The sequence below is a fragment of the Coffea eugenioides genome, chromosome 3 (genome assembly GCF_003713205.1).
Source record: "Coffea eugenioides isolate CCC68of chromosome 3, Ceug_1.0, whole genome shotgun sequence".
Lineage (NCBI taxonomy): Eukaryota > Viridiplantae > Streptophyta > Magnoliopsida > Gentianales > Rubiaceae > Coffea > Coffea eugenioides.
This window is the reverse complement of record NC_040037.1, coordinates 13,452,344-13,594,972: the sequence shown is the minus strand read 5'-3', so window position 1 is coordinate 13,594,972 and position 142,629 is coordinate 13,452,344. Positions and strand designations below refer to the sequence as shown.

The following is a 142,629-nucleotide window of genomic DNA, read 5'->3' as shown; positions in this document are numbered from 1 at the left end:
AGACATTTCCTAATCTTTGCACCACGTTTCGGTTCTCAAAAGTGAAAGTTTCCTGAGAAGTATTGAATGGGAAGTTTCCATGGAACGAATTGGTGGCCATGGTTTGATTATTAAAGATATTCAAACGGTGTAGTGGTCATAGGAGATTCCCAAAGTGCAGGCTCGAGACTAATTGCAATTGAGGCATCAAATTCATTTGATGATATAGGGAATGATCCTATGCATTGCACCTCGCCATGGACCTCGTGTGAAACATGAACCGTGGGGACTTTTGATCATAAATATGACCTTGGATCACATGTATTAATCCAAGCTCAAATTGGCAAATGAATTGACTTTTATGTTAAAAAAAAAAAAAAAAAAAAAAACAAGTACTTCAAGTCTCAATTACAATTCTTGACAAGCAAGCTTCAATTGAGTCTTGAAGTGGGGGCATTTGTAGACAAAGAAATTTTATTTAATTTATTTAGTCGAGATTTATTAAAATTGATCTTGACTAAATTAAATTAAATTATAGAAGTCCATTATGTTTTGGACAGGCAAATTGGGCCAATATTATATGGGCTATTAAATCAAATTAAATCCATAATGTCCGCTTAAATTGGAGTGAATTAATTGATTTATTAATTCACAATGGACTATTTGGGTTGGCCCATTATTTAAGCCCAAGTTAAATGGATTTCTTGGGTAACAAGTGATCCAAAATGCAAGAAGATTCTGAGGGTTTTCTTGAAGACCTAGCCTACATATTTTGGCTATAAATAGAGGTCTTCCCTCAAGGCAAAGAGGGAGATATAGAAAAATCCCTAACATTCGGAGAAACTCTGTCAAATTCCCTCAAGAGCTTTCTTCCTCAAATCCAAGCCCAAATCAAGTCAAACAAATCCTCCTGCTATCGGTGTTGAAGACTCGAAGTTCCAAGTGTTTGACGCCATCATCAAATCAATCGTTTTCTACGCCGAAATTGTAGGAAACACCCTTTCGATTGGAGAACAAGTCTTTTCGGCCCTTCAATTGAAGCTATTCGAAGAAAAGAATCAGGGGATTAATTTCTTTGATTCAAGAATTTTCAGAGATTGTAGCCTACTTATTATTTAATTTAATAAATTTGATATTTGTGCAAGTTTTCTTGTCTTTTATTTTAGGCAACAAAATTTGTGCTTACAATGAGATTTACATGGAAGTTCTTAGAGCTACAAGATCCTCAAAATCATTGCATAATAGAATGATGGATCAGCAGATATTGAACAACTTCAATGATTCTCTTACAGGTTGTCTCTGGGAGCTGTTCTGCTGCAGTTCAAGTTTTATGGATTCTATGAAAGATGAAATGGTAATACTCTATGCAGGACTGAGATTCTTGAGAAGCATTTTAAGGGAGCATCAGGAGAAAATGGATGAACAAAACGAAAAAATTGGTGCTCTTCTTAGTGAGGCAGGCATTATAATTTGCTCGCCTTCTCTAAACAGAGTGAAAGGAGGAGAAGTTAGCTTCTCAGAGTCCACAGATGCCCTTGACTGTTATGATATGCTGGCTAAGACCAACATCCATATCAAGCATTTTAAGGATCAGATCAGTGGCTCTAGCATTATTGAAAGTATTCCTTCCTTTCATAGCTTAAGAGCACCAGAAGTTAGCAAGACTTCCAGCCGCATGCTATCAAAAGGTAAAATGCCAGTAACCCATGAAGTCATGGTTGGTCTTGATGATGAGGCAGCAAAAGTAATTGACCGACTTGTAAGCGGATCAAAACAGGTGGAAATTGTTCCCATTGTGGGAATGGCTGGGCTTGGTAAGACAACTTTAGCCAAAAAAGTTTACAATGATAGGTCAGTAATCTGTAACTTCCACATTCGTCTTTGGTGTACTGTTTCTCAAGAATTTAACATGAAAAATGTGTTGCTTCAAATTTTGTGCTCTGATGGCAAACATTCTAGGAAGGATGAGTTTCAAAATCTGGATGAACATGCGTTGCTTGAAAAGCTCTATCAAAGGCTATTGAAGAATCGGTATCTTGTTGTTTTTGATGATGTCTGGGACATTGAGGTATGGAATGAGCTGAGAATTGCATTCCCCAATGACAAGAATGGAAGTAGAATCATCTTTACGAGTCGATTTTCTAATGTAGCTTCAGAGGTTCAATATGGTGGAGAACCTCACTATCTTCACCCACTCAGTGAGAAAGAAAGTTTTGAACTACTGCTGAAGAAGGTTTTTGGAGAAGAAGATTGTCCTCAAGGATTGCATGGATACATGATGGAGATTGCCAAAAAATGCAGGGGATTACCATTTGCAGTTGTTGTTGTAGCTGGAATTCTAGCAACTATAGAGCATGATATTTTGGTTTGGGAAGAATTTGCTGAAAGTTTAACTTCGACCACGGTGTCTGGTACAGACCAGTGGAAGAAGTCATTGGAGCTCAGTTATGAGCATTTACCATATCACTTGAAGGCATGCCTGCTGTATTTTGCAGCATTTCGAGAAGATGAAAAAATTGGTGCCAAGAATTTGATGCGCCTCTGGATTGCAGAAGGGTTTGTGAAAAAAATTGAAGGAAAGAGATCAGAGGTCATTGCAGAAGAATATCTGATGGACCTTATTGGTCGAAACTTAGTTATGGTAAGTAAAAGCGGATCCATTGGTGGAGTCAAAACTTGTTACATTCATGATTTGATATTTGAGTTCTGTAAGGACGAGGCGAAAGAAAAGAAATTTCTTCAGGTCTTGCGAGGATATGATGAGCTTTCTACCTTTAATGAGCCTCCCAACCTACCTCGGTTGTCCATTTGCTCCAGTGAAGAAGATTTTATAAAGTCAAGGCTATTTTGTCCGCATTTAGCCAGTCTGCTATTCTTCCATGCTACTCCAGGATACAAGGAGTTTATGTTGCATAACATTTCCTTCCTTTTTTGCATCTACAAACATCTTAAAGTTTTGAATTTAGAGGGCATTAACCTATGGCTGAAGGAGCTTCCAACTGAAGTCGAATCACTTCTTTGTTTGAGGTACTTAGCCCTTACAGCTTGGCACATGAAATTCATTCCGCCATCTATAGCCAAGCTCTCACATTTGGAAACCTTCAGTCTAAATTCTCATGCGATGGTGTCATTGCCAGATAGCATCTGGAACATGAGGAATTTGAGGCATGTATGTTTGAAGGGTGGCGTCGTTATTGGTCTTTCTTCCAATGACAACGTTGTTGAAAACCTCTCCAATTTAGACACACTCTCTACTCTGTTTCTTTTTCTTGACGAAGGGGGAGAGAACCTGTTGAGAAGGATTCCCAACGTTCGCCGACTTAAAATTCGCAATTTGGGGGGACAAAACAGAGTATACTGCAACATGAGTCAACTAGCATGCCTAGAATCACTCACCTGTTTGGGCCATTACTGCCCAAGTTCATGGGAACATGTTGAGCCTCCCTTTCCCATGAATTTGAAGAAGTTGAGTCTTGGCGGTCTGGGTCTTCCCTGTAGAAAAATGTCATTGATTGAACAACTACCCAATCTTGAAGTCCTCAAATTAAGAATGCGGTCAATGGACGGCCAAAAATGGGAGCTGATGGAAGGAGGATTCCCTAAACTCAGGGTCTTGACTCTGGCATGTGCCTAGAGTCACTCACCTTAGGGGGCTACCAGTTTTTCGGTTCACGGGAGCATGTTGAGCTTTCTTTTCCCAAGAATTTGAAGAAGTTGTCTCTTAAAAATATCGATCTACCCTGTGGAAAAATGTCATTGATCGAACAACTACCCAATCTTGAAGTCCTCAAATTAAGAGCCCAGTCAATGGAGGGCCAAAAATGGGAGCTGATGGAAGGAGGATTCCCTAAACTCAGGGCCTTGACTTTGGAAAATGCATGGATTGTGGAGTGGACAGAGGCAGACCCTGACAGTGATGATTACTTCCCGTGCCTTCAGCAATTAAAACTCCGAAGCATTTCTAAATTGGAAATGATGCCTGCTTGTTTAGGGCGTACATCTACTCTTGAAACAATTAATGTGAGTTTTTGTGGAGATGGCGTCAAATCTTTAGTACGGGAAATTGAAGAAGCACAGGAATATAATGGAAATGAGAATCTGAAGATCATCATCATAGATTGAGCTGGTGCAATATCTGGTAATTTTTTTTGCCGTTACCATTAATTGGCTTGTAGAAATAATCATGCTTTTTTCATTTAAGGGAGTTTAATTTATATTGACACTTTGGTAGCTTTTTTGTACTACTTCAGTTGCCTGTAGTGCGTGCACGAGCACACTGAAATTGATGAACAAACAACTAATTATTGCTCTAATCATTAGTGATGATATATCATCAGGGAGTGTGATGGTCATCTGTGTGGTCTGGCTTTCTTTGGTGCTTTTGTGGAAGATTGAGGTGAAAATTGAAAGGATCGATGGCTCTTTTCTTGTCAAGACATGGTGGAAACAATCAATTTAATGAGATTTGTACACCGTGCACCATTTTATCAATATGCACGGCCGCTTAAAGGTTATTCAGATATTTTTGCTGTTGGTGTATTTTGTGTAATTTCGTTTTGCTGCATTTATTTAGTGATGGTTGTGTACTAGTATTTCTTTTCAAACATGTGTCAATTTGTTGTTGGTGTATTTTGTTATCTTTTTTTTCTTCCCTATTTGAGGTTCAAACTTCATCATTTTGACAGAATTGATTAACAATTTATGTTTGAGATCAATCATTCTTGGAAGAATATGACAGCCCAATTTGGGAAGTAACAACAGACTTGTGGTCTAGAAATTCATGTCGAAAGGAAACCTCTATCATCATCTCTTTTCTGCTCAAAACAGGATAGAATAGTACTCCAAATAGGGAAGAATTGGTTGAAGATGTATGCTCAATCTTAGGTTTGGATTTAGGATATCCGACTTTGAGATTTGCTAAATTTTCAGAATCATATTTTACTTCTTCAAATTGGAGAATTTTTGCAAAGAATGAAATATGAGACTTAATAAGTTCCTTTAAGAAGGATGTCTGCAACTTGGTTTTTCTGCTGCTTGAGCTAGTTGCTGGAAAGGGCATTAGTAAAATAATTGATTCTGCAAAGAGCTTTAAAGGTGATATGTTTGTATGGATATTTAATTTTCCATTTTTGAATTCCTACCTAGGATATATAGAGCTAGGGATAAATTATCAATGCCTTTATTTATAGGCTGTGACAAGCGAACCTAGACAACTAATACAATTAATTTTGGGCGAATTAACGTATAATCAAAAGAAAAAAAAAAGAGATTTGGAGATTTTCATAGTTAAAAAAAAAAAAAAGAAAAAGAGCAACTAACTGAATTCTTCGTGATGGAAGATCAAAAAAAAGTAATCTCTCTTAATCTATCTTTTTCTAAATACATGAATGAAATTTAATTGAATAAAACAGGAATCACATTTTGCCAACATCAGGCCTAAGACAAAAGAAACACATAAATGATTAAATATTGAAACCAACAAAACAAACAGGAAAAGGGCCCGTTCAACAGCTTCCTAAAAACTGGGCTCTGAGGGACAAAACGTAGGTCCATATGCTACTCTCAAGCTGAAAAGTAGACTCATGCCACAGTCTGGACTCACTCTCAGCTCAATCCACATGGTATTGATCTTATAAGGCCCAAATTTCAGGAACTGTTTTGCATCTGCATTCATTCTACTTTCTAGTTTCAACTATGATTTGTTCTGAATACTTGCGATAAATTGATGAGAATGGACCTCAACTCGTAATCTATTTGCGCTTCTCTTTAGGGTAAATTCGCCTTCTATTTATTGCGAATCAATGGAAAATTTCTCTTTATTACTACCGATAACACTTTGTGCTTAGTATATCAAGACTATAAATGAGTATGTTATATTTTTACAGAACTTCCAAAGGTTGAGATTATGATTTTTTACAGCAAGTCATGTCACAATTAGTCTGTTATAGGTTAGGGATATTAACTGTTAATTAATAATCTTTTCAAGTCATGCCCCCCCGGCCTTTCATCACACATGCTGGCGAATGCTTAGTTAACTTTAGGCAAATGAGAAAGTAAGGGTAACAAGTAACAACAAACGTGGTTCTCCTTGCAAAAACTAGGACACGTGCAAGCTGCAAGCTTTACATAACGAAAAAAGAACAAATTTGTAAGACGATGTCAGATTGGCCTTCTCAACTATAAAAATGATTAATCATCTAATTGTGAATCTACAATATAAAATATGATAGAATTTGCTGACATAACTTTAGACGGATTTGGCTCCTCTCGTGAGTTCTTTCTTCATTTCGTACAATGCATATTTAGATGTATGAAACACGTCTTCAATTACTAAGAAGGGACAAGGTCAATTTAAATTTAACTAATCCTAACTCTTGTTTATAAATGAAGATACGTGTCATACATCTAGATGGGTACTGCAGAAAATGGAGAGAGAATCAATTAGAGATGAGCCAAATCCCACTTTAGATTAGTTTTCAATTTTGGCGCTTGTTTTATTCCGTGGATCTTTACAATACAAAATATGATTAATCTTGGTCTGTGAGGGTATTACTATTATTTAGAGTGAAATTGCCCTGGCAAGAACATAATTGTTTTGGCAATATAGCTAACCCTTTTCTATAATTTGCTACTAAGAATCGATAAGGTTTTGTTAAACAAATGATTTATATGTTTTTGTTGGAGGAGAAAATTGATAGCAATATGAAATTCAAATAGTTAAATTTCTATTCTTTTTAATTAATTTTTAAAAAATTATCTTAGTACGTATCCCTAAAACAAATTCCCACTACGTAAATAGAACCCAATTGTAAAGGTTCAGAAGCAGTGAGCCCACCACTTTTGTATGCCTCCAAATACCCTTATTATAGTGGATGGATCACGGATGGCAATTTAATCAGGGGTGGCAATTTTCGACACGACCTGAAAATACGACACGAATCTAACACGAAATTAATGGATTTAGATTGAGGTTTCGCGGGTTCGGGTCAGAATCGGATCAAACCCGGTGAACCCGAAAAGAAAACGGGTCGAATTTGGATCAATCCGTGGGTGACCCGATAATCCGTTTACGAATTAAAAATAATTTAATAAACATAAAAAGTATTTTATCTAGCTAAACTAAGTTATTTTTTTTCCAAAGGCATTAATTACTTAATCCTAAATGAATTTATTTAACTTTTGTGAAGTTGAAATTATTATGTTTGGACAAATAATGTATTATATTATTTTTTTACTTTTATACTATTTTAATTTATTTTATATTTGCTTTGGGATAAAACACTTTTAAGGTATTTTAATTTATTTTAGATTTGGTTTGGGATTATTTATTTAAATTTTTATTATTTAATTATGTAATTAGTCTCGTGCAAAATTGATTTTATTTTTTGAACTTCTTTTTGGCAATATTTCAACAAATTTGCCCTAGGTTTGGTGTTGATTAGGTCCAGGTTGATTAATAACCTTGACTAAAATATGTGAACAATTAATATTCAAGAAAATATTCTACACAAAGAAATTGAAAACTAGTACATTTTATTTTTTTTCCCTCATATATATCATGCATTTTTCATATTTGATTCACATAAAGTAATGGCATTACTTGCGATCCAAACCAATTTAAAGTAGTGACGGCTAGTTGAGATCAAATACAATTGTGTGATTAGAATTTTGTTTCGAATATTAATATGTTGTATAACCAACTAGAAAAATTCTGTAGCCATCTTAGAGTGTCATTCCTTCAATGTGCTTCTTCCAATGATGATAGTAACTGGTAATTTAAATTACTGGAATTGTAATGACCTAAATATTAAAAATAATATTTCACCATCCAACTATGAATTTAAATAACATTTGACCAAAAAGGGGTTATAAAATCTGACAACTATTTATCCTACTAATTCTACAGAACAATTGGTCACCGCCAAATTCTGAACTAGATTTGTGTTTTTTGTGACTTTTATATCTTTCTGTTTTCATCTTTTTTCTTTCTCTAAATGGGATGAATTAGATGTATGAGTAATATTCAAAAACATGATAGGAATACTGCTATTAATGGCAGAGTCTACTGGTTTCAGTTGATTTTTGTATTGCAAAATATCTTAAAAGAGTTATTGACAATTGAAAAGTGGACAATAAAACGGCGAAGAGTAATTTACATTTAAGTTTTTTTTTTTTATAAAAAACAGATTTCATTAACGAATTGCTAAAAATCGGTCAGCATGATTTGATTTACATAGCTACCTTAATGGCAAATTTAATATGCACTAAAACTTGAATATTTGTAATTTAACAAATGCAATATATCTGAAAAATTATGAAAAGATATGAAAAATACAAGAAATTTTAAAATTGTCTCCCTTTCATTTTTTTTTTTTTTTTTTTTTGTCGACGGAGTGGGTGTCCGGGTCAATTCCGTAAAGGCGGCCCGACTAATCCCACTTCGGCCGGTCTAGCGCCCCAACCAGACCTAGTTTACATAGCTACCTTAATGGCAAATTTAATATGCACTAAAACTTGCATATTTGTAATTTAACAAATGCAATATATCTGAAAAATTATGAAAAGATATGAAAAATACAAGAAATTTTAAAAATTGTCTCCCTTTCATTTTTTTTTTTTTTGTCGACGGAGTGGGTGTCCGGGTCAATTCCGTAAAGGCGGCCCGACTAATCCCACTTCGGCCCGGTCTAGCGCCCCAACCAGACCTAGCACGTTAGATGCACGGAGAAGTTGATGTTGCTGCAGAGGTTCGACCCCAGGACCTGACGGTCCCGAGGAAGAGGCGCCAACCACCAGCCCATTCACGTGGGGGCTCCCTTTCATGCATATTGCAATAGTCAGATTTGTTAATAAACGGCTTTAAACTCCAATAATGATGGTAAGATCTATCGAAACAGATTCAAAATCCCAAAAAAAATTTTAAATCTGATAACCAGATTTGAAATAAATTCAAATCCAACGTCAAAATAAAGAAACAATACACAAAAATCTCCATAGGAGTTTGTTTCAAATGGATGGATGATGTAAAGTTCAAATTGGAATTGGATGACGTAAGTGCAAAGGTCAGCCATTTCCTTTTTTCTTTTAGGGAATACATTCGATGTTTGATTTTCGTTTAAGGCGGATGATGACAACACAATTTTAAACTGAGAATTTGACCATTTACTTGCATGTAAAGTTTTAACTTAGCGAGGAGTGCTTAAAATCTTACCAAATATCAGTTGTTGTCTGTCCTTTAATTTATGAAAAAAAAGAAAAAATCAAAGAAAGAGCTTTGCAATAACAAACAAAGGAGAAATTAAATGAAAATTATGAAAAAAGAAAAGAAAAAGAGAGTATACCAAAATCAAGAAAAAACGAAAGTGCTCTCGAGTTGAGAGCTTCACCTTGTAGTGGGTTTAGATTTAAATATCCTTTTAATTTAATGGCTGGAGTTGAAGCTAGGATTGTCAATTGGGATAACATATAATTTGCCAGCGACCCTCGCTTGAAAGACTTCTTCATAACCAATAAGTGTGTACAGGGTTCAATTGGGATAATATCATGTGTTAGCTTTCAAGCACAAAAAGGCACATAATTGCAGGGACGATTTGTCACTTTTCTACTCCAATTGGTACAAATCAATAGTTGCTATATGCCTCGTGCCAATTTTCTACATGGTAAATATGAGGAATTTGAGAATCTAAAGTGAAATGGATTCTTTTTGTTATTAGAGATCTATAAATTTAAAATGAAATGGGATTCGTCTCTTTGGCTCTTGAATAGAGGGATCTTGATGTTTTCTTGTTGACTTGTTGGCTGGTTTGTGTTCTATTTGTCATGAACATAATTTTCATACAAATTTTGTAGAATGTGGTTTAAGTGGCGATGAGAATAGGAGATGCAGCTGTTTGGTTTTTATTCTATTTATCATGAATAAATTTTTCATAAAAATTTTGTGGAATTTGGTTTGAGTGGTGATGAGAATACGAGATACAGATATTCAGACTTGTTTGGTGGTTTTGTGGTCACTTTTGGCCAAAATTGATGATCAAATCATAATTTACACAAAATTTCAAGTTCCAGTTGCAAATTTGACAAAGATCCACCATTGAATGTTAGTGGCCGGTAGTGACAAAGATCCACTTCGACTGCTGCTGCCATGGTTGCCATATTCAAGCTTTCAGAAAGTTAGAGATGAAGAAGGTTAAAATAAAAGGAAGGAATTATGATTTTGTTAGAGTATAAAATTATATATGGGTGTTTGAAAATTCGTTCCTATTGTAAAATACAATACAGGCACTAGTCCAACTAATAATGCTTATGGTTATCTTGTCTTTTCATCAATTCCATCTATGATACTTAACGGAAGTTACTAATAGGGGGGCATTTGTTATTTGACCAAACTTCAAGGATCATTTAGTAGTTTGGCCAAATCTTAAGGGAGGAAATTGTAATTAACCCTTGCGTGTAATTGGCCTTGAATTGAATGCTGTTTGACAACCTATAAGTGTCATAGCAATAGCACATAAAAAATGAACCACTATAGCATTTAAGAGTACAACAGATAGTCTTTAATACATTCAATTGCAGAGAAAATTATGTTCTGCTTTTACATGACTAAATATTTATCATTATAACCACATAAAAAAACTCCGTTCTTCTTATTACAACTTTGCATGCCTTAACCCTCAACACAATAGTGTCTCAATATAGTGAAATCCACCATCACACACATAGCTAGAAGGAATTATTTTAAGAATAATATATTTTAAGCTATTACGATCGCGTGCAAAACACGTGAACTATTATTAGTAGCATTCAAAAGTAGAATAGATAACCTTTAATACATTCAACTGCAAGAAAAATTATATTACGTTTTTACATGACCAGATCTTTATTCACTACAACCTCTCTGAAAAAACTCCATGCTTCTTATAACTCTAATTGCCTTAACCCTCGCGGAGACAATAGTATGACGAAATTTATTGGAACAAATACATATCACTCTAACTCTCAATATAGTGAAATCCACCATCAGGCACATAGCTAGAAGAAATTATTGCCATAACAAAGTTACGTCTTCATGTGCACTTCCAGGTTGACAAAGGTGGAGTATCAGCAGTTTTCCAAGTGCCAGCTTCAGACGCACATCTCTCACCCTTGATAGCTGAAGCAATAGATTCAAGTTCCGCCATATCCTCTGCCGACAGTTTTACAGACAAAGCTCCTATATTCTGATCGAGGTTCTCAATCTTGGTAGTGCCAGGTATGGGGCAAACATCTTTGCCTTGGTGATGGACCCAGGCCAATGCTAGCTGTGATGGAGTACAACCCTTCCTTGAAGCAATCGCATTGACCTGCTCGTACAAGTTCTTGTTGTGCTCCAAATTCTCTGCTTGAAACCTTGGCATATACTGCATTGCATGAATTTCAAAATTTAAGCAACTGTAATGCCAGAAATTCAAAAGGGAGCAAAGCATGTGTTGTCTACAAAAGAAGACGTTACGAATAACTTCAGGGGAAAGAACAACCCAGTAAGGTGGACTGAGTACTCTAAGAAACATCAATTGTAGAAGGTACATCCTGAGATACATTTCCCATTAAAGAGGATACTCAAAATAGAAATCCAAAACATTTTCAAACAATCTTAGACAGTATTATCAAGTGAACTTGTGACCAACCAAACTCAGGATGTATAGAAACATCAAATCATGGTGCCTAAGACCAGATGATGACACTGCAATGTAAGTCCGTTTCCCCTCAAAATTGTAAAGACACTATTACTAAAAAATGCCATAGTTTCTTCCTTTTTTCATGCCTAGGATGTTCTTGCACCATAAAATAGAACACTCCCACTGCTCATGATATTTGACAATGCGAGTGCTATCTTTAAATTCAAACAAAATACAGAGCACAAAATTTCTATCCTGTCTGTACGAAAGGTTCAGTTTGTAACAATGCCAAAAACTGCATTTATTGGAATCCAAGACTACAAGACTTGTCGGATAGAAAAATGCTAGTTGTGTAGCTCTGTTGGATAGAAGTTAATTAAATTAGATAGTTTTAGAAAAGATCAACCAAATTATTCGACATCAAATAGTGCAGCAACATAACAGATAGATAAGAATAGGGATATTGAGCAAGATTGCCACTGACTATACTACAATAGAAACTATTAATCTTTTTGGCTATTCACATACCTTTCTGACATCACCTTCAGTAAAATCCTCGACCAGCTTTGGACCTGAAGAGAAGAATCCGCTTCCAAGTGGACTGTATGCAACAATCCCTATTCCAAGCTCTCTGAAAGATTATACCAAAAACTGAATTGAGAACTTCATATTTCTTCTAGACCATGTAGAAAATGCAGCAGAATATATGCACTACCTGCAAGTGGGAATAATCTCTTCCTCGACATCTCTGGTCCACAATGACCACTCCAACTGCACAGCTGTTATTGGGTGAACAGCATGTGCTCTTCGAATTGTTGAAGCTGAGGCCTCAGACAGACCTATATACTTTATTTTACCCTCTTCAACCAGTTTCTTGAGCTCTCCTATCTAGAGAATTTCAATGGACAAGAAAATGCAAAGCTGATTTATTACATTCAATACTTAGGCAGATAATCAAAATATTACGTGCAAAAAAGTAAAAGTTGCACTAGTTCAACGAAGTCGTGGACAAAGTATACGTCAAACTGAAATCGCTAATTGATAAAAATGGCAACAAGCATCCAGTGATACTTCTCTATGTACAGCCCACCGGATGACTTAGCTCTACGACCATGCCAACAAAATGCTCCTCCAATATGATTACATGACATTGTTGACTTCGTCTATATATAATAATGGCCGTACATATCAATTATCAGTTGTCAATTTTCCTTGATTTCCTTTATACTTGCCTGTATTTTGAGTCATTAAACTGCAAGAAAGTTTCTTCCTAATACTCAGGAAAAACAAGACAATTCTTTGCTGACTACATTAGAAAAAGAAGACAGAAATTGTTTCATAAAAGCTTAATGTAAGTAAGCTGCTGAAATCTTTGAATTGCTTGGAGAGGTCAATGGGGCAGTTGCAGCTGGCTTTCACAATTAGACAAAAATCTGTACTCTGAACAAAATAAGTACCATGTTTTTAGATATCGACTAAAAATCTTCTATATGCAGTGCTTTTGGCACCAACTGGAAACGAATGACAAGGTAAGTAAATAGCATATCATTACTCAACCGGATAGCCTATCTCAAATGAAAGAGAATGCTCAGGTCTCTTGCTTCTAAAGGAAAGCTGTACAATGTATAGCATGATATCCATCTGTATATCCCTCAGCAGGACTGTCAAGCTAATATAAGATATTTTCATTGTTTCCACTTTTCAGGATGCCTGGTGCTAAATCAGCTATACCATACTGCAGATTAGCCTAGACCATAAGGTTGACTAACTTTTCTGTGCAATTTTTGAAGAATTGAAATGGACATGAAACTGAATTATTCGAAATTTGGAGTTGATCAAACTTTTGTTTCATCAAGAATGAGGTGGAGCTAAAATACAAGAAAGGCAAGATGGCGCAAACCGTGACTTCAATGGGCACACGTGTATCAATTCGATGTTGATAATAGAGATCAATGCAGTCAACATCAAGCCGCTTCAAACTCGCTTCACAAGAAGCCCTCACATAGGCTGGATCACCACGCACATCGAACTTCCCATCCTGCAAATTGACTGCAAATTTTGTTGCTAGCTCCACTTTCGCTCTTATTCCTTCCTTCAAGGCCTAGAACCATGGTTTCAGTATATTAATCATCAAGGACATACACATTATTGCATGATATAGCAAGTGGATTTGTGATTTCATGGATGGCACAGTCCCTCTGGAGTTTTTCCAACACTTCATTGTTAAGGCTATGCCACTTCTTTATGTAGGAAAGGATATGAAAATTATGTAATCCTTGGAGTTTAGAAGTCTGATACTCTTAAAGGACCCAATCCATTTTCTCTTTTTGTTTTATGTTTCTTCAACTTAAATTTACAATCTAGCTTTTTCATTCACAAGATTTGGAGCACAACATGAACGTACACAGAATCGTGCACATACACATTAATACAAAAATAGGGAACTGATCAATGTAGATTAATTAGTGCCCTTTTTGGAACCATTTGGATCAAAGGAAAGGAAAGATAAATAAATAAAACATCCTAGTGAAAAAGAAAGGAAAGGAGAGTAGAGGAAAATAGTTCTCATTTGTCTTATTTGGATTAGATATGGATGGGAAAGAAAGAAAACCTAAATATGCTGTTTAAAGGAATGGTTTTTCTCTCTTTTTTTTTAACAGCAAAAGAGGAACTTTACTTATAGATAAAATATTTACATAAGTTGCTTAGTCAAACATTCCTAGCCTGCTGCTGCATCCCACAATTCATATCTAAAGCAGGTTTCACAAATGGCAAGTTCTACAGCTATGAAATACATGGTTACTCAAGTTTAAATTTGGGTGCTTGAGGCATTTTATAAGAAAATCATCAACGAGATTTTCTTTCCCTCTGTTTCCGTCTATTTTTGTATGGAAATGATGTCTGAGCAAAACACAATCCATCCATTTCCTTTTCCTTCCGTTTCCTCTCCTTTCCCCACCCAAAATCAATCCAAACACAATCCATCCATTTTCTTACCTTTCTTTTCCCTTCTATTCCTTTATACAATTCTCTTTTCATAATCTTTAAAACTTTACCGCTCATAAAAAGTAAATTTTACTATCCCTTATCAGAGAAATAGTAAACTTTCCATAAATTGATGACAATTTTAACTTCAAAGACGAAAATAGTACTATTTTACCAACTCCATTATGATGTAGAATTTTGAAGGAAAAAACAAAAGAAAATAAAGAGATGGTAGAAGAGTTCTAATCCTTCGTGTTACGTGGCTACTTCTAATGGGATAGAGCTATTCAAAGTATGCGCTAGACCTACAACCTTCTCTTCTCAACTTTGTTGCACGTTTGACAATTGACACCACATGGATGCCATTGTCGGAATATTGAAAAATTAGGGTGACTAAGCTATTTAGAAAACAATTTATCAAAATAAAAACTCTCAACTTTTTTTCAACCACTTTTTTTCTCTTACAAGTATATTTTTTCAAGAAAGAAAAAAAAACTATAATAAAATTTTCATGAACCACCTCCAAAAACACCAAACCAAACAAACCTAAGTTTTTATGTTATTTCCAGCAATTGGAACTTTTGATTGGTGCCTTAAAAGAGTCTAGTCTTTTTGGTTAAATAGTCTAATAAAATAAATATAATTTACACTTAACCCCTTGTAATAATTCACTGACTTCTTTTGCTACCTCCAATTTTATTTATCATCACTTTGCCCTTTCCCTATTTTTCCCCCTTGTTTGCTTCCCTTTCCTTCCTTTTAGAAGGTAACATATCTCAATGGTAGAGATAAAACTTCAATTATTTTGATTCCCGGCAAGAAAAATATATTAATGAATCAAAGAGTTCTTTACCAAAGAATAGCGAGACAAATTGAAATTTAATTACTATTATACCCTAAACATGTTTTTTGCTTGGTTACCTAATAATTATAGATCCTGTTTGATAATCCAATTCAGCACTTAAAGTTAATGAATTCAAATCAGAATATATTCAGACTCATTTGATAACCAAACATTGAAGATCTGAATTAATTAAAAAACACTAAATTTCTTAAGCAAAACTTGTTCTCAAAAAATAAGTGATGAATTATTTACTTTATCTCTTAACGCTGTCGCACTTAAATGTATCAAATTTAACATTTAACAACTTAATGGATTCAGACTTCAAATTCAAATTTCAGTTTTCAAACTTCAACTTCAATTTTATCAAATGCACCCATAGAGAATTATATTGCTCAAGTGAATGTTTAACTAGCAGAATTTGTGTAAATATACAACGCATAGCTCCTAATAAATCAATAACTTCATAGCAAAAACCATTTGATACAAAAATGCACCAAAATCAAAATCCAAAATAATTCATTCAAAGTTTACAAGTGAGGACAAACATCTGAAAAAATAATTGCATGAAAAAATGAAGAAGAAGAAGAAGAAGAAATGAAGAATATTATTGTCTTATTTGACTAATAATACTTACAATTTAAACAAATGGAGTTTAAGTGCTGACAAAAAAATTAAGGGGGCACAAAGGGAGACAAGATTTCAAGTGCAGGGGGTTAAGTATAATTTACCTAAATAAAATATTTACAAATATGCTCTTTTAGAAATTAAAAGTACAAGAGTTTATGCATAGCTCACAACAGCAGAAATTTGCAAATATGGTACCTTGCCAATGAGTATTTCGTTGGTGTGAGGTCCATAGAGATCGGAGGTGTCAAGATGGGTGATACCTCTGCTAATAGCATGGTGGATGAGTTTGATCATATCAGGCTCGGGCTTTGGCGCCCCGTAGAAGGCTGACATGCCCATGCAGCCCAGCCCTTGAGCTGAAACTACAAGACCTTGCGACCCCAGCTTGATTCTTGGCACTTTCACTGACGCCGCCATTTTCAGACAAGAACACAAGACACAGAGGAAAGAGTTAAGTGGAGCAGAGTTTATTGTTAAGTAGCTGAGGCCTGAAGAAGAAGTATGGACTGGACTGATGAGGGATTACGGTAGTCTTGATCTATGCTTTTATAGATGACCCGGGGTCGCCGGCGGCTGGTGGGTCAGCGGGAGGACTTGCAAATATAGGAGATTATTGGCCCCGTTTCAACTGCCATTTTTTGGAGTTTTTTGTACCAAAAAAAAAAAAATTAGGGATAATTTCAGAAACCTCGCTGAGGTTTCTATCCATTTCACTGTAAGGTTTGTAAAATTACACTTACTTTCCTTGATTTAATAATTTTAGTAACAAAATTTTAAAATAATATTGATTTGATCAAATTTTTAAATAAATATCAAAAAATGCACTTGTGTAATGAGTTTTGATTTATTTCTTTATATAATTATAAAATTATCTAGTATAATTATAAAAAAAAGTGCGAAATTTTTCATAACTATACCTGTTATTTGATAAATAATTATAATAATAATTTTATTACTACGATAGGATACTTTTGATGATATTTTATTATCGATTTAGATTTATAAGATAGAAAAGAAAATATTGAATTGTCATTTTAAATGACTAGGGAGGTATGTGTAATTTTTAAAATTTTAAAAGAGCTAAATAAAATTGTTAAAAACCTCAAGGAAGGTTTATTGTTAAATTGACTTTTAAAACTCATTCGAAGTATAAGCATATCAAACAAGAGAATTTCATTAAAATATTTAAAGTTAGAATTGTCATTTTAAATGACTAGAAAAGTATGTGCAATTTTTAAAATTTCAAAAGAGCTAAATAAAATTGTTAAAAACCTCAAGGAAGGTTTATTGTTAAATTGACTTTTAAAACTCATTCTAAGTATAAGCATATCATACAAGAGAATTTCATTAAAATATTTAAAGTTAGAATTGTCATTTTAAATGACTAGAAAGGTATGTGCAATTTTTAAAATTTCAAAGGAGTTAAATAAAATTGTTAAAAACCTCAAGGAAGGTTTATTGTTAAATTGACTTTTAAAACTCATTCTAAGTATAAACATATCAAACAAGGGAATTTCATTAAAATATTTAATGGTAGAGTTGTCATTTTAAATGACTAGAGAGCTATGTGCAATTTTTAAATTTTTAAAGGAGCTAAATGAAATTATTAAAAACCTCAAAAAGGTTTTATTGTTAAATTGACTTCTTCTGATGCCGCCATTTTCAAACAAAAACACAAGACAGGAAAGAGTTCAGTGGAGCAGAGTTCATTGCTAAGTAGCTGAGCCCTGAAGAAGAACTATGGACTGGACTGATGAGGGATTATTGCAGTCTTGGTCTATGCTTTTAGGGATAATTGCAGAAATCGGCCCTAAAATTTTTGATAATTACACTCACCTCTCCTAAAATTTGAAAAATAGCACTAATCTTTTTTGAACTTAAGATTTTCATAATAACTTCAGTCCATGTTAGAGAAAGTACCATAAAAAAAGTCTTTTAGAAAGTGAGATAATAATTTTGTTCCATTTTTATCCTTTTGCCTTTTGTGAGGTAGTATTAGTGAAAAAATAAAAAATATTAAGAGATGAAAATAATTAGCGAAACTTAAAAGATATATATATATATATATATGTTTTTTATCATAATAAAAAAACACAAGACACAGAGGAAAGAATTGAGTGGAGCAGAGTTTTATTGTTTGTAGGTGCGCCCCGAAGATGAAGAAGAAATTTATTTTTCATTATACCTTTATATATATGTGTGTATATATTGGTAGAATGAATTATATATTTTCATTTTATAAATATAAATATAAGCATTTGGATTGGCTATTTTTTATAATTTATATGTTTTTATAATTATTTTTCATTATAGATATTTTATATGTTTTCATAAAAAATTTACATTTCATTATATATTATATGTGCGTGGGGTAGAATGAAAAAAGTTTTACGAGTGTACAAGAAATGAAAACCAAAATAAAAATGGAAAATGCTTACCTTTGAGCTTACCTCATCCAAGTCATAGTCAAATGTAGGTCCCTCCACGTCTACCGAGACTTACAAGTCCATTACGGATTTGGGGCAGGGACGGTCATCAGTATGACCGTCCCTGCACGGTTGGCCCTCAAAATTTTGTGCGGCTGAGATTACACCATGTAACTCGATTTTCGCGTCAAGTGTGGGACCCACCACTATGTGTTGTGAAAATACATCTTGTGAAAAAAAAGTTACACGATGTACAAAGAAAGTTACATGGTGTTGATAATGACCAAAATTGGCAGGGACGGTTGCACCTGCAACCGTCCGTGCCCCGAGTCCGTCCATTACGCATCCTCGTTCAATTTGTCCACTTGTTTCAATCGATAGCATCTTTTGACAGATTTGTAGCGCAGAAAATAATTTAAGGGATAATTGCAGAAACCTCCCCTGAGATTTCTGATATTTGCACTGACTCCCCTCTAGGTTTAGAAATTGCATTCACCTCCCCTAAACAGTAACAATTCGTTGCAGAAACCTCCTTGACAGCTTTTGTAGAAGTGAGATAAGAATTTTCTTCCAATTTTGCCCTTACTTGCTTGACAATTGCTTAACTAATATCTAATTAGTTAATAGTTAAACTAATTAACTATTAACTAATTATCTAATTAACTATTAACTAATTAACTAATGATCTAATTAATTAACTAATTAACTAAAGCTGTTATCTGTCCGAAAGTAACAAACTATTTGCATGTTAAACTAATTAACTAATTAACTAACTATTTGCATGTTAAACTATATGCAGTACGCATTACCTATTTAAAATATCGGCTCTTTATAGGTATTTTATTTTTAAACATTTAATTTATGATAAAAACATCAATGTTTGTAAGTATAATTCAAAAAGTGTTACAGTAATATTCTTACAAAAAGGGAGGGGCATAGGGTCATAAATTAAATGTTTGAAAAGTAAGAATATTGATATTACTGTAGCACTTTTTGAATTTTACTTACAAACATTGATGTTTTTATCATAAATTAAATGTTTGAAAGTAAAATACCCATGAAGAGCCGATACTTTAAATAGATAATGCGTACTGCATATAGTTTAACATGCAAATAGTTTGTTAATTAGTTAGTTAGTTAATTAGTTAATTAGATAATTAGTTAATTAGATAAACAGAAATCAGTTAATTAGTTAATTAATTAATTAGATAATTAGTTAGTTAATTAGTTAAGTAGTTAATTAGTTAAGTAGTTTAACATGCAAATAGTTTGTTAGTTTCGGATAGACAACAGCTTTAGTTAATTAGTTAATTAGTTAAGTAGTTAATTAGTTAATTAGTTTAACATACAAATAGTTTGTTAGTTTCAGACAGACAACAGTTTTAGTTAATTAGTTAATTAGTTAATTAGATAATTAGTTAATTAGTTAATTAGATAAATAGAAATTAGTTAATTAGTTAATTAGGTAATTAGTTAATAGTTAATTAGTTTAACTATGCAGAAATAGTTTAATTAGTCAATAACTATTAACAATTAGATAATTAGTTAATTAGTTAATTAGTTAATTGTTAATTAGATTATTAGTTATTAATTAATTAGATTATTAGTTATTTAGTTATTTAATTAATTAGTTAATTAGTTAAACTATGCAGAAATAGTTAATTTAGTGTAATTTTTATTAACAAGTGTTTTGTTGGGTTTGATGAAAGTACTCATCACATTTATTTGGTAAAATTAAATCATGTCAGGGGTACTTTAGTAAATTGACCCACTTTTGCCTATTAAATTGCCTCCAACTTTTAATAGGGGAGGTCAGTGCTATTTCAAAATTGATAGGGGAGGTCAATGCTATTACTATAAAAGTCAGGGGAGGTTTCTGCAATTATCCCTAATATTAATGTCTCGTGCAATTAATAGCGGACATCTGCTTCCTCGCTACGAAGAACATACATACGGAGTGCCAAAAGCAAGGGCTACGATTCTACCTGTTGACCATCTAGAAGCTTGTTGTTGTAAGGATGGTAACATGCTTATTAAAAATTGGAGTTTGAAAATTAAAAATTAAAAATTAAAAATTATTGAATTATTAATTATTTAATTTGATATATTTGACTGTGTATTGTATGAATTAATAAATAAATAAGTTATTATTTATTTTTTGAATCAAATTTTATTTAAAATTTTATGTTATTTAATTAATTCAAATATTCTATTTTTGTTATCCAATACGACTGAATATGTTAAAATATGACTTCATTAAATTTAAGTAACATTAAGATCTATAATTACAATGTTAGTTATGATAAAGAAAAGAGTTGTTAGGGACAAACATAAATAATTAAGGCGTGTTATGTGACGAAGGCCGGTGACTCTGGTCCATCAATTAAATTAAATTAAAGTACAAACAACACATCGTCCATCCAATTGTGCGTGAATTATTCTTCCCCGTTTGATTTGTCCACTAGTTTCAATTGACATATATGACTTTTTAGGAAATGGGGCAGGGACGGTTGCACCTGAGCGGTTAATGGCCATGATTTGGCCTCAAAATTTTGTGCGGCTGAAATTACAAGTTGTAACTCGATTTTCACGCCATGTGTGGGTCCCACAAAAATTTGCTTTAAAGTTACGCGATGTGCAAAAAAAGTTACACGATGTACAAAGAAAGTTACGTGCAGTTGATAATGACCAAAACCGCCTGGGACAGTTGCACCTGCAACCGTCCGTGCCCCGAGTCCGACTTTTTATTAAGATGCTCTGCAATAGAAAAATCCACCTGAAACCAGTGGGGTCTACAATTAGCAGCAGTATTAATATCCTTTTTTTTTTAATATTCCTTGTGCAGCTAATTGGTCCCGTTTCTAGAAAGAAAACAAAAAGATATAAGAGTCACATGAAACACATATCTAGTTCAGAATTTTGCGGTGACCGATCATTTTGCAGAGTTAGCAGGATCAAATACATACTTCAAGTTTGGCCTTGTTTGGCAGGCAAATTTTTTGTTAAATAGTGATTCAATCACAGTCAGTTTTCTAATTGGTCCAGTTGAACCTCCTCTTTCCCTAGAATAAGCTAAAATAGGAGTTGGAGTAGGAGTATAATAGATATTGTTGATTAACAACAACAACAACAACAATAATAATAATAGTAAGGTGTGAGCTAATCGACATATCCAATCCATGTTGTGGACTACAAAGCCTGGTAGACCTACATTTACAAGACTGTCATAATGGTTGAAATTGACCCGTTGAAAAAACTGGGTGAACAAAGTATTTGGAAAACAAATTTCTAACACTCCTCTCCATCTGACCCATTATTAGTTTCATGTTTTCACTTTTTTGATAAGTCAAAAGAAGATTTGAAATCAAAATAAAGTAGGAGTATTTGTTACTCTCTGGATTTGCCATTTGAAAAGTATCTTTTCTAAATTGCAAATGCACATTTATGAAATCAAATATTTTAAATTTGAAGGCTACTTGGTTTAAATTCATCTAATGTTATTTATTCATGCATATTGATTACATGTTTGCATGAACAAGTTGAATTCTCGAAAAAATGACTCAATATTAGGATAAATATCTTTGTGATAAACTGTGCACTTTTTACATATCAATGTATATTGACATTGTCATATTGACAAATTCCATACCTTCTTGCATTTGAAGTTATATGGTGTTGGTTTTTTTTTCCCATATGATACCTTAAAAGCACACGAAAAGTTAAAAGGTAGGTACACTACTAAATTTTAAAATTACTGTCCAAGTCCTAAGTTGCAACCCTTTTCACTTGCTTTTAAAAAAAAATTAAAAAACAATCTGTCGTCTATCAGGTACACGACGACTACTCTTTACTCTTTGTTCATGGCTTAAAGCCCTTGTTAGTAATTGTATAAACTCTATTGATTCCATCGAAATAAAATCTCTATTGAAGTCATTTTACCTTTTTCTTTTGAAAATAAAAACTAACTATTGATTTTTGGATTATAGGATTGATTTTTGGAGCATGCATATTGAACAACAATGCTTGAATTTTCAACGAAAAGAAAAAAAAGCGAAGTAAAGCTAACATAGATCACTAATTATAAATTATCATTCTCTTTTTCCCTTTCACTTGAAAATGAAAGAAACTATTTTCGTGATAATAAAAATTTCTGTTCGACTCTAATTTTTTCCTTTCTTTTTTTTTTGGCCGCTTATATGCTCTTTTTCTCTCGAAAATTCCAAGAAAGTCTTACCTTATGGAAAGCGAAAATCTTTTAAATTAAAAAAAAGGGTCTAGGTGTATGTCCCTTTCTTAGTGGACAATGCCGACGCTAGTGCTTCTTAGCTGCAAAATGAGAGGGAAATAATTCATTCAAAAACCATAAAGTAATGAATAAAAAAATTCTTTGCTTTTCCAAACCGAGATGCGACTTTCTCGTGATTCCAGCATTGTCATCGCTCATCACTATGTTGCTATTTGTTAATCTTTTCTTTCTTGCTCCTTTTGTTTGTTGAATAATTGAATAGTCCACAAGAAAGATGCTAGCTCTGGAGAAGGCGAGATTTGTTAATATTTCTCCTTGTGCTACGCTAAAAATTTGAGAGTGAAATTGAGGAAGTGCCTTGCATTATAAGAGATGGAGATAACCTCCACTTGCATAGATCTGATCTAATTGAGCTCATATGTAAGTGATATTAATTATAATATTTTCCTTGAAGTAATTTAAAATAGATGATCAGTGTTAATGTTAAAAAGAATGTCTACATATCATGAGGTTTAGGAGTATTTTCTTAATCAAACTACTTGATTTGATACTTTGATCAAACTGCTTGAACTCAGCCAGCCAATATTGAGGCAGTTTTGTTGCTAAAAAGCTGGCTTGCAAGGTTCGATTGTAGTCCTATCTAAGAGATAAATACAACACTATAAAAGTCTTATCAACTCATTAGCTGTCTATAATATTATTAAATTTAACCACAAGAGAATATGAAAATGTTCTTGTGACATATATCAAGTTGCCCAAAATTGTTCAGGTCCCCGAAAAGGCGAAAACCTGAATATAGTTGCTCACATATAAAAAATGGAACAGAATAGAATCACAAGGCTAGAGATCGACTACACATTGTGAATGAAATCTTCTCCCGTCTAAAATATTGCCCCTTAAAGGCTAAAGCTTCAATTAAGGAACAGGAAAAGGGACCGTCCAGTGGCCATTCTTGACCAGAACGGTATCCGGTCTCCTTCTTTTTTTTTTTTGTCGAAACGGTAAAATTCCTATAATCTAATTTATCCCAATTTAGGAGGAAGAGGAGGGGGATTCGATATGAGTAGAGATTTCATCGAAAAAAGTCAATTAAGGCTGCCACCTAAAGTGGCAATTTGGTGGGAGGCAAAGGTTGAACCCCTGACCTCCCACCCCACCAAGAGTGGTGGTGGCCACTGAGCTAGAGCTCTGTGGTTGTATCCGGTCTCCTTCAATCTATCGAATTCTGCGCATGGACCCGTCGAATGTGGAAGAAAGACTAATATTAAGAGTTGAATTGATTTCTAATAGAGCTGGGTTTGTTTGAATAGAGTGTTATTTAAAATATTATTTGGAATAATAACTATAATATTTCTTACGATGTGATGTATGTGAGATAAAAAGGTGGTTGGAAATATAAAAAGGTGAGTTGAAAATGTGTTTGTAATGGAAGTGAAATATTATTTAAAAAAATTTGGTATCCAAACAAAAGCAGTATTAGCTTGCATTTCAGTTCTTACTCTTGAGACTATGACACAAGATGCATTTGATAAAATTGAAATTGAAATTTTAAAATTATTAAATTATTAAGTATTAAATCTAATACATTTGAATGTATGTCATATTAAGTGATAAGTGAATAACTTATCACTTATTTTTTAGTATATATTTTGCCAAAAAAATATAGTACTACTTAATTAATTCAAATGTTTAATTTTTTATTATTAAATATGTTTAAACATGTTAAAATCTGAATCTATTAAATTTAAGTATTGAATTAAATTGAATTATCAAATAGGACCTAATTCTCAGTCAACTCGTGGAAGTTTTCTACGTAAATAAGAAGAATTGATATCAAACATTTAAAAATATGGGTATGCCTTAGCCATAAACCCTGTGTTAAAAAGCAAGGAAAGGGAGGGTTCTCTGGTCGTGCTTGACCCGAAGAGCAGCCAGTCTCCTTCTCTCTCATTTTCCAAATGGAAACCCTCAATGTTGAAGAAAGACTAATGAGAAGACTTTCAATTAATTTCCAATGGCCCAAGTCACACTGAAATGGGCATGTACTTGCGTCTAGTTAGGAGATTATCTCGGATGATTTTTTTTTTAAATATTTTATCAATTTTTTTGATATAATATATATGAGATAAAAAGATAATTGAAAAATATATCTATGATACATAGATAAATTAGTATAAATAATTAGTATGCATTTATGTCCTGACTCTTGAAAAAAGTACTTCTGCTAATTAGTAGAATTTTTTACTTCTTTAATCCAATCATTTTCTTTGACCATTGTATATTGGTAACATTAATGCACTCATTAATTTTGAACGTTATCATTTTACTCTTTATGTTTATTATCTTAGTGTTTATATTTATTATGATTAGGATTGTCACTGGAGCCAGGCCACCTGAGCTTGGCTCGTTCTGCCCAAAAAAAATTTGATGAGCCCAACCTTTCATTAAACCGATACGAGTTTGAGCCTAAAAATTATATCCGAATTAAATATGAGTCGAGTTTGGACCTCATTAAGTTCAAACTCGATATAGGCCCAACCCTTAAATTAGCTATATATATAAGGATATGTATGTAATATAATTATACATTCGAATATATTATTACTAAATATTAAATATATACAAATTTCAAAACACAAAAATACATTTGAAGACATATCTACTAACTTTCTTGAGAGCCAATATTGATATTGCATAATTGAAATTCTAACTTTTCTTATTGGTTGAGCAAATTTTTTGGTTGATTTCTTTTTGGTGTAGAAATATAAATCATCAAGCATGTTTGGATTCAAGTCACAAAGATATGACGAAGTTTCAACTTTTGAAAATGTATTGGCTTATGACCGCATGTTTTATTACTATTTTTCATGTATTTTGAACGAATTAGATATAAATATTGTTAAAAAATTCTTGATTTATGTGCTTTTTGAGAACTATTACTTGTTCATGTTTAATTTTAATGTGGTAATCTTGTGAATATTACATTAGCTTTACAACTCAATAGTTACAGTAATTATATAAGAAAATTGAGGAGCAATAACTAAGCTTGAACTAAGCCTAAATAAGGCTCAAAACCAAAATATTTTGTGAGTTGAGTATGAATATCACATTTATTAACCCGAACCTCATGGCTCGAAGTTTGAAAGTGTTACAAATAAAATGAGTTGAATCTGAAATTATCAGAGCCCGACTCATATGTCCCGATTGACAAGCCTAACTGTGATGATACATATATTTTATAATACAATTGATGCTAGTAATTGTAGAAATCTCAAATTCTCTACTTCCAAAATTTCAAGGGTTAAAGCCCTCAAATTTTTTTCCTTCAATTCTTTACTTTGTCGGTCCCGGTTATTAATCTCCGAGATCAATGGTCATGATTATTAATAGTAAACCAAATAAATCTATATTTATATACATACTCTCTATAAAAAGTCTTTTGGATCATTCATATTTTAATGTTTCTTTATTTTTTTGATCTTCCTCATAGTCCCACATATAGCTCCACGTTATTCCTATGCCTGCACCAATAGTGTGTGAACCCGTACTATTTTGAAAGAATTAACGACTTTAGAGTGCAAAACGGTGGAATTAACAGCTTTGTTTTGGCTGTTCGGGTAATATAGAAGAAAATAGGGGATGTCTGTTCAAGCTTTCAAGGCCTGGCTCAGTTGTAATTATTTTCATTCAACTGAAAGAATCCATTAAACTAAAACCTCTAATGTCATTTTACTTTTTCCATAGTAACGAAAATGAAAATTGTTATTTCATAGAATTTATGAATGTAATAATAGGATGTGACTATATGGAGTAACAATGCTTAAATTTTTCAAAGAAACAATCAATTTACAAAGATTAAAGTAAAACAAGTGTAGGTGCAGCAGTAAATCAAGTTAAATTTTTACGCTTTTGCAGTATAGGTGCAGGGACCCTTTGCCAATGGACAATGCCATAGTGGTCCTCCTCAACTCCAATATGAGGAGTATGAAATAGTCCAAAAATAATAAACTTGTCAATGAAAACTTCTTCACTCTACTAAACACAAGATGACTTTATGATAATCCAACATTTTCTCTTTTACCAGAGTGCTGTTCTTTTGTTTCTTACTCTGTTTGAATGCGTACAAAATTTTGATCAACTCCAATTAATGTGCTTGTAATGACTAGGGAAACTAAGACAGACTCATATTTGTAATACAAACCAAAAACAGAAAATGCTTCAGGAATGCATTTCGCTGTAATCCTGAGAGATTGCAATCTGACAATGTTGTGAAGAAGGTGAGTCTTCCATCTTTCTTATCTTGCATCGAAGATACCTTTCACAAATATGAGGAGGATATTCACTCTCTTTCCCATAGATCAGAAACGGACGAATATGGAATGTTCTTCGAAATTGAGGAACAGATCAAATTACTTAAGCAAGAAATCATCCAAATTTACTTTGCTTTGGCAAGCAGCAGGTCATTGCAATCAAATTCTTGTATGACAGATGATGAACTAATGGAATTCATAGACCTCATCCTGCAAAATCTAGCATATTTGACAAATGACTATATGCATCCGCTAATCAGTGAATCGTTTGTTTCTGCTATTTTGAGTGCTCAAGTCCAAGCCCTTGAAGCAAAGCTAACATTCTTGAAAAGCTTCATTCCCTTTGCCAAATTGCGAGGAATTGCAGATATTCCTACCTCGCTATTGGCTCACTTTGAAGTGGTGGCTTTGAACGCAGCACGCCTCTCTTACATGTGTTCTTTTTGGGAAGATGAGGATCTACACAATCTTGAGTTCTGCTGCATGATATTTGAGCAACAACAGAAAATCACACCTATAGATTTTCAAGTCTATGAGATTTATATGGAAGTTCTTAGAGCTACAAGATCCTCAAAATCATTACATGATAGAATGATGGATAAGCAGATATTAAACAACTTCAATGATTCTCTCATAAGTTGTCTCTGGGAGCTGTTATGCTGCAGCTCTAGCTTTATGGATTCTATGAAAGATGAAATGCGAATACTCTATGCAGGACTGAGGTTTTTGAGAAGCATTTTAAGGGAGCAGCAGGAGAAGATGGATGAGCAAAACAAAAAATTGGTTCTCTTCTTAGTGAGGCAGGCATTATAATTTACTCGCATTCTCTAAGCAGAGTGAAGGAGGGAGAAGTCAGCTTCTCAGAATCCACAGAGGCTCTTGACTGTTATGATGTGCTGGCTAATACCAACATCCATATCAAGCATTTTAAGGATCAGATCAGTGGCTCAAGCATTATTGAAAGTATTCCTTCCTTTCATAGCTTAAGAGCACCAGAAGTTAGCAAGACTTCCCACCGCATGCTATCAAAAGGTCAAATACCAATAGCCCATGAAGTCATGGTTGGTCTTGATGATGATGCAGCAAAAGTAATTGAACGACTTATATGGGGAGCGGATCAGGTGGAAATTGTTCCCATTGTGGGAATGGCTGGGCTTGGTAAGACGACTTTAGCCAAAAAAGTTTACAATGATAGTTCAGTAATCTGTAACTTCCACATTCGTCTTTGGTGTACTGTTTCTCAAGCCTATAACATGAAAAATGTGTTACTTCAAATTTTGTGCTCTGATGGCAAACTTTCCAGGAAGGATGATGAGTTAAAAAATCTGGATGAACATGCGTTGCTAGAAAAGCTCTACAAAAAGCTAAAGGAGAATCGGTATCTTGTTGTTTTTGATGATGTCTGGGACATTAAGGTATGGAATGAGCTGGGAATTTCATTGCCGGATGATAAGAAAGGAAGTAGAATCATCTTCACGAGTCGATCTTCTAATGTGGCTTAACAGGTTGAATATGGGGGGAAACCTCACTATCTTCACCCGCTTAGTGAGAAAGAAAGTTTTGAATTACTGCAGAAGAAGGTATTTCGAGAAGAAGATTGTCCTCAAGCATTGCATGGATTGGGAATGGAGATTGCCAAAAAGTGCAGGGGATTGCCACTTGCACTTCTTGTTGTAGCTGGAGTCCTAGCGACCATAGAGCATGATATTTGTGTTTGGGAAAAATTTGCTGAAAGTTTCACTTCAACCACGGTGGCTGATGCAGAACAATGCAAAAAGTCGGCTTGCTGTATTTTGCTGCATTTCGAGAGGATGAAAAAATTGGTGCCAAGGAGTTGATGTGTCTCTGGATTGCAGAAGGGTTTGTGGAAATAATGGACTCGGGGCACGGACGGTTGCAGGTGCAACCGTCCCTGCCAATTGTAGTCATTATCAACTGGCCGTAACTTTCTTTGTACATCGTGTAACTTTTTTTTCACAGGATGTATTTTCACAACAGATAGTGGTGGGCCCCACATTTGGCCCGGAAATCGAATTACATGGTGTAATCTTAGCCGCACAAAATTTTGAAGGCCAATCTTGGCCCTTAACCGTGCCCCAAATCCTGGAAATAATTGAAGGAAAGAGATCAGGGGATATTGCAGAAGAATATCTGACGGACCTTATTGGTCGAAACTTAGTTATGGTAAGTAAAAGCGGATCCATTGGTGGAGTCAAAACTTGTTACATTCATGATTTGATATTTGAGTTCTGTAAGGGCGAGGCGAAAGAAGAGAAATTTCTTCGGGTCCTGCAAGGATATGATGAGCTTTTTACCTTTATTGAGCCTCCCAACCTACCTCGGTTGTCCATTCGCTCCAGTGTAGAAGATTTTATGAAGTCAAGGCTATTTTGTCCACATATAGGTACTCTGCTATTCTTCGAGGCTTCAGATATGGGTTTCAAATTCAATTATACCCGTAGATAATGTTTGTTTATGCCCAATTGTTTGGAATTCCACACCGCCGCATAATTCAGATGAGATTAGGCAAGCATTTGAGAACGAGATTCTTGAGTTTGTTAAAGTTGCAGTTGAATGTATTCATGTTGATTCAGAAAGCAGGTCGTCCATGCAAAAATGTACAAAATGTTTAGCAAAATTATAGGGAGCTCGCAAATGATTCAGGGGTACAGGCATTTAAATTGGCTCAGCTAGCTGGATGATTTGCGTGTTGATGTTCAAATTACTGTTGTGAAATCCGCCAAGTAAACCCCAAGATTGGATGTTTTCTTGAATCATGAGGGAATGTTGTAGGAATTTTCCTTATATTGATGATGAAGCCAACACGGTGGACCAACTCGACAAATTCTGCTGTAAGTTCTCACTAGTTCAAAGACCAAGCAATGCAGGTAGCATTTTGCAGCACCCTTTATCACCCTATTAGCAACATCATTCATGGACCCTTGTCTCTATGAGAGGATAACATTTTAGTGAAGGAGGTGCTTTCTAACACCTGTTCTAGCACCTGGGATTTCTCTATTTTATCATTTGTATTCCCTGACTTTATCAAGCGAAGGATTCAAGCCATTCCTAAACAGAGTTATAGTCAAGGTAATTTTCACCTGTTGGTAAGATTGGTTCTGCTATAGCATACAAATTAGCTTTGAGTTGTAGCAATATTCTTAATTCTACTAGGAGTCCTCTTGCATGGATTTGGAAAGTTAAAGCCTCATCTAGAGCCAAGCATTTTCTTTGGCTGTGTTCTGAAGGCACACTTGCCTCGAGAGATGGACCGTAGACTTCTATTCAAAACCAATTTACTCATCTTCTTATCGAACATGACTCGAGGATTATAATTTATTTGCTTTCTTCTAATCATCTGACCATCATGTACTTTCTCATATCATTTGTGATTGGAGGAGAGTTTTACTCCACCAAATTCAGTTGGTCACATTTAAGCATTAAATTTCTTAAAATGATTGTGTCTGACTCATTTGTGGTTTAATTTATGTAGCTCTCTTTTTCATTTTATTAAAAAAAAAAAAAAAAAAAAAATTGTTCACGAGCAGTGAGCCCCCCACTTACATTTGCCTCCATGTACCCTTTGCGGTGACGGTAGCAAATAAAATATACTAAATGTAAAGTGAAAGTTCATTAGATTATAATTAGGAGTAAGAAATTTTTAAAACATAAAAACAAAATATAAAGAAAAATGTAAAAAATTTAGACTCTATACTGTTATATTTACTATGAATGTGAGGCATTCATAACCATAATTGAAACTTCTTCAATTTATATGATAGTTGAATTTTTTTTTCCCTTTGATTTCCTATGTAGCGTGTACAATATTACCTTAATTGCTATTTTAAAGTTATAGGAGCCAAAGAAACTAAGAGTTCATTCGTTATAGGAAATTTGGTTTAAAAAGTTTGGATTGTGATTTTTCGTAGAAAATTTTTTACGTTTTTCATGAACACATTTCGAAATTACTTTTTTATCTCACATATACCAAATCGCTATAATACATTTTTCTATAAAAACTCTTAAAAATAGCAATCCAAACAGGGCATAATGTTTTCATAATTATTATTCAAAAGTAATACTAATAGTAGGGTAAGTAGATACCAATCATATACTTTTTAAGAAAGTTAATTGTTAGTCTGGTATAGGACACTTTATCAAAAGAAATTAAACAAAATAACAAATAAAATTACTGATAATTATATTTAAGAGAGCCAAAATAATATAATTTTAGTTGACAACTAGAATTATAGGAAAAATTTTGCAGGGGCGGCTGTCCCTGTGTCAGACCCTAAGTGGACAAGGGGCTGGGGCGGTTGCCAGACAACCGCTTATAAACTTTTCATGGCCAAGATGTGGTGAGCCATCATCAACGGCCAAAACAAAGCCACGTCACAAAGTTATATGAGCTGAAGAAGACGGCGTCGTTTTATTGAATGGCAAATAAAAAAATAAAAATTGTAGAAACGGATGGAGCATCATCGTCAAACGGCGTCAAATTTATCCCGCCCAAATAATTAATGAAGAGTTCCTTTTTTATCAAAAATCCCCATTTCACTTTCCCCATTTCCCAAACCCTTTTCCCGTTGTCTGCTAATGCAAAAGATCACTTCACAAAACAACTTCCATTTCACTCCACAAAATCACTCCCATTTCACTCCCCGTTGTCTGCTAATTTCCAAAACAACTGTCTGAATTCGTCCTAAAGAAGACCCATGGTGTATTTTGGAGGAGGAGAAACAACATAATCCAAGGTAAGATGGAATCTTTTACACTGTCTGCTCCTATGTTGCCCTTGTAATGTACCGACAACATTGATACTCTTCATTTTTTTGACATTTTTTTTAGTTCACTCTCTGTATTTTCATTGTTACTAGATTACGAACTAGTAATTTCGTTGTTACTAGTCCGTAATTCATTGTTACTAGATTACTAGATTACGAACTAGTAATTTCATTGTTACTAGTCCGTAATTCATTGTTACTAGATTACGAACTAGTAATTTCATTGTTACTAGTTCGTAATCAATAATAATTTCGTTGTTAACCAGAAATTACAGGTTCGTAATGTCTTCTTCCTGATTTTTTATTTTTATCTTGTAACAAACTAGTAATTTCTCCTGTAATGTCTCCATTTTCACTAGGGTTTTTCTTTGCCCCTCTCAATTATGTTGATTGAACTTTTCAATTTTAATGTCAATTTTTTGCTGCCTAAGTTGCTGTGGTTTAATTTCGATTTTAATTAATTTATGTAATTGCAAAATTATTGAAAATCTAGTAATCAGTCCAAAGAACCCGCAATATTAGAAGAACGAAAGGAAAAGATGAGAAATTGTCAAAAAAAAAATCCGATCCTGTTTTGTTCAGTTTTGCATTATATTCTGTTCAAGGTAATTGTAAGTTTTTTTTTCTTTTGGCAATCATGATATGCTAAAATATTTGGTTTTTTTGCCTATTGATGGGCAAGCTGAATTTAAGGTTTCCAGAAGCTCGAAAAATTTCTTTTGCCTTTGCCATTGTTGTCTTGTTCATTAAAATTTAAATTTTTCGAGTAGTTGATTCAATCAACTTAAACTCTATTTAAAACCATCGTGGCTTGAGCCCAAAATTATAACTGAAGATGCAGAAAGACAATGAAAATGAGAACTTAAGCCGCATTGCTATCATTTTCAGGATGGTGATGCTGTGCTAAGGTTTTCAAAGCCAAATAAGTATTGGGTTGAAAGCTCGTAGAAAAGGGTAAGTTTTTGTGCTTAAATTTCTCAGGCATGAGCTTGCTGAGAAAGGCTGATGTTGTGGACTTTATCTAGGTAGATGATTACTTATTTTTTTTGTGCAAAGCAGTTAGTGAGAGTGTTTTCAATTAGGAGAAGTTTTGCTTTTCTTTTATCAGTTGTGGGAAAATTTGTTTCAAATCATTAAAACATTTTAAACATGATATTCTTGGCCACCATATCTTAGCATATGTCCTTATATTTCCTGAAACTATATTCTTCGTTATGTACAGAATAAGGTTTATGTGGGTCTAATATCTAAGAGTTTGAGAATACTCAAATTCTACATAGATATATATGCCTAATATCATTGTAGCAAGACTGAGTAGCCTGTTGGTCCATCACATTAATGATATTTACATTGATCTTGTTGAAGGTGAATGTTGGCTTCTGAGTGGAGTATTGAATTGTTGATGCTAAGTTGTGATATAATAAAGCCACTTAGGACTCAGATTTTTGAAGTAAAATCTTCATTAAAAGAAATTATAGTAACATAAAGGCGGTGCTTTTTTGTTTTCAGTGATCACTCCATGGCTATGACACAGTTTCAGCAAATATAGCTCCTGGTTCTATTTGTTAGATAAAGGATTACTAGATGGAGGGGATGGGCGGAACATCCTATGTGGTTATAATATGGGCCTCGAGTTGTACACTAGTAATCGTTTAGAGCACTGTTTATTATATTTTGACTTGCATATGATTTGTGTAGTAACAGAAAGTTTGATATCACTTGTAAAGTAGGTGACTTTAATGTTCAATATGGATAACTTATACATGTTTCTTTCCAAAATTTCCAGATAGCCCTTTGGAATTATCTATACCTAATTGAATATGGTAGGCATGGACATAACACTTTAACCTTATTTTATTATGTGTGGTGAAGATGTGACTTATTTGCAGTATGTGCATGTGTATTTGTTTCCCAGGAACATCTGGGCAGCTGCGTTCTTAACTGCCCCTGCCCTGGGTGTTTTGTCATATAAAAGAAGACTAGGCAAGGTTTTCAAACTCTCAAGAAATAAACTTGTTTGGGTACTTGAAATATTAAGTTTTGAACTGTATGCATGTATGTTTCTTTGCATATCTTATTTTGTATACAAACTATCTAGGGATGTCTTCATTGATATTTATAATATAAGTGTATTATGTTCAGTCAAAGTGGACGTGATGGGAAGAAAAAAGGGGGGGAGGGGTGAGTTGATTGCATAATTTGGAAACTTCAAGCCTAATGCTGCAAAGGAATCGGTAAGAGTAGGTCCAATGATTTGCTTTTGTATCTGTACCATCAGATTACAAGCCAGTCCGAATGGATACCAAGGATCTATATGATAACTATACAGGTTTAAGGCGGGGATTCCTCTCTTCCCTTTTTATCCATTCTATTGATGGAAGTATCATGCAACATAGTGCAAAAGTTGAGTAACTGGGAAGGATTGAGGGCTTCATGGTGGCAAAGAGTATGGAAGGGTGATGTTATGCATCATTGCAATCCCTTTCTCTTCTTTATAAGTGTGTTCAGGTTCATAATGCACTATGATAATGGTTACATTTAGTGAAGATGATACATCTAATGTCTTAGCTGATAATTGGGTTCTTAAGTTGGTAAACTAGCTATATGTGTAGTGTCACAGTTTGATGTCTCTAGCTTTACCCCCCAGTGGCTATCCCACTGAAGAAGTCATTGCTAGTGAACTCAATGTTGTTAGTGTTTCCTTTTTTCTTTTTCCATCCACTTTTCGTACTTGCCTTTTTATTTTCTAAATGATATCTACAAGTGCTTGGTATGAGATTTTCAGCTGACAGTTTATTTGTAGAATACAAATACTAAAGGATGGCGCTCTTGAATCTTTAACTTTCCACTTAATTTTATTGTTACCAAGACAGGATATGATGTTCAATTTAAGAAACTGTTTGCTTTTAGATTCTTGTCTAAGAACACTTTCTTGTGTTTATCATAAAAACATTTTGAATTTCATTTGAGCACTTTTTTCGTAGTATGTACCGTGCGCTGGAGATACAGTTCTTGGGATTGTGGTAGATTCTAGATCAGATGTAAGCACTCCATATTTCTTTTGTTTGGCTTTCATTAAACCTGCATTTATCTTGTCAGTGAAATTTACTCTTTCCTCTCTTCCCTAAACTTGTTGTAGAAGTTTTGTTTTATGAGAAAATAAGCTAATGAGCCAAAACACATCCAGTTTTAGGTTCATAATCATCAGGCAATTCTATTTATTTCCTCTTTCCTGAAATATTCTTCTCCTAGTTTCCTGCCACATATTATTATGATCACAATCAGAAAAATTTTGCTTCTACAAACATCTAGAGAAACAATATGATAAATAAGAGGGTGCCGTGTCCATATCATTTCTTGAGACCATAACTAGTGACGCTTGTATATCTATAACATGGTATGATTCCACAACTTGTATCTACTGAAACGCAATCATACAGGTATACAAACTTTAGATGCATGTATACATTTGATGGCCTCACTGTTACTTGTCCACTTTAAGCACTTAGTTTTTTACCACAACTGTTATGGCAGAACTTTCTTGTGGACATTAAAGGACCAACCTTGGCATTTTTGCCTGTACTTGCATTTGAAGATGAAACAAGGAGGAACATACTACAATTTGAGGTATGATTTTTATTTTATTATTTTTTTGGAGTTAAGTGTTGCATTACATATTGAGTTTTGAATTTTCATTTCCTAGTAATGAAATATCAACTAAGAAGAATAACACTATATTTTTATACATATACGTGTCTTCGAACTGAATAAATTTAAATGCCATAATTAAGTTAAAAATAGCTTTTAGTTTTGTCAACATTGGAGGTTGTTTTTCAGACTATTTAGTGTGTTGTGAAAACAAATCAAAACTCAGACAATTATTTTTGGAATACATTATCTCTCCTAAGTTGTATGATTGAAATTGGAAAGATGTAAGTGTATTTTATATTCTTTCTGCAGAGGAAATTCATAATGTTACCCTGGTGTAAATAATGTTTAATTAATATTTATCCAGCAAAGATGTATTATAATATTTCTGAATTCTTAACCTTTCTTCTTTCTGAAGAAGTTCATTTTGAACATTTTGTAACTTTATGTAAACCTCTTGTACATTTGTAACAACAAAAGTGTGATAATACACTTCTGTGAAGAAACCTCAGGGGATAGGATATTGAAATTGTCCCTTATGTTTTTTTCATGTCATTTATTTTGGTGCAGTTTGAAATGGGACGTCGGGGAACCAAGAAGATGAATGTTACAAAAGATAAAGGCAAGCAGGTTGAGGAACTTCATGACCAGAATCCAGTAAAGCCGATGAGGCCACCAACTGATTTCATTGCATACAGGTATATATGACTTTATAGAAGCATTATTGTATACATTTGGGGCTTTGAATTAGTTAAAAAACGCATGATAAAATCAAAAGTCTATGTATAGGATCTAATCATATTAAATGTTGGTAGGATTGACTTCGCACGCAAGCAAAAAGCGAAGGGAAAGGCATTAACAATTCAGGAGCTAAACATAGCCTCTAGAAATGCATGGAACAAATTGCCTGATGAGGAGAAGCTTGTATGGAAGAATGAAAAAGATATGAAGAAATATAAGGAACTGATGAAAAGCTACAAGGAGTCTATAGCTGACAGGGGAGAAAGCATAAAGAGTGATGTACCGAAACAAGTAAGGACGTAGTATACAATTTTATTGTTTTTAAATTAAATGATTTAGAAGTTTCAAAGCGCAAGTGCAAGTATTGGAGTGTTATTTGGTAAATTTTATCAACATTGTTATATTATTTTTATAGGCATACAGGTTTAGGTGCACACCTTCATTTTTTGTTTGCGGCAGACAGGGTTGGGACACCGCGATGAATATATAACTTCTTGTAATCAATTGAATAGAAGTAAAAGGTGTAAAACTATTCTGCATTGATTGCAATTCTCAAACTACTATCTAATATAAAAGTAAAACAATCATTTTAATATTACATTGTTCCAATCTAGTTCCAAAAGGGTCACAAGATACATCAGCTTAGCATACATATTCATGGAAGGCAATTAGCTTCTACCCATTTATATCGTAGGTAGTTGCACTTCTTCGTCGCTTAATTGCATGAGAGTACTGCTCTTTGACCTTTCCACAGAGGCCACAATGGGGGTCTGGCAATCATTGAAACAAGCAATAAATTATTTAAATCAAAAGTTCAGTGTTCATAAGCATGCCCTACAATAATCTTGTAACAAGGTTAGAATAGTTCTAAATAATAACTGTAAATAATGAGCTTTTTAAAGAATTACTGACCATTAAGAATTCGGTGAAACTTGTGTACTTTGTCTTGCTCACAGGATCGTTGGGAAGCAAAAGTGGGAGATTGTTACGATCTTGAATACGTATATTATGAGCACTCAGTATTTGAGGAGTGATTCCAGCTTCACCGGGCTACCATTAAGTATTGTACTGAATAAGATACTGTAAATTTGTCCAAAATCTTGATTATCCATACAACTGCAATATCTGACTTACCATCCTACAAGACTGCATATCTGAGTGAATAACTGGGGAAGATCCAAAATTTGATTCACTGAATGACTGTTATCACGAGTAGCACATTACATTAGTTGCAAAGTCATGCTAACACTGTGTATAACAGCAAACTAACTAATTTGTAAAAATTAAATACACATTATGTGAAAATTTTAAGATGTTAGGTCGTACGAAAATTATGATGCAAATGTGTATATAATATATAACAACGTGTTCAACTGAATTAACAATATGTAAACAAAAATCAACCAAAAGTAATCTAAACAAAAATCAAAATTCAGTACATACGTGACCATAAATGAATACATTGTAAAGTTATACTATAAACGTATGGGCTACTATGGATATAACACATAGCCAATGCATTAGATTGAAGTAACTATGAAATAGATTTCAAATGATATGGTTTGTAATGTACAAGATAAAATACACCATGTACCAGAATAATAACACGATGTCAAAATTAAATAACGGGTGATAAATAATTGTAACTTCCACGATTGAAAAATTAAATGTGAGCAAATAAATTAATAATGTGTAAAAAATTTTATCCAAATGTGTAATCATGTGTCCAAATGGAATTATTCATATTTCAAGACAAAGTAACCAGTAGTACATGATATCAATCAATGCGTACAACATATATATCAGTTTGTACATATAAAACAACAATATGTAAATGCTATTAAATCAAGAGATCTCTGTATTGTGTACCAACTAATATACACCGTGTACCAGAATAATAACACGATGTCAAAACTTAACAACGGATCATAAATAATTGTAACTTGTACGATTGAAAAAATAATTATGAGAAAATAAATTAATAACGTGTAAAACATTTTATCCAAATGTGTAATCATGTGTCCAAATGAAATTATTCATATTTCAAAACAAAGTAACCAGTGATACATGATATCAATCAATGCGTACAACATATATATCAGTTTGTACACATCAAACAATAACATGTAAATGTTATTAAATCAAGAGATCTCCGTACTGTGTACCAACTAATATACACCTGTGTACCAGAATAATAACACGATGTCAAAACTAATCAACGGGTGATAAATAATTGTAACTTGTAATTGAAAAAATAAATGTGAGAAAATAAATTAATAACGTGTAAAAATTTTTATCCAAATATGTAATCATGTGTTCAAATAGAATTATTCATATTTCAAAACAAAGTAACTAGTGGTACATGGTATCAATCAATGCGTACAACATATATATCAATTTGTACACATCAAACAACAACATGTAATTGTTATTAAATCAAGAGATCTCCATACTGTGTACCAACTAATATACACCCGTGTACCAGAATAATAACACGATGTCAAAACTAATCAACGGGTGATAAATAATTGTAACTTGTATGATTGAAAAAATAAATGTGAGCAAATAAATTAATAATCTGTAAAAAATTTTATCCAAATGTGTAATCATGTGTCCAAATGCAATAACGATATTTCAAAACAAAATAACCAGTGGTACATGATATCAATCAATGCGTACAACATATATATCAGTTTGTACACATAAAACAACAACATGTAAATGCTATTAAATTAATAGATCGTCGTAATGTGTACCAACTAATATGTACAAAATATGATATTACTGTGTCAAAAATAAATAACATATGATGAACATCCTATCACTAATATGTATACCTTAATAACCAATGTGTACAAGTAAAATATTAATTTGTAACACCTAAATAACTAACAGTGAACTATAATGCACATTATGTAAAGTATAAAAATAACTACTTACTGCCACAGAATTATTCGATGACAAACATTTGCTTGATGTTTGGCTTTGGATAGGTTGATAGGATTCTGATGACTGACAAGAGAAGAATATACAACAACTCAGTCGGCTTATGATAGTAGAGTCAATTGAAATGATATAGTTATGTAAGTCCAAAAATAAGATTGGGTACTAACCATCTCAGGAGTGCTTGCCTCAGACAATCTAGAGTTTTTCTTTTGCCTGTGAAACCTGTCCACCCAACTATGCAATACTTTCTTAGTTTTTCTGCCTCTTCGTTTCTTCAAACCTGTTGGAGTCACAAAGTGACCAGCTGCATTCTGCACCTGTATTCCCTTACATAGATCCATTGATGCACTATTCTGTGTTATTTCATCTATTTCTCCACAAAATAGCATTTCGACTCTCTTTGACAATTCAGACATTGCGCTACTGACTAACTTTGTAGCAGCTTCTGACATGGCAGCCCTGGTAGCAAGTCTTACCATTTCGGGTGCTAATAGCCTATATCGATGGGAAATAGAGAGAGACGGATCTGATGATATTTCTCTACCCTTGCAATCGACGCTGGCTCCGGACCTTGCCTTCTTTGTCCACCTCTTTGTCACATATTGATCAGGAATAAACTTTGTTCCAACCATATCATACACTTTTAAAGCATGTGAGTATAGGATTCCTTCCTGCTCAAAAAGATTACAACTACAAGTAATGTCTTTAGTTATTGGATTCAATATCAGTCTTCTTGCCCTTCCTCCATCATAGTGACTGACACTGTATTCCACATGCATTATAGTATGCTTTTGGTCCAAGATCACCATTGTAGTGGATTCATCGTATTCATTCTGGAATGCAACAAACATACATGAAGAGTATATACAAGCTGCCTGGATCAGTACGGGAGTCTGTTGCAATCCCAACATTGGCAGCTTCTGTCGACTGTGATACTCAGCTTTTAGTTCATTATATCTTTTTTCATCCACAACTCGGTCAAAATGTTTGAAAAATTCAACCAGATTATGATCAAGTTTTAGATAATGTTTTATGGAAGCATTTAGACTCTCACTTAGTTGGGTGCTACGCATACCTGCAGTCCAGGCGCCTTTCATGAAGCATTTTGCCCATTTCTTTCGACATGCATAAATGCCACACAACCATTCATTTGTTTCGAGCTTGTGTTCTTTTAGCATTGCATCCCAGGCCATGATAAACTCATTTTCATCTTCTATCTCATACATACATTCACCAAATCTATATGGGAGATTACTACCATCCTTGTAATAGTTCCCAAGGTGTTTCATGAAGTTGACTCTAATATGAAAAGTGCACAGACCATGGTATGTTGAAGGCATAACAGCTGAAATTGCAGCGGCCATGGCTGCATCCTGATCTGTGAAGATGGTTTTTGGGTGCCTTCCACAAACTGCCTCTACAAATGTACCGAACACCCACTTGAATGATTCAATGGTCTCATCATACAATAGAGTTGCTCCAAAAATAACCAATTGTCTAAATTGATTGAATCCCACAAATACGCCCAATGGTCTGTACTCCTTGTTAGTTTTATATGTGGTGTCAAATGTAATCACATCTCCAAAATAGGTATAATCCATCAGCATTGATGCATCAGCCCAAAATATATTTGTAATTTGTTCTTCACAATCAAGCTGCTCTGCGTGGAAGAATGACGGATTTTCCAATTTTTGTTCTTCAAAGTATCGTAGCATTGCACCAGTTTCACCATACTTTAATCCTCTCTCTCTTTTTGTACGTAGATAGCGTTTTAAGTCATCACGAGTGTAGCCAATATTGCCTAATCCACCTGCCTCTTTTCCCATGAGTTCATGGGATTGTTTCAAGGATATTCCTGCATCATTTGCAATCTCAGCTTGGGCTCCTTGAGAAATACTTACTTTTCTTTGCGAACGCATCATATGAGCATATTCTGAAATGTGTAGTGTGTGATTATGCTCGATTACCAGATCTCGAACCTGATACTTCATTGTTTCTCTGTTCAAAATTATCCCCATTTTAGCTTCACATCCGGTTTTTGTTTCAGCTCGAGTTCTCTTTGGTTTTACATCTCCTTCGTACTGTGGTTTGAAACCTTCTTTGCAACATGTGTACCTTCTCGATGTAACTACACCGTCTTTATCCTTGTTCAAGTAGTCTTTCCGAACACTGAACCCAACAACTAATCCATACCTATTGTAGAAGTTGTATGCCTCATCTTCTGACTGAAACTCCATGCCGATCTTAGGACACAATGCTTCTTCCATTGTCCTGTATTCGACAAAAGCATTTTTTGCTATTGTTTTTCAGGACAAACAATTATATTTATTTTTTATTTCTTTATTCACATCATAAGCACTTAATTGTTTGTATTCACATATGTACATACTTTATAACGACGTGTACACACCTTACAACATTTTGTAAAATAATTTTTATGGATGCGTATCTTCTTTGTAATAGGTAATCATATAACTCTAATAATTTGCATAGCATATTTCACTACAAAATATATACATTTCAAACAAATATTATAACCAATTTGTGCATAATATCAGTATTTACATACTTTACAATCATATGTTCACACTTTATAACAATGTGTACACCCTTTATATCAACTTGTAACATAACAAATGCATGTATGCATCGTACACTTTTACATAGCGTAAGGTTTGACAGAATTCTCAAAATCTATACATTGTCACCTATACCGTTTGTGTAGTTATTTAAGTTGGTCACATTGTTAAGTTATTTTTACGCTTATGTTATTTTATTTGTACACATTCTCATTTATATTTTGAAATTCTGTACGGGATCTTTATTGTACAAGTTAACCATTCTCTCTAAAAGGATAATGACATACTTCTCATAATTTTTAAATCATGCTTCACTAAATAACACATTTATTACAATCAAATTACATATAATATTAGCGTTTACCTTGGACAGAGTTCACCATGCAGTAAATTTCAGATGGGCCGCTCACAAGTCTCAGCTATGCATTTGTTACTCGATGAATATCTATCTCAGTCATCCACTACTTAAATCGGCGTGTATTGTTGCTGCAGCGGATCTTCACAATTATCTTGTACACACCTCAGAAAAGATGCCCGTTTTGATAAGGTTTATTTAAGAGTTGGAAGAGAAGAAGACAAAAATTTATGTCTATGTTATGCAAAATAATTTGTTGAGAGGAGAAGAACAGAAGGAGTTTGTTGAAAGAGAAAAAGCAAAAGGAGCTACAGCAACAAAGTATTCAGAGAAAATCCATTACCGCCATTTTCTTCCCACATCTTTTAAGTTGAAAGAGTTTTAAATCCCGCGCGGTCGTACCAAAAGTTGATTTTCAAATTTTGATTTTGAATTTTTCATACCCTTAACGGCCAGACCAAACGGAGTTAAAAGTTAAGCTTGTATTAAAGCAACAATCCTCTACACTCATCTCCATTTTGTTCGCTTTCATTTTGGCCGTTAATGATGGGCCCACCACATCTTGGCCATGAAAAGTTTATAAGCGGTTGTCTGGCAACCGCTCCAGCCCCTTGTCCGACCCTAAGTCCCTCTCTGTGTTGGATGGATTGAAGGAAATTTTTTTTCGTTATTTTCGTTATTTTTTTATTTAGTTTTTGTATCAGGCAAGTATAATAGAGAGGAGGCCATCATTCTTGGTTACATAAATTCTGGAGCGGGATTTAGTGCAATTCATCCGGCTTTAACTTTTTTTTTTTTTTTTTCAGTTTTTGGGACATTGAAATGAGGGACTTTTTTTCTTTTTCTCTTTTTTTTAACATTGAAATGAGGGACCTTTAAATTAACGATCTGTCAGTTGAGATGCTTTGAAGTATCTTTTTTTTTTGCTTTTCAGAGGTGCAGCTTTTGTGTTGGTGGTTATCGTGACAAAAAATAATTTTATAGTAATTGCCTAGTGACTTCTTCGCTGGCAATGTCTAACGTTGCGTGGATCCATTTTGATGCCAATTACATGCTGAACGATCCAAAACTCTAATCATGATTTTTTTTCGCAACAGTAAAATTCCAATTATGATTTTTTTTTCGCAACAGTAAAATTCCTATAATCTAATCTAGGAAAAGGGGGAGGGAGATTCGATATGAGTACAGATTCTATCGAAAGAAACTAATTAAGACCGTTACATATTATGATAAATTTTAGTGAGAGACAAAAATTGAATCATTGACCTCCAACACCATAAAATTGGTGATGACCACCAGGCCAAATGACCTAGTGGCAAAACTCTAATCATGATTGGTTTGTAACATTTTAGATACATTTTCTTTAAAAAAAATTTTAATTGAGTGAGAGGACTCTAAACTTTACAAGAAGGAAGTAAGAAACGGAAGACTTGAGATTTGGATCTAAAAATCATGATTACCCAATTAATGTTCTAGAAATCATGATTACCCAATTAATGTTGATACCAATTAACCGACCCTCAATAATAAAGATTTGCAAGTTTACATAACATAGGTTGTTTATTTTGATCCGAGAAATCCAAAAAATAGTGAACACTGCTCCGATCTGAACCGCAAATTTAGGATATCCAAATTGATTTTAATATGTAGTTCAGGTAGTAGATCAGATTGACAAGGAAGCACGTCCTCTCGCAATTCAAAGACTTTGAAAATCGCAGATACCCAACCCTATTCATATATAAGGATATACTTATAATTTTGTCCATTAAAAGTAAAATTAATAGAGGAATATCTAATCATCTTTCATCAAATATTTATATTTGAGATGACATACTTTACTATTTCAACAATATAAAAGTGTTAACTTGCTAATTATATAATATATTTAGCTTTTCTTGTTGAGAATAAGTGATATTTTAAAAAAAATTTTACCTTAAATATGCAAGTATTGATGGTAATGTGATCTTTCTTAACAAGTAATGAATTATGTTTAAATAAAGTCTTTTAGACGTGTAACTATTTTCTAATTCTCAATTAAAAATATGATTTCTTTTTTAACTTAGGTACCAAGTCCGGTACCTCCGGGACACGGTTATAATTTAATTTTTTGTCGAATCAATCGAACCGGTTCGGATTACAAATCTATTAGGCGGAAAGAGCACCCGACCCGTGAAACGTAAATCACGGACTGGTGTTGAATCCTCTTTACTCTTTGTTCATGGCTTAAGGCCCTTGTTAGTAATTATATAAACTCAAGTCAACATCAAACTAAAATCTCTATTGAAGTCATTTTACTATTTTCTTTTGAAAATAAGAACTAGCTGTCTCGTAAGATTGATTTCTGTAGCATGCATATTGAACAACAATGCTTGAATTTTCCACAAACAGAAAAAAAAAAACAATGAAATAAAGCTAACATAGATGACTAATTATAAATTATCAGTCCTTTTTTCCCTTTCACTTGAAATGAAAGGAACTATTTTCGCGATAATAAAAATTTTTGTTCAACTTTAATTTTTTTTCCTTTCTTTTTTTTGGGACCCTTATATGCACTTTTTCTCTCTTTTAACCTAGGCGAAAATTCCAAGAAAGTCTTGCCTTATTGAAAGCAAAAATCTTTTAAATTTTTTTTTAAAGGAAAGGTCTAGGTGCTGCAGGGTCCCTTTCTTAGTGGACAATGCCGACACTAGTGCTTCTTAGCTGCAAAATGTGTCTGAAACCATGAAGTAATCAATACAAAAATTCTATGCTTTTCCAAATCGAGATGCGACTTTCTCGTGATTCCAACACTGTCACCACTACGTTGTTATTTGTTAATCTTTTCTTTCTTGCTCCGTTTGTTCGTTGAATAATTGAATATTCCACAAAAGAAATACTTGCTAGATCTGTAGAAGGCGAGATTTGTTAATTTCTCCTTATGCTACACAAAAATTTGAGAGTGAAATCGAGGAAGTTCCTTGTACTATAAGAGATGGAGATGACCTCTACTTGCATAGATCCGATATGATTGAGCTCATTTATAAGTAGATACTCCCTCCGTCCTATCGAAAGTATCATATTTTTTTTTTTGGCTTTTTCAAAATATTTGTCACATTTGACATTTCTAACTATTTTATACTCTGAAATTTTCCTTGTGATCTTCGTTAATGATGCATAAAGACAAATATAATCAGATTGCTTTCTACTTTTTACTTTGACTGATACATGATTAAAGGCAAAAATGGAGCAAAAGAAAATTTTTTTGGTGGAATGTATTATGCATAAAAAGCACATATCCCCAAACATGACTAAATATATGAGACAGAGGGAGTACTAATTATAACATTTTTTTGAAGGAATTTAAAATAGATGATCAGTACTAATGTTAAAAAGTATGCCTACATATCAGGAGGTTTTAAGAGTATTTTCTTAATCAAACTACTTGATTTGATACTTTGATCAAACTGCTTGGGCTCAGCAAGCCAATATTGAGGCAGTTTCGCTGCTAGAAAGTTGCCTTATGAGATTCGTTTGTAGTTCTATCTAAAAGATAAATACAACACTATAAAAAAAAAAAGCCTTATCAATTCATTAGCTGTGTATAATACTATTAAATTTAACCACAAGAGAATATGAAAATGTTCTTGCGACATATATCAATTAGCCCAAAATTGTTCAGGTCCCAAAAACTTGAATATAGTTGCTCACATATAACAAATGGCGCAGGTTAGAATCACAAGGTCAGAGACCGGTTACGCATTGTGAATGAAGTCTTCTCCCATCTAAAACATTGCCCTCGAATGTGGAAGAAAGACTAGTGAGAAAACTTGAATTAATTTCCAATGGCCCCACGTAACACTGAATTGGACATATACTTGTGTTTGGCTATGAGATTATTTGGGATAATTTACAAAAAATAAAATGAAATTATATCACGCTTTTGATATAATATATGTGAAATAAAAATATGTGATTAAAAAATATATTTATGATGCAAGAAGATAAATTTGTACAAATAATTAGTTTAGATTGAACATTCATGCTAAAATAAAAAATAAAAAGAAACCAGCTAAAGCTGTATTTGTATTTACATCTCTATCCTCCCAATAAAAGTCTCTTGGATCATTTATATTTTGATGTTTCTTTATTTTTTGTTCTTCCTAATATGCCCACACCAAATAAGATAATAGCTTAACTATAATTGACATATTTTAAACATCGATGAATTAAAAGACTCAACTCTATGCTTGCAAAATAGGGAATGCTTGTACAAGCTCAGTCGTAATTATTTTCATTCAACTGAAAGAATTCATTAAACTAAAACCTCTAAAGTCATTTTACTTTTTCCATAGTAACTAAAATGAAACTAGTTACTTCACAGAATTTATGCATGTAATAATATGATGGGACTATGTGTAGCAACAATGGTTAAATTTTTCGAAGAAACAATCCATTAAAGATTAAAGTAAAACAAGTCTGAATTGAGCTGCTATGGTTAATTTTTTTGTGCTTCTGTAGTATAGGTGTAGGGACCCTTTGCCAATGGACCATACCAGAGTAGTCCTTTTTCTCTTTACTTTGCTGATATTCTGTTTCTTGCTCCGTTTGTTTGTTAAATTCTGATTTCTCTTCTTCACTATCCCACCAAAAATAATAATAATAATAAAACACAAAAAAATAAAAGGAAAGTAAATTTGAGGAAAGAAAGACTTGCTGGCCCTGGAGAAGGTGAGATTTGTTTCTCCTTATTCTATACTAATATTTGAGAGTGATATTGAGGAAAATCCTTGCATAAGAGTAGACAAGCATTTGAGGATGAAATCTTTTGAATTTTTTTAGAGTTGTAAAATACATGTTGAAAGCGTACAAAACTTTTGATCAACTCCAATTAATACAACATTGGTTACCGAAACAGAAAATGTTTCAAGAATGCAATTTCCTGTGATCATGAGAGATTGTCGTATCAAATTTCCCTAATAAAATGTTGATGACAGATTGTCAACTTAATTTTATCAATTTTCATTTGTAATTAGTTCAAGATAAATTTGGATTTTGGGTGAAGCCAATTTAATCCAACACGTGCCTTCAATTCCACCTAGTTGAGTAATTGATTATCACTGTCTGGGGTCCACCTTGATAATCTCAATACTCTTCTTCACTCACTCACCTTGTCGTAATTTTCAGGAAAGAAATACTTTGCTAGCTCTGCAGTTAGTGAGATTTGTTTCTCCCTTAAAATTTGAGAGTGAAACTGAGGAGATTCCCTGCATAAGAGATGGAGATGGCCTCCACTTGCAGCATCGATCGTGTCTTACTTGATCTAGAGTTGCTTCTGAACAAATTCCGATACCGGTATGTTCCTGACGATTTTAGTGTTGCAATCAAACACATGAAATTTCTCAAAACATTTCTTATGTGTGCAAGAAAGTGGAGCCAAAGCAATGATTTGTACTTGGAATCTGACAATGTTGTGAAGAAGGTGAGTCTTTCATCTTTCTTTTCTTGCATTGAAGATACCTTTCACAAATATGAGGAGGATATTCACTGTGGAATATTCCCCGAAATTAAGAAACAGATCAAATTGCTTCAGCAAGAAATCATCCAAAAAATCATCCATATTGACTTTGCTTTGGCAAGCAGCAGGTCATTGCAATCAAATTCTTGTATGACAGATGATGAACTGTTGGAATTCATAGACCTCATCCTACAAGATCTAGCAGATTTGACAAATTACGCTATGAGTTTCGAAATTAGTGAATCGTGTATTTTGAGTGCTCAAGTCCAAGCCCTTGAAGCAAAGCTGACGTTCTTGAAAAGCTTCATTCCCTTTGCCAAAATGCGAGGAACTGCAGATATTCCTGCCTTGCTATTGGCGCACTTTGAAGTGGCGGCTTTGAAAGCAGCACGCCTCTCTTACATGTTTTCTTATTGGGATGATGCAAAGGAAATGCACTATCCTGAGTTCCACTCCATGATGCATGAACAACAACAGAAGATCAGAGCTGTTGATTTTCAAGTCTATGAGATTTACATGGAAGTTCTTAGAGCTACAAGATCCTCAAAATCATTGCATAATAGAATGATGGATCAGCAGATATTGAACAACTTCAATGATTCTCTTACAGGTTGTCTCTGGGAGCTGTTCTGCTGCAGTTCAAGTTTTATGGATTCTATGAAAGATGAAATGGTAATACTCTATGCAGGACTGAGATTCTTGAGAAGCATTTTAAGGGAGCATCAGGAGAAAATGGATGAACAAAACGAAAAAATTGGTGCTCTTCTTAGTGAGGCAGGCATTATAATTTGCTCGCCTTCTCTAAACAGAGTGAAAGGAGGAGAAGTTAGCTTCTCAGAGTCCACAGATGCCCTTGACTGTTATGATATGCTGGCTAAGACCAACATCCATATCAAGCATTTTAAGGATCAGATCAGTGGCTCTAGCATTATTGAAAGTATTCCTTCCTTTCATAGCTTAAGAGCACCAGAAGTTAGCAAGACTTCCAGCCGCATGCTATCAAAAGGTAAAATGCCAGTAACCCATGAAGTCATGGTTGGTCTTGATGATGAGGCAGCAAAAGTAATTGACCGACTTGTAAGCGGATCAAAACAGGTGGAAATTGTTCCCATTGTGGGAATGGCTGGGCTTGGTAAGACAACTTTAGCCAAAAAAGTTTACAATGATAGGTCAGTAATCTGTAACTTCCACATTCGTCTTTGGTGTACTGTTTCTCAAGAATTTAACATGAAAAATGTGTTGCTTCAAATTTTGTGCTCTGATGGCAAACATTCTAGGAAGGATGAGTTTCAAAATCTGGATGAACATGCGTTGCTTGAAAAGCTCTATCAAAGGCTATTGAAGAATCGGTATCTTGTTGTTTTTGATGATGTCTGGGACATTGAGGTATGGAATGAGCTGAGAATTGCATTCCCCAATGACAAGAATGGAAGTAGAATCATCTTTACGAGTCGATTTTCTAATGTAGCTTCAGAGGTTCAATATGGTGGAGAACCTCACTATCTTCACCCACTCAGTGAGAAAGAAAGTTTTGAACTACTGCTGAAGAAGGTTTTTGGAGAAGAAGATTGTCCTCAAGGATTGCATGGATACATGATGGAGATTGCCAAAAAATGCAGGGGATTACCATTTGCAGTTGTTGTTGTAGCTGGAATTCTAGCAACTATAGAGCATGATATTTTGGTTTGGGAAGAATTTGCTGAAAGTTTAACTTCGACCACGGTGTCTGGTACAGACCAGTGGAAGAAGTCATTGGAGCTCAGTTATGAGCATTTACCATATCACTTGAAGGCATGCCTGCTGTATTTTGCAGCATTTCGAGAAGATGAAAAAATTGGTGCCAAGAATTTGATGCGCCTCTGGATTGCAGAAGGGTTTGTGAAAAAAATTGAAGGAAAGAGATCAGAGGTCATTGCAGAAGAATATCTGATGGACCTTATTGGTCGAAACTTAGTTATGGTAAGTAAAAGCGGATCCATTGGTGGAGTCAAAACTTGTTACATTCATGATTTGATATTTGAGTTCTGTAAGGACGAGGCGAAAGAAAAGAAATTTCTTCAGGTCTTGCGAGGATATGATGAGCTTTCTACCTTTAATGAGCCTCCCAACCTACCTCGGTTGTCCATTTGCTCCAGTGAAGAAGATTTTATAAAGTCAAGGCTATTTTGTCCGCATTTAGCCAGTCTGCTATTCTTCCATGCTACTCCAGGATACAAGGAGTTTATGTTGCATAACATTTCCTTCCTTTTTTGCATCTACAAACATCTTAAAGTTTTGAATTTAGAGGGCATTAACCTATGGCTGAAGGAGCTTCCAACTGAAGTCGAATCACTTCTTTGTTTGAGGTACTTAGCCCTTACAGCTTGGCACATGAAATTCATTCCGCCATCTATAGCCAAGCTCTCACATTTGGAAACCTTCAGTCTAAATTCTCATGCGATGGTGTCATTGCCAGATAGCATCTGGAACATGAGGAATTTGAGGCATGTATGTTTGAAGGGTGGCGTCGTTATTGGTCTTTCTTCCAATGACAACGTTGTTGAAAACCTCTCCAATTTAGACACACTCTCTACTCTGTTTCTTTTTCTTGACGAAGGGGGAGAGAACCTGTTGAGAAGGATTCCCAACGTTCGCCGACTTAAAATTCGCAATTTGGGGGGACAAAACAGAGTATACTGCAACATGAGTCAACTAGCATGCCTAGAATCACTCACCTGTTTGGGCCATTACTGCCCAAGTTCATGGGAACATGTTGAGCCTCCCTTTCCCATGAATTTGAAGAAGTTGAGTCTTGGCGGTCTGGGTCTTCCCTGTAGAAAAATGTCATTGATTGAACAACTACCCAATCTTGAAGTCCTCAAATTAAGAATGCGGTCAATGGACGGCCAAAAATGGGAGCTGATGGAAGGAGGATTCCCTAAACTCAGGGTCTTGACTCTGGCATGTGCCTAGAGTCACTCACCTTAGGGGGCTACCAGTTTTTCGGTTCACGGGAGCATGTTGAGCTTTCTTTTCCCAAGAATTTGAAGAAGTTGTCTCTTAAAAATATCGATCTACCCTGTGGAAAAATGTCATTGATCGAACAACTACCCAATCTTGAAGTCCTCAAATTAAGAGCCCAGTCAATGGAGGGCCAAAAATGGGAGCTGATGGAAGGAGGATTCCCTAAACTCGGGGCCTTGACTTTGGAAAATGCATGGATTGTGGAGTGGACAGAGGCGGACCCTGACAGTGATGATTACTTCCCGTGCCTTCAGCAATTAAAACTCCGAAGCATTTCTAAATTGGAAATGATGCCTGCTTGTTTAGGGCGTACATCTACTCTTGAAACAATTAATGTGAGTTTTTGTGGAGATGGCGTCAAATCTTTAGTACGGGAAATTGAAGAAGCACAGGAATATAATGGAAATGAGAATCTGAAGATCATCATCATAGATTGAGCTGGTGCAATATCTGGTAATTTTTTTTGCCGTTACCATTAATTGGCTTGTAGAAATAATCATGCTTTTTTCATTTAAGGGAGTTTAATTTATATTGACACTTTGGTAGCTTTTTTGTACTACTTCAGTTGCCTGTAGTGCGTGCACGAGCACACTGAAATTGATGAACAAACAACTAATTATTGCTCTAATCATTAGTGATGATATATCATCAGGGAGTGTGATGGTCATCTGTGTGGTCTGGCTTTCTTTGGTGCTTTTGTGGAAGATTGAGGTGAAAATTGAAAGGATCGATGGCTCTTTTCTTGTCAAGACATGGTGGAAACAATCAATTTAATGAGATTTGTACACCGTGCACCATTTTATCAATATGCACGGCCGCTTAAAGGTTATTCAGATATTTTTGCTGTTGGTGTATTTTGTGTAATTTCGTTTTGCTGCATTTATTTAGTGATGGTTGTGTACTAGTATTTCTTTTCAAACATGTGTCAATTTGTTGTTGGTGTATTTTGTTATCTTTTTTTTCTTCCCTATTTGAGGTTCAAACTTCATCATTTTGACAGAATTGATTAACAATTTATGTTTGAGATCAATCATTCTTGGAAGAATATGACAGCCCAATTTGGGAAGTAACAACAGACTTGTGGTCTAGAAATTCATGTCGAAAGGAAACCTCTATCATCATCTCTTTTCTGCTCAAAACAGGATAGAATAGTACTCCAAATAGGGAAGAATTGGTTGAAGATGTATGCTCAATCTTAGGTTTGGATTTAGGATATCCGACTTTGAGATTTGCTAAATTTTCAGAATCATATTTTACTTCTTCAAATTGGAGAATTTTTGCAAAGAATGAAATATGAGACTTAATAAGTTCCTTTAAGAAGGATGTCTGCAACTTGGTTTTTCTGCTGCTTGAGCTAGTTGCTGGAAAGGGCATTAGTAAAATAATTGATTCTGCAAAGAGCTTTAAAGGTGATATGTTTGTATGGATATTTAATTTTCCATTTTTGAATTCCTACCTAGGATATATAGAGCTAGGGATAAATTATCCAAATTGGAGAGAAAATGTGTATAAATTTTACAATTGTACAATGCCTTTATTTATAGGCTGTGACAAGCGAACCTAGACAACTAATACAATTAATTTTGGGCGAATTAACGTATAATCAAAAGAAAAAAAAAAGAGATTTGGAGATTTTGATAGTTAAAAAAAAAAAAAAAGAGCAACTAACTGAATTCTTCGTGATGGAAGAACAAAAAAAAAAAGTAATCTCTCTTAATCTATCTTTTTCTAAATACATGAATGAAATTTAATTGAATAAAACAGGAATCACATTTTGCCAACATCAGGCCTAAGACAAAAGAAACACATAAATGATTAAATATTGAAACCAACAAAACAAACAGGAAAAGGGCCCGTTCAACAGCTTCCTAAAAACTGGGCTCTGAGGGACAAAACGTAAGTCCATATGCTACTCTCAAGCTGAAAAGTAGACTCATGCCACAGTCTGGACTCACTCTCAGCTCAATCCACATGGTATTGATCTTATAAGGCCCAAATTTCAGGAACTGTTTTGCATCTGCATTCATTCTACTTTCTAGTTTCAACTATGATTTATTCTGAATACTTGTGATAAATTGATGAGAATGGACTTCAACTCGTAATCTACTTTCGCTCCTCTTTAGGGTAAATTCGCCTTCTATTTATTGCGAATCAATGGAAAATTTCTCTTTATTACTACTTGATAACACTTTGTGCTTAGTATATCAAGACTATTAATGAGTATGTTATATTTTTACAGAACTTCCAAAGGTTGAGATTATGATTTTTTACAGCAAATCATGTCACAATTAGTCTGTTATAGGTTAGGGATATTAACTGTTAATTAATAATCTTTTCAAGTCATGCCCCCCTTTCATCACACATGCTGGCGAATGCTTAGTTAACTTTAGGCAAATGAGAAAGTAAGGGTAACAACCACCAGCTCTTGGGCTGGTGGCCACCACCAAGCCCTTAAGGCTTTGGTGGGGTGGGACCACCAAAATGCCACTCTTGTGGCTCTGTTTCAAATCCAGGCACCCGTCTGGTCCGGTGATGATTCTATCCCCATCAGTCCTCCGTAGGTTCAGTTGAGTCTTCCCATAATTAGAGTAGAAGTAGGAGTAGGGATGACAATTGACAAAAAAAAAAAAAGTAACAACAAACGTGGTTCTCCTAACGAAAAATGAACAAATTTGTAAGACGATGTCAAATTGGCCCTTCTCAACTATAAAAATGATTAATCATCTAATTGTGAATCTACAATATAAAATATCATAGAATTTGCTGACATAACTTTAAACGGATTTGGCTCCTCTCTAGTGAGTTCTTTCTTTATTTAGTACAATGCATATTTAGATGTATGAAACACGTCTTCAATTACTAAGAAGGGACAAGGTCAATTTAAATTTAACTAATCCTAACTCTTGTTTATAAATGAAGATACGTGTCATACATCTAAATGGGTACTGCTGAAAATGGAGAGAGAATCAACTAAAGATGAGCCAAATCGCACTTTAGATTAGTTTTCAATTTTGGCGCTTGTTTTATTACGTGGATCTTTACAATACAAAATATGATTACTATTGGTCTGTGAGGGTATTACTATTATTTAGAGTGAAATTGCACTGGCAAGAACATAATTGTTTTGGCAATATAGCTAACCCTTTTCTATAATTTGCTACTAAGACATACTATCGATAAGGTTTTGTTAAACAAATGATTTATATGTTTTTGTTGGAGGAGAAAATTGATAGCAATATGAAATTCCAATAATTAAATTTCTATTATTTTTAATTAATTTTTAAAAAATTATCTTTCCACGTATCCCTAAAACAAATTCCCACTACGTAAATAGGACCCAATTGTAAAGGTTCAGAAGCAGTGAGCCCACCACTTTCGTATGCCTCCAAATACCCTTATTATAGTGGATGGATCACGCATGGCAATTTGATTAGGGGTGGCAATTTCCGATACAACCTGAAAATATGATACGAACCTAACATGAAATTAATGGATTTAGGCTGAGGTTTCGCGGGTCAGAATCGGGTCGAACTCGGTGAACCCGAAAAGAAACGGGTCGAATTTGGGTCAATCCGTTGGTGACTCGATAACCCGTTTACAAATTAAAATAATTTAATGAACATAAAAATTATTTTATCTAACTAAACTAATTTATTCTTTTTTTTTCAAAGGCATTAATCACTTAATCCTAAATGAATTTATTTAACTTTTGTGAAGTTGAAATTATTATGTTTGGACAAATAATGTATTATATTATTTTTTACTTTTATACTGTTTTAATTTATTTTATATTTGATTTGGGATAAAAACACTTTTATGGTGTTTTAATTTTATTTTAGATTTGGTTTGGGATTATTTATTTAAATTTTTATTATTTGATTATGCAATTAGTCTCGTGCGAAATTGGTTTTATTAGAAATTACAGTGGTAAATTAGTAAATTGAAATTAAGTTTCGGGTCATTCGGGTCGACCTGCCAACCCGAAAATTTCGGGTTCGGATTAGGTATCCTGACCCATTTCGAGTTGACGGGTCAAGTTCGAGCCAGCGAATTTACTGTTATACCCGAATTTTAACCCGACCCGCCAATCTAATTTGGATCCGATTGTCACCCCTACTCGGTGGGCTTTAAGATAGGAACCAATTTTTAAATGTGGCTCGCCATGTGTCTGACATATGGCAGGCTCCTTTTATAAAAAGAAAATGGAACTAATAAACTGGTCCACTGCATGTCATGTCAGAAACACAATAGGCCTGGATAGAAAAATGGAACTAAACTTTTCAACAATATTTTTCGAAGTTCTTTTTGGCAATATTTCAATAAATTTGCCCTAGGTTTGGTGTTGATTAGGTCCAGGTTGATTAATGACCTTGACTAAAATATGTGAACAATTAATATTCAAGAAAATATTCTACATAAAGAAATTGAAAACTAGTACATTTTATTTTTTTTCCCTCATATATATCATGCATTTTTCATATTTGATTCACATAAAGTAATGGCATTACTTGCGATCCAAACCAATTTAAAGTAGTGACGGCTAGTTGAGATCAAATACAATTGTGTGATTAGAATTTTGTTTCGAATATTAATATGTTGTATAACCAACTAGAAAAATTCTGTAGCCATCTTAGAGTGTCATTCCTTCAATGTGCTTCTTCCAATGATGATAGTAACTGGTAATTTAAATTACTGGAATTGTAATGACCTAAATATTAAAAATAATATTTCACCATCCAACTATGAATTTAAATAACATTTGACCAAAAAGGGGTTATAAAATCTGACAACTATTTATCCTACTAATTCTACAGAACAATTGGTCACCGCCAAATTCTGAACTAGATTTGTGTTTTTTGTGACTTTTATATCTTTCTGTTTTCATCTTTTTTCTTTCTCTAAATGGGATGAATTAGATGTATGAGTAATATTCAAAAACATGATAGGAATACTGCTATTAATGGCAGAGTCTACTGGTTTCAGTTGATTTTTGTATTGCAAAATATCTTAAAAGAGTTATTGACAATTGAAAAGTGGACAATAAAACGGCGAAGAGTAATTTACATTTAAGTTTTTTTTTTTTATAAAAAACAGATTTCATTAACGAATTGCTAAAAATCGGTCAGCATGATTTGATTTACATAGCTACCTTAATGGCAAATTTAATATGCACTAAAACTTGAATATTTGTAATTTAACAAATGCAATATATCTGAAAAATTATGAAAAGATATGAAAAATACAAGAAATTTTAAAATTGTCTCCCTTTCATGGATATTGCAATAGTTAGATTTGCTAGTAAATGATTTTAAACTCCAATAATGATGATAAAATCTATTGAAATAAATCCCAAATCCAAACAGAGCTTTGCAATAACAAACAAAGGAGAAATTAAATGAAAATTATGAAAAAAGAAAAGAAAAAGAGAGTATACCAAAATCAAGAAAAAACGAAAGTGCTCTCGAGTTGAGAGCTTCACCTTGTAGTGGGTTTAGATTTAAATATCCTTTTAATTTAATGGCTGGAGTTGAAGCTAGGATTGTCAATTGGGATAACATATAATTTGCCAGCGACCCTCGCTTGAAAGACTTCTTCATAACCAATAAGTGTGTACAGGGTTCAATTGGGATAATATCATGTGTTAGCTTTCAAGCACAAAAAGGCACATAATTGCAGGGACGATTTGTCACTTTTCTACTCCAATTGGTACAAATCAATAGTTGCTATATGCCTCGTGCCAATTTTCTACATGGTAAATATGAGGAATTTGAGAATCTAAAGTGAAATGGATTCTTTTTGTTATTAGAGATCTATAAATTTAAAATGAAATGGGATTCGTCTCTTTGGCTCTTGAATAGAGGGATCTTGATGTTTTCTTGTTGACTTGTTGGCTGGTTTGTGTTCTATTTGTCATGAACATAATTTTCATACAAATTTTGTAGAATGTGGTTTAAGTGGCGATGAGAATAGGAGATGCAGCTGTTTGGTTTTTATTCTATTTATCATGAATAAATTTTTCATAAAAATTTTGTGGAATTTGGTTTGAGTGGTGATGAGAATACGAGATACAGATATTCAGACTTGTTTGGTGGTTTTGTGGTCACTTTTGGCCAAAATTGATGATCAAATCATAATTTACACAAAATTTCAAGTTCCAGTTGCAAATTTGACAAAGATCCACCATTGAATGTTAGTGGCCGGTAGTGACAAAGATCCACTTCGACTGCTGCTGCCATGGTTGCCATATTCAAGCTTTCAGAAAGTTAGAGATGAAGAAGGTTAAAATAAAAGGAAGGAATTATGATTTTGTTAGAGTATAAAATTATATATGGGTGTTTGAAAATTCGTTCCTATTGTAAAATACAATACAGGCACTAGTCCAACTAATAATGCTTATGGTTATCTTGTCTTTTCATCAATTCCATCTATGATACTTAACGGAAGTTACTAATAGGGGGGCATTTGTTATTTGACCAAACTTCAAGGATCATTTAGTAGTTTGGCCAAATCTTAAGGGAGGAAATTGTAATTAACCCTTGCGTGTAATTGGCCTTGAATTGAATGCTGTTTGACAACCTATAAGTGTCATAGCAATAGCACATAAAAAATGAACCACTATAGCATTTAAGAGTACAACAGATAGTCTTTAATACATTCAATTGCAGAGAAAATTATGTTCTGCTTTTACATGACTAAATATTTATCATTATAACCACATAAAAAAACTCCGTTCTTCTTATTACAACTTTGCATGCCTTAACCCTCAACACAATAGTGTCTCAATATAGTGAAATCCACCATCACACACATAGCTAGAAGGAATTATTTTAAGAATAATATATTTTAAGCTATTACGATCGCGTGCAAAACACGTGAACTATTATTAGTAGCATTCAAAAGTAGAATAGATAACCTTTAATACATTCAACTGCAAGAAAAATTATATTACGTTTTTACATGACCAGATCTTTATTCACTACAACCTCTCTGAAAAAACTCCATGCTTCTTATAACTCTAATTGCCTTAACCCTCGCGGAGACAATAGTATGACGAAATTTATTGGAACAAATACATATCACTCTAACTCTCAATATAGTGAAATCCACCATCAGGCACATAGCTAGAAGAAATTATTGCCATAACAAAGTTACGTCTTCATGTGCACTTCCAGGTTGACAAAGGTGGAGTATCAGCAGTTTTCCAAGTGCCAGCTTCAGACGCACATCTCTCACCCTTGATAGCTGAAGCAATAGATTCAAGTTCCGCCATATCCTCTGCCGACAGTTTTACAGACAAAGCTCCTATATTCTGATCGAGGTTCTCAATCTTGGTAGTGCCAGGTATGGGGCAAACATCTTTGCCTTGGTGATGGACCCAGGCCAATGCTAGCTGTGATGGAGTACAACCCTTCCTTGAAGCAATCGCATTGACCTGCTCGTACAAGTTCTTGTTGTGCTCCAAATTCTCTGCTTGAAACCTTGGCATATACTGCATTGCATGAATTTCAAAATTTAAGCAACTGTAATGCCAGAAATTCAAAAGGGAGCAAAGCATGTGTTGTCTACAAAAGAAGACGTTACGAATAACTTCAGGGGAAAGAACAACCCAGTAAGGTGGACTGAGTACTCTAAGAAACATCAATTGTAGAAGGTACATCCTGAGATACATTTCCCATTAAAGAGGATACTCAAAATAGAAATCCAAAACATTTTCAAACAATCTTAGACAGTATTATCAAGTGAACTTGTGACCAACCAAACTCAGGATGTATAGAAACATCAAATCATGGTGCCTAAGACCAGATGATGACACTGCAATGTAAGTCCGTTTCCCCTCAAAATTGTAAAGACACTATTACTAAAAAATGCCATAGTTTCTTCCTTTTTTCATGCCTAGGATGTTCTTGCACCATAAAATAGAACACTCCCACTGCTCATGATATTTGACAATGCGAGTGCTATCTTTAAATTCAAACAAAATACAGAGCACAAAATTTCTATCCTGTCTGTACGAAAGGTTCAGTTTGTAACAATGCCAAAAACTGCATTTATTGGAATCCAAGACTACAAGACTTGTCGGATAGAAAAATGCTAGTTGTGTAGCTCTGTTGGATAGAAGTTAATTAAATTAGATAGTTTTAGAAAAGATCAACCAAATTATTCGACATCAAATAGTGCAGCAACATAACAGATAGATAAGAATAGGGATATTGAGCAAGATTGCCACTGACTATACTACAATAGAAACTATTAATCTTTTTGGCTATTCACATACCTTTCTGACATCACCTTCAGTAAAATCCTCGACCAGCTTTGGACCTGAAGAGAAGAATCCGCTTCCAAGTGGACTGTATGCAACAATCCCTATTCCAAGCTCTCTGAAAGATTATACCAAAAACTGAATTGAGAACTTCATATTTCTTCTAGACCATGTAGAAAATGCAGCAGAATATATGCACTACCTGCAAGTGGGAATAATCTCTTCCTCGACATCTCTGGTCCACAATGACCACTCCAACTGCACAGCTGTTATTGGGTGAACAGCATGTGCTCTTCGAATTGTTGAAGCTGAGGCCTCAGACAGACCTATATACTTTATTTTACCCTCTTCAACCAGTTTCTTGAGCTCTCCTATCTAGAGAATTTCAATGGACAAGAAAATGCAAAGCTGATTTATTACATTCAATACTTAGGCAGATAATCAAAATATTACGTGCAAAAAAGCAAAAGTTGCACTAGTTCAACGAAGTCGTGGACAAAGTATACGTCAAACTGAAATCGCTAATTGATAAAAATGGCAACAAGCATCCAGTGATACTTCTCTATGTACAGCCCACCGGATGACTTAGCTCTACGACCATGCCAACAAAATGCTCCTCCAATATGATTACATGACATTGTTGACTTCGTCTATATATAATAATGGCCGTACATATCAATTATCAGTTGTCAATTTTCCTTGATTTCCTTTATACTTGCCTGTATTTTGAGTCATTAAACTGCAAGAAAGTTTCTTCCTAATACTCAGGAAAAACAAGACAATTCTTTGCTGACTACATTAGAAAAAGAAGACAGAAATTGTTTCATAAAAGCTTAATGTAAGTAAGCTGCTGAAATCTTTGAATTGCTTGGAGAGGTCAATGGGGCAGTTGCAGCTGGCTTTCACAATTAGACAAAAATCTGTACTCTGAACAAAATAAGTACCATGTTTTTAGATATCGACTAAAAATCTTCTATATGCAGTGCTTTTGGCACCAACTGGAAACGAATGACAAGGTAAGTAAATAGCATATCATTACTCAACCGGATAGCCTATCTCAAATGAAAGAGAATGCTCAGGTCTCTTGCTTCTAAAGGAAAGCTGTACAATGTATAGCATGATATCCATCTGTATATCCCTCAGCAGGACTGTCAAGCTAATATAAGATATTTTCATTGTTTCCACTTTTCAGGATGCCTGGTGCTAAATCAGCTATACCATACTGCAGATTAGCCTAGACCATAAGGTTGACTAACTTTTCTGTGCAATTTTTGAAGAATTGAAATGGACATGAAACTGAATTATTCGAAATTTGGAGTTGATCAAACTTTTGTTTCATCAAGAATGAGGTGGAGCTAAAATACAAGAAAGGCAAGATGGCGCAAACCGTGACTTCAATGGGCACACGTGTATCAATTCGATGTTGATAATAGAGATCAATGCAGTCAACATCAAGCCGCTTCAAACTCGCTTCACAAGAAGCCCTCACATAGGCTGGATCACCACGCACATCGAACTTCCCATCCTGCAAATTGACTGCAAATTTTGTTGCTAGCTCCACTTTCGCTCTTATTCCTTCCTTCAAGGCCTAGAACCATGGTTTCAGTATATTAATCATCAAGGACATACACATTATTGCATGATATAGCAAGTGGATTTGTGATTTCATGGATGGCACAGTCCCTCTGGAGTTTTTCCAACACTTCATTGTTAAGGCTATGCCACTTCTTTATGTAGGAAAGGATATGAAAATTATGTAATCCTTGGAGTTTAGAAGTCTGATACTCTTAAAGGACCCAATCCATTTTCTCTTTTTGTTTTATGTTTCTTCAACTTAAATTTACAATCTAGCTTTTTCATTCACAAGATTTGGAGCACAACATGAACGTACACAGAATCGTGCACATACACATTAATACAAAAATAGGGAACTGATCAATGTAGATTAATTAGTGCCCTTTTTGGAACCATTTGGATCAAAGGAAAGGAAAGATAAATAAATAAAACATCCTAGTGAAAAAGAAAGGAAAGGAGAGTAGAGGAAAATAGTTCTCATTTGTCTTATTTGGATTAGATATGGATGGGAAAGAAAGAAAACCTAAATATGCTGTTTAAAGGAATGGTTTTTCTCTCTTTTTTTTTAACAGCAAAAGAGGAACTTTACTTATAGATAAAATATTTACATAAGTTGCTTAGTCAAACATTCCTAGCCTGCTGCTGCATCCCACAATTCATATCTAAAGCAGGTTTCACAAATGGCAAGTTCTACAGCTATGAAATACATGGTTACTCAAGTTTAAATTTGGGTGCTTGAGGCATTTTATAAGAAAATCATCAACGAGATTTTCTTTCCCTCTGTTTCCGTCTATTTTTGTATGGAAATGATGTCTGAGCAAAACACAATCCATCCATTTCCTTTTCCTTCCGTTTCCTCTCCTTTCCCCACCCAAAATCAATCCAAACACAATCCATCCATTTTCTTACCTTTCTTTTCCCTTCTATTCCTTTATACAATTCTCTTTTCATAATCTTTAAAACTTTACCGCTCATAAAAAGTAAATTTTACTATCCCTTATCAGAGAAATAGTAAACTTTCCATAAATTGATGACAATTTTAACTTCAAAGACGAAAATAGTACTATTTTACCAACTCCATTATGATGTAGAATTTTGAAGGAAAAAACAAAAGAAAATAAAGAGATGGTAGAAGAGTTCTAATCCTTCGTGTTACGTGGCTACTTCTAATGGGATAGAGCTATTCAAAGTATGCGCTAGACCTACAACCTTCTCTTCTCAACTTTGTTGCACGTTTGACAATTGACACCACATGGATGCCATTGTCGGAATATTGAAAAATTAGGGTGACTAAGCTATTTAGAAAACAATTTATCAAAATAAAAACTCTCAACTTTTTTTCAACCACTTTTTTTCTCTTACAAGTATATTTTTTCAAGAAAGAAAAAAAAACTATAATAAAATTTTCATGAACCACCTCCAAAAACACCAAACCAAACAAACCTAAGTTTTTATGTTATTTCCAGCAATTGGAACTTTTGATTGGTGCCTTAAAAGAGTCTAGTCTTTTTGGTTAAATAGTCTAATAAAATAAATATAATTTACACTTAACCCCTTGTAATAATTCACTGACTTCTTTTGCTACCTCCAATTTTATTTATCATCACTTTGCCCTTTCCCTATTTTTCCCCCTTGTTTGCTTCCCTTTCCTTCCTTTTAGAAGGTAACATATCTCAATGGTAGAGATAAAACTTCAATTATTTTGATTCCCGGCAAGAAAAATATATTAATGAATCAAAGAGTTCTTTACCAAAGAATAGCGAGACAAATTGAAATTTAATTACTATTATACCCTAAACATGTTTTTTGCTTGGTTACCTAATAATTATAGATCCTGTTTGATAATCCAATTCAGCACTTAAAGTTAATGAATTCAAATCAGAATATATTCAGACTCATTTGATAACCAAACATTGAAGATCTGAATTAATTAAATAACACTAAATTTCTTAAGCAAAACTTGTTCTCAAAAAATAAGTGATGAATTATTTACTTTATCTCTTAACGCTGTCGCACTTAAATGTATCAAATTTAATATTTAACAACTTAATGGATTCAGACTTCAAATTCAAATTTCAGTTTTCAAACTTCAACTTCAATTTTATCAAATGCACCCATAGAGAATTATATTGCTCAAGTGAATGTTTAACTAGCAGAATTTGTGTAAATATACAACGCATAGCTCCTAATAAATCAATAACTTCATAGCAAAAACCATTTGATACAAAAATGCACCAAAATCAAAATCCAAAATAATTCATTCAAAGTTTACAAGTGAGGACAAACATCTGAAAAAATAATTGCATGAAAAAATGAAGAAGAAGAAGAAGAAGAAATGAAGAATATTATTGTCTTATTTGACTAATAATACTTACAATTTAAACAAATGGAGTTTAAGTGCTGACAAAAAAATTAAGGGGGCACAAAGGGAGACAAGATTTCAAGTGCAGGGGGTTAAGTATAATTTACCTAAATAAAATATTTACAAATATGCTCTTTTAGAAATTAAAAGTACAAGAGTTTATGCATAGCTCACAACAGCAGAAATTTGCAAATATGGTACCTTGCCAATGAGTATTTCGTTGGTGTGAGGTCCATAGAGATCGGAGGTGTCAAGATGGGTGATACCTCTGCTAATAGCATGGTGGATGAGTTTGATCATATCAGGCTCGGGCTTTGGCGCCCCGTAGAAGGCTGACATGCCCATGCAGCCCAGCCCTTGAGCTGAAACTACAAGACCTTGCGACCCCAGCTTGATTCTTGGCACTTTCACTGACGCCGCCATTTTCAGACAAGAACACAAGACACAGAGGAAAGAGTTAAGTGGAGCAGAGTTTATTGTTAAGTAGCTGAGGCCTGAAGAAGAAGTATGGACTGGACTGATGAGGGATTACGGTAGTCTTGATCTATGCTTTTATAGATGACCCGGGGTCGCCGGCGGCTGGTGGGTCAGCGGGAGGACTTGCAAATATAGGAGATTATTGGCCCCGTTTCAACTGCCATTTTTTGGAGTTTTTTGTACCAAAAAAAAAAAAATTAGGGATAATTTCAGAAACCTCGCTGAGGTTTCTATCCATTTCACTGTAAGGTTTGTAAAATTACACTTACTTTCCTTGATTTAATAATTTTAGTAACAAAATTTTAAAATAATATTGATTTGATCAAATTTTTAAATGAATACTCAAAAATGCCTTTGTGTAATGAGTTTTGATTTACTTCTCTGTATAATTATAAAATTATCTAGTATGGTTATAAGAAAATGTGCCAAATTTTTTATGTCCATATATATTATTTGATAAATAATTATAATAACAATTTTATCATTACGACAGGATATTTTTTATGTTATTTTATTATCTATTTAGATTTATAAAATAGGAAAAAATATTGAATTGTCATTTTAAATGACTAGGGAGGTATGTGTAATTTTTAAAATTTTAAAAGAGCTAAATAAAATTGTTAAAAACCTCAAGGAAGGTTTATTGTTAAATTGACTTTTAAAACTCATTCTAAGTATAAGCATATCAAACAAGAGAATTTCATTAAAATATTTAAAGTTAGAATTGTCATTTTAAATGACTAGAAAAGTATGTGCAATTTTTAAAATTTCAAAGGAGTTAAATAAAATTGTTAAAAACCTCAAGGAAGGTTTATTGTTAAATTGACTTTTAAAACTCATTCTAAGTATAAGCATACCAAATAAGAGAATTTTATTAAAATATTTAATAGTAAAATTATCATTTTAAATGACTATAGAGCTATATGCAATTTTTAAATTTTTAAAGGAGCTAAATGAAATTGTTAAAAACCTCAAGAAGGTTTTATTGTTAAATTGACTTCTTCTGATGCCGCCATTTTCAGACAAAAACACAAGACAGGAAAGAGTTCAGTGGGGCAGAGTTCATCGTTAAGTAGCTGAGGCCTGAAGAAGAAGTATGGACTGGACTGATGAGGGATTATTGTAGTCTTGGTCTATGCTTTTAGGGATAATTGCAGAAACCGCTCCTGAGATTTCTGACAGTTACACTCATTTTCCCTAAGATTTGAAAAATAGCACTAACAATTTTTGAACTTAAGATTTCGATAGTAACTTCAGCCCATGTTAGGGAAAATATCATTAAAAAAGTCTTTTGGAAAGTGAGATAATAATTTTGTTTCATTTACACCCTTTTGCCTTTTGTGAGGTAGTATTAGTAAATGAATAAAAAACATTAAGAGATGAAAATAATTAGTGAAACTTAGAAAATATATATATTTTTTTTTATAAAAAAAAAAACACAAGGCACAGAGGAAAGAATTGAGTGGAGCGGAGTTTTGTTGTTTGTAGGTGAGCCCCAAAGAAGAAGAAGAAATTTATTTTTCATTATACATATATATATATATATATGTGTGTGTGTTTGTGTATATATTGGTAAAATGAATTATATATGTTCATTATATAAATATAAATATAAACATTTGGATTGGCCATTTTTATAATTTATATGTTTTTATAATTATTTTTCATTATATATATTTTATATGTTTTCATAAAAAATTTACATTTCATTATATATTATATGTGCGTGGGGTAGAATGAAAAAAGTTTTACGAGTGTACAAGAAATGAAAACCAAAATAAAAATGGAAAATGCTTACCTTTGTGCTTACCTCATCCAAGTCATAGTCAAATGTTGATCCCTCCGAGTCTACCCAGACTTGCAGGTCAATTACGCATCCTCATTCAATTTGTCCACTTGTTTCAATCAATATCATATCATCTTTTGACTGTTTCGTCGCGCAGACAATAATATATTAATGTCTCGTGGAATAAATAGCGGACATTTGCTTCAAGAACATACATTGCGAGTGCCAAAAGCAACGGCTACGATTCTACCATCTAGAAGCTTGTTGTGGTAAGGATGGTAATACCTTTTAATAAAATTGAAGTTTGAGAATTAAAAATTAAAATATGAAATTTATAATTTAAATTATTAAATTATTAAATATTTAATTTGATACATTTAAGTACGTGTCATATTAAATAATAAGTAAATAAATTATTACTTATTTTTTACATTATTTTGTTTAAAAATTTTTATATCATTTAATTAATTTAAATATTTTATTTTTTATAATTCAATACAACTGAACATGTTAAAATGTGAATTCATTAAATTTAAGTAATATTAAGATCTATAATTACAACGTTAGTTATGACAACGAAAAGAGTTGTTAGGGACAAATATAAATAATTAAGGCGTGTTATGTGACGAAGGGCGGTGACCCTGGTCCATCAATTAAATTAAATTAAAGTACAAACAACACCTCATCCATCCAATTGAGCGCGAATTCTTCTTCCCCGTTTGATTTGTCCGCTAGCTTCAATTGACATGACTTTTTAAGATGCTTTGCAATAGAAAAATCCACCTGAAACCAGTGGGGTCTGCAATTAGCAGCCGTATTAATATCCTGTTTTTTGAATGTTCCTTGGGCACCTAATTAGTCCCGTTTCTAGAAAGAAAAACAAAAGATATATGAGTCACATGAAACACAAATCTAGTTAAGAATTTTGTGGTGACCGATTATTTTGCAGATTTAGTAGGATAAAATAGTTAAAAGATTCCACGCTTCCTTATTGTATCATACTTTAATCTTAAATTCATATTTGAATACTCAAATATTATAATTTTTTGATATTTAGGTCGTTACAATTTCAATCGTTTAGAGTACAAGTTACTATCATCACTGAAAGATACACATTAAGGACATGATACCCTAAGACGACTATAGAATTTTTCTAATTGATTATATAACATATTAATATTTGAAAAAAAAAATACTACACACACAATTGTATTTGATCTCAACAAATCTTCAGTATTTTAAACCGGTTTGGATCGCAATTCATGTCATAACTTTGCATGGATATCAAATAGACGTATACTAGTATTTTGACCCGTGCATTGCAGGGTTTATATAGGAGGGAGGAAAAAATATGGTCAAACACACCATTATTATCTATTTCTCTCATGTTCTCCCCCTTAGCACCACTTTTTTTACATCTCAACCTCATGTCTCCTCGATATTCCCCGTATTCTCCACTGCTATCCTTTTCACTTTATAAATCTAACTTTTTCGCATCTTTACAACCTTTTTTCGTTCCTTCATTTTCTACCCAATTTTTTTATATCCCTGCAACCCTTTCTCGTTTCACCAAATCCTATTTTCTTTTTGCTCTATTTCGCTCCCATCCAATTACCCTATCTCTTACTCAATTTTACAGCCCACTTGTCTCCTATTCTACTATTATTTTCATCTATTTATAAATGTAAATAGTAACCTATTTACTTGGCTCACCTATTAACAAATGAGTTTGCGTATGTAGTTTAATTGGATTCAAATGGGTAACCAAATTAACCCATTAATTAGTGGGTGTGAAATTGACAGATTTGGATCACTTATTTTGCCTTAATTAAATTAGACGTAGATTCAAATTCAATCACTAATGGGTAAATCTAAATTACTCTAATAATTATATTCTAAATTTTGCAAAGATGTATTCATTGTTTTTTCTCTTCTTTAATTTCTATTATTTTATTTTTTTAAATTTTATCCTACTTCCTCCGTTCCTTTCATAAAAGTTTAATAAATTTCGTGAATGTTAATTGATTGTTTGCATTAATACCTAAATTATTTTTAGATTGTCGTAAAGTGACAAAATTTGAAACTCACTATGATAACCATTCAGGCTCCTCTAAGTGATTTTTTTTTTTGTTTTTTCCTCTTTTTTTAGGTAAAAATTGATTTATTAATTTGATATATTGATATGATTACTATTTTGTTGCTAAACAAAATGTGGATAAAAAAGCAAATAAAATTTAGTAGTGGCCCGTGAATGGGTGATTGGATAATCCAAACCCATATAAAACTATATTCATTAATGACTCGTCTATTTTGAACCATTAACTAAGTAAAAATATATAGGTTAACCTAATTATAACTTGCCCAAACTCACATGAATCATCTAATTTGATAACTCTCCCCTAATCTTTACCTTCTCTAACCCTACAGTTCTATCTTTCTAATCCTTTCACTATTTAGGATTCATCATCTCACTTTTTAAGTATTTTTGGACATATAAAAAGTTAGAATTATTTTTCCAAGTTGCTGCCTCATTTTAAAGTGTTTTTTATCAAATAAAAAGTTAGAATTGCAATCATCGAGAAAAAGTAAACTTTCGGATGCAAAATTGGTGAAATACAACCTTTTTATCAAAAATATTTGCTAAAATACCACCAAAAACAACCTTCTAATTTAAAATTTATACATAAATTTTTCTTTACATGCACTTTTTGATGTACATGTGCTAAATGAAAAGTCATCTAGATGCTTGCATGATATTAATATTGAGTTTATTTTAAGTGCAAATAAAATGTCATATTGTTATTTACATGCTCCAATTTAATGTTAGAGTATAATTTCAACATTCAAGTTTTAAAACTTTAAAAAAACAAACCTACTGAATAAAATCCAACATAAAAATTATAAAAATCAAACCTATTAAAGTGTCCTAAGCTTGCTGAATACAAAAGAAAAAGGATAAGTTTAAGACTGCAAGAAAATTGATTTAGTAATTGTAACATAAATTATTAAAAAAATAAGAGTAATTGAGTATATCATTAGAAGATGTTGACAAATGATTATAGTACCCAGAAGGAAAGTGATAAAGAAATAATTGGGTGAATAACTAAAAAATATGACTAATCACATTATCTCGAGGATTTGGCTAGATAAGTTAATCCTCTTTAATGAAGGAATAAAAGGAGCTAAAGTGATAAAGATATAATAGGGTGAATAATTTTTAAATGAGACTAATCAATTATCCCTGAGAATTTTGACTTGACAAATGTATTTTATTTAATTAAGGAGTAAAAAGGACTTAAAGTATAAATAACAAACTATAAACGGTTTATAAAGGAGATAGTGAGAATGTTTTAAATTTTAAATTTGACTAGTGATGGAATTAGTTATAACCCACTATTTTTAAGTTTTTATTTAGATTTTATGTATTAAAATAAATATAAAAATTTAGAAAAAAGAATGAAAAGTTTGGAATTTATTGAGAGGGTCTCTTCTAAAAACCCTCTCTTCAATACATATAGGTATAGATGATGTTTGGATATTAGATTATTTAGGATATTTGTCTAATTTTATGCTTGCATTATAGCATGAAAAGTACATGATATGAGAAAAATATATGCTTGCATTATAATAAGTACTAGTTTTCAATTTCTTTATGTAGAATATTTTCTTGTATATTAATTTTTGACATGTATTATAATATGTACCCTTATGCAATTTATGTAGCTATAGATATCAGAAAACACATATAATACATGTAGAAACCAGAGTGAATGCTGGAGATAAAGAAAAAAGAGTTTATATTTCTAATTTTAGATTTGGATAATACAAAAATACATGTGTATTAGAAAAAATCTCTTTTTCCTCTCTAATGTTAAAGTTGTGTATTATCATCAAATTGTTGGATTTGAAATAATTAAAATTTTTAAATGACGAGCATATAGTCAACAATCAAGATTTTGAAATCAACTCATTACATTTTAAGAATTAAAATAAATAGAAAATCTACGAAAAAGGAATTAAGTGTTTGGAGGTCTAGGAAGGCTTCCAACTAAAAAACCCCTTATGCAATATATTTATATATATATATATATATATATATAATACATTTAGAAACTATAGCGGATCTTGGAAATAAAAAAAAAAAAGAATTTTCAATAGTAATCTTAGATTAGGATAATACATAACCAAAAATACATATGGACCAGAAAATTCTTTTTTCCTCTCAAATGTTAAAGTTGCATATATCATCAAGTTGATAGGATTTGAATAATTTAAATTTTAAAATGATGAGAATATAGTCTACAATCAAGATTTTGAAATTAACTCATTGCATTTTAGGAATTAAAATAAATAAAAAAGCTTCAAAAAAGGAATTAACAGTACGGAATTGAAATAAATAGAAAATCTCTGAAAAAGGATTTGACATTTCATTTTAGGAATTAAAATAAACAGGAAGAAATTAAAATAAATAAAAAATTTATTGAGAATTTGGAAGCTTCTAATCAGAAAAACCCAATTCATATAGATATGGACAAGTTTTCAATTTCTTTACGTAGAATATTTTGTCGAAAATTAACTTTTGACATGTCTCAGTGAAGGCCGGCAATCAACCGGGGCCTACTCCACACCAACCCAGCTGTCCTCATTCGGCACTACTGTATATTCAGTCATCCCTGCCTCCTTCCTCCTCTGTCCTCACTCACCAAGCAGTAAACCCTGATCCATTCCGCTCTTTCCTCCCTCGTGTTTTTCTATCTGAAAATGGCAGCACGAGTTACAGTGCCAAGAATCAAGATGGGATCGCAAGGTCTCGAAGTTTCAGCGCAAGGGCTGGGCTGCATGGGCATGTCAGCCTTCTACGGCCCACCAAAGCCGGAGCCCGACATGATCAAACTCATTCACTATGCTATTAGCAGAGGCATCACCCATCTTGATACCGCGAATTTTTATGGACCCTACACCAACGAAATCCTCATCGGCAAGGTAACTTTAATTCAGGGCGGATTTAAGATGGGGCACTTGGACCTGGGCTTGCCCCTTAAATTTCTATAATATTCATGTAATTTTGATATAATTTTAAATGTATTTCCATAGTTTTCTTAAAAAGGACATGAAAGAATTACGTGATTTTTTAATTTAATTCATAAAGTTAAATTCTAAAAAAATACATGGGACACAAATTTTATTTGAAATAAATTAAAAAGAAAATCTTTTCATTTCAACTTGCAAGTATCAATTATATCATTTACTTTCTCTAGGTCTCACTCCCCAATTTTTTTTCTCTTCTCTGATCTCTCATTTTTCCCCTACAATCGAGAGTCACTACCTTCCACAATCAAGTAGTTAGTTACTTTTTTTCTTAATCAATTCATCAAATTATATCATTCATTTCCGTTGTCCCCACTTCTCAATTTTCCTCCCCTCTACTAGTCTCTCATTTTCCCTCCACAACCGAGAGTTATTCTTACTTCCACAACCAAATAAATTATCAAAATATAAAAACTCGCAGTGATTAATTGTAAATAGTTTAGTTTATTTTTTAAATAAAATTATTATTACATTAATAATTTTGAATTTATTCTTTTATGTTTTTCATGAAATATATGTATCATTTGTATTTGTCAGTAAAATTTTTTTTCTTAAAAAAAAAAAGTAAGTAAAAAATTTTAGTATTTTTTTTTGTCACCATTAAAAATTTTTTCTGGCTCCCCACTGCTTTAATCACATTTGCATTTTTCTGCAGTTGTGCGGTATGCATGAACTCTTGTACTTTTAGTTTTGACTCTGTTCTTGGTTGCTTTAGATTTTGCATAATTTGATTATGGTAAGTGATTACAGAAAATAATTAGAATCAGTAAGATCTGCTCTTTGGCCAATTATGAATTATAGCTTTTTTGGTTATTAAAAAATTTATAATCTGAAACATCACAAAAATTAATTATTTAAAATCAGAATCTGTGATCGATAAAAAATAATCAACCAAGAAGAATTATAAACAGGTAAATTTTGTTGGCTCTTAAATTCCATTTGTCAATCCAAAAAGCTTGTATCTTTATTCTAATGGAATGTTAACCAAGAGATGGATTGACATTTTAAGCAGGGAAAGAAGAGGAGATAAGGGAAAGGAAGGAAGGAGCAAGGTTGGTTGTTTTCCTTCAGTTTTATTTCCATCCAAACGTGGACAAAGTTACATTTCCATTCAAAAGTGGACAGAAAGGAAAAGAAAGGAATTTTGCTTTTTAATGATTTTCTATTTAAATGCCTCAAAACCCAAATTTTGGACTTTGGATTTGATTCCTTTCTTTTCTGTCATTTAACCAAACAACATCTTTAAGTTTTGTTTCACATCCATATCTAATCCAAACGAGTAAATTCTCAAAAAGAGGGATTTTCTAAATTCACTTCTCAAAAGGTGGTGTTCTTTAAACTTCTTCTCAAAGGGTGAAAAATGAACTTAATAAATGAGTTGTTTCCTCAAAAGACAGATTCACAAAATGCATTCTTTTATTTGTCTAGGTATTTTTCCTTAAAAAAATGCATTCACTAAATGCATTGTCTAAAAGACACATTAGTTGTTTCAGAACTCTCACTATTTGGAAACTCTTTGTGAAATGTACCCCTGTTTGAGAATTTTCTTTCCGAAAAGACAATAGGCGAACTGTACTCCTCTATCTCCTTTCCTTTCTTTTTTCACTAGGATGTTTTCATTTCTTTTCCTTCCCTTGAATCCAAATGGATCCTAATAGGGCACTATTTACTGCACCTTAATAATTTGATTAAATATGAGGTTCCTATTTTTTTTATTATTGTTCATGTATACGAATCTGTCTATGCTCATGTTTTCCATCTAATCTTATCAGTGGTAAAGGTAGACTGTGAATTTGTATTCGAAGAAACAGAAATAAGAGCAGAAAAAAGGAAAGGGATTGGCTCCTTTAACTGAATCAAGCTTCTAAAGTCCGTGGTTTACATAATTTTCATTCTGCGTGTTACCATATTCAATAGGAAGAAGCAGCATAGTCTTAAAAATGAAAAGGATGGAAAATCTCAGACAGATTGTGCCATGCATGGATCACAAATCAACTTGCTGTAACATGCAATAATGTTCATGTCCTCCATGATTGATGTTATGAAAGTGTGGTTTTAGGCCTTGAAGGAAGGAAAGAGAGAGACAGTGCAGCTAGCAACAAAATTTGCATTCATTGATCAGGATGGGCAGTCTGGTATACGTGGTGATCCAGCCCATGTGAGAGCTGTATGTGAAGGCAGCTTGAAGCGGCTTGGTTTGGATTGCATTGATCTCTATTATCAGCCTCGCATTGATACAAATGTGCCCATTGAAGTCACGGTTTGCTCCATTTTACCTTTCTTGTTTAAATCTCCATCTCATTCTTAATAAAATGAAAGTTTGATCAACTTCAAATTTAGGCATACAACTGCTTTTCATGTCCTTTGCAATTGCTTAAAATATACAAAAAAAAAAAGGTCTTAAAAAATGCAATTTGTGTGCTATACATGTTGATCTGCATTAAGGTAAAGCTTTATTTAGCACCAGCATCTCAAAAATAAAGAGAACCAAACTATTAGTCTTGTAAGCATAAAAATTGTAGCTTGACTGCCCTGCTGAGGGAGTTACTAATGGATATGACATGCTATAGATTCTATGGCTTTCCTTTAGAGCCAGAAGACCTGTGCATTCTCTTTCATTTGAAATTTGTAATCCGGTTGAGTAATCATATGCTAATTTATACACCTTGTCAGTTGTCAGTTGCCACATCTTTTAATTCAGTGCATAAAGCAGCACATTGGTACTGAGTTTTTATCAAATTGAAGTTTTTTTGGAACGATTTATATAAATTTTTTCCTAGTGTAGCTAGCAAAACATATTTTGCTTTTCTTGAGCAGCAGGAAGAAATTTTCTTATCGCACAATCACTCAAAATTCAGGTAAGTTTGAATGAGATCAAGCAAAATTGATGATTGGCAATTGATATGTGCAGCCATTAGTCTGTTTAGAAGAAGTCAAGAAAATTGTATAATGTTGTATAATGTGGTATAATGATATCAGAGCTAAGTCAACCAGTGAGTTAATAACATCATCATCTAGAGAAGCATCTTGGCTGCTTGTTGCCATTTTTGTCAAGTAGTGCTTTGAGCTTGATGTATACTTTGTCAAGATTGTGCTGCTGCACTGAACTAGTGCTACTTTTCGTATGTGGATGTATAATTTCGATTCTCTACCTTCGTATGGAATTTAATAAATCAGCTTGGAATTTTCTCGTCCATTAAAAATTCTATTTTGCCCAGGTAGGAGAATTTAAGAAATTGGTTGAAGAGGGTAAAATAAAGTATATAGGTCTGTCTGAGGCCTCAGCTTCAACAATTCGAAGAGCACATGCTGTTCATCCAATAACAGCTGTACAGTTGGAGTGGTCATTGTGGACCAGAGATGTCGAGGAAGAGATTATTCCCACTTGCAGGTAGTGCATATATTCTGCTGCATTTTCTACGTGGTCTAGAAGAAATATGAAGTTCTTAATTCAGTTTTTGGTATAATCTTTCAGAGAGCTTGGAATAGGGATTGTTGCATACAGTCCACTTGGAAGAGGATTCTTCTCTTCAGGTCCAAAGCTGGTTGACAATTTGGCTGACGATGACTATCGAAAGGTTTGTGAATATCCAAAAAGATTAGTATAGTCAGTTGCAATCTTTCTCAATATCCCTATTCTTATCTGTCTGTTAAATGTTGCTGCACTATTGATGTCCAATAATTTGGTGGAACTTCTCTAAAACTATCTAATATAATTAACTTCTATCCAACAGAGCGACTAAACAAGCTTTTTTTGTATCTGACAAGTCTTGGTAGTCTTGGATTCCAATAAATGCAGTTTTTGGCATTGTTAGAAACTGAACCTTTTGTAGAGACAGGATAGAAATTGTGTGCTCTGTTTTTTGTTCGAATTTAAAGATAGCACTAGCGTTATCAACTATCACGAGCAGTGGGAGTTTTCTATTTTATGGTGCAAAAATATCCTGGACATGAAAAAGGCTGAAGGCAAGAAACTATGGCATTTTTTAATAATTGTCTCTGCAATTTTGAGGAGAAATGGACTTTCATTTCAATGCAGTTATTATCGATCATCTTGAAGTTATTCGTAATACCTTCATTTATAGACAGCACATGCTTTACTCCATTTTGAATTTCTGGCGTTGCAGTTGCTTAAGTTTTGAAATTCATACAATGCAGCATATGCCAAGGTTTCAAGCAGAGAATTTGGAGCACAACAAGAACTTGTACGAGCGGGTCAATGCCATTGCTTCAAGGAAGGGTTGTACTCCATCACAGCTAGCATTGGCCTGGGTCCATCACCAAGGCAATGATGTTTGCCCCATACCTGGCACTACCAAGATTGAGAACCTCGATCAGAATATAGGAGCTTTGTGTGTAAAACTGTCAGCAGAGGAAATGGCAGAACTTGAATCTATTGCTTCCGCTGGAGTCAAGGGTGAGAGATACGGGCCTGAAGTCAGCACTTGGCAAAATTCTGAAACTCCACCATTGTCAACGTGGAAGGGCATATGACGAGCAAGTTTGCTTTGATATTAAGCTGACTTGCTGTTCTGGTTTTGGCTTGGAAGAGCACATGAAGTGCCAGTTTGGTTTGGTATTTCGTTGGAAGACCACAAAGTGCAAGTTTGGTTTGATACTTTGTGAACTTTTGTTTTAGTTTAGCTTGTGTTGTGAAATAATCATCAGGTACAATACAACGGTGTTATGTCCTGGTTTCTAAATGTAATAAAATCCTAGCCCCAGGAGTTGTATTGTAATCTGTTGAGAAAAATATAAAAAATAAAAGAGCGGGGAAATCCTCCTTTGCCTAAAATTTTGTTCCATTGGCATCCCTATTTTTGAGTCCTTGCGCCCTTAGGTTAAGGTAAAGTTCTGAATCTTAGAACTAATTCAAATAACTTTTAAGTGAAATCACAAACTCAAAACTGATTCATGTAAGTTATTTAATGACCCATAAGGCAAAACTTCTAAACCTTTCTTGTCCTTTCTTTCCTCTCATTTATCAACATCATAATAAAACCAAACTCGGGCAATATTTTTAACTCGATATGGAGTCAAGCCAAACTTAAATGAAACCAAAAGACAAAGAAGAACCTTGCACTTGCATTATCCAAGTTCGTGTCTCATGATAGAGACTTAGCTGTCAATTATCATCCAAAATTACACGGTTGCTTGTAATGGAGTTATTTTTTGTTGATGGATCGTTGTCAATCATGATACCTCAGCAGGTACTGGATGGGTGCTCCAAGATCCACTTCATCACAATCCATAAACTAAGCAAGAAGGTCCATTCCTTTTTTTTTTTTTTTTACCTAACACGATAGATCTACGTTACTCTATACTAAAAAGTCCAAGGACAACTCCGAAGGGAACTGAACCATTACCTGTCTAAACGGGTGCCTACACACCCGCTGACAATATTTCTAGAAAACTTGGATTTTTAAAATATAAGTAAAGGAATTTGATCCCTTGACTTACACTTAAATAGAATTTTAAAATTCTCTTGGTGGCTAACTATTCTAATAGTAGAATAGTTGGTTTGGTTAGCAAGAACATCTATTCGTCATCTCCAATTTGCATCGAAGCTCTGGCTTGTTTGGATGCTTTAATATGGGTTAAACAACTAAATAATGCCACTACTCTGGTCAAGACAGATTCTCTTCTGCTCCTAAAATACATTATGGATCCATCTACTTCGGAAGCGTATGTTAGGTCCATAACTTTACTGTTAAAGCTAGAACTCTTTAATTATGTGTTAATATTATTAAATGCTTTCATTTTTAGAAAAAAAAAAGATGTCAATTACGTCTCTTTATTGAATCTGTCCACTTATTTCCATTGATAAATTAATATCTTTTGAGATAGTTTCTAGTTCGAAAATCTGTAGCATGTTGAATTAATCAAAGACATTTGTATCTTGTTTATGAATTGGATTGGTATACTTGGTACTCTAAGGTTACAAAATAACAAGTGGGCTTTTCACAAGAAGCTAATTTCATCGTGAAAGTGTTGTAATTCAGGACTTGGATAGTAATTTTAAAACTTTAATAGTGCACTTACCTTCCAACTTTTCATGTGCTTTCAGGGTACCAAATGAAAAAAAAAAAAAAACCATATAACTTCAAGTCTAAGATGGTATGCAATTTATCAAATTAATAAGTATTCATAATTTCATATGTAGATGTTAATATACATTAATATATAAAAAGTGCATGATTGATCACAAACATATTTATCCTAATATTACAGTCTTTTTTTCGTTTGAGAATTCAACTTTTCATGCAAACATGTAATCAACATGCATAAATGAGATAACATTAGATAAGTTTAAACGAGTAGCCTTCAAATATAAAATTTTGATTTCATAAATGTGCATTGGCAATTTAGAAAGGGTACTTTTCAAATAACAAATACTCCTATTTTATTTTGATTTCTAATCTTCTTTTGACGTATCGAAAAGGTGAAAACATGAAATTAATAATGGATCAGATAGAGAGGAGTACACTGTGAGTAAACTAATGAATAATTTATTTTCAATTTCTTCGTGTATAAATTTTTCCTTAACATTAATCGTTGACGTATCATTTATTATAGACTCTTTCAAGGCACCAATCAAAAGTTCTAAGTGCTGGAAACAATATAAAACCTAACACTGAATATGAACAATAGAACATGTAATTACCCAAATGCAAAATCATATTATACATGCACTATTCACCCACGACGTATGGCACAATTTTAAAGTTTATTCAAATTTCGAGGTTTGTTTGGTTTGGTGTTTTAGAAAAATTATATTATATTCTCTCCTTTCCACTTTGATAGTCCTGATTTTTTTTCACACAGTTTAAGAAAAATTTGTTAACTTTGTTGAAACAATCAATTTAGGTAGCTATTTTCCTAAAATACCCTCACATTAATTAGAGTACAACTTTATGGGAACTTGAAATCATATTCTTTTGTTGGAGTTTCATTAGAAAAATTGTGGGAATATGGATGGTTTTGAAAATTTTCACTCATGGTTTGTAGCCAATATGACATAGTTTGTTTCCCTCCGGATATAAATAAGCTTGGAAAATCTAAATGCATTAAATGTGGTAAATTTATAGTAACAGCAACTTACATTGAATAAGGGTATTTTAGAAAAATTAAAATACAACTACATTCTTCAATTGGAAAGTGGATTACAATTTGGGACAAATGAAAAAGGAAAACAAGACTATCAAAGTGGGACGGACGGAGTAGGTTTTTTCTTTTGTCTTTTGAAAAAAAAATATAATTGTAAGATAAAAAAAAATAGTTGAAAAACTAATTTAGAGTTTTATTAGAAATTTATCAGGAGAGCAGTAATCCCTCATGAGCCATCCCCTCATTCTTCCATGTATATTTTTCATGAATTGGGTTGATCTATTTGGCGTTCTGAGAGCACATTTAAAAAGTTTTTTTGCGAAAGCATTATAATTCAGAATATGGATGTAATTTTAAAACTTTAGTAATGCACCTACCTTCCATATTTTCGTATGACTATTGAGTGCTCTTGGAGTATTAATGGGAAAAAAAACCTTGTAAATTTTATATTCGAGCGTACCCCCTTTTTGAAGAGCAGAAAAAAAACACCACATAACTTCAAGTCCAAAATTTTATTTTTTTGAACAAACTTCAAGCCCAATTTTTTTTTTTTTTTTTGCTACTAAAAAGTTTAGATAGATTTGACTCCAGTCATCATTAAGGGTTAAAAAATGCCCTCTAAATTATAAGTTACTTACAAAGGTTCTTACATATTGCACAATAGCATAATGTTTAAACAAAGGGTATAACAATCCTTTCCTTGTAGCTCCTTTTTTTTTTTTTTTTTTTCTGTTCTTGATAGGATAACATACTCAGGAGAGTCTATTTAGTCTTATTTCTATACTCTTTATAGCCTTCCTTTGGTCGTATATTCCCAATGCCTTGTGGTTGTATGCTAATGTAGGGCTCCTGCTCACTCACTGAGGGGTTGCTTGATTAAAGGGTTTGGGAATCACGGAAAAGAATGTACTCCGTATTTATTGCTTGAGTTAAGTCTATTGGAATGCAAATTTTAGAATTATTTCTAAAAATTCGGAGTTATCCCATTCGCAAGTAAATTGGGAGGTTTTGGACAAAACTCTCAATTTATTTCCTCAGACAACATTTATGACGGACCTATCCTCTCTTTCTCTCTATCACACGCCGCACCTTCTGTTCTTCTTCTTCGTCAAATTTCCTATCTCTTCTTCTTCATCACATAATCTTCATCTGTAATCCAAAATGTCTTGAAACAAAAAGATTTAAAGTAGATCTAAATGGATTAATAGTGGGCAAATATCTTCAGTGGGCAAATTGTTCAACAAGATCTCCACCAGAAAGATCTCTAAAAAAAATTGAAGAAAACTCACAACCCAAATCCAAGGGATTTGTGATTTTCGCTTCAGGGGTCTTGTTCAGTGCAAGAAGGATGACTTGCTGTGAATTAATTGTGAGATTTTAGTACGAATTGTTCTTTGTATATTAAGAACCTGCTCAGTATATTAAGAACCTCAACCCAAAGATCTTCGCTTCAGGAGTCTTGTTCAGTGCAGGAAGGATGACTTGCTGCAAATTAATTGTGAGATTTTAGTACGAATTGTTTTTTTGTATATTAAGAACCTACTCAGTATAGCATTTGAACATAGTTGCGGTTGGCATATTAATAAAGCTTTATAGTTGATCATTTCATGCAAGATTTGATCTTTTGTGAAATCTTTTTCGTTCTGGTGTTGGGTGGGATGGAAGAAGTAGGGAATCAAAAGTTGATAGTGATAGAGACAGCGACATTGTAACCCTTCATTCTAAAGCCATAAAGAGCTGGTGTTTTATTTGAGAACGAGTTTATTTTTATTTTATCCGATAAATAAATTTGTTTATGGGAAAATGAGTACTCTGTTCTTATAATGGAGGAAAGCTATAAAAAACTAGTGTTTTATTGGAAAACGGGTTTATTTTTATTTTATCCTATAAATAAATTTATTTATGGAAAAATGAGTACTCTGTTCTTATAATGGAGGAAAGCCATAAAGAGCTGGTCTTATATGGGAAAATATGACTTTTGTGAAAGTGACCGCGATTTGGTTTATGAAATTATCCCAAAAAAAAAATTTAGAATGAATTTGTTTGTTTTGAAAGTTGTATAACGGTCATTAAACTTCAAATATCCCTTCCTTAAACTTCAAAATCTACAAAGCCTCATATTTTTGTTAAATACAAAACCTATCAGTTTCTGCAATTATCCCTTTGTTTTATAAGAATTGTTATATCAGGGGTAATTTTGGAATTTAATTGCATTTAATTCCGAAACACTCATCAAACCAAACATCAGGAATTAGAATGATGCTAATTCCAATGTGTGAACCAAGTTAGATATTGGAATGAAAAGTTTAATCCCAAAACCAGAGTCTATGATTCCATTTCCATTTTTGATTCTAATATGTGAAACAAACACCCCCTAAGTATACTTCCAATTCCAGCTTTTAAAGGGCACGAGGGCCAAATCTCTATTTTGTCCCACCACTAAACATGTCCATGAATCGAATTTTATTTAGATCCAACCTAGATCCAATGTACTTAGATTAGGTTTGAATTTAATTCTCAAATTTAGACCCTATCCATACCAAAACTCTGTAAAAGAGTTGCGGGTTTAGATAGGGTCTAATTTTCTATAATCCATATTGAAATCCAAATTTATACAAAACCCTACTCAAACCTCTATATATATATAATATTAAATTATATATATTAGTAAATTTATAAAATATTCTAATATTCTATGGTTATTGGATTGAATACAACAAAACTTCGTGATTGTTTTCTTTTTTCATTCTAATCCTAATTATCATTGTAATTAGTACAAACTTTTTAGAAAAAGGAGAAAAAGTAAAGGCAAATAAATAAAAGATTGGATGTAAATATAGTTGAAATTTTAAAAATAAATCAAAGCAGTCAATAATAGTTATTGTATAATATTGCATTCAACTTCTTAAATATTAATTTTATTATTTGAAAATAAAAATTGAATGGTGTTTATACTTTTTGAAATTTATATATTTTTACTTTATGGTATTTAGAAAAATACATAATGGATAAACAAATTCGAGAGTATTTGGGTTTGGACTTATTTTTTCAGATTCATAAAGGTCTGAGTTTGGGTCCAACTGAATTTAATAGGTCTAGATCAAAGGGATCCAACCCAAATTATATCCATTGACATGCCTACTCAGCACCTAAAGAGGCTTATTTTGTCGAAATTGTTAAATAAAGCAAGTATTATCGAAATTGCTAAATAAAGCAAGTAAGACCTTAGTAGAAGCTTCTCATGTGATGTTAATTCTCTATAATCCCTCTAGTGAGTGAAGCCCTTTAGAGGAATAGAGAATAACAGAGTATCTTATAGGTTGCACATCAACACGGTCTTTACATTAGTAGCGAATTTGAACATATGATTTTTTGTAAGTAAATAGTCCGTTTTAATCAATTCAGTGAACTTGTATTCAAAAAATTGTATGCAATTTTGTCCAATAAATAGAAATTCATAAATCATAATTTCATATCACATGTCAAAATATATTGATATCTGAAATGTGCACCGTTTCCCACAAAGATATACTTATTTATCACACTATTATAACTTTTTTTAATATAATCCAATATTTCATGAAGTACGTAATCAATGACATAACATTAGACAAATTTAGTCCTCACTGACAAATCTTTTCATGACTTCTTGAGTGTTCTAATCTAATTGGGTGTGTGTATTTATTTCTGTCTATGGAAAAAAAAAAGACAAATCTTTTCATGAAAAAAAAAAAGACAAATCTTTTTATGAGTCATCTTTGACAAACCTTTCCGCGAGTCTTCTTTTCAAAGCTTCGATTATGGCATACACTTTTGACCAGAGGCGAAGCCGAAAATAATTATCAGTAGGGACAAAAATAATATCAAAACTTCTTCATTATCTTTCTTAAAAGTGGTACATAATAACTATGGCTCATTTGATAAATGAGTTTTATAGGTGTTTGTTTAAAATATTACTGTAACTTACCGTAGAATTTGTTAAAAAACTTTTTGAGATTGTATCTATTTATTGGAGGTTCTTGTATATTCACTTCGAACTTTTTCATTGGTCTCGGAGCAACTACTAAGCTTCTCAAGTAGTTGCTCCAAAACCAATATAAAATTTTCTTTGAATGAGCGATATAATACAAAATCACATAATAACACAATAATTTTCTTTGAAAAAAAATATAAGAAACATTTTAAAATAACCATAGACCTATAGTTTGGTAAGGCACAAGGATATAAAATTTATTGTTTTATTAAAAAAAGTCACGTTCACCATAGTAGAAGAAACTTATGTTTACTTTATTGCAACTAAGCCAACATGATGACTCTATATTTTTACTTTTGTTGCAAAAATTCACAAAATTCATTTTACTGATGTAGAAGGCGATTGTTTTGAATCTTGTAATATTTCATTTCCATTAAGTTACAAAACTAATTATATTTACATTTACTTCCAAACAACAGAATGGGAGCACAATCGAAAATTTCTCAGAATTGCAAGAGTCACAATAGGGGCATAATTGAAAAATTCACAAAATTACTTGAGTAACAACAGAATTTTTTGTGGGGGCAGTAGGGGCCCGTGCCTACAGTTCCCCCATCGTTGATCCACTTCTGCTTTTGAGAATATGCCCCCTTTCTGAACCCCTTGTGGTGAAGCTATGGATCAATTATTCCCATTTGTGAATGTCAATGGGAATAAAATAGATTTCTAAATGTGCCAATAATGTAGCACATGCATTAGCTTTTCATACTAAAACTTGGAATTCCTATGAAATTCTCCACCTAACTTTGTTAGAAAAATTCATGCTGGACCAATTCCAACAATTTAGTTAACAATATTTGCTCTTTTTATCAAACAAAAAAAAAAAAAAACTCATAGGCATCAATTGCTTTTTCAATACAGCTTGCTTTAACAGTCGTACTACCACAATCTTTTGTCAAAGGAGGAAATAAGGATGAAAATATTTTTTTGCATCATCATCGTGATACAATGAAGTACAGAAATTGCTCAGGAGAAAATTTAAGATAGTTTTACACTCAACTTTAAAAACCTTAAGAAGGTTTGATTGTTAAATTGACTTCTTCTGATGCCGCCATTTTCAGACAAAAACACAAGACACAGAGGAAAGAGTTGAGCGGAGCAGAGTTCATTATTGTTAAGTAGCTGAGGCCTGAAGAAGAAGTATGGACTGGACTGATGAGGGATTATTGTAGTCTTGGTCTATGCTTTTAGGGATAATTGCAGAAACCGTCCCTGAGGTTTCTGACAATTGCACTTACTTCCCCTAAGATTTGAAAAATAGCACTAATCTTTTTTGAACTTAAGATTTTGATAATAACTTCAGCCCATGTTAGAGAAAGTACCACTAAAAAGGTCTTTTGGAAAGTGAGAGAATAATTTTGTTTCATTTATACCCGTTTGCCATTTGTGAGGTAGTATGAGTAAAAGAATAAAAAACATTAAGATATGAAAATAATTAGTGAAACTAAGAAGATATATATATTTTTTATATAAAAAAAAAAAACACAAGATACAGAGGAAAGAATTGAGTGGAGCGGAGCTTTGTTGTTTGTAGGTGTGGTCCCGAAGATGAAGAAGAAATTTATTTTTCATTATACCTTTATATATATGTGTGTATATAGTGGTAGAATGAATTATATATTTTCATTATATAAATATAAATATAAACATTTGGATTGGCCATTTTTTATAATTTATATGTTTTTATAATTATTTTTCATTATATATATTTTATATGTTTTCATAAAAAATTTACATTTCATTATATATTATATGTGCGTGGGGTAGAATGAAAAAAGTTTTACGAGTGTACAAGAAATGAAAACCAAAATAAAAATGGAAAATGCTGACCTTTGTGCTTACCTCATCCAAGTCATAGTCAAATGTTGATCCCTCCGAGTCTACGCAGAGTTGCAGGTCAATTACGCATCCTCATTCAATTTGTCCACTTGTTTCAATAATAACATCTTTTGACGGATTTGTAATGCAGACAATAAAATATTAATGTCTCGTGCAATAAATAGCGGACATTTGCTTCCTCATTACGAACCACATAACATAAGGGCTACGATTCTAAGTGTTGGCCATCTAGAAGCTTGTTGTTGTAAGGATGGCAACCTCCCTTTTAATAAAATTGGAGTTTAAAAATTAAAATTAAAATTTATTAAATTATTAAATATTTAATTTAATATATTTAAATGTGTATCACGTTAAATAATAAGTTAACAGGTTATTATTATTTTTAATTAAATTTTATCTAAAAAATTCTTTATCATTTAATTAATTCAAATATTCTATTTTTCGTTATTATATACATCTGAATATATTAAATCTAAACTCATTAAATTTGAGTAATATTAAGATCTATAATTACAATAATATGTTTGCTATGATAAAGAAAAGAGTTGTTATGGTCCATCAATTAAATTAAATTAAAGTACAGACAACACATCATCCATCCAAGTGAGATAAATGGAGCGCGAATTATTCTTCCCCGTTTTGATTTGTCCACTAGTTTCAATTGACAATGACTTTATAAGATGCTTTGCAATAGAAAAATCCACCTGAAGCCATTGGGGTCTGCAATTAGCAGCAGTATTAATATCCTTTTTTTTTTTTTAATATTCCTTGTGCACCTAATTGGTCCCGTTTCTAGAAAAGAAAACAAAAAGATATGAGAGTCACACGAAACACATGTCTGGTTCAGAATTTTGCGGTGACCGATTATTTTGCAGGGTTAGCAGGATAAAATAGTTAAAAGATTCTACACTTCCTTATTGTAATCATACTTTAATCTTAAATTCATATTTGAATAGTCAAGTAAGGGTTTGTTTGGATAGAGTTTTATTTTAAATATTATTTGAAATAATTACTGTAGTACTTTTTATGATGTGATGTATATGAGATAAAAAAGTGATTGAAAATATAAAAAGATGAGTTAAAAATATATGTTTATGATGTAAGCGAAATATTATTTGAAATAATATGGTATCCAAATTATTATTTTTGATATTTAGATCGTTACAATTTCAATCGTTTGAAGTACAAGTTACTATCATCATTGAAAGATACACATTAAGTAAATGGCACCCTAAAATGACTATAGAATTTTCCTAATTGACTATGTAACATATTAATATTTGAAAAAAAAAAATACTACACACACAATTGTATTTGATCTCAACAAATCTTTAGTATTTTAAATCGTTTTGGATCGCAATTCATGTCATAACTTTGCGTGGATATCAAATAGGGGTATATGATGTTTGGATATTAGATTATTTGGGATATTTCTCTAATTTTATGCTTACATTATAGCATGAAAAGTACATGATATGAGAAAAATGCATGCTTGCATTATATAAGTACTAGTTTTCAATTTCCTTATGTAGAATATTTTCTTGAATATCAAATTTTGACATGTATTATAATATGTACCCTTCTGCAATTTATATAGCTATAGATATCAGAAAACAAATATAATACATGTAGAAACCAGAGTGAATGGTAGAGATAAAGAAAAAAGAGTTTACATTTGTAATTTTAGATTTGGATAATACAAAAATACATGTGGATCAGCAAAATCTCTTTTTCCTCCCAAATGTTAAAGTTGTGTATTATCATCAAATTGTTGGATTTGAAATAATTTAAAATTTTAAATGATGAGCATATAGTTGACAATCAAGATTTTGAAATCAACTTATTACATTTTAAGAATTAAAATAAATAGAAAATATACGAAAAAGGAATTAAGTGTTTGGAGGTCTAGGAAGGCTTCCAACTAAAAACCCTTATGCAATAAATAAATAAATAAATAAATATATATATATATATATAATACATTTAGAAACTAAAGCGGATCTTGGAAATAAAGAAAAAAGAATTTTCAATAGTAATCTTTGATTAGGATAATACATAACCAAAAATACGTATGGACCAGAAAATTCTTTTTTCCTCTCAAATGTTAAAGTTGCATATATCATCAAGTTGATAGGATTTGAAATAATTTAAATTTTGAAATGATGAGAAGAGAGTCTACAATCAAGATTTTGAAATTAGCTCATTGCATTTTAGGAATTAAAATAAATTAAAAAATCTATGAAAAAGGAATTGACAGTACATTTTAGGAATTGAAATAAATAGAAAATCTCTGAAAAAGGGAATTGACATTGCATTTTAGGAATTAAAATAAATAGGAACAAATTAAAATAAATAAAAAATCTATTGAGAATTTGGAAGCTTCTATCCGAAAAACCCTTATGCAATTCAGATAGACAGACGGTATGCAATTTGGAAGCTTCTGTTATCGTTTGGAAAAAAAAAATTCATATAGACACAGACTAGTTTTCAATTTCTTTACGTAGAATATTTTGTTGAAAATTAACTTTTGACATGTCTTAGTCAAGGCCAGCAATCAACCGGGGCCTACTCCATACCAACCAAGCTGTCCTCCTTCGGCACTGCTATATATTCGCTCATCCCTGCCTCCTTCCTCCTCTGTCCTCGCTCACCAAGCAGTAAACCCTGATCCATTCCACCCTTCCCTCCTCTTGTGTTTTTTTATCTGAAAATGGCAGCACGCGTTAAAGTGCCAAGAATCAAGCTGGGATCGCAAGGTCTCGAAGTTTCAGCTCAAGGGCTGGGCTGCATGGGCATGTCAGCCTTCTACGGCCCACCAAAGCCCGAGCCCGACATGATCAAACTCATTCACCATGCTATTAGCAGAGGCATCACCCATCTTGATACCTCTGATGCTTATGGACCCCACACCAACGAAATCCTCATCGGCAAGGTAACTTTAATCACATTTGCATTTTTCTGCAGTTGTGCGGTGTGCATGAACTCTTGTACTTTTAGTTTTGACTCTGTTTTTGGTTGCTTTAGATTTTGCATAATTTGATTTTGGTAAGTGATTACAGAAAATAATTAGAATCAGTAAGATCTGCTCTTTGGCCAATTATGAATTATAGCTTTTTTGGTTATTAAAAAATTTATAATCTGAAACATCACAAAAATTGATTATTTAAAATCAGAATCTATGATCGGTAAAAAATAATCAACCAAGAAGAATTATAAGCAGATCAATTATACTTAACCTCCTGGAATACCTGTAGTTAAAAGCTTGAACGGATCTTATACTTTGAGTTTGAAAAGTAGTCAGGGAGATTTGCAAATTTATATTCAGGTAAATCACACTTAGTCCCCGATAATTAAAAGCTTGAATCATTTTGTCCCCCTTAATCTTTTTTTGTTGGCTCTTAAAGTCCATTTGTCAATCCAAAAAGCTTGTATCTTTATTCTAATGGAATGTTAACCAAGAGAAAGTGTGTTTGGATTGACATTTTAAGGAGGGAAAGAAAAGGAAGGAGCAAGGTTGGTTGTTTTCCTTGAGTTTTATTTCCATCCAAACGTGGACAGAGTTACATTTCCATTCAAAAGTGGACTGAAAGGGAAAGAAAGGAATTTTGCTTTTTAATGATTTTCTATTTAAATGCCTCAAATACCCAAATTTTGGACTTTGGATTTGATTCCTTTCTTTTCTGTCATTTAACCAAACATCTTTAAGTTTTGTTTCGCATCCATATCTAATCCAAATGAGTAAATTCTCAAAAAGAGGGATTTTCTAAAATCACTTCCCAAAAGGTGGTGTTCTTTAAACTTCTTCTCAAAGGGTGAAAAATGAACTTAATAAATGAGTTGTTTCCTCAAAAGACATATTCACAAAATGCATTCTTTTATTTGTCTAGGCATTTTTCCTTAAAAAATGCATTCACTAAATGCATTGTCTAAAAGACACATTTAGTTGTTTCAAAACTCTCACTATTTGGGAACTCTTTCTGAAATGTACCCCTGTTTGAGAATTTTCTTTCCGAAAAGGCAATAGGCGAACTGTACTCCTCTATCTCCTTTCCTTTCCTTTTTTCACTAGGATGTTTTCATTTCTTTTCCTTCCCTTGAATCCAAATGGATCCTAATAGGGCACTATTTACTGCACCTTAATAATTTGATTAAGTATGAGGTTCCTATTTTTGTATTATTGTTCATGTATACGAATCTGTCTATGTTCATGTTTTCCATCTAATCTTATCAGTGATAAAGGTAGACTGTGAATTTGTATTCGAAGAAACAGAAAGAAGAACAGAAAAAAGGAAAGGGATTGGCTTCCTTAACTGAATCAAGCTTCTAAAGTCCGTGGTTTACATAATTTTCATTCTGCATGTTACCATATTCAATAGGAAGAAGCAGCATAGTCTTAAAAATGAAAAGGATGGAAAATCTCAGACAGATTGTGCCATGCATGGATCACAAATCAACTTCCTATAACATGCAATAATGTTCATGTCCTCGATGATTGATGTTATGAAAGTGTGGTTTTAGGCCTTGAAGGAAGGAAAGAGAGAGACAGTGCAGCTAGCAACCAAATTTGCATTCACTTATGAGGGTGGGCAGTTTGGTATACGTGGTGATCCAGACTATGTGAGAGCTGCATGTGAAGGCAGCTTGAAGCGGCTTGGTTTGGATTGCATTGATCTCTATTATCAGCATCGCATTGATACAAATGTGCCCATTGAAGCCACGGTTTGTTCCATTTTACCTTTCTTGTTTTAAATCTCCATCTCATTCTTAATAAAATGAACGTTTGATCAACTTCAAATTTAGGCATACAACTGCTTTTCATGTCCTTTGCAATTGCTTAAAAAATACCAAAAAAAAAATTCTTAAAAAATGCAATTGGTGTGCTATACATGTTGATCTATCATTAAGGTAAAGCTTATTTAGCACCAGCATCTCAAAAATAAAAAGAACCAAACTATTAGTCTTGTAAGCATAAAAATTGTAGCTTGACAGCCCTGCAGAGGGAGTTACCAATGGATATGACATGCTATAGATTGCTATAGATTCTATGGCTTTCCTTTAGAGCCAGAAGACCTGTGCATTCTCTTTCATTTGAAATTTGTAATCCGGTTGAGTAATCATATGCAAATTTATACACCTTGTCAGTTGTCAGTTGCCACATCTTTTAATTCAGTGCATAAAGCAGCAGATTGGTACTCAGTTTTTATCAAATTGAAGTTTCTATGGAATGATTTATAGAAGTTCTTTTCCTAGTGTAGCTAGCAAAACATATTTTGCTGTTCTTGAGTAGTAGGAAGAAATTTTCTTATCATACAATCACTCAAAATACAGGTAAGTTTGAATGAGATCAAGCAAAATTGACGATTGGCAATTGATATGTGCAGCCATTAGTCTGTTTAGAAGAAGTCAAGAAAATTGTATAATGTTGTATAATGTGGTATAACGATATCAGAGCTAAGTCAACCAGTGAGTTAATAACATCATCATCTAGAGAAGTATATTCGCTGCTTGTTGCCACTTTTGTCAAGTAGTGCTTTGAGCTTCATGTATACTTTGTCAAAATTGTGCTGCTGCACTGAACTAGTGCTACTTTTCGTATATGGATGTATAATTTTGATTCTCTACCTTCGTATGGAATTTAATAAATCAGCTTGGAATTTTCTCGTCCATTAAAAATTCTATTTTGCCCAGGTAGGAGAACTTAAGAAATTGGTTGAAGAGGGTAAAATAAAGTATATAGGTCTGTCTGAGGCCTCAGCTTCAACAATTCGAAGAGCACATGCTGTTCATCCAATAACAGCTGTACAGTTGGAGTGGTCATTGTGGACCAGAGATGTCGAGGAAGAGATTATTCCCACTTGCAGGTAGTGCATTTATTCTGCTTCATTTTCTACATGGTCTGGAAAAAATATGAAGTTCTAAGTTCATTTTGGTGTAATCTTGTAGAGAGCTTGGAATAGGGATTGTTGCATACAGTCCACTTGGAAGAGGATTCTTCTCTTCAGGTCCAAAGCTGGTTGAGAATTTGACTGACGATGACTACCGAAAGGTTTGTGATTATCCAAAAAGATTAGTATTTCCTAGTGTAGTATAGTCAGTTGCAATCTTTCTCAATATCCATATTCTTATCTATCTGTTACATGTTGCTGCACTATTTGATGTCCAATAATTTGGTGGAACTTCTCTAAAACTATATAATATAATTAACTTCTATCCAACAGAGCGACTAAACAAGCTTTTTTCTATTTGACAAGTCTTGTAGTCTTGGATTCCAATAAATGCAGTTTTTGGGATTGTTAGAAACTGAACCTTTTGTAGAGACAGGATAGAAATTGTGTGCTCTGTTTTTTGTTCGAATTTAAAGATAGCACTAGCATTATCAACTATCACGAGCAGTGGCTGTGTTCTATTTTATGGTGCAAAAATATCCTGGACATGAAAAAGGCAAAAGGTAAGACACTATAGCATTTTTTAATAATAGTCTCTGCAATTTTGAGGAGAAATGGACTTTCATTTCAATGTCATCGTCTGGTCTAGGGCACAGAAGTTATACATTGTCCTTTCAAATTGCTATTTTCCCTTTTCCATACATCCTTTAAATGAGTTTCGTTGGTCCCAAGTTCACTTGATAATATTGTCCTGATAGCTCAAAAATGTATTCGTTTTCTATTTTGAGTTCCCTCGTTAATGGGCAATGTGTTGCAGGATCTACCTTCTACAATTGATGTTTCTTAGAGTACTCAGTCCACCTTACAGGACTGTTCTTCCCCTGAACTTTGTACACCTCAAACAATATTATCGATCATCTTGAAGTTATTCGTAATACCATCATTTATAAACGGCACATGCTTTACGCCCTTTTGAATTTCTGGCGTTACAGTTGCTTAAATTTTGAAATTCATACAATGCAGTATATGCCAAGGTTTCAAGCAGAGAATTTGGAGCACAACAAGAACTTGTACGAGCGGGTCAATGCTATTGCTTCAAGGAAGGGTTGTACTCCATCACAGCTAGCGTTGGCCTGGGTCCATCACCAAGGCAATGATGTTTGCCCCATACCTGGCACTACCAAGATTGAGAACCTCGATCAGAATATAGGAGCTTTGTGTGTAAAACTGTCTGCAGAGGAAATGGCAGAACTTGAATCTATTGCTTCATCTATCAAGGGTGAGAGATATGCGTCTGACGCTGGCACTTGGAAAACTTCTGAAACTCCACCTTTGTCAACCTGGAAGTGCACATGAAGAAGAGCAAGTTCACTTTGATATTAAGTGGACTTACTGTTCTGGTTTTGGCTTGGAAGAGCACATGAAGTGCAAGTTTGGTTTGGTACTTCGTTGGAAGACCACAAAGTGCACAAGTTTGGTTTGATACTTTGTGGACTTTTGAATAATCATCAGGTACAACATGTTATGTCCTGAGTTCCGGAGCAATCATGAGGTACAACAGTATTATGTCCTGGTTTCTGAATGTAATAAAATCCTAGCGCGTAGAGTTGGCACAAATTAACTTTTGTGCAAAATTGCTTATTAGGTTTCGGCTGTGCAGCTATTTGAACTTATCGGGGATGATTTCACCATAGAGATGTAATGCAGTTGTATTTTGAACATATAATTTAATTTGACGTTTGTATGTTGATTTCCTATTTTCTACTTTTATTATGATACTTGCTGTTTGAGAGAGGTCATTTCAGTCGGGCTTCACTGAGCCGAGCTCCCCCTTCTCTGAATAAAACTCTGTTAATCCTCACCTTGGCCTCCTTGTACCGAGATGAGGATTACACACCTAAGGTTGAACCACCCGTTCCTATTACTCCGGCTACCGCGGTCACCACCCTAAAGTTTCATTGTGTCTGATGGAACGGGCGAAGTCAGGTCACAGACTGACACCTACAGGGACAGGACGTCTGATAAGACCTGTCCTCGACACCGACCTGTCAGGATAGACTGACATGCTCAGTCTGTTAGGTTCTAGGAAGTTGAATCCTACTGTCATTCCCTTCCAATTGTCTCTTATAAATACAGAGATTTCACTCAAAAAAGCACGCGAGAAAAAAATACACTCTGTAAGAACTACTTTAAAGAAAAATTTCACTACTTTCCATTCCAAAAAGAAGACTAACTAGATCGTTGGAGGAAAATTGGGGGATTCAGCCCCATCTCTAATAATTTGAGCATGTGACTTCCGCAAGACAGTACCCACTTCAGGAGGTCACTCCCGCACTTGGATACAACTTGTCAACTCAAAAAATTATCTCTTCAATTGGCGCCGTCTGTGGAAACCGCAAAGACATCCAAGAATGAAACCTACACGTTCTAGGAGCAGGAAGGTTCTCACCATTGAGGCTGAGCCAAGTGCTGCAGCCCAACCGGAAAATGTTTCCGAAGAACAGGAGTCTCATGAGGCTCGGCCCACGAATGGAGAAGCCATGGCCCGAATGGCAAAGTTTGTGGCTGAGAATCCTAATATTTTCAAAGAGTTAAGAAGATATTTCAAAAGACAAGGTAAACAAAAATCCGAATTTTCTAAGAGAAAGCCAGATGAATCTTCCGAGGTCCCATCCGAGGAAGAATCGGATGGAAGACATTCTAACAGGAGCACCCCGAACGGGCCTCATCCAAGGCTATTTCGAGAATTGCCTCCATTTCTAGGGCAATCTTACGGGGTTTCCTGGGGAAACAAGTCGAAGACGAACCTCGCGATCGAAAAGGTTGGAGGTGGATTACATGAGAGCTCCGCCTTTCACGGATAGCATTAATGAAGAGAGGGTCCCTCCCAAACTTTAAACTCCCAACGTTGCTACCTTATGATGGCCGAGGTGATCCTGAGAATCATCTCCATGCTTTTATCTCAGCTTTTCGATTATACTGTGTCTCTGACTCAGTTATTTGTCGAATTTTTCCGGTCTTCCTTCAAGAGACTGCTCGAAAATGGTTCTGCGGTCTAGAATCTAGGAGCATATTCTCCCTAGGAGAGCTGGTGAATAAATTTATCCATCGGTTTATATCTTCCAGGCCAACGACAAAGACCTCGGCCTATCTGCTAAATATACAGCAGAATTTGGGGCAGTCTCTCCGTTCTTATGTACAAAGATTTCAAGATAAGAGCGTGCAGATACCTGATCCTAATGAAAAGGTAATCATAGCCGTCTTTACAAATGGGTTTATTGTCGGAGAGTTGAACACCGAAGTGCACAAAAAATACCTTCGAACACTTCGGGAATTGTGGCAAAAGGTCGAGAAAGGCATACAGTCTGAGGACTTGAACCGCATAAACAGAGAAGCCCAAATAGCTCGATCAGGGCCTGATTCCCGAAAGAAGAAGGAATCAAGTCGAGGTGACCCTGGCACTACTGGCGGTTTTCAGAGTCTCAACCAAGATCGCTGAAGCGTCTTTGACAGAATTGCCAAGGGAAAGTCGTTTGTCCCTGATTCCGACCTAACACCCTTAAATACCAACCGATCTTATATCCTTGCTCTCATGAAGCAGAATCACCTCGGACGTGCTCCCCCAAGAATGGCCGGAAAAAGAGAAAAGAGAAACTCCAACCTCTATTGTGCTTATCATCGAGGTATTGGACACGAAACCGAGGATTGTAGCGATTTGAAGAAAGACATTGAGAATTTAATAAAGCAAGGGTATCTGAAACAGTTTGTTCGCAGAGATGGAGACCACAACAGAAGTGACTCCCGCCGCGACAACCGAGGTGAGCAACGCCTGGAGGATAGGCAGAGACCACGTAGTAGTTGCCGATCCCTGAGGATCCTAGGAAGATGAGAAGGCCTCTCCAAGGTGGGTCCTCCGATTATGGGCCGAACATAGTCGGGATTGTCAACACCATAGCTAGAGGCCCTATGGGAAGGGATAGTTAAAACTCCCGAAAAAGAACCTATAAACAGGCTAATCCAGAACAGGTCGAGAGCAGCTCCCGTCTTACTGAGACAATCACGTATGGCCCAAGTGACCCCGTCCCAACTGCTTCCAGTAGTCACGAGGCCTTGGTGATAGAGTTGCTCACCAACAATTATATAGTGAAGAAAGTGTATGTCAACCCCAGTAGTTCGATAGATGTCATGTATTACCGAACCTTCAAAATCTTGATATTAACCAGGGATCAGCTCATATCTGTAAAGACCCCTTTAGTAGGGTTCAGGAGACACGTGGTCCACCCGCAAGGAATGGTTACGTTTATGGTGACCATTGGGTGCCACCCTCGATGCCGAACCATTTCTGTCAATTTTGTTGCAGTCAAAGCTGATTCCCCATATAATTTACTTATGGGTCGACCCACCTTGAATGCGCTACAGGCTGCGTATTCAACCTACCACTTAAGTTTTAAATTTTCAACTCTCACAGGCATCGTCGAGGTAAGCAGCGATGTCTGTGTAGCAAGAGAATGCTATTTTGCTACCCTGCAGGCCGCCTTTTCTTCAACGGTCGAGCCGAAAATTGAGGGTAGGAGGTCTAATATTCTCTCGATAGACTGTATAGATCCTCAACAGTTCGGGAAGCCTAAAAAGCTAGAGACCAAAGATGAGGTAGAAAAAATTCCTCTGAATCCTTCGAACCCGGATCAAACCATCCGCGTTGGCACCAGCCTATCTGAGCCTCTCAAAGGCGAGCTAACCTTCTCAAAGAATACCAGAACGTCTTCGCCTGGATTGCTGAACAAGTTGTGGGGGTACCCCATCAACTTATGCTGTATGAACTGAACGTCGACCCGCGTGCACGACCAGTTAAGCAGAAGAGGAGGCACTTCGGCCTGGAACGCAATAAAACCGTAGCCGAGGAGACGAACAAGCTCTTACCGGCGCGGATGATTAAAGAGGTGCAATGTTCCATCTGGCTGTCCAACCCTGTTATGGTCAAGAATGACACCGGGGGTGGAGGATGTGCTTAGATTTTACTAATTTGAACAAGGCCTGCCCTAAGGATTGCTACCTACTGTCGAGAATTGACGCTTTGGTCAACTGGATATTGGGTTACGAGATCCTCTACTTCCTTGATGCCTTTAAAGACTATCATCAGATAGGAATGAATGAAGAGTACCAAGAGAAAGCGGCCTTCTTCACAGATCAGGAAATCTACTGTTACACCACCATGCCCTTCGGCTTGAAGAACACCCGGGCGACGTATCAGCGACTGGTTAACTGGATTTTTAAATCTCAAATAGGTAGGAATGTTGAAGCGTATGTGGACGATATCCTCCTGAAAAGCAAGGAGACCTCGGCTTTCTTATCCGACGTGAGGGAGGTCCTTAGGGTCCTCCGCAACACTCGAATGATGTTCAATCCCAAGAAGTGCGTGTTTGGCGCGATTTCGAGAAATTCTTGGGATACCTTGCATCACGCCGAGGTATAGAAGCTAATCCTGATAAAGTGAAGGCCATTCAAAAAATGTCTTCACCTCGAAATTCCCGAGATGTACAAAGACTAACAGGTCGGCTGGCAGCTCTGAACCGGTTCTTGTCCCTGTTTGCTACAAGGCATTGCCCTTCTTCAAAGCATTGAAGAAGACTGACAAGTTCTCTTAGACCGAGAAGTGCCAGTAGGCCTTTGAGCAAATGAAGGAGCACCTGCACCACCTTCCCACTCTTAATTCACCACGCCCAGGAGAGAGTTATATCTTTACCTGTCTGCTGCTGAGGAGGCTGTGAGCACGGTGCTAATACAAGATAATAGTGCCCAAGTGCCGGTTTACTATGTTAGCTGAGTTCTCCGCGGGCCGAAGACTCGATACATTCGTGTAGAGAAACTCATATTAGGTTTGGTTCATATAGCTCACAGGTTAAAACCTAATTTCTTAACTCACCCCATACGTTTGAGAACAGATCAGCCCATTAGGCAAATCCTGTCGCGTCCCGAGACTTTCGGACGTCTCACCAAGTGGGCCATAGAGCGAGGGGAATACGATCTAACCTATGAACCTCGGACTGCCATCAAGGCTCAAGCTCTGGTAGATTTCTTGGCCGAACTCACATTTCCCGTGAGCCAAGAAGCCACTCCGGATGACGCCGAATCGCAAAAGTGGACTTGTACGTGAACGAGTCATCTAACAGTGATGGTAGTGGAGATGGACTGCTCCTCGAAGACCCTCACGGGGAGGCATGCTCATATGCCATCTGATTCGATTTCACCGCCTCTAACAATGAAGCTGAGTACGAGACTGTCATCGCGGACTTACAATTAGTTCGCAGACTTGGTGCTCAACGTATTTCAGTCTATAGCGACTCCCAACTCGTCATATGTCAAGTACTAGGGGAGTATGAAACTAGAGAGGAAACCATGCAATGGTATCTCTCCAAAATTCACCAGTTAGCGGCCTACTTCAAATCCTTTGAAATCCAAAGGATACCTCGGTTCTAGAATAGGCGAGCAGATGCCCTATCCAGGTTGGCCCCCACCTTGTTATCTGCGCTCAACCAGACTGTTCTCGTGGAGGTCTTAACCGAACCGGATTACCTAGAGGATAAGGTCTACCCTATAAGTTCAGAAGACACCTGGATGAGTCCTCTAATCAGATTCTTAGGTCAGGGTGTCCTTCCGAACGATAAGGCAGAAACGAGAAAAATTCAGCGCAAGGTGGTCCGATATGCACTCCGCGACGGCAACCTGTACAAACGATCCTATCTCGACCCATGGGTGCGGTGTGTTACCGTAGAGCAAGGGCAAAATGCCTTCCAGGATATACATGAAGGATTGTGTGACGCTCACGTCGACTATCGGATGTTGGTTAAGAAGACTTTGCTCCTTGGATATTTCTAGCCAACCATTCGGCGATATGCCCAATTTAGTCCTTTGCTGTCCCTCCTGCCAGCACCATGCCTAGGAGCACCACCAGCCAACTAGTCTCATGGTCCCCATCACATCATTATGGCCTTTTGAGCAATGAGAGACAGATATTATTGGACGCTTCTCGAGCCGTTGACAATTATGCTTATGTGGTGGCGGCTGTTGATTATTTCACGAAATGGGTTATGGCCTGACCATCCAGAAATTCTTTTGGAAGTGTGTAGTTTGTCGCTTTGGTTTGCCTCGGATAATCATCTCTGACAACGGGAAGCAGTTTGCGGATAACCCTTTCAAGGCATGGTACGAAAATCTTGGGATCAAACAACACTTTACTTCAGTGGGCCACCCCCAAGCCAACGGTTGGGTCGAGAATTTTAATCGAACACTTCTCCACAACCTCAAAACTAGGCTACATCAGCTCGGATCTTTCTGGGTTGACGAACTCCTGAGCATGCTGTGGTCTTATCGAACCACGCCAAGATCCGCTATTTAGGAAACTCCATTTTCCTTAACTTATGGGTCCAAGGCAGTGGTTCCTGCCGAATTTCTCACTCCAAGTTCTCGAATGGCGGCTTTCACTGTCGTGGCTAATGGAGAAGAGCGAAAAATGAATCTCGACCTCGCTAAGGAGAAGCGAGATGCCGCAGCAGCTCGAGTTGCCTTGTACAAGAATATACTGACTAGCTACTATAATGTCCGTGTTAGATATCTTCGGTTCAGCCCAAGAGACCTTGTCCTGCGAAAGAACTTAGTCAGCCAATCTGAATCCCAAGGCAAGTTGTCTCCGAGGTGAGAGGAGCCGTATCGCATAATTGAGGTTAGTCAGAATGGGTATTGTAAGTTGACTTACCGAGATGGTACTTCAGTATTCAGAACTTGGCATGCTGAGAATTTCAAATTGTATTATCCATAAATCATTTACATTCCACTCAAGATTACTTGTAGTATGTCTTTTATTTATTTAATTACTTTTCTAGCATCACTATCTCGTGTTGTTAAAGAAAATAAGGGGACAAGACAAGTAGAAATGGAATAAGTGACTGACAATGAAGTAAAACAAGTCATTGATATTAAATGAGGTAGTTACAAAAATTGTGAAGTACAAAATGCCGAGACCAAAGGCTCTTCTAAGAGCCCCTGCCTCGGCTGAGCCCTCACCCTCCCCCGCACTGGCCTCTTCTTCAGCAACCTTGTCGGGCCCATCACCCTCAGGTGTCAGCTCGAACTCTGCCATTTCATAATTGAGCTCCTCTCGGACCTCAGTTAGGTTTTTCTCCGCCTGGATGCCCTCAGCCATGCGATCGCAAAGCTCTTTAGCATCATCATTGTAGCTGGCCTTGTTTTTGAAGGAGTCCATCTATTCTAAGGTGAGAAAGGGGGCTACGTCTTGGATAGCCGATGTATAACCAAACATGAAACTCAGCAGAGTCAACTCGCCGAACTCATGAGTGAAGGCCTTGGAAGAGCAAAAGGCCTCTACTACCGAGCTGCCAGTCTTCTTAATGGCCTCCCTTGAAGACTGCTCCTCTTCAAGTCATCGCTTCTTCTCCTTTTCTAAAGCAGTCTTCAAGGAGTTCATGGTGGTCTCGGACTGCTCCATCTCGGCCACCACGGTATCACGCTGCTTGAGGAATTGGGCGACGCCATACTGGGGGAAACTAGGATTGTTAAGAAGGGACTTGTAGGCTTAAACTTTCGGGCGCGGCTTACAAACGCTTGGGCCTCTCACCCTTCTCTTCCTCAGCCAACTTCAGTTTCTTCTCCAGGAGGGAGATCTTATCCAGGAGCTCGGCTGAGAGCTGATTTTCGACCATGTTGATGTGTCTTTGCATCAACTCGGAGAGAAAGGCCGAGGTAGAGGCCCACGCCACTGAAGTGCTTTGCATTTCGTCAGTAGTGAGCTTATTGGCGTAGGAGTGGTCTCTTGGCAAGTTGGAGTGGACCAAAAGATGGTGGGCCACTCTAGGGTCCTTGCAGCGGTCGTTGATGCTCACATCCCACTCTGGACATCAGTGCTAGTCGGGGTGCTTCTTGTCCTCTCCGACAGATTGCGACTGCACGTAGTGTCGGTTCTAAAGAGATGACCTCGTGATCGGAGTCTCGGTCGTTTGAAGTTGCTTGCCCCGGCCGAAGGTGGAGCAGTCACGGTCACACCTCGGGTGGCCACTCCTTCTGAAATGGCCGAAACTCGGGAGGTGTTCTCGAGGACGACCGTTAGCAGGGTGCTGGCCGAGGCACTAGGAGTGTCCTTCTTCTTCTTCTGTATTCTTGAGGTCTCACTAAGAGCCTTTCATTTTTATTGCTTCTTGGCCACTACGGCTGTGCCTGAGGTGATCAGATCTGACACTCTCACAACTGTATAAGAAGAAGATATTACTACTTAGAATCAATGGAAAAAAGAACAAAACAAGACAATGAATTGAAAAATATAATATTTTTCAAGCCGAGTAAAGAAGTAAGGAGGGCGATCCGGGCTGATTAAAACTTGACTTATCCCGCCGTTTACAAAGACCACCTCAGGATAATTCTAACTGTTGATCTTGAGACCCGACCCGAGGAGTTTACAAAAGTTCTCCTCTTTATGTTGACCCAGGAAAGGATCTTTAGCCGAAGTAGAGGCTTTCACCAAAATCCCCGGGGGAACTTCTCGGCAGGGACGAAAATGAAATTGCGCTTCCACTCTTTTATTGATGAAGGAGCGTCCACCATTAATTTCCAGACGTTCTTGTTTCGGTTCTCGAAATAGAACCATCCTTTCTCGTTTCCATTATTCTTGATGGTGTAGTAACGGCGAAAAAGGTTCACTATGGGATTCAGGCCTTGCTCTCGGTAGAGCATCTCGAATCCGATGAGTATCTGAACTACGTTCGGGACCAATTGAGCGTTCTTGATGCCCCAGTACCTTAGGCTATTTCAGAAGAATCTTGTTGTGGGCATTCTCAACCCTACTTTCAGTTGGTCAACGTAGATGGCCACCGTATCATCTGGGGGCATCTCGGCTGTTTTGGTCGCCCGGGGTGGATAGATGTTATAGTGTTGACGGAAAGGCTACTTTTGAATCACCTCGTTCGCTGCGGTCTGACCAATGACGTTGCTGAAGAAGGGAGTTGGCCAAAATCTACGATCAAGAGATCTGGAGGGGTGGCTGGCTCCTGCACTCCCTCGTCTTGGGGCATCTCGGATCCGAGTTTATTGTTGTACAACACCTCAGATCCTTCTTGGCTCTGGTCTTGTGATGCTTCATTCCCAACGGATGCCTCGGCTGCTTCTTTCCCCGGGGTCGATGAAGCATTTTCTTCTTCTTCAATCAGGTCGGGCCTTTCCGTTGTATCATAGTTCGGCCTGACCATCTCCTTGTGTGTACGGGCTATCCGAATCATATTGCAGAAAGTAAAAGGGGTGGTGAACTTACTGTTTATAGAAGAAAAGGGTTGGGGTGAGCAGTTGAAACACTTCGAGTATTCTCCCTGACCTCGGATATTCAGACGTTCACGTAGGGGATTGCTGTAAATTTTTGAGGTAAAAGGTTAATAGCGAGGAAGGACCCCCTATTTATACTGGTATTGCGGGAGATGAAAGGGCCGCGTCTGTTGAGTTCCCCCAGGACGCACCCTCTCTTCTCATTTATGACCAGCCGTCGTTCTGACTGCCTGTCACGTGTCCTTTCATGCCCTGTCATAATGACTGACGGCCGTCTCATCTCCCCTTGCTTTATCCCATTTGCTGATGATTGATGTGTTATCACCCAGACACGTTGATGACCTGTTGTACCCTCACGAAAGCCCCAGAAGGCAACAAATAACCTGTTCCTTCTCGAGGCTTGGAAGGCCTATTGAGGGTGGTCATTTCAGCCCAATTTCGCTGAGTCGAGCTCCCCCTTCCCTGAATAAAGATCTGTTAATCCTCACCTCGGCCTCCTTGTACCGAGGTGAGGATTACACACTTGAGGTTCAACCACCCGTCCCGATTACTCCGGCTGTCGCGGTCACTACCCTGAAGTTTCACTGTGCCTGATGGGACGGGCGAAGTTAGGTCACAGACTGACACCTGCAGGGACAGGATGTCTGATAAGACCTGTCCCCGACACCGACCTGTCAAGATAGACTGACATGCTCAGTCTGTCAGGTTCTAGGAAGTTGAATCCTACCGTCATTTTCTCCCAATTGTCCCCTATAAATACAGAGATCTCACTCAAAAGGGGACCCGAGAAAAAAATACACTCTGTAAGAACTACTCTCTAAAGAAAACTTCACTACTTTCCATTCCAAAAAGAAGACTAACTAGATCATCGAAGGAAAATCGGGGGATTCAGCCCCACCTTTGATAATTTGAGCAGGTGACTTCCGCAAGGCAGTACCCACTTCAGGAGATCACTCCCGCACTTTGGTACAGCCTGTCAACTCCGAAAATCACCTCTTGATTGCTCAAGTTGGCAATTCTTTGACTACATGACTAACGCTTGTGGTAAATCCAAGTTTTTGTAGCTTCTTGTCATGCTTCTCTGTCGAGGCTGGAACAGTGGCTTTGTTATATTGTAATCTGTTAAGAAAAAAACAAAATAAAATAGCGTGTGTGCTTTTTATGAGAAGAGGGTGTGGGGCGGGGGAATCCTCTTCAGTGGCAAAATTGTTTCATTGCCATCTCTATTTTTGTTTGAGCCCTCACATCCTTAGATTAAGATGTGGTTTTGAATCTTGGAACTAGTTCAAATAACTTCTTACATAAGTTATTTAATGACTCGTAGGGCAAAACTTGTAAACCTTTCTTGTCCTTTCTTTCATCTAATGTGGGATTTTTTTTTTGTCGGGATTTAGGTCTCTCATTTATCAACATAATAATCAAATCAAACGCGGGCAATATTTTAAACTCAATGTGGAGTCAAATCAAAATTAAATAATATAACGTTCGACTCTTTTGAACTCATGTACAACTATATTTTTCAAAATTTTGTACTATTCAGGGTTTGTTTTAGTTTCTTTAGGAAAATTAGACATCCAATAAAATGAGTGCTTGAAAAATGAAACCAAAGGACAAAGAAAATTGCTTACTTTGCACTTGCATTATCCAAGTTCGTGTCTCATGATAGAGACTTAGCTGTCAATTATCATCCAAAATTACATGGTTGCTTGTAATGGAGTTATTTTTGATTGATGGATCGTTGTCAATCATGATACCTCAGCAGGTATTGGATGGGTGCTCCAAGATCCACTTCATAATATAATCCATAAACTAAGCAAGAAGGTCTATTCTCTCTCTTTTTTTTTTTTTGGGCTTGACATAATAGATCTACACTACTCTCTACTAAGAGAAGGGGGATCTGAAGAATTTTAAGGACAATTTGGAGAGGACTGAACGATCACCAGTCCAAACGGGTGCCTACACACCCACTGACAACATTTCTAGAAAACCTAGATTTTTAGAATATAGGTCAAGGATTTAATCTCTTGATTTACATTCAAGTAAAGTTTTAAAACTCTCTTGATGGCCGATTAGCAAGAAGGTCTATTCGTCATCTCCAATTTGCATCGAAGCTCTGGCTTGTTTGGATGCTTTAATATGGGTTAAACAACTAAATAATGCCACTATTCTGGTCAAGACAGATTCCCTTCTGCCCCTAAAATACATTATGGATCCATGAATTTCGGAAGTGTATGTTAGGTCCATTTCCGAGATATAATTTGTATGTCTCAATCGTTTGATAGAATTATATTTATCAAGGTTAGCAGGTCATCTGTCAATTTAGCCCATAACTTTACTATTAAAGCTAGACCTCTGTAATTATGTGTAAATATTATTAAATGCTTTCATTTTCAAGAAAAAAAAAGATGCCAATTACTTCTCTTTATTGAATTTGTCCACTTGTTTCCATTAATAAATATATGTTTGGATAGAGTATTATTTAAAATAATTACTGTAGCACTTTTGTGATAAATATGAGATAAAAAGATGGTCGGGAATATAAAACATGAATTAAAAAATATATTTATAATGCAAGCGAAATATTATTTGCAACAATATGGTATCAAAACAAACTTCTAGTTCGAAAATCGGTAGCATGTTGAATCAATCAAAGACATTTGTATCTTGTTTATGAATTGGATTGGTATACTTGGTACTCTAAGGTTATTAAATAACAAGTGGGCTTGGTATTATTATTCTTTTCACAAGAAGCTAATTTCATCGTGAAAGTGTTGTAACTCAGGACTTGGATAGTAATTTTAAAACTTTAATAGTGCACCTAACTTTCAACTTTTCATGTGCTTTCAGGGTACCAAATGGAAAAAAAAAAACCCATATAACTTCAAGTCTAAGATGGTATGCAATTCATTAAGTTAATAAGTATTCATAATTTCATATGTAGATGTTAATATACATTAATATATAAAAAGTGCATGATTGATCACAAACATATTTATCCTAATATTAGAGTTTTTTTTTTTTTTTTGAGAATTCAACTTTTCATGCAAACATGTAATCAACATGCATAAATGAGATAACATTAGATGAGTTAAACAAGTAGCCTTCAAATATAAAATTTTGATTTCATAAATGTGCATTGGCAATTTAGAAGAGGTACTTTTCAAATGACAAATCTAGAGAGCAACAACTACTCCTACTTTATTTTGATTTCTAATCTTCTTTTGACGTATCAAAAAGGTGAAAACATGAAATTAATAATGGATCAGATAGAGAAGAGTACACTGTGAGTAAAAATAAAATGAATAATTTATTTTCAATTTCTTCGTGTATAAATTTTTCCTTAACATTAATCGTTGACGTATCATTTATTATAGACTCTTTCAAGGCACCAATCAAAAGTTCTAAGTGCTGGAAACAATATAAAACCTAACACTGAATATGAACAATAGAACATGTAATTACCCAAATGCAAAATCATATTATACATGCACTATTCACCCACGACGTAAAGCACAATTTTAAAGTTTATTCAAATTTCGAGCTTTGTTTGGTTAGGTGTTTTAGAAAAATTATATTATAGGTTTTTTTCTTTTGTCTTTTCAAAAAAAAAATATACTTGTAAGATAAAAAAATAGTTGAAAAACTAGTTTAGAGTTTTATTAGAAATTTATCAGGAGAGCGGTAATCCCTCATCAGCCATCCCCTCATTCTTCCATGTATCTTTTTCATGAATTGGGTTGATCTATTTGGCGTTCAAAGATCACATTTAAAAAGTTTTTTTTTTTTTGCGAAAGTATTATAATTCAGAATATGGATGTAATTTTAAAACTTTAGTAATGCACCTACCTTCCATATTTTCGTATGACTATTGAGTGCTCTTAGAGTATTAATGGGAAAAAAAAAAACCTTGTAAATTTTACATTCGAGCATATCCACTTTCTGAAGAGCAGGAAAAAAAAACACCACATAATTTCAATTCCAAAATTTTATTTTTTTTTGAACAAACTTCAAGCCCAAAATTGTTTTCTTTTTTTGCTAATTAAAAGTTTGAATAAATTCGACTCCAATCATCATTAAAAATTAAAAAATGCCCTCTAAACCATAAGTTACTTACAGAGGTTCTTACATATTACATACTAGCACAAAGTTAAACAAAGAGTATAACGATCTTTTCCGTGTAGCTCTTTTCTTCTTTTTCTATTCTTGATAGGATAATATACGTAGGAGAGTCTATTTTGTCTTATTTCTATGCTCTTTATAGCCTTCCTTTGGTCGTATATTCCCAATGCCTCGTGGCTGCATGGTAATATAGGGCTCCTGCTCACTAAGTATACTTCCAATTCGAGCTTTCAAGGGACGAGGGCCAAATCTCTATTTTGTCTCACCACTAAACATGTCCATGAATCGAGTTTTATCTAGATCCAACCCAGATCCAATGTAATTAAATTAGATTTGAATTTAATTCTCAAATTCGGACCTTATCCAGACCAAAACCCTGTAAAAGAGTTGTGGGTTTAGAGAGGGTTTGATTTTCTATAATCCATATTGAAATCCAAATTTATACAAAACCCTACTCAAACCCATATATATATATATATATATATTAGTAAATTTATAAAATATTCAAATATTCTATGGTCATTGGATTGAACATAGTAAGACTTCGTGATTGTTTTCTTTTTTCAATCTAATCCTAATTATCATTGTAATTAGTACAAACTTTTTCAGAAAAAAGTAAAGGCAAATAAATAAAAGATTAGACGTAAATATAGTTGAAATTTTAAAAATAAATCAAAGTAGTCAATAATAGTTTTTTTTTTGAGTTTATAATATTGCATTCAACTTCTTGAATATTAATTTTATTATTTGAAAATAAAAATTGGATGGTGTTTATACTTTTTGAAATTTACATATTTTTAATAGATTTTTACTTTAGGGTATTTAGAAAAATACAGCGGGTACCCATTGGGTATCCCAAATTCGAGAGTGTCTGGGTTTGAACTTATTTTTTAAAAATCATAAAGATTTGAGTTTGGGAATTTAATGGATCTAGATCAAAGGGACATACCTACAAAGATATACTTATTTGTCTCACTATTATAACCTTTTTTTTAATATAATCGAATATTTCATGAAGTACGTAATCAATGACATAACATTAGACAAATTTAGTCCTCCCTGACAAATCTTTTCAAGAAAAAAAAGACAAATCTTTTTATGAGTAATCTTTGACAAACCTTTCCACGAGTCTTCTTTTCAAAACTTCAATTACGGCATACACTTTTGACCAGAGGCGGAGCCGACAATAATTATCAGTAGGGACAAAAATAATATCAAAAATTCTTCATTGTCTTTCTTAAAAGTAGTACATAATAACAACGGCCCACTTGATAAATGAGTTTTTCATGTGTTTGTTCAAAATTTTACTGTAAGTTATCGTAGAATTTGTAAAATTTTTTTTTGAGATTGTATCTATTTATTGGAGGTTCTTGTATATTCACTTCGAACTTTTTCATTGGTCTTGGAGCAACTACTAAGCTTCTCAAGTAGTTGTTCCAAAACCAATATAAAATTTTCTTTGAATGAGCGATATAACACAAAATCACATAATAACACAATAATTTTCTTTGAAAAAAATATAAGAAACATTTTAAAATAACCATAGACCTATAGTTTTGTAAGGCACAAGGACATAATATTTATTGTTTTATTAAAAAAAATGACGTTCACCATAGTAGAAGAAAATTATGTTTAACTAAGCCAACATAATTACTCTATATTTTTACTTTTGTTGCAAAAATTCACAAAATTCATTTTACTGATGTAGAAGGCTATTGTTTTGAATTTTGTAATATTTCATTTCCATTAAGTTACAAAACTAATTATATTTACATTTACTTCTAAACAACAAAATGGGAGCACAATCGAAAATTTCTCAGAATTGCAGGAGTCACAATAGGGGCATAATTGAAAAATTCACAAAAGTACTTGAGTAACAACAGAATTCTGTGCGGGGCAGTAGGGGCCCGTGCCTACAGTTCCCCCATTGTCGATCCACTTCTGCTTTTGACAATATGCCCCCTTTCTGATCCCCTTGCGAAGCTATGGATCAATTATTCCCATTTGTGAATGTCAATATCATGAAATGGAGCTTGGAAGGATGTATTTCTGTATTAAAAAACTTCTTCAATCTCCTGTTTCTTTCAAGCCAGAACTATTAATGATTTTGAAGCTATAATTGCTCTTGCATGATGATGAGGAAGCTATGATTGAGAACACTAGCGGATTTAAGGTGGGGTCACTGGGGGCACGGCCCCACTGCTTCCCTTAAATTCCTACAATATGCATAGAATTTTGATATTATTTTAAGTGTGCCTTCAAAGTTTTTTTTATGAAATAAGTGAAATAATTACGTGATCTTTTAAATTGATCCATGAACTAATATTCTAAAAGGATATGTGGGTCACAAAATTTCATTTGAAATAAGTTCAAAAAATCTTTTTTATTTTAACTTGTTGGTGAATATTTTTTTACTTAAAAAACTAACAAAATAGTAGGAAAAAAATTTTAATGCTGCTTTTGCCCCCACTGAAAATTTTTTCAAGCTCCGCCACTGATTGAGAATATCTGACTGTCCATGATAGAAGCAAATATTGTTGATGTAAAATACATTACTAAATGTGCCAATAATGTAGCACATGAATTAGGTTTTCATACTAACACTTCTAACATTATGGAATTCCTATGAAATTCTCCACCTAACTTTGTTAAAAAATTCATGCTGGACCAATTCCAACGATTTAGTTAATAATATTTTTCTCTTTTTATCAAAAAAAAAAAAAAAAGCTCATAGGCATCAATTGCTTTTTCAATACAGCTTGCTTTTACAGTCCTACGACCACAATCTTTTGTCAGAGGAAATAAGGCTGAAAATATATATATATATATAATTGCATCATCATTGTGATACAATGAAGTACAGAAACTGCTTATGAGAAAATTTAAGATATTTTTACACTCAACTTTTTTTTTTTTTTTGTTTCTTTCTCCTTTGTATACAGGTTAAGTATATGGGATAAAAAAGATAAGTATGTACCACATAATTACTAGCTGCTCTCATTGAAACCTGTTGCTGCGTGAATACTTCACTAGATTATGTCAAATTATCACTTCAAAATAAAAATAAAAGGAATTCAAAAGAAAAATTACTAACAATTAAGAGCTAATTCCTCAAAATATTTCCCCAAAAAAATCCAGCTAATGTGGTTCTGATAGAGTCCATTTCAAAAACTATGGTTTTTTTTTTTTTATTCTTGGTAGCCGCTTTTAAAGGAAAAAAAAATTCAAGGGCTGCCATCTCTTTTTAAAGGCAACAATGTTTTTTTTTTTTTTAATTCCTGGCGGCCACTTTGAAATAAAAAAAAAATTGAAGGGATGCTGTATTGAATCAGCATGACAGCCCTCTTCTTTTTTTTTTTTTTTTTTTTTTTTTTTTTTGAAAAAGATGCTGAGCCTGCATGTTATCTTACAAATAGGCAGTTGCTTTATTTTTTGTGTTTCACGGCAGCCCGGTGACTTCTACAATTGTTTATGTTTCACACAAAACATATTGAATACTTGATGGGGTATTATTCATAGAACCTAAAAAATCCTGTGAATGATACTCCATCAAATATTCAATGTTTTGTGTGAAAGATAAACAAATATAGAAGTCAATGGGCTGCCGTGAAACACAAAAAACAAAGCAACTGGCTATTTGTAAGACAACATGCAGGCTCAGGCATCCTTTTTTTTTTTTTTTTTTCAAAACATGGCAGCCCTTGAATTTTTATTTAAAAAAAAATTGGCGGCTAGGATTTTTAAAAAAAGAAAATTGTTTCCTGCCATGCTAACACAGCGAATTTTTATTTTAAAAAAAAAGTGGCTGCCAGGAATATTTAAAAAAAAAAAAAAAAATCTCATGGCAGGCATATTTTTGGAAATGGACTCTATCAAAGTCACATTTGCCAGTTTTTTTTTGGGCAATATTCTGAGGAATTATCCAGAATTAGCGGTATATTTCTTTCTTTCTTTTTTGACTACTTTTATAAGAACAAAATGTATAACAGGAAATTCTCAATAGACTCCCTTATTTGACAAGTGAAAAATAGGACTCAGGTACTACGAGCACTAAATTTTAGAGGGTTTAATATAATTACATTTTAGAATTGATTAAACATGAGAAAAACTGGAATGTGCTCTTTGTCTGTCACATTAGTGGCCGTTTTGGAGATGTAATGATTTATTAAAAAATATTTCACCCATCAGAGCTCTTGATGATAACACTTGAAAGTGTGTTATTTCGACGCATACATTGATAAGTGATTGTTATGTATGGATTGTTTACCCACGGATTTTATCAAAATTTTAAAGATTATTCGATTTTTAGGCTATGTTTGGTTAGGTGTTTTCGAAGGTGATTTAGGGGTAAATTGACTATAAAGATGCGACGAAAATATACTTTGAACCTAAAGTTCAAGTTGTGATTAGTATGTTAATTTCCTATTTTCTACTTTTGCTATGATGCTATTCAGGTTAGAAAATCTTTGATTAAATGACTGAAGCTTGTGGTGAATCGAGTTTTTGCAACTTCTTGTCATGCTTCTTTATCGAGGTTGGAACATTAGCTTAGTTATGTCGTAATCTGTCAAGGAAAAACAATTAAAGGTGCCCCTGTGGCGGTAGCAGGGCAGGAAAGCTATATGACAACGGCGTTGAGATAGGAGTTGCGCACTCTATCTTTGCATCCTCACACTTTTAGATTGAAGTAAGGATATTTAGCCTAAAGTTTTGAGTTTTAGAACTGATCCAAATGACTTTTAAGTGAAATCACAAATTCAAATTGATTAACGCAATTTATTTAATAGCCCATGAGGCAAAATTTATAAACTTCTCCTATCTTTTCTTTCCTACTATTGTATGACTTGGGGCTCTCATCTGCCAACATAATAATCAGACCAAACTCAAGGAATATTTTAAACTCTACGTTGATGACTATTGGCGTTTGTAAATCGAGCTTCATGCTTTCAAGTAGAATTGAATCTCAAAGTCTAGGCAAAACTCACAACACATAACGCTTAAAATGCAAATAGTATAAAATGTAATTCACCAACAAATAAAATCCAAATGTTTGGAAAAATTTGAATTTGTTTGAGGGTAAAAGATTTATTTTTTATTATATATATTCCTAGAATGGAAAAATTTTACAAGTATACGAGAAATGAAAACCAAAATAAAAATGGAAAATGCTTACCTTTGTGCTTTTACCTCATCCAAGTCAGGGTCGAACGTTGCATCTCTCTATAGGTGATAAATAAATTCATTTAGCTAAATTTACTCATATCCGTTCATAAATAGATGGATATGGATATCTTAAGTTTTTGCATATGGATATAAATGAGTTACCTAATAATTCTCATTTATTAAATAGGTATTATTAGATAATCTATCAAACTCAATTAACCTATTTAAAATTATCTTCTCCCAAGCCTCCTCTCTTCCTCCACACATTTTTTTTTTTCAAATTTTTCATTTTGTCATGATGTTAACTACTTTTGTTTCATTATTATTATTATTTGTTGATTTTATCTTATTATTTTATTTTTCCTTAATTTGTTAACTTGCTCATTTTTCAGCATTATTAATTTATGACGAATTTTAGTCTCTTTTCCTACTTTCTCAAAATGAAATTTTAAATTTACATATAAAAAAAATGCTAGGGGTTCAAAATTTTTGGATTAAGTTTTTATGTTAACTTTTATAGTACTTAATTCAAATTTTCATATTCTTATTGTTTAATTATTAAATAATATGTAATTTTGTGACATAAAGTACTGATAGAAAAAAAATTGGTAATTAGATTTATTGATCATTATAAATAAATATTTAAATTTAATAATGGATGCAAATTATGGTATAAATGGATAATTTAGTTTGCAAAAATGAATTTAAATAAGTTCACAAAAAATTAAAATAAATAGATTATAAATAGATAATTGGATTACCCAATTCATTTTTTAACTTATTCATTAGATGGATATAAATGAGTTGACTCACTTATACCTATTATCCATTTTAATCAATTTAAATCCGTGACACTTCCACTTCCTTCCAAAGTCTACCTCAGACTTTAAGGTTCCCATTTTGTCCTGCCTTGGGAAGCGGGATAGAAGAGGACATGTGTGAGTGTGATAGTCATAGATGGATGCATGGCACACGCTCGTTAATTCGGAGAGGGAAGGCCGACGCGCATGTACATTGAAGCAAAATGCTACGCGTCGGGTTAGAAGGAAACATGAATAAAAAAGAAAATGTGTTAAGTGAGGGACCAGAGGGGCAAATACCAACGAATACCGTATGTGATCAGTTAGATATATGTATATAAAGGGATAATTGCATATTCCCACCCTGAGGTATGTACCATTAAAAATAAAGACTAAAGCCAGAGAGCGTCGATGTAAGTCTCGCAAATTGTAACATTAGCATGAGCGTATTAGAATTTAGTAACATCAGCAACCATCCATAAAACTGCAGAAAATGCAAAAATCAATAAAGTAGAGAGAAAATTTTTTTAATTTGGAATCGATATTTACATGTAAAGTTGTTATAGTGTTGGTAATGGAATTTCAAAAACTTTGAACAGGAATTGGACAAGAGGTGAAAAAAACACACATATACACAATAATTCCCAAGGTGAAAAAATAAAATAAAATGCACTGCAAAAGTTAATAATATGTTTGGAATCGTTTTGTTCACTCATGGAGTCCATCCTTTTACATGATTAACAAGAGATGTTCATCTTTGTAAAGAAAAAGTAACAATTTTGAGGTGATGTTGTAATTAAATTTTAAAGGAAAAACAAGTAAAGCAAAGTAGAGAAAATCTTTCTAACCAACTTTACAAAAAAGAAAAAAAAACACTAAACATCATTGAAAACAGCGGAAATAATAGATGATTTGCAGTTACATTTTATCCACCTAATGAAATCTAACTATATCAAGTCTCTCGAGTAATTGAAATAAATTATAAAGAATATCTCAAACAAAGGTTATATAATTATCTCTAACAAATACATTAAGTTAGTAAGACGATGTAAAAGATTTGATTGTGCTATATTAATAGTAAAACTTATATTAATTTGATCGTGTTGATTGTGTAATAATAGTTATACTCACGGGAAAGAACAAAAATAACACACAAAATTGAAACATCCGTTCACATGAATGATTTGGAAAAACATCATGCTTGCAAATATAGGTAAACATAACCGCCTTCTTCAGAGGACTAAGGGTGGAGTGACGAAAAAAAGGGTATGATACTCCTCTACATTTTGGTGATCAAAATGTATAATACCAAAATGTATAATACCAAAATGTATAATGAACAGTATAAACTAGAATAGTAACAAATAAAAATGATTGCGAAAGTGTAAAAAATAAAATCCTTCTTCAATATATTGCCATATTCCCCTCCATTTATTTCTTTTCTTATGCGTCCCACATTCGCTTTGCCAGGCGCGTTTTGAGTGCTTGCTCGGCCAATTCATTTCGGACCACAAACAAGTGGCACTTTGGATCGCGTAAGACGTGTCCATTTATTGCTTCGTTCCTCCCATAAAGCCATAAAGGGGTCCCGTCATTTTTTTTTGTCTACTTTTTTTTTTCTTTTTTTTTTTTAACTACCCAACCCTTAACACCCCCAGCCGATGTGGGATAGAAACCCCAACAGGGATCAAGCCTGCGCTGGAAACTGCTACCAGGCCTTAACTAAGAACCCATCCCCAACCGCCGACCCCTTGCTGTTGTTTTTTTTCTTCCAACTTCTAGGGAAATCCCAAGAATTCGCTAACTAAACTGAGCCCAAGAGCAATCGTCAAAAGCCGGCAACTTTTGACGACGCCCCAGGAGCTTAACTACCCAACCCTTAACACCCCCAAATCGATGTGGGATAGAAACCCCAACAGGGGCCATCTACTTGTTTCTATTGATAACATCTTTTGACCGATATGCAGCACAAAAAGTAACTCGCCCATGAGTACAAAATAGGCGTTACAAAAAAATCGTTCCTACCAAACTCGTGGAGTTATTTGCCTAAATAACTCACTTCACAACAAATATATTCCTAAAATGATTCAATTTCATACTTTATTCTCGTAAGAGACTTTTCTCTCATAACAGAGTTTTCTGTTATCCGTCCGATCAAATTAAAACGAAAATGAAAAATATCTTCCCATTTCTAGCTATACCTTTGTTTGTTACTTTATTATACAAAAAGTCTTGAATACTTAACATGAATTTAACAATATTTTTAAATATGAGAGCAAAAGTCTCGAATACTTAACATAAATTTGACGAGATTTCTAAACATGAGAGCAAAATCTACAATTTGAATATTTTTTGAAAAAAAATGTTATTTTGGTAGAAGACTCTGAGTGTGTTTGACAGTATTTTATTTGGAAAATTTTTTAAAAAAAATTATGAAATTTTTTTAATATAATAAATATAAAAAAATATATTAATGATATAAATAAATTTTGATAAATAATCCACCATCCAAACACACTCAACAGGCAATGCCAGAAACAAAGGTTCGCGACTCAATGTGTTAACCACCCAAAACCTTCTAGGCAGTGCCATAAAGAATGGTCATTGCTCTACGTGTTAACCACCTAGAACCTTCTAGGCAGTGCCAGAAAGAAAGATCCACAACTCTACGTGTCAACCGCTTAAAACCCTGGAAGAACGGTAAAGATGCTTTTAATAAAATTAAAGTTTAAAAATTAATATCTGAACTCTGGAAGAACGGTAAAGATGCTTTTAATAAAATTAAAGTTTAAAAATTAATATCTGAACTCTGAATCCGTCAAATTATTAAATGTTATATATCATACATTTGAATGTATGTCACGTTATATTAAGTGACAAGTAAATAGTTTATCATTTATTTATTAAAATAAATATTATTTAAAAAATTTAATATTATTTAATTAATTTATATATTTTATTTTTTATTATCAAACGCGTCTGAATATATTAAAATATGAATCTATATAATTACAAAGTTAATTGTGATATTAGGGACAAATATAAATAATTAAGGTGTGCTGTGCTGTGCTGTGCTGTGTGACAAAGTCCCGTGAGTCTGGTCCATCAATTAAATTACTTGATCCATCCAATTGAGATGAATTTTTTTTTTTTTTTTTGTCGGAACAATAAGTCCAATCGAGATCAGCTTGAGTGTGAATTACTATTCCTTGTTTTATTTGTCCACTTGTTTCAATTGACAACTCTTTAAGATACCAAAAAATCAACTGAAATCAGTGGGATCTCCGCAATTAATTGCGGAATATAATCCTGTTTTTATATATTCTTTGTACGTCTAATTAGTTTCGTCTCAGGAAAGGAAAAGTATACGCACAAAACACAAGTCTAGCTCAGAATTTAGCGGTGACCGATTCTACCTTCCTTTTTGGTATCATACCTTGATCCTAAATTCACGGTTGAATGGTCAAATATTACTATTTTTGACATTTAGATGGTTACAGTTTCAATCGTTTAAATTATGGGTTACTATCATCGTTGAAAGATACGCATTGAGGGAACGGTATCCTAAGAAGACTATAGAATTTTTCTAATGGATTATACAACATATTAATATTTGAAAAAAAAAATACTTCTCACACAGTTGTGTTTGATCTCAACGAATCTTCACTATTTTAAATTGGTGTGGATCACAATCAATGTCATGACTTTACATGAATATCAAATAAGGGTGCACGAATATTATAATATGAAAAGTACATGATATGAAAAAAAAAATAATTGTGTTTGGTTAGAAAATTATTTGAAATAATTATTATAATACTTTTTATGATTTGATATGTGTAAGATAAAAAAATAATTAAAAAATATATTTATGATGTAATTAAATAAATTTGTTTGATAAATAATGCCCATCCAACCGCACTTGTATGTACTCCTTTTCAATTTCTTTATGTAGAATATTTTTTTTGGTTAATCGTCAATTATATCTATATAATACTTTATTCTAATTTAATTAAGAGAGGGTGAACTGGACCTACAAAAAGTTGATGGAAACAGAATCACCATCAGATCGGACAGGTGCATCAAGCATCCATTTGAATTTTTTTGAAGAAATAATTAATGTGGCAATTAGTGGATGGTAAAATTTGCTACTTTAATAGAATATTTTCTTGAATATTGATTTTTGACATGTCTTTTGTCAAGGCCATAAATCAACCCGGGCCTACTCCACAGTTCACACCGATTCCCGCCGACGATGGATATCTTATCCACAAAAGCATGTTCCTACCGCACTATTATATATTATTCCGTCATCCCCACCTCCTTCCTCCTCACTCCTCCCTCGCAAAACAGTAAACTCTGATCCATTCCACTCTTTCCTCTGTGCTTTTTTGTCTGAAAATGGCAGCACCAGTGACAGTGCCAAGAATCAAGCTGGGCTCGCAAGGTCTTGAAGTTTCAGCTCAAGGGCTGGGCTGCATGGGCATGTCAGCCTTCTACGGGCCACCAAAGCCCGAGCCCGACATGATCAAACTTATTCACCATGCTATTAGCAGAGGCATCACCCTGCTTGATACCTCTGATGCTTATGGACCCCATACCAACGAAATCCTCATCGGCAAGGTGACTTTAATCATATTTATTTGCATTTTTCTGCAGTTGTGCGGTATGCATGAGCTCTTGTACTTTTAGTTTTGACTTTGTTCTTGGTTGCTTTAGATTTTGCAAAATTTGATTATGGGAAGTGTTTATAAAAAATAATTAGAATCAGCAAAAATTGTGCTTTGGCCAATTATGAATTTCAGATTTTTTGGTTATTAAAAAATTTGTAATCTGAAGCGTCATAAAAATTGATTATTCAAAATTAGAATATATAATCAATTAAAATAACAAACCTGTAGTTAGTGAATGCGTAGGAACTCTCACTATCTGGGAAGTCTTTCTGAAAACTACCAGTATTAGATAATTTACTTTCCAAACAGGGCAATAGGAAAACTGTACTCCTCTAGTCTCCTATTCTTTCTTTTTCACTTGGATGTTTTCATTTGGATCCTAATAGGGCACTATTTACTGCACCTTAATAATTTGATTTGAGTTTCCTTTTTTTTTTTTTCTTTTTTATTCAGGTTCATGTGTACGACTCTCTGTCTATGTTCATGTTTTGCATCAAATCTTATCAATGGTAAAGATAGACTGAAAGAAACAGAAAGAAGAACAGAAAAAAGAAAAGGGATTGGCTCCTTTAACTGAATCAAACTTCTAAAGTCCATGGTTTACATAATCTTCATTCTGCATGCTACCATATTCAATGGGAAGAAGTAGAATAGTCTTAAAAATGAAAAGGATGGAAAATCTCTGACAGTTTGTGCCATGCATGGATCACAAATCAACTTGCTATAACATGCAATAATATGTATGTCCTCGGTGATTGATGTTATGAAAGCATGGTTGTAGGCCTTGAAGGGAGGAAACAGAGAGAAAGTGGAGCTAGCAACAAAATTTGCATTCACTTATGAGGGTGGGCAGTTTGGTATACGTGGTGATCCAGACTATGTGAGAGCTGCATGTGAAGGCAGCTTGAAGCGGCTTGGTTTGGATTGCATTGATCTCTATTATCAGCATCGCATTGATACAAATGTGCCCATTGAAGTCACGGTTTGTTCTATTTTTCCTTTCTTGTTTTTAAGTTCCACATTCTTAATTAAATAAAAGTTTGATCAACTTCAAATATAGGCATACAACTGAGTTTCGTGTCCTTTGCAATTGCTTCAAAAATACAAAAATAAAAAAAAAAATTCTTAAAAAATGCAATTGGTGTACTATGCATGTTAGTCTGCATTAATGTAAAGCTCATTTAGCACCAGCATCTCAAAATTAAAAAGAACCATAGTGTTAGTCTTGTAGGCACAAAAATTGTAGCTTGACGGCCCTGCTGAGGGAGTTACCAATGGATATGACATGCTATAGATTCTATGGCTTTCCTTTAGGACGAGAAGGCCTGTGTATTCTCTTTCATTTGAAATATGTAATCTGGTTGAGTATTCATATGCTAATTTATCCACCTTGTCAGTTGTCAGTTGCCACTTCTTTTAATTCAGTGCATAAAGCAGCAGATTGGTACTCAGTTTTTATCAAATTGAAGTTTTTATGGAACGATTTATGTAAGTTCTTTTCCTGGTGTAGCCAGCAAAATATATTTTGCTTTTCCTGAGTAGTAGGAAGAAATTTTCATATCGTACAATCACTCAAAATACAGGTAAGTTTGAATGAGATCAAGCAAAATTGATGACTGACAATTGATGTGTGCAGCCATTAGTCTGTTTAAAAGAAGTCAAGAAAGTTGTATAATGTTGTATAATGTGGTATAATGATATCAGAGCTAAGTCAACCTGTGAGTTAACATCATCATCATCTAGAGAAGTATATTGGCTGCTTGTTGCCATTTTTGTCAAGTAGTGCTTTCAGTTTGATGTATACTTTGTCAAAGTTGTGCCACTGCACTGAACTAGTTCTTCTTTTCGTTTATGCATGTATAATTTCAATTATCTACCTTAGTATGGAAAAAATCAGCTGGGAAATTTCTCGTCCATTACAAAAATTCTATTTTGCCCAGGTAGGAGAACTTAAGAAATTGGTTGAAGAGGGTAAAATAAAGTATATAGGTCTATCCGAGGCCTCAGCTTCAACAATTAGAAGAGCACATGCTGTTCATCCAATAACAGCTGTACAGTTGGAGTGGTCATTGTGGACCAGAGATATCGAGGAAGAGATTATTCCCACTTGCAGGTAGTGCATTTATCCTGCTTCATTTTCTACATGGTCTGGAAGAAATATGAAGTTCTAAGTTCATTTTGGTGTAATCTTGTAGAGAGCTTGGAATAGGGATTGTTGCATACAGTCCACTTGGAAGAGGATTCTTCTCTTCAGGTCCAAAGCTGGTTGAGAATTTGACTGATGATGACTACCGAAAGGTTTGTGAATATCCAAAAAGATTAGTAGTTTCTAGTGTAGCATAGTCAGTAGCAATCTTGCTCAATATCCCTTTGATGTCCAATAATTTGGTGGAGCTTTTCTGAAACTATCTAATTTAATTAACTTCTGTCCAACAAAGCGGCACAACAAGCTTTTTTCTATCCACCAAGTCTTCTAGCGTTGGATTCCAATAAATGCAGTTTTTGGCATTGTTAGAAACTGAACCTTTTGTACAGACAGGATTGAAATTGTGTGCTCTGTATTTAGTTTGAATTTGAAGATAGCAATAGCATTGTCAAATATCACAAGCAGTGGGAGTGTTCTATTTTATGGTGGAAGAACATCCTAGACATGAGAAAAGGAAGAAACTATGGCATTTTTTAGTAATATTCTCTTCACAATTTTGAGGGGAAATGGACTTACATTGCAATGGCATCATCTGGTGTTAGGCACAAAAGTTATACATTGTCCTCTGAAATTGTTTTTTTCCCTTTTCATATACATCCTCTACAGTTTGGTTGGTCACAAGTTCACTTGATAATACTGTCCAGATGGTATGAAACTGTATTGGATTTCTATTTCGAGTTTCCTCTCTGATGGGATATGTTTCTCAGGATCTACCTTCTACAATTGATGTTTCTTAGAGTACTCAGTCCACCTTACTGGATTGTTCTTTCCCCTGAACTTTGTACGCCTCAAGCAATAGTATCGATCATCTTGAAGTTATTCGTAATGTTTTCATTTGTAGACAACACGTGTTGCTCCCTTTTGAATTTCTGGCATTACAGTTGCTTAAATTTCGAAATTCGTACAATGCAGTATATGCCAAGGTTTCAAGCAGAGAATTTGGAGCACAACAAGAACTTGTACGAGCAGGTCAATGCCATTGCTTCAAGGAAGGGTTGTACCCCATCACAGCTAGCTTTGGCCTGGGTCCATCACCAAGGCAAAGATGTTTGCCCCATACCTGGCACTACCAAGATTGAGAACCTCGATCAGAATATAAGAGCTTTGTCTGTGAAACTGTCGGCAGAGGAAATGGCGGAACTTGAATCTATTGCTTCGGCTATCAAGGGTGAGAGATACGAGTCTGACGCTGGCACTTGGAAAACTTCTGAAACTCCACCTTTGTCAACCTGGAAGAGGACATGAAGGCGTACCTTTGTGATGGCAATAATCCCTTCTAGCTGTGTGCCTGTTGGTGGATTTCACTATATTGGGAGTTGAGTAACATGTATTTGTTCCAAGAAATTTCGTCATATTATTGTCTCGGGGGTTTAAGGCATGTAAAGTTATAATAAGAAGAATGGAGTTTTAAGAGTGATTGTAATGAATAAAGATTTGGTCATGTAAAAGCATATAGTAATTTTCCTTGCAGTATGCATTAAAGATTATCTATTGTACTTCTGAATATTATAGTTTGGAAAAAAAAAAAGGAATACTTGTTATCATTTGGGGGGGGGGAAAATACTGTAGCTGTCACGCCTCATTGCTCGCACGTGCCACGTGCTAGTAACGAGACATCTGTTATATTTCTCGCACGTGTTAGTAACGAGACATCTGTTATATTTTTCAAGGACAAGACAATATTAAACTAGAAATACTTACTTAAAAAATAATAGCATTAATGGAACTAATTATAGTGCGGTATAACTTTGTATTCGAAATAACCTATAAATATTTGAGGATTTCATATGCTAAACATCAAGTAGAGATAACATGTGCGAGTATCAACTATTATAGTATAGCGAAGTACAACTATACTACTAATTCTTATCTCCTAAAGATTTAGTAGAAATAATTTTTTGGGTTTTGGACATAGACTAACTCATAATATCCAAAATCTACAAAAGTAATAAAAATGGGTTGAGCGATGATTGCTCGGTAGGTAGCAGCTACTGTGATGTCTCGCAAAAATTTATTATTTTTAAAATCCATTCCGAGCATATTTAAATATTTAATTGTCCATTTACTCTGATTATTATTTTCTAACTTTTTTGAATCTAATTACATGGATTTATAGTTTCATTATATTTTTTTTAAACTGTCTCGTTTCAAAATTTAATTTTTGAAAGCTCATTAAGTGAAAATGGTGAATACGCGATTAGGGATTTTAGCTGATTTGAAAATACCATAAGTTGGGAAAATTGGAGACTTGTACAATGGTCCTAAAATAAGTATTTCTATGTTTAAGTATTCAAGTGATAGTTATTAGTACTATCGTTATAAGAATTTCTTGGAAATTTCGCTTTATCACGCTAAAGTTGGAGATACGCGTTTTTACACGCGCGATTTAATTGAGGGACTTTAGACCCTTATTCTGGGACAATTAAGAGTAAATAATATTAATATGATTATAAGTATATTGGAGGTTTAGGGCACTAGTGAAATGAACGCGAGAGAAATCGAGCACAAAACGCGCGCGTACGCGCACTATTGAAGAGTTGACTTTTGCACCAATTCTAGCCACACATATAAAGCTTTCTTAGGAAGCTAAATCCGATCAAAACACTCTCTCTCTTCCTCACAAAGTGGCCGGCCATCAGCTGCAAAAATAACCCAAGGAGTTCATTATTTTTCATCTCAAAATCTTGCACAAATCATTTCCAATTCCTTACAAATTTCACACACACTTAGCTTAATACTTGGAGATCATATTAAGCTGCAAAAAGGGGGAGCTTTTCACGGTTTTCTTGAGCTAAGAGAGGGCCGAAATTCTGCCTTGTTCACCAACACAAGTAAGTGACGATCAATCCTCAAATTCTTGGCCTATGGAAGTTGATTTACACTTATGAGCTTAGATATTCATGTGGGTGGCTTGTTATTGTTGGAAAATTTTGAATGTGGGCTCTATGAACTCCCATTCTTGGGTTGATGGCTGATATGATGCTTGAAGATGGATTTAATGTTGGTTTAGTGCTCAAATTGGTAGATTAATGGTGCATACCTAGTATAAACTTCAAGGAGTGCATGGATGTAAAGTTTCCAATTCTGCCCCTGTTATGATCGTGCCTCTTTTTGTTGAATTTTGAGGTTTTAATGGTTTGTATATGATGTTTATCTGTTGTATAGATGTTGTATAAAGTTTCATCGAAAAATATTGAGGTTTGGTTGGTCAAATGGATTAATCTCGCACAGCTAGCAAAACTGGAAAAATTTTTCCATAATGCTCAAACAGCCTTCTTGTTTCATCCATAACTCTGTGCTTCGATGTCAAAATCAAGTGCCGTTAGTGGCATTTGAAACTAGACATTCCCAACTTTCCAACGGTATAAAATGCAACTCCTAATTGCACCCGAGTATTCCGTATCAACCGTTTAAAGATGACTGTCCTGTTTCTCTGTTTTCCTGGAACGAAGTTCAAAATCTACAACTTGAGGCTCGAATTTGAGCTAGTTGTGTGCTGAATTTCAAAACGATTTCTTCTATGAAATTATAGTTTTATGAATGTATTTTGCAACGCCACCAATCATACTCAATTCCGAGTTGAATTGAGTGATTTGTGATCAAAATACGAAACCTGCCCTGTTCTTGAAAACCCTAAATTTTGGGCAGAATTGATGCTAGACTTGGTGTGGACTTGCTAATTGAATTTCTTGGAGTTGAAACACTAACCAAATGTACCATGAATGTTCCTTAGGCTTTTACCACACAAATGAACCATGTTTGAAGGATTTTCCTTGGTCAAATGTTTTGGAATGGAAAACAAAAAAAAAAACTCAAGGCAGTTTTGCCTTAGGATTTTTCGAAACTTTGGATGTTTGGTTGACTACCTTTCCGAAGGTATTTTTCCATGAAATTTGATAGAGGGATACCCTTTATATCCCTTTATATAGGAGTATTATATTGCCGAACTTAGTGTCAATCCGAGTCCATTTCGCTGCTCGACTAAATTACCAAGATTCATGACTCGAGTTTGGAAAACCCTTGTTTCACAAGGGAATTTTGGTAATTTTGAGTTGCCATATCTTAGTACTCAAAACTCCGTTTCTCATTCCGCTTGTTTTGTTGTAAACTTGGATTGTGACTCTAATAGAGTTCCTAATTTCAAAGGCTAGTTCCAATCAAGTGAATTTTGCCGAATTTTCAAATTTGGCCAAAAATCAACTTAAATCTGCCTTATGAAACAAAACAGCGACTTTGAGCTTATTTTTGAATGTTTTCCATTTAGAATCTTAGAAAAGTGTATTCTAGGAACTTTTAGTACCTTGGAAGAGGTTTCCAACGGTACCAAGTTTTCCAATTTTTGACTTGTAAAGCGTGAGATACGATTTTTCTAATGTATCGTATCAAAACTGAAACTTTCCGAATTCCAAGGAAATGGAGTTTTTTCAAGTACTCCTTATTCCTTCGATATTATTTGAACGTTTTATACTTGATTTCCAAAATGAAAACTAAATTTCTCCTGTACTTTGAAACCCCACTTGAGAGCCTCGATTTAGGATAATTTGGGCTCGTTTCACGAGACTTTCTAAGATTGTACTATGGTATGATCTTCTTTAATAGTAGGGGGTTTGTGAATGATAGTCTATTATTATTTGCTCAAGCGCACACGAGAACCTTCAGGAGGATCCCACAGTGAACGCCTAAAGCTCCGAGGGACATTTCTTCCTCATTACTTATATTGGTGAGTGTCAAGTGTATGAATACTTGATACATGCTTGATTGTTATGATTGTTTGGAGATTTTGAAAATAGAGGCGAGTGTGTATTTTACCGCACTCGTTCTTATTTGAAATAAATGACTCATGATTCAAATGTACTAAATGAATTATGAATGGCTTAATTGAATGAAATGAGATGATTGAATGATTGAATGAAATGAAATGATATGCTATGGCTGCATACGTCGTTTGAGTGAATCTCCTCGACCCTCAAATGAAAATGGGGGACGCCCAAACTCATAGGCCGACCTTGGACTCGAGCCGGTATGGGTTTGGTCGGAAATCTTGGCGAGCCATGAGATAAATAAGCTCGACCTAATGAGAGGTCTTGCTTGGCATACTCGTGGAGTATCGCCTTATAAATGTCTTGCGAGCCCGGGAGGTGCACGGTGGACGGAGGGAAGTAAGTGGTGATCTACGAAATGGAAATACCGACCCGGTTGCCGGAGTGTCATCGCGGGAAGGTATACGAATGACATTGGCAAAGCAAGTGGAAATTAGCTCCTGAGAGCTCCAATATCCTTGAATTGTTTCTATTTACTTTTCCGCTCAGATTGTTATTTATTGCAATATTGTCGCTTTACTTGTTAAATTGAGGTTGTTACTTGAACAATGTACTTGCATGTGTGTTCTTGGCCTCACGAGCGTTTTGCTCACCCTGTAGATTTGTTTTCCTTAACAGGATTTGGGTTTGGAGTGAGATTCGGAGAAATTTCTCTTTTGTGTACTCTTGTAATAGGGTTCCAACTCTTTTGTCTAGACTTTTGGGATATTATATATTTGAGAAAAATGCAATTTTGGTACCTAAACTTTGACGGACGAGCGGTTTTAGTCCCCAAATTTTGGACGAAAACAAATTTGGTACCCGAACTTTTAAATTTTGAGCACATTAAGTACCCTTGACGATTTTTTCCCAAATTGTTACCTGAAAAAGCCATGTGATAGTCACGTGTCCGGCCGAAATGGAATTAAAAAAGGCCAAAAATGCAGTTTTGGTACCTAAACTTTGACGTACGAGCGGTTTTAATCCCCAAATTTTTGACGAAAACAAAGTTGGTATCCGAACTTTCAAATTTTGAACACATTAAGTACCCTTGACGATTTTTTCTCAAATTATTATCGAAAAAAGTCATATGACAATCACGTGTCCGGCCACAATTGTATAAAAAAAGGCCCAAAAAATGTCAAATGCCATTCTAATACTAAGTATTAAATTTAAGGACTAATAGCGTAATAAAGAAAAAATTCAAGAACTAAATAACATCACATGAGTCAACAAAACCCAAGAACTGATACAAATGAGCTCCAATTCCAGACAAATTTTGTGACTTGATTCTTAGATTAATGTACTGGAATTGGAGCTCATTTGTATCGGTTCTTGAGTTTTGTTGACTCATGTGATGTTATTTAGTCCTTGGATTTTTTCTTTATTACGCTATTAGTTCTTAAATTTAATACTTAGTATTATAATGGCATTTGACATTTTTTGGCCTTTTTTTTTATACAATTATGGCTTGACACGTGACTGTCATATGGCTTTTTTCGGTAACAATTTGGAAAAAAATCGTCAAGGGTACTTAATGTGCTCAAAATTTGAAAGTTCGAGTACCAAATTTGTTTTTGTCCAAAATTTGGGAACTAAAACCGCTTGTGCGTCAAAGTTTAGGTACCAAAACTGCATTTTGACCTTTTTTTATTCCATTTTGGCCGGACACGTGACAGTCACATGACTGTTTCCGATAACAATTTGGGAAAAAATCGTCAAAGGTACTTAATGTGCTCAAAATTTGAAAGTTCGGGTACCAAATTTGTTGTCGTCCAAAATTTGGGGACTAAAACCGCTCGTGCATCAATGTTTAGGTACCAAAACTGTATTTTTCTCTATATATTTTGGGTTGTATTATGGAAGCCTGATATAAGGATTGGATGATTGTTATATCTCATTAAGCTTGAACGCTTCCGCGTTAATTGTATTTATCTTTTCTGGTTGTTGATTTCTAGCACCGCTATAAGCTTGAATGGTGATTGCTTGAGTCCTGGCGAGAATTGAGCAGGCGTTCCGCTGATACCCTTTGGTTCGCCTTAGGGAGAAGTGGGGCGTCACAGCTACTCTACTGTTGTACCATGTAATTGTAGTATTACATATATCAAAGCATTTTCACACACTTTACATGCACTAGGAGGATTCGCACGGTGTAATTTTCAACCTTGCCCAAAAATGACCAATTATTCAAATTTATATATTAAGTATGAAAAATTATATAAAAATGAACTTAAATCTTTGTGGTTATATTTTTGTAGTTTTATTAAACAGTGAAAATAAGTAATTTGTTAAGGTAATGCAAGATAATATAATCAATAGATTACTGAGATTATTAAGATGTCCCTTGTTTTGGATACAATGAAAAGAAAATAAAAAAAAGAAAGATATATTTGAGGAGAAACTGATAGTTTTGTTCGTAAACTTTTGCATGATTGAATTGGATAATCATTTACTTGTCCTAGAAATAAAAGAAATTAGAGGAGAAAAAATGAAGATAGATGATCATGCACTTTAGCTTGACAAAGTCCTCATATTGGCTCCCATAACATGGAATAGCAAATTCATAACATAATTGAAGGGAAAAAAAAAAGAAAAGAAAAGTCGAGAAATTTTCATTGTTTGCTCCGACCTCAACAAAAAGCAACCAGTACTCAAGTTTCGCTTAATCTGCAAAACAAATAAGGTGGAACATGTAATAAACTTAAACATTTATTTAATTTTAATTTTATTTTATTGTGTAAGGTAAGCTAAATTTATAATAAAAAAAAACAAAAATTACATTTCTTTGTACATGCTGAAAGAAATAGGATAAGTGTAAGGAAGAATCATTCTCAATCTAGAAAAATTGGTGACTTTTGAGCAAATAAAAAAAATCATGGCCAAAGTTTCTTACCAATATGAGAGTAACTATCACAAATTCGGTGAGTTCAAAGCAAAAGCCCAAATAAGAAAATGAAAAGAAAAGAAAGTCAATGTCAAAAACCAGAATTTGAGGGGAGATCTCTTGGTGATGCCAATAGTTTCTTTTGTTCCTTTTTAATAAGAGGAAAAGAGCAAATTAGCAATGCAAACAAAGCAAATATTAAAATAACTAATCTCTAAAGCAGAAAATGGAGAGAAAAACGTCAAAATTATGGAAACTTAGTAAATACTAAAACTTATGGGCACTTAAGCGCTATGGAGATAAACAAACATTTAGATTTTTTAGATTCCTAAATTTCTATCACATAAAACATTAGACATCAAAGAAGTAAACAAAATTTAGCCCAGGCAATCATCAACAAACAAAAACCTCTACATTATATCTGTAAATCAGAATTCGAACATATTAAACTGTATCAAAAAAAAAAAAGAGAAATTCCACCAGGCATGATATGAAAACAACATATTTAAAAAACTCTTATATTGCACATTAAATTTTTTCCCAAAAATAATTTAAAAAATGCCTACAAATGTCCTACATCATGCAACAAAGCACAAACCACATATATATGTGTGTGTATGGAAAAAGCTAAAAAATTAAAGGTCAGTAATATAAAAAAGAATAGTCGAAGCAACTCATGACAGGATCCAAACAGAACAAACAGCTACGAACAAATACAAAAAAGGTATAGTGATGCAAATTTGGTATAAATTTATCTTTAATATCTGCATTATCCCTTTAATCAATTCAAATGTCCATTTGTATTGTAAGTAAGAAAATCACATAAAAGCAAGATACCAAGTGTCGGACAAAATCTATGTTAAGGCTAGAAGAACCACCTATTGATAACACCTTCGAGGGCTGCTGGAATAAGAATATCACAGTCTTCAAGCAAAATAGAATTGGGATCAACACTGTCAGCACCCCTCCATGGTTTTCCCTGACATGCTTCCATAGGTTTAGTACGTCAATTCCCTTACCGTGCTGCTTTATGGCTCCTGTTATATCACTTGCGCGAATTACCTTTTCCCCTTGTTCACTGATAAGTTGAGCAGCCCAGGATCCGACATTACCAAATCCCTGAAATCAAGAAGAAAATTCTATGATCATATGACATTCGATAATTTTTGACTTTTTAACTCGCTCTCTCTTCTCACGAGTCATGAGACATTTTGTGATGTAACTTCTAAGTCCTCAAGGAAGGCTCTTTGAATGAGCTTGTAGTTTCAACAAAATGCATCCCACAGTATTTGAGCATATCAGAAACTAAAGGTACACTTGAAACTACAAATGCATCCCACAGTATTCGAACATATTATAAACTGAAGGTACACTTCCCAGTGGTGCTACTTGTACAACAAATCATTGCCTAGCGATACTCTTTCCATATTCATTAAGCAGCGCTTTAGTTGCAAAGAGTACTCCCCTCCCTGTTGGTGCATCTCTGCCGAGGGATCCACCAAGATCATGTCACCCAAGAATTTGAATATCTTGCGATAAATAAAAGTTGAAATTTTTTGAGGTTCAAAATCTTAGAAATCAAAGAAGCACATTGATCCTTATACATTTGGAATTGGATAATTTACTACAGGTTTTCCAGTTACTATTGCAGGTGAATAGCCATGAAATTTATAGTACTCATCCAAGCCATTGTCCGCTCAAATGCGAGACATTTCCAATCCAGTTAATTGGATGAGCTTCATAGACAATGTTGTGTTTATCACTATATTTTTCTCCAAAAACAAAAATGTCACCTAGATATGTACTCCAATCATATCATACTGTTGAAAACCAGTTTTGCACTGACCTGTGCATTTGTTCCCATATCAGGCGCAGGAACATCAGTGTGAACTCTAATCAAATTATTCTTAGTGCTGCTAGTGTAACTCAAAATTTTGGTCAATGACTAACTTGGCATGGAAGTTCTAGATTCCCAGAGGAGAAATGTATTAATTCATCAAGTGCTGAAAACCAATGAAGAAAAGGGAACTGGAAGAACTAAAGCAAATAGAAAGACATTTTAAAGATGAAAAAATCTATTTTAAACAACTGATCTTTTTAGTTAGCATATGGATTGCTTTTTCTGAGCAGGAGATCAACAAAACACCTGCATGAAAAGACACCAAAAAAATGACTAAAACGAAAACTCGAAAAGAGAAAATGCCAAAGAAAATGGCTAAAAAGAAAAGCATAACATAATAAAGATAACATAATAATAATTAATACAGCTAGAGCATAGCATAAGCAATTATTACAATAAATAAAAAATAATAATTAATAATTGTGATTTATTTGGCAACCAAAAAAAGCATTGATAATTGTGAATAATTGGGATACCAATTTTTTGTTAACACAATTTATTGTTGGGAAAGGGAAAAAAAAGGCTAAATTTTAGCACAATCCTACATGCAATTAGAAAACTACCACCTCCCATCCAATCAAAACTCGCCACATCACCATCTTCATAAACAATTGGGAGGACTACCACCAATGAACGAATCAGAGGACAACAACTCATCAAATTAGAATCAATTGGAGGACTACCACCAATCAGCCAATGAGAGAATGTCAAGTCAGCAATTGAGTTCAATTAGAGACAATTGCATTCACACATAGACTATGTATGTTAATAACTATTCAATATAACATTTAACCGGTAACATATAATATTAATGTGTGGCAATGGCAACTTGTAGTTCATGACATTTATTATCATACATAAGGAGTTGCAAGAATATAAATCATTTCATAGATATTCATAATTCATAATTTCATATACAATCACAATCCAATTATATTGATCTGTTCAAACCCGTTTACTAATAACCCGTTCAAATTCACCCATTAAAATTTAAACGGGTCTAAGTGAGTACGTAATTAAATTCATTTGATTGGTGGATAGTTGATTGATTGGACTGACCCATTTATACTCATTTAAAAATAAATATACATTTAAACTCCATTTTTACTAAATGTTAAAAAGATAAATTTGAATTTTCTATTAATCTAATAATAATAATAAAATATTATTTTTTTCTTGTTAAACGACATGCGAAAAATTAAAAAAATAAGTAGAATTTCAAATCAATGATAAATGGGAATATTAACTATTCCCGAAATCATTTCCTCCCTACGCTTAATTCATGCGCGTGTGGCCTCCAGTGTCCATTTTCCCTTACGGTTCACTACATTAATCATCAGTGTACGTGCACGTGCCTATTTCTGAGCACGTTCCTATGGTAGGCACGGTCAAACCGTGCCTGCCATAGAACGATCCCCACACGCATCCCTCATCAGTCCCGTCCATACTTCTTCTTCAGGTCTCAGCTACTAAACAATAAACTCTGCTCCACTCAACTCTTTCCTCTGTCTTGTGTTTTTGTCGGAAAATGGCGGCGTCAGATGAAGTGAAAGTGCCAAGAATCAAGCTGGGCTCGCAAGGTCTTGAAGTTTCAGCTCAAGGGCTGGGCTGCATGGGCATGTCAGGCTCCTACGGGCCGTCAAAGCCCGAGCCTGATATGATCAAACTCATCCACCATGCTATTAGCAGAGGTATCACCCATCTTGACACCTCCGATATCTATGGACCTCACACCAACGAAATACTCATTGGCAAGGTACCATATTTGCAAATTTTCTGCTGTTGTGCGCTATGCATAAACTCTTGTACTTTTAATTTCTTAAAGAGCATATTTGTAAATATTTTATTTATACTTAACCCCCTGCACTTCAAAACTTGTCTCCCTTTGTGCCCCCTTAATTTTGCTTGTCAGCACTTAAACTCCATTTGTTTAAATTGTAAGTATTATTAGTCAAATAGGACATTGTTCTTCTTTTCTGCTTCTTCATTTTTTCATGTTACTGCTTTTTCAGTTTGTCCTCCTTTATAAACATGGAATGAATTACTTTGACTTTGATTTTGGTGCAATTTTGTATCAAATGATTTTTGCTATGAAGTTATTGATTTATTATGAACTATGCGTTGTATATTTACACAAATTCTGCTAGTTAAACATTCATTTGAGCAGGCAACATGAGTAATATAATTCTCTATGGGTGCATTTGGTAAATTTGAAGTTTGAAAACTGAAATTTAATCTAAAGTTTGAATCCATAAAGTTATTAAATTGTTAAATACTAAATCTGATACGTTTGAGTGCATGCCACACTAAATGATAAGTGAACAACTCTATCACTTATTTTTGGAGTAAGTGTTGCTTAAGAAATTCAGTGTCATTTAATTAATTCAAATATTCAAATTTGATTTTAAATGCTTCTGAACATATTAAGATCTGAATTCATTAACTTTAAGTGCTAAATTAGTTGTCAAGCAGGGCCTATAATTATTAGGTAACCAAGCAAACGTGTTTAGGGTATAATAGTAATTAACTTTCAATTCGTCTCGTTGTTCTTTGGTAAGGAATTCTTTGATTCATTTAATAATATTTTTCTCGTACACAGGAATCAAAATAATTGAAGTTTTATCTCTACCATTGAGATATGTTACCTTCTAAAAGAAAGGAAAGGGAAGCAAACAAGGGCGGAAAATAGGAAAGGGCAAAGTGATGATAAATAAAATTGGAAGTAGCAAAATGAGACAAGTGAATTATTACAAGGGGTTAAGTGTAAATTATATTTATTTTATTAGACTATTTAACCAAAAAGACTAGACTCTTTTAAGGCACCAATCAAAAGTCCCAACTGCTGGAAATAACATAAAAACGACTTTGTTTGGTTTGGCGTTTTTGGAGGTGGTTCATGAAAATTTTATTGTAGTTTTTTTTTCTTTCTTGAAAAAATATACTTGTAAGAGAAAAAAAAAGTGGTTGAAAAATATTGAGAGTTTTTTTTTATAAATAGTTTTCTATATAGCTCAGTCACCCAAATTTTTCAATATTCCGACAATGGCATCCATGTGGTGTCAATTGTCAAACGTGCAACAAAGTTGAGAAGAGAAGGATTTCAAAATCTTGTAGCTACACGCGTATATGTTGAATAGCTCTATCCCATTAGAAGTAGCCACGTGACATGAAGGATTTAGAACTTTTCTACCATCTCTTTATTTTCTCTTTTTTTTCCCTTCAAAATTCGACGTCATAATGAAATTGGTATTTTTGTCTTTGAAGTTAAAACTTTCATCAATTAATGGAAAGTTTACTATTTCTCTGATAAGAGAGAGTAAGTTTTAAAGATTATGAAAAGAGAATTGTATGAAGGAATAGAAGGGAAAAGAAAGGTAAGAAAATGGACGGATTGTGTTTGGATTGATTTTGAGAGAGGAAAGGAGATGAAACGGAAAGAAAAGGAAATGGATGGATTTTGTTTTGCTCAGACATCATTTCCATACAAAAGTAGACGGAAACAGAGGGAAAGAAAATCTATTGACAGGTGCCGAACCTGTACAATAATAAATACATACTCGAGAAAAATACAGATTTTGTATATAGCGGTGAGTAGGGTCGAATCCACGGGGACTGGGGATAATTCGTTTCTTCTAGAGTCCAAAGTATGGGGGGTTTTGGATTGAATGCTAACTAAATAAATAAACTGCAGAAAATAATTGATTAAGAGAAATAATTAAGGGAAAACTCTAGCCAAGGGTACACTTCAGACATGGTTCAGGCACTGATCATTGATTCACACATAATTCCACATTTATTAATAGACCAGTTATAGTTGTCATGCACGCGATAAACAACCAACCTTTCCTTAATTTCTCGATAGTTAAGGTACGACCGTTAACTATTTCTCTAACCCAAAAACAACCCTAGGTACGACCGTAGGATTTAATTTCTAGATTGCATTAATAATTAGAAAGGCCCAATCCTAACTAACAAACACGCTACGGGGGTTTGTTTAAGTTAGATCGTATGCTCCCCTGACATAAACCCAATTACGCCAGTTGCTACTGAGATAAAGATAACGAACAATTACGGATTCAATTATCCCTATTTAGCAAAATAGCCTATGTGAATAATTAAATATTGCGCATCTATTCAATCACTCACACGAGCTATAGCAATTAAAAGCAGGAAACATATAAATATAAATAAATTAAGGAAGCAATTAAAATAAATTAGATCTCACAGTAATTGTTGAACCAAATCTTCAGTTGTCCCCTTGACTTGAATTAAGAGGTTAGTTCTCCATTAATGGAGAACAACCATGCGAAAGAGCTAAGAAAAGAAAACTCAAAACTCAACTAAAAACCTCAAACTAGTGATTCATTCCTCCCCGTTCTCTTGTACGTTTCTCCCTTTTTAAAGCCAAAAGGAAGTCTAATGCTATCTCTAGTGGTCCCCACACCAAATTCAAAGTCTTGTACGTTTCTTTTACTAGAGTCCAAATGATTCATGCTTCTTATCCGTGGTCCCCGCACATGTGGACAAAGCCTTCCAAGTACTTCTTGTTCCAAGTCTCTTTCCGTAGCTTTCTTTGAAGAGCCCAAATGACTTATTAGCTTTTCACTAGCTTGTGGTCCCCACCACTCCAAGGGCCCAAGAATTGAAGTCCTTAGAAGTCTCCCTATTTTCCATAAAGTCCTTCCTTTTTGGTAGTTTCCTGCTTCATTCCTGAAATTAAGTCCAGATACCAAATATGAGTAAATATTAGCAATTAACACAATATTTATCAGGGATGAAAGGGGAAATTAATAATAAAATTACTAACAAATTATACCCTATCAATTCCCCCCACACCTGAATCATGCTTGCCCTCAAGCATGGGAAAAATTCAACTCAACAATGGCTAGCTTTCACATTATCATAGCCAGCTGTGCTTATACCCAAAATCAAGATCTAGTAACAAAGTGTCAAGACATGTCTCTCCCGGTTAGCTCCTAAGTTCATAGACTTGTCCAATTCATGGCTAATTCGCTTAGGAAATCCAAATACTAACTAGCAACAGTCAATAACTAAGTCAACTGGCAACCAAAATCTCAACAATACGAACCAAGGATCGGCAGGCTAACATGATCATAAACTCACATATTCTCCACATCTAATTTTCTCTTCTTTTTTTTTTTTTCTTCTTTTTTGTTTGATTTCCCTTTTTTTTTTCTTTTCACTTTTTTTTTTTTCCTTTTTCTTCCCTTTTTTTTTTGGATTGCTTAGTCCCGAGCTGTTTAAGTCTTTTGACGTGAACTCTAACATTTTTAGATGAAAGAGCCCAGTTACTCAACTTTTCACTGCTCCAGGACCACTTACTCATAGATATCGCCACTTTTTGACGCGAGAGCCGACACTTGTGGTGAAGACTCCCGGTTACTGGGTGGCGACACTAGCGGAGTATAGCCATACGTTATTCACCAATAAACACCAAAATATCAAGTAATTAAAGATCATAGCCTGCGTCATGTCCTAAAATATGGAGAACTAAGGTAGACAGGAGACCAATCCACACAACAATGCCAGCCAAATATTTACATTGCCTAAACAAGTTAGCCATAAATTGCACCAAGTCGTTAAACTCAAAAAAAAAATTCACCAAGACAGCATGCTCTTACTTGCCACCGAAACTCAATTCATAGTGTAAACTACAACTAGCAATAAATAAATGAGCTGCCAAAATATTCACCAAGATAACAGCAAGGGAAAAATACCCAAAAGGGATAAAGGAACAACACCTAAACAGAAAACAAGAGGAAAACAATAAAAAAATGAACAACTGAAAATATCCAGCACCCAAACTGACCCCCCCACACCTAAAATGACGCATTGACCTCAATGCGAAAAGATAATAGCAGAAAAAGGGAAGGGGCAACGGTACTTCCCTGAAGTCGTCCAGACAAGGGAGGGTTAGGCGGAAACGGCGGAGGGAAACCGGCTTGCTGCATAAATGCCGCTATACTCTGTGCCATGCCGGCGACATTAGTGTCAACAGTGACTATCCGAGCCTTCAAAGCCTACGTTTCTGAAGCCTTTATTGGGCCACATAAAACGCGATTGAAAACGCGCCTTCAACTCGCGTTTTCTAAGTCGCGTTTCCTTCACAAAACTTGCAGGACTTAAAACGCGATTGAAAACGCGCCTCTAACTCGCGTTTTCTGAGTCGCGTTTCCTGCACAAAACTTGCAGAAATGAAAACGCGACTGAAAACGCGCCTCCCACTCGCGTTTTCTGAGTCGCGTTTCCTGCACAAAACTTGCAGAAATGGAAACGCGACTGTGCAGGTAAACGCGACTTCAAGTCGCGTTTTTGAATCTTGACCCCTTCCTGCACTTCATCACGCGGGCGCGTCAAGAGGAAATGCCACCTACATATTAGCAACAACGAAAACTGAAACCCAAAATCAGTCGAATTCAAGGGAAATATATTTAAACTATCACACGAAATCAAACAAACAATTAAAAGAAACAATTGGGTTGCCTCCCAAGTAGCGCCTTTCTTTAATGTCTTTGGCTAGACATGCTATGCTTGTTCACGGGGGATAAAATCTTGTGGCTCGTTTCAATGCTTCATCTTCAATATGATCCTGGTAACCCTCATAGATGGAGTAATCTTTGAGCACACGAGTTACGGGCTTCCATGGACTAGTAAATGGCGTTAAACAAGTCAACAATGATCTGCATTCTCCACTCACTCCTCCACCACACGCATTCATCGGTTCAAGATATTTTTCCATTGCCACTCTTAACTTATTCCTGTCATGAAATTTCAGATTTTCTGGTATAATAAAATCAATTTCAGTAACAGGAATTGAAGAGGAGGAATTAGGAAAATATTGATTAAGGAGTGGAGAAGATGTCACCGCATTTGGAAATTGTTCACTGGATTCATTCACTTGAATAATTTGATGTTGGAGTCTCATGTCTTCCGCTTCAACTTCCTTTTCAACTGTATCTTTGGATCCTCCTTCTTGAGACTCTTGCAGTTCCATATCACTTGTCAGGATAATTGCACTCTCACCTTTCTTAGAGTCATTGATGGTCTGTGAGGGCAAGTCTGACATGAATGACGATTGTTGAGACTCTTGCAGCTGAAAACTCATTGGCCCCTCTTCATAATTAACGTTGGAGTTATCCCACCATCCTTGATCATACCGGTTTGAATAAGGGTCATACCACGTTTGAGATCGAGGTGAAGAATCTCCAAATTTTTTTTTGAGATAGTCACTCAGGTAGTCTTGATATTCGGGGCACATACCGGTTGAATGATCCCTGGCATAACAAATTTCACAGGTTGCAGCAGCCATTCTTTCTCTAACAGAGTTTAGTGCCTCTGCATATGCAGACCTCACAAAAAAACTAGCCTCATTACCTTCCCCGGAAATAAAATCCAGTATATCACCAAAATACGGAGTGTAAGAAGCCATAAACTAAATAAAAAAAAAAGAATGTAAACAAGATGAATTGAAAAAGAAACAAATAACTAGCGCCAGTCCCCGGCAACGGCGCCAAAAATTGACAGGTGCCGAACCTGTACAATAATAAATACCTACTCGAGAAAAATACAGATTTTGTATATAGCGGTGAGTAGGGTCGAATCCATAGGGACTGGGGATAATTCGTTTCTTCTAGAGTCCAAAGTATGGGGGGTTTTGGATTGAATGCTAACTAAATAAATTAACTGCAGAAAATAATTGATTAAGAGAAATAATTAAGGGAAAACTCTAGTCAAGGGTACACTTCAGACATGGTTCAGGCACTGATCATTGATTCACACATAATTCCACATTTATTAATAGACCAGTTATAGTTGTCATGCACGCGATAAACAACCAACCTTTCCTTAATTTCTCGATAGTTAAGGTACGACCGTTAACTATTTCTCTAACCCAAAAACAACCCTAGGTACGACCGTAGGATTTAATTTCTAGATTGCATTAATAATTAGAAAGGCCCAATCCTAACTAACAAACACGCTACGAGGGTTTGTTTAAGTTAGATCGTATGCTCCCCTGACATAAACCCAATTACGCCAGTTGCTACTGAGATAAAGATAACGAACAATTACGGATTCAATTATCCCTATTTAGCAAAATAGCCTATGTGAATAATTAAATATTGCGCATCTATTCAATCACTCACACGAGCTATAGCAATTAAAAGCAGGAAACATATAAATATAAATAAATTAAGGAAGCAATTAAAATAAATTAGATCTCACAGTAATTGTTGAACCAAATCTTCAGTTGTCCCCTTGACTTGAATTAAGAGGTTAGTTCTCCATTAATGGAGAACAACCATGCGAAAGAGCTAAGAAAAGAAAACTCAAAACTCAACTAAAAACCTCAAACTAGTGATTCATTCCTCCCCGTTCTCTTGTACGTTTCTCCCTTTTTAAAGCCAAAAGGAAGTCTAATGCTATCTCTAGTGGTCCCCACACCAAATTCAAAGTCTTGTACGTTTCTTTTCCTAGAGTCCAAATGATTCATGCTTCTTATCCGTGGTCCCCGCACATGTGGACAAAGCTTTCCAAGTACTTCTTGTTCCAAGTCTCTTTCCGTAGCTTTCTTTGAAGAGCCCAAATGACTTATTAGCTTTTCACTAGCTTGTGGTCCCCACCACTCCAAGGGCCCAAGAATTGAAGTCCTTAGAAGTCTCCCTATTTTCCATAAAGTCCTTCCTTTTTGGTAGTTTCCTGCTTCATTCCTGAAATTAAGTCCAGATACCAAATATGAGTAAATATTAGCAATTAACACAATATTTATCAGGGATGAAAGGGGAAATTAATAATAAAATTACTAACAAATTATACCCTATCAATCTAGTTCATGATTTTCTAGTAAAATGCCTCAAGCACCCAAAATTTTACGTAAACTTGAGTAAGCATGTATTTCATATCTGTAGAACTTGCCATTTGTGAAACCTGCTTTAGATATGAATTGTGGTATGCAACAGCACGCTAGGAATGTTTGGCTAAGCAACTTATGTAAATATTTTATCGTTAAGCAAAGTTCCTCCTTTCATGTCTGTCATTCTATGCAAACCTCCTTTTATCGTTAAGCAACTTATGTAAATATTTTATGTAAATATTTTGGTTTTCTTACTTTCCCATCCATATCTAATCCAAATATGACAAATGAGAACTATTTTCCTCTACTCTCCTTTCCTTTCTTTTTTACTAGGATGTTTTATTTATTTATTTATCCTTTCCTTTGATCCAAATGGTTCCTAAAAGGGCACTAATTAATCTACATTGATCAGTTCCCTATATTTGTATTAATGTGCATGTACACGATTCTGTGAATGACAATTAGGCTAGATTGCTTCAAATCTTGTGAATGACAGAGCTAGATTGTAAATTTAAGTTGAAGAAATATAAAACAAAAAGAAAAAGAAAATGGATTGGCTCCTTTAAGAGTATCAGACTTCTAAACCCCAAGGATTACATAATTTTCATATCCTTTGCCACACAAAGAAGTGGCATAGCCTTAACAATGAAGTGTTGGAAAAACTCCAGAAGGACTGTGCAATCCATGAAATCACAAAATCCGCTTGCTATACCATGCATTAATGTGTATGTCCTTGATGATTAACATAATGAAATCATGGTTCTAGGCCTTGAAGGAAGGAATAAGAGCGAAAGTGGAGCTAGCAACAAAATTTGCAATCAGTTATCAGGATGGGAAATTTGATGTATGTGGTGATCCAGCCTATGTGAGGGCTTGTTGTGAAGCGAGTTTGAAGCGGCTTGATGTGGACTGCATTGATCTCTATTATCAACATCGCATCGATACACGTGTGCCCATTGAAGTCACGGTTTGCTCCATTTTGCCTTTCTTGTTTTTTAGCTCCACCTCATTCTTGATGAAACAAAAGTTTGATCAACTCCAAATTTAGAATAATTCAGTTTCATGTCCGTTTCAATTCTTCAAAAATTGCACAGAAAAGTTAGTCAACCTTATGGTCTAGGCTAATCTGCAGTATGGTATTGCTGAATTAGCACAAGGCATCCTGAAAAGTGAAAACAATGAAAATGTCTTATATTAGCTTGACAGTCCTGCTGAGGGATATACAGGTTGATATCATGCTATACATTATACAGCTTTCGTTTAGAACCAAGAGACCTGAGCATTCTTTTTCATTTGAGATAGGCTATCCAGTTGAGATATACTATTTACTTACCTTGTCAATCGTTTTCAGTCGGTGCCAAAAGCACTGCAGATAGACGTTTTTTAGTCAATATCTAAAAACATGGTACTCATTTTGTTCAGAGTATAGCTTTTTGTCTAATTGTGAAAGCCAACTGCAACTGCCTCATTGACCTCTCCAAGCAATTCAAAGATTTCAGCAGCTTGCTTACATTAAGCTTTTATGAAACGATTTCTCTGTCTTCTTTTTCTCATGTAGTCAGCAAAGAATTGTCTTGTTTTCCCTGAGTATTAGGAAGAAACTTTCTTGCAGTTTAATCACTCAAAATACAGGCAAGTATAAAGGAAATCAAGCAAAATTGGCAACTGATAATTGCTGCGTACAGCCATTATTATATATATAAGTCAACAATGTCATGTAATCATATTGGAGGAGCATTATGTTGGCATGGTCCAGTAGAACTAAGTCATCCGTTGGGCTGTACATAGAGAACTATCACTGGATGCTTATTGCCATTTTCATCAACTAGGGATTTCAGTTTGACGTATACTTTGTCCAAGACTTCGTTGAACTAGTGCAACTTTTACTTGTTCCACGTAATATTTCGATTATCTGCCTAAGTATTGAATGTAATAAATCAGCTTCGCATCTTCTTGTCCATTGAAATTCTCTAGATTGGAGAGCTCAAGAAACTGGTTGAAGAGGGTAAAATAAAGTATATAGGTCTGTCTGAGGCCTCAGCTTCAACAATTCGAAGAGCACATGCTGTTCATCCAATAACAGCTGTACAGTTGGAGTGGTCATTGTGGACCAGAGATGTCGAGGAAGAGATTATTCCCGCTTGCAGGTAGTGCGTATATTCTGCTGCATTTTCTACATGGTCTAGAAGAAATATGAAGTTCTCAATTCAGTTTTTGGTATAATCTTTCAGAGATCTTGGCATAGGGATTGTTGCATATAGTCCACTTGGACGAGGTTTCTTCTCATCAGGTCCAAAGCTGATCGAGAATTTGGCTGAAGGTGACTTCCGAAAGGTTTGTGCATAGCCAAAAAGATTGTTTATAGTTCGAATAAGTTTCTCACTCAGTGGCAATCTTGCTTGATCACATTTAATCAAATTTCTATTAAGCATAGCAATTCAACGGGTTTTTTTTTGTTTTCTTCTTGAACAAGTCTTGAACTCTTTAGTTTGATTCAATGAATGCAGATTTTGGTGTCCTCGGTACTTAGTTCAAATTAAAAGATATAGCACTAGCTTTGTCAAATTTTAGATCTTATATGAATTGAAGGTTGTTATTGCATGCTGGAAATTTATATAGAGGACAACAATCGCAAGCAATGGATGGTATTGAATTTTAAAGTGCAAAGACGTCCTAAGATGTCAAAACAGGAAGAAACTATGCCAGTTTTTAAGTAAAAGTCTCTTTACTGTTTTGAGGGGAAATGGGCCTTAGACTTCAATTTCATCATTTAGTCTCAGGCACAGAACTTATGTTGTCTTGTGAAACTATCATTTTTCTTTTACCATTAATCCTAAAACTGAGTTTCATTGGTCAGAACTCAGAAGTATACTTCATAGTTGATTTGTATTTTAAGTTTCCTCTTTGATGGGAAATGTATCTCAGAACTTAACTCCAACAGTTGATGATTCCTACTTGGGAGTATTCAGTCCACCTTGATGCATTGTTCTTTCCCCTGAACTTGTGCCCTTCAAACAATATTTCTGATCATCTTGAAGTAATTAGTACCGTCTGTTCATTACTCCCTTCTGATTTCTTGCATTATAGTTTCCTCTTTAATGGGAAATGTATCGCAGGATCTACCTTCTACAATTGATGTTTCTTTCCCCTGAAGTTATTCGTAACGTCTTCTGGCATTATAGTTGCTTAAATTTTGAAATTCATACAATGCAGTATATGCCAAGGTTTCAAGCAGAGAATTTGGAGCACAACAAGAACTTGTACGAGCAGGTCAATGCCATTGCTTCAAGGAAGGGTTGTACTCCATCACAGCTAGCACTGGCCTGGGTCCATCACCAAGGCAATGATGTTTGCCCCATACCGGGCACTACCAAGATTGAGAACCTCAATCAGAATATAGGAGCTTTGTCTGTAAAACTGTCTGCAGAGGAAATGGCGGAACTTGAATCCATCGCTTCTGCAGGAGTCAAGGGTGATAGGTATGGGCCTGGCCTTGTTACTTGGCAAACTTCTGAAACTCCACCTTTGTCAACCTGGAAGAGGACATGAAGACATATCTTTGTTATGGCAAGAATTCCTTCTAGCTATGTGCCTGAGGGTGGATTTCACTATATTGACAGTTGAGTGACGTATTTGTTCCAATAAATTTCGTCATACTATTGTCTCGAGGTTTTAGGCAAGTAAAGTTATAAGAAGAATGCGTTAAAGGTTTCTTCAGAGGTTGTACTGAATAAAAATCTGATCATGTAAAAATAGAACATAATTTTCCTTGCAGTTGAATGCGTTAAAGGTTAGCTATTCTAGTTTTGAATGCTATAGCAGTCCATTTCTTATATGCTACACTGTTACAAGAGATATAGACTGTCGAACAGCATTTTATGGTCGGAATGTTTACATCAAAAGCATCTCCAAGGACATGTCATTCTAAAGTGTATAAACTACATCATACCAACAAAAAGCAGAAAAAGGCCTAAGGTATGGGATATTTCTAAAATTTCATGGGAGGCTTGTGATAGCAAAAACTTCTGAAATTGTCCCTTGAACTAAACTGAAAGACAGACAATGGTAAGATTTTAAGCATGTCTTGTTAAGTTAAAAGGTTAAAACTTTACATACAAATAAATGGTCAAATTCACTTTAAAATTGTGGTGTCATCTTCCACCTTAAACTTTTGTACTATCCAAGTTTGTTTTAATTCCTTTGGGAAAATGAAACATCGAATGCATTCAAAAAAATGGAAAGGAAATGGCTTACCTTTGCACTTACGTATCCAATTCCAATTTGAACATTACATCATCCATCCAATTGAAAACAAACTCCTATGGAGATTTTTTTTTTCCTTTATTTTGTTATTAGATCTGAATTTATTTCACATTTGGTTGTCAGATCTAAAATTTTTTTCAAAGTTTGAATCTATTTCAATATATTTCATTATCATTATTGAAACTTAAAACAGTTTATTAACAAATCTGGCGATTGCCATATGTACGAAAGGGAGACACTTTTAAAATTCTTTATATTTTTTTAGATCTGTTTGTAATTTTCAATTCTACTGTATCTGTTAAATTATGATCTGTAATTTTTAATGCATGTTTGACCTACCATTAGGGGAGTTATGTAAATCAAATCATGTTAGATGATTTCCAAAAAAAACTTAACCGTTAATTTCTCTTCCCCGTTTTATTTGTCCACTCTTCAATTGTCAATAACTCTTTTAAGATACTTTGTAATACAAAATCAACTAAAACCGGTAGAATCTGTAATTAATAGCAGTATTCATATCATGTTTTTGTATATTACTCGTACATCTAATTAGTCACATTTGGAGAAAGAAAAAAAAAAGATGAAAATAAAATTCCCCGAATTTTGTGGTTTTTTTTGGTGCCTTGTTTAATCTCTAATTTTGTTTTTTGGGTTTTTATTTTAATCGATTTTGGTTATAGAGATTAAGTTTCTCAGCCCGATTAATCGGTTAATTAATTAAACATGGTTTGAGTTGGGTTGGTTTAGAGATTTGGTTTATAAAAGGACACTTGGCAAGTTTAGAAGGGGTGGGATAGGGAATGAGACAGGGTGTGATACAGAGATCCGTTGCGCATGGCGAGCCACATTTAAAAATTGGTTCCTACCATAAAGCCTATCATGTCCTGACACAAGATGGACTGTTTTTTTAAATTTTTTTTGAAAGCAAGTGAAAAGTGTTGCAACTCAGGACTTGGATAGTAATTTTAAAATTTAATAGTGCACCTACCTTTTAACTTTTTTCGTGTGCTTTTAAGGTATCAAATGGGGAAAAAAACCAATACCATATAACTTCAAATGCAAGATGGTACGAAATTTGTTAATATGGAGATGTTAATATACATTGACATGTAAAAAGTGCACTTTTATCAAAAAGATATTTATACTAATATTACAGTCATTTTTTTTTCGAAAATTCAACTTTTCATGCAAATATGTAATCAATATGCATAAATAGATAGCATTAGATGAATTTAAACAAGTAGCCTTCAAATTTAAAAATATTTGATTTCGTAAATGTGCATTCGCGATTTAGAAAAAGTACTTTTCAAATGGCAAATCTAGAGAGCAATAAATACTCCTAGTTTATTTTGATTTTAAATCTTCTTTTGACTTGTCAAAAAAGTGAAAACATGAAACTAATAATGGGTCAGATGCAGATGAGTATTAGAAATTTGTTTTCTAGACTCTTTGGTCTCGCAATTTTTTCAACAATCAACTCCGACCATTATCACGGTCATGTGATTGTAGGTCTACCAGGTTTCGTAGTCCACGACATGGATTGGATATGTTGATTAGCTGCCACCTTTTGGCGGGAGGTGAGGTTCAAACCTCACCTGTAGTAAAAAAAAAAAATTTAAGGGTTGTGTCATAGTACTTTCTTGATTTAGTTGAATATGTATATCCACTAACACCTAACACAAGTCTCCTTATGCTCCCCTAGATTAGGATAGAATAGGATATACAATTGTATCGTTGCCGAAAAAAAATATTAGTTGCCACCCTATTGTCATTATTTTTCTTTTGTCAATCAGCAACGTCTATTCTACTCATAGTTATTAAACCCGGCCCGGGAAGGAGTCCGGTGAAAGAGCTGGGTCAACGGGTTACTGGTTTAACCGGTGGGTGAGTGGTCCAACCGTTAGGTCACTACATATATTTAAATATTATGTTTTATAATTTTTTACGCCATAATAAATATTCAGTTAGTTTAATTTATTATAGATTCATTAATTTTTATAAGAATTAACAACCTAAATTTAATTAGTAATCCACCAACTTTCAAGTATAAAATTTTATCTCAGTGTAATTATCTAGTTTATTTATGAATTTTAAGTGCAAAAGTTTATTAAGAATAATATTGGCCTTTAAAATGATTTGTGTAATATGTTATTTTTAAGTCAATTTCATAATTTATAGAGTTCAGGGAATAATAAAAATATTATTAAAAGATTCCAAATAACTAATACTCTAATATATAGTATAAGAACAAAATAATTAATATATGGTTGGCTGGTCTAGTGGTAATGGTAGTCTACTTTTTTGCATGAGATCACGTGTTCGAATCTCCATTCTAGCAATATTTATACATTTTTTTCTTTTTCGTAGAACGGGTTCAATGTTGAAACGATCTTATCAAGAACTCAGCTCGGTTTCATGGCCGGTTTACCGGATTGATCGATTGAACTGCCGGGCCGGGTCGGATTTAATAACTATGATTCTACTTCTATTTTGATTTCTATTTTAGGGGAAGGGGAGGTCCAATTGAAAAATTGATAGCTATTGAACCATCATCGGATAAAATGAGTGCACTATGCACGTATGCGAATCTAGGAGAAGCCGGCGCAATGATGGGAGGCAATGTTTGAATTTTTACCTGCCATTCCACTAAGATTTATAGTCTTTGGTGGTGGCTAATCACCCAAAGAGCTGTTGGTTAGCTCCCACCCTATTAGAAACTAAAGGTTTTCAACCTTCTAAAAAAAATGTTTTTGACTTTAAAAAAAAATGTTTTTGTTTTTGTTTTTTCAAAAATTATTTTCATCTATCACCAACGGCAGTCATGGGTTATTTATCCAAACATAGATCCGAACAACACTAATCTCTCAGCAGCCATCCCCTCATTCCTTCTTGTATCCTTTTTATGAATAGGATTCATCTTTTTGGTGTTCTAAAATCACATTTAAAAAGTTTTTTTCCCGAAAGTGTTATTATTTAGGATGTGAATGTTAATTTTAAAATTTTAATAGTGGACCTAAAAAAAACTTGTAAATTTTACATATGAGCACAAAGGGAAAAAAAACACCACATAACTTCAAGTCCAAGATTGTATGCAGTTTGTCCAATAAATAGATATTCATAATTCATAATTTCATATATACATGTTAACTAAAAGCGTTAATCACAATCCAATTATATTGATCTGTTCAAACCCGTTCACTAATAATCCGTCCAAATTGGCCCATTAACTTTAAATGGGTTAAAGTGAGTATATAAGTAAACCCATTTAATTGGTGGATAGTTGATTGATTCGTCTTACCCATTTATACCTATTTAAAAATAAATATACATTTAAACTCAAATTTTACTAAATGTTAAGAAGATAAATTTGAATTTCCTACGAATCTAATAATAATAAAATATCATTTTTCTTGTCAAACAACATGTGAAATATAAAAAAAAAAGTAGAATTTCAAATTAATCATAAATGAGTAATTGAGTATTCTCATATCTATTTGTTAAATGGATATAAATGAATTGATTCAATTATAACTATTACTCAACTAGAATCCGCTCAAACCCGTCTAAGTTAATCATTTGACACCCCTAATGTTA

The 142,629-nt window shown here is 34.3% G+C and overlaps 8 protein-coding genes, 1 long non-coding RNA gene and 1 pseudogene across 11 annotated transcripts; 5 read left to right on the top strand and 5 right to left on the bottom strand.

Moving 5' to 3' along the window:
- Window positions 1-1,177: 1,177 nt before the first annotated feature.
- LOC113766083 (putative late blight resistance protein homolog R1B-14) lies at window positions 1,178-4,526 on the top strand. The gene is made up of 2 exons (XM_027310309.1): window positions 1,178-4,117; window positions 4,317-4,526. Exon 1 carries the CDS (start codon window positions 1,178-1,180, stop codon window positions 3,611-3,613), a length of 2,436 nt encoding a protein of 811 aa, XP_027166110.1. The 3' UTR covers window positions 3,614-4,117; window positions 4,317-4,526.
- Window positions 4,527-10,783: 6,257 nt separating this feature from the next.
- On the bottom strand, window positions 10,784-16,685 carry LOC113767049 (auxin-induced protein PCNT115-like). Its single transcript, XM_027311220.1, has 5 exons — window positions 16,285-16,685; window positions 13,534-13,734; window positions 12,349-12,521; window positions 12,162-12,264; window positions 10,784-11,375 (listed from the first exon to the last, which is right to left on the bottom strand). The coding sequence occupies exons 1-5, from the start codon at window positions 16,504-16,506 to the stop codon at window positions 11,043-11,045; spliced, it is 1,032 nt and encodes a 343-aa protein (XP_027167021.1). The 5' UTR covers window positions 16,507-16,685; the 3' UTR covers window positions 10,784-11,042.
- Window positions 16,686-37,252: 20,567 nt separating this feature from the next.
- Window positions 37,253-39,404, bottom strand: LOC113764508. Of its 2 annotated transcripts, XR_003467632.1 has the most exons (4): window positions 39,358-39,404; window positions 39,185-39,256; window positions 37,379-37,382; window positions 37,253-37,294 (listed from the first exon to the last, which is right to left on the bottom strand). It is a non-coding gene; the product is annotated as an uncharacterized LOC113764508 (long non-coding RNA). The 2 variants fall into 2 exon arrangements; XR_003467631.1 differs by having other exon boundaries at window positions 37,281-37,382.
- A 35-nt stretch (window positions 39,405-39,439) lies between these two features.
- Window positions 39,440-41,457, bottom strand: LOC113766081 (protein FAR1-RELATED SEQUENCE 5-like). Its single transcript, XM_027310308.1, has 2 exons — window positions 39,623-41,457; window positions 39,440-39,470 (listed from the first exon to the last, which is right to left on the bottom strand). Exons 1-2 carry the CDS (start codon window positions 41,455-41,457, stop codon window positions 39,440-39,442), a joined length of 1,866 nt encoding a protein of 621 aa, XP_027166109.1.
- Window positions 41,458-47,378: 5,921 nt separating this feature from the next.
- Window positions 47,379-51,483, top strand: LOC113766080 (putative late blight resistance protein homolog R1B-14). Its single transcript, XM_027310307.1, has 2 exons — window positions 47,379-51,074; window positions 51,274-51,483. The coding sequence occupies exon 1, from the start codon at window positions 47,379-47,381 to the stop codon at window positions 50,568-50,570; it is 3,192 nt and encodes a 1,063-aa protein (XP_027166108.1). The 3' UTR covers window positions 50,571-51,074; window positions 51,274-51,483.
- Window positions 51,484-57,518: 6,035 nt separating this feature from the next.
- Window positions 57,519-63,420, bottom strand: LOC113765526 (auxin-induced protein PCNT115-like). Its single transcript, XM_027309745.1, has 5 exons — window positions 63,020-63,420; window positions 60,269-60,469; window positions 59,084-59,256; window positions 58,897-58,999; window positions 57,519-58,110 (listed from the first exon to the last, which is right to left on the bottom strand). Exons 1-5 carry the CDS (start codon window positions 63,239-63,241, stop codon window positions 57,778-57,780), a joined length of 1,032 nt encoding a protein of 343 aa, XP_027165546.1. The 5' UTR covers window positions 63,242-63,420; the 3' UTR covers window positions 57,519-57,777.
- A 6,361-nt stretch (window positions 63,421-69,781) lies between these two features.
- LOC113765376 (auxin-induced protein PCNT115-like) lies at window positions 69,782-90,803 on the top strand. 2 transcript variants are annotated; one of them, XM_027309530.1, is made up of 6 exons: window positions 69,786-69,999; window positions 86,016-86,080; window positions 87,667-87,867; window positions 88,837-89,009; window positions 89,092-89,194; window positions 90,057-90,803. In XM_027309530.1, the coding sequence occupies exons 1-6, from the start codon at window positions 69,843-69,845 to the stop codon at window positions 90,387-90,389; spliced, it is 1,032 nt and encodes a 343-aa protein (XP_027165331.1). In that variant the 5' UTR covers window positions 69,786-69,842; the 3' UTR covers window positions 90,390-90,803. The 2 variants fall into 2 exon arrangements, with proteins under 2 accessions (XP_027165329.1, XP_027165331.1); XM_027309528.1 differs by lacking the exons at window positions 86,016-86,080; window positions 87,667-87,867; window positions 88,837-89,009; window positions 89,092-89,194; window positions 90,057-90,803 and adding exons at window positions 72,229-72,429; window positions 73,388-73,560; window positions 73,645-73,747; window positions 74,328-74,964 and having other exon boundaries at window positions 69,782-70,064.
- A 22,944-nt stretch (window positions 90,804-113,747) lies between these two features.
- Window positions 113,748-117,799, top strand: LOC113765377 (auxin-induced protein PCNT115-like). Its single transcript, XM_027309531.1, has 5 exons — window positions 113,748-114,061; window positions 114,893-115,093; window positions 116,052-116,224; window positions 116,307-116,409; window positions 117,230-117,799. Exons 1-5 carry the CDS (start codon window positions 113,840-113,842, stop codon window positions 117,560-117,562), a joined length of 1,032 nt encoding a protein of 343 aa, XP_027165332.1. The 5' UTR covers window positions 113,748-113,839; the 3' UTR covers window positions 117,563-117,799.
- A 6,611-nt stretch (window positions 117,800-124,410) lies between these two features.
- On the bottom strand, window positions 124,411-127,326 carry LOC113766079 (annotated as a pseudogene).
- Window positions 127,327-127,342: 16 nt separating this feature from the next.
- Window positions 127,343-138,570, top strand: LOC113765375 (auxin-induced protein PCNT115-like). The gene is made up of 5 exons (XM_027309527.1): window positions 127,343-127,656; window positions 135,539-135,739; window positions 136,747-136,919; window positions 137,004-137,106; window positions 137,986-138,570. Exons 1-5 carry the CDS (start codon window positions 127,429-127,431, stop codon window positions 138,319-138,321), a joined length of 1,041 nt encoding a protein of 346 aa, XP_027165328.1. The 5' UTR covers window positions 127,343-127,428; the 3' UTR covers window positions 138,322-138,570.
- The last annotated feature ends 4,059 nt before the right edge of the window (window positions 138,571-142,629 follow it).

Bases quoted from the DNA above. Each gene is read 5' to 3' on its own strand.
- LOC113766083 (XM_027310309.1), top strand. From the start codon at position 1,178: ATGGAAGTTCTTAGAGCTACAAGATCCTCAAAATCATTGCATAATAGA.
- LOC113767049 (XM_027311220.1), bottom strand. From the start codon at position 16,506: ATGGCGGCGTCAGTGAAAGTGCCAAGAATCAAGCTGGGGTCGCAAGGT. The intron at 13,735-16,284 runs GTACCATATTTG...CCATGGTTCTAG, and splicing joins ACGAAATACTCATTGGCAAG to GCCTTGAAGGAAGGAATAAG. The intron at 12,265-12,348 runs GTAGTGCATATA...ATAATCTTTCAG, and splicing joins GAGATTATTCCCACTTGCAG to AGAGCTTGGAATAGGGATTG.
- LOC113766081 (XM_027310308.1), bottom strand. From the start codon at position 41,457: ATGGAAGAAGCATTGTGTCCTAAGATCGGCATGGAGTTTCAGTCAGAA. The intron at 39,471-39,622 runs GTTAGTCAGTAG...TGACTCCAACAG, and splicing joins ATGTCAGAAGCTGCTACAAA to GTTTGAAGAAACGAAGAGGC.
- LOC113766080 (XM_027310307.1), top strand. From the start codon at position 47,379: ATGGAGATGGCCTCCACTTGCAGCATCGATCGTGTCTTACTTGATCTA.
- LOC113765526 (XM_027309745.1), bottom strand. From the start codon at position 63,241: ATGGCGGCGTCAGTGAAAGTGCCAAGAATCAAGCTGGGGTCGCAAGGT. The intron at 59,000-59,083 runs GTAGTGCATATA...ATAATCTTTCAG, and splicing joins GAGATTATTCCCACTTGCAG to AGAGCTTGGAATAGGGATTG. The intron at 58,111-58,896 runs GTATGTGAATAG...CATGCAATGCAG, and splicing joins CTGAAGGTGATGTCAGAAAG to TATATGCCAAGGTTTCAAGC.
- LOC113765376 (XM_027309528.1), top strand. From the start codon at position 69,843: ATGGCAGCACGAGTTACAGTGCCAAGAATCAAGATGGGATCGCAAGGT. The intron at 70,065-72,228 runs GTAACTTTAATT...GTGTGGTTTTAG, and splicing joins ACGAAATCCTCATCGGCAAG to GCCTTGAAGGAAGGAAAGAG. The intron at 73,561-73,644 runs GTAGTGCATATA...ATAATCTTTCAG, and splicing joins GAGATTATTCCCACTTGCAG to AGAGCTTGGAATAGGGATTG.
- LOC113765377 (XM_027309531.1), top strand. From the start codon at position 113,840: ATGGCAGCACCAGTGACAGTGCCAAGAATCAAGCTGGGCTCGCAAGGT. The intron at 114,062-114,892 runs GTGACTTTAATC...GCATGGTTGTAG, and splicing joins ACGAAATCCTCATCGGCAAG to GCCTTGAAGGGAGGAAACAG. The intron at 116,410-117,229 runs GTTTGTGAATAT...CGTACAATGCAG, and splicing joins CTGATGATGACTACCGAAAG to TATATGCCAAGGTTTCAAGC.
- LOC113765375 (XM_027309527.1), top strand. From the start codon at position 127,429: ATGGCGGCGTCAGATGAAGTGAAAGTGCCAAGAATCAAGCTGGGCTCG. The intron at 127,657-135,538 runs GTACCATATTTG...TCATGGTTCTAG, and splicing joins ACGAAATACTCATTGGCAAG to GCCTTGAAGGAAGGAATAAG. The intron at 136,920-137,003 runs GTAGTGCGTATA...ATAATCTTTCAG, and splicing joins GAGATTATTCCCGCTTGCAG to AGATCTTGGCATAGGGATTG.